A 144,179-nucleotide genomic window follows, 5' to 3' on the forward strand; every position below is an offset into this window, starting at 1 on the left:
CACAGGGAGCTGACATTTCCAGAAGGATGTTTATCCCTCTGAAGTTCCCAGCAGAAAGCAGGGAGAGAAGAGAAAATGCCATTGTTATTTTTTTTCAATGAGAGTGAGGGGAATGTTCACGTCAATAAATGCCAGAAATCAAAATGAAGGAAAGAATGAAATGTTGTGCTCTGTACTCTAAACCTTCTGGCTTCTCCTCAAGAAAGAACATCCCGGAACTGCTTTCACGTGGGCACATGCCTCTAACTAACTTCTGTGGAAGGATGAAGGAGAGGACTGTTGACCCGGACTTTAGCTTAATCGTGGTACAGTGAAGAGCTTTTCAAGCTGACCTGATGCCTGCTGACAGAAATTCCCATCTGCCATGTTTGCTAATGGTACCCAGCATTTAGATCTGTCACTGGTGTATATCACATGCTTAAGAAATATATTCAGAAGAATAACTGAACCAGAGGGAACCAATGGGACACATAAAACTGCATATAGCTGGGCTTGGACAAGACGTGGTGATGGTAGGAGAGACTCCAGAGAGCTCCAAGAACCAACGAATCCATATTTGTAACAAGGATTTCAGATGAGTCTTAGCATCAGGAGATGAGTATGTCTGGGTGGTGAAGATATGAGGACATTTACTTGGTAACTAAATCTTTCATGAAGGTCAGTCATCCTGCAAACCAAATGCTTGAGTCCTATATACAAGTCCCAGTATAATTTAACCTTTCAAAGTTTTCATTGTCCACTATAGAGTGTCTGTGACCATGTTGTGAGGAGTGGTTGGGGTCCTAGGGCGGAATGACAACAACCATTAACTCCTGGTGGGAAACCAAAAGCAGAAGGAATTGGGTTGATGGTTCCTGCTCAGAGTTCACGGTCTAGGAGATACATACTGAGAGTTTCTACTCAACACCAAACAACCTTCAGAAGGATGACCTTTATCAAAGTGTCGGTAGAGTTTCTACAGACAGACAGTATTCAGAAAACTCTACCAAGTGACAATGGTTAGCAGGCCAAGCAGTTGGCTCTCCAGTGCTCCTCCCCTGCTAATGGGATTAAAATGCTGATACTGCAGACCAGATGTTCTTTCTTTCTGTGATGTGGATCAGGATGTAAGCTTGGCTGAAGGGAGACACACTACTCTAATTCTCCTGGAAGCTGGGACAGCCATAGGAAGCTAAGGAGAAGAGAATCACACTCACATGTGGGGTTCCCTCTGTACTTTTTTAGTTCACCCTTAAGGATAGGTTTAGGTGTGTGTGTGTGTGTGTGTGTGTGTGTGTGTGTGTGTGTGTGTGTGTGTGTGTGTCTATGTGTCTGTGTGTCTGTCTTTGTTTAACAGTCAAGCTGAGTGACTTCTTCACATCTTTTTCACATATGCTAGAAAAACAATGGATTCTATAATTTTTGAGTCAGTCGGGGTTTCTGCTAGACTCACCTGTCACTATTTTCTACCCAAATGACTATCCACACACTCGGGAAGGATGAAGACATACCTTATAATTTCTCTGCCCTTTCCTACCGCACTACCCAATTCCACGCTGCGCAGCCTTCTGTCGATATCTGAAACACTTATACATTTCACCGGAGGAATTGGTACTGAACGGGCATCTTTAAATTGGTTCTTAGGTTTGGTTTCTTGAGGGAGGAAATGGAAAAAGTTAGCCCTGAAGACCTCAGGCGGCTGAGATTTCAGAAGACCAAAGACAAATTCAATTATACTCTCCTGTCCCCACCATTACCTATGCTGTACCAGCTATTTCCAGTGGCTTTGGCTACACTCCGATGCTCTGCTGATACAAATGTCCACAGAGATGAGCAGTGGGGTTTCCCAGAAATTATCTCCATCCTCCCATGTACTTAGAAAGGATGCTAGTGCTCACATCTACAATAAACACAAAAGGATGGGGCCATTACAGCATGCATTCCTGGTCTTGCTGTTCACCTGCCTGTGATTCAAATCATAGGTATCCTCACTACCCAATTCCAAAGCAGAGTCTGAATATTCAGGATGCATGTATAAAATTCAGGTCAGATGACATGGCAATCCCTGCTGAGGAAGCAATATGCACTAGGTGGAAGCCACAGATGCTAAAGGCTCGACATAATACAAATCACCATCCATTGGTTGCCAACGCTTACTGCCCTTTTACTCTAAACTGAGTTCCAGCAAAGGTGGGAGACCCAAAGAATCACTGTCCTTCATATTATCTTTCTCTTGAATGCTAAACTCTCAGCAAACTGTCAGCTACAGGGAGGAAGACTCTGTGATCACCTAGCCTCAGCCCTGCTTGAGTTCTTATCTTAGCAGGAGATCAGACTGGGAGTTTCTGGGCTAATAGGGTTAACAATGTCTGAATAGAGGCCGCAGCCACTTCCTAATGATACTTCGCTCTCTAAGGGGTAATATAAGCTCCACCTGTTTTATGAAAATATCTATTGGTTTCATAATTAACTTGCCGCATGATAAATTACCTTAAATTGATTGCATAGACAGCCAGCTGTGTCTTTGTTTACTCCTGGCCCGGTACTAAAGCCAACATGTAGCTATTTTGATTTTAAAAATTATTAAATGTCATTCCCCCAAAACAGTGACTATATCATGTAGGAACTACGAGCAACTAAAGTCTGTTTGAATTGAGGTTATTCTTCACAGAGTTTCCTTATATTCCTTGAATATAAAACATTAGCAACCTTAAAGAAATATTGATTTAGATTTTTCACTTTCAGAGACATGAAAATTACCCTAACCGTACTTAGAGAATAGTCTTAGATTTTTCTCAACTACGTGTGATTTTGCTGACTCTGGTCTACTTCTTGTCGGCTCTGTTATACATATAAAAAAAAACAGAAAAAAATCATAAACTAAAATCACATCCATCTATATATATTCATAGAAGTATATGTCCAAAAATGTCACTAACAATATCATAACTTCTGCTCAAGTTATGTAAGTCTGGATAGCATGATAAGAAGCACACCGAGGCTGAACACTTAATTCTCACCGCACAGGTAATTAACCTGAAGTAGTACAAGAATTTTCATGTTTCTTTTCTTGATTTTGCCTCAGGTATTAACCACCCAAAAAGTAACAAGCAACATTTAAGCATTTCTGGCAAACAGCTGGGCAGAGGTTCACACAATTCAACAAGAACACAACTGACATGACTTCACAAAAAAATGAAAAACCAGTTTGGATTTCTGTTGCAGTTGAGCGCCTGGAGCCATTTGGAGTGCAAAGAATTCCACAGCTAATTAGAAATACCCGGGATTAGGAAGTGGAGTCTGGCGCTGTTTCCCTTCCTGTGAGAGGCTGAAGCTATTCCTAAAGAATGGCTGTGTGTCAGTTTACAAAGGCTTGTCTCCCCGTTGAGTCTGACAACCTTTGGTTCAACAGATTCTAGTCATCACTGAAATTAGACACAAATAAACAGAAAATGATGTCTTCTGTTCGTCTTTAAATCGTGGACATATGGAAACCTTAGTCCTGAATATGCAAGCCTGTTTTAATTAATGCAAAAGACTATAGAAGCATTAATTAATAACTGATTGGCATTCCTAATGGTCCCAGAATAAGAATATTATAATAAAAGCTTTTTTCATACTATCTGCCTGCATTGACTACTCTATGGAAGGATGATAACAAACTTAACTGATCTTCCTGAATTCGAAATAATTCACACAGGGAGATGCTATGATCTAAATGTCCCATAAATGTCTTGGCTTCGATCTAAAATCCCTGTTGGATTAAGAAGGGGGGCACTTGGGGACTAAATCAGGAGAGCTCTAAACTGATCAGTAGATGTGAGGTTATAATGTGGCCAGAATGAACTAGCTTAGGACATTAACCTTTTCTCCCCTCTGCCAAGTGATGATGTGATATTCATCCCTCACAAGATTCGGTACCAAGCTACCTTTGTAGAAGGAGACTCAGACCATCAGCAGACATCAAACCAGGAGATTCCTAGATGCTGGCATTCTGTGAAAGTTGTGTTCTTCATAAGTGAAATCAGAAGGAATCCACTAACCTGCTGCTCACTAGTCTTAGACAGAAGAATATGAGACTCTCAAAAATCATGACTTTCTAAGAAGTAGGTTCAGAACCTAATGTGTTTCTCTTTCCTCTTGATCTCTCTTTCAATGTAGCTTAATTCCTTGGATCTCTGCACAATGGAAACTCAAGGTACGTTGTGTACAAAAATTTCCTGAAACTCTCTGGTGCTTGCAACATACCTCCCACAGACGATGTTAAAGGAATATCTGCCCAATAGCAAGATGTGGGTTGCTGAAAATCTTTATATTTCAAATACCGTGTATATGTCTCTGTAAGCGCCTGTTTGCACACAAATAATGCACATATATTATACTCTCCCCTTTATATACATGCACATATCTCATATATGTCAGATCTCCATAAAATACCCCAGTTTATAGTCCAACTTCCTACTCAGGAGGACAGTGCTGCCGCTGTATGACACAGGGATCTTTCTGCTTCTTTATCAATATGACAAGAAGCGATTTTGCTTGTATTGGTATCTTTACTTTGAAGTGAAGTGAAACCCTACCGCTTTTATTTTGTTGGTAAAAATCCTTAAGAACCCTCCTATCTTTGACCCCATATGGAGTCCTATAATCTAGTCTCACTTGGGGCACCAGAACCTTTTAGGCCATCACTGCTGAAATTGGTACTGGAAAGGAAAATAATATCTCTCAGGAAAGTCAGAGAGACTAACAGGAAATTGTGTGAGGAGAATATTAGAAAGAAAGAGCTGAGAGGAATTTCTGTATCTTGATTTTATGCTCACTTTGAATGTTAACTCTTTGGGGTTTACAATATTCTGTCTTTTTTTTTTTCGTTTGATTCACAAAAAATATAATAGATGTAAGTGATGCATATATGCATTTTATACATATTTATAATTTAAGTGAATTCATATCACTTGGGATGATAATGCCCCCCCTTCCAAGATCCATGGACAATTTAATAAAATCCACTGTGCCAGCCATAGGAAACCTCACTTGGAGCTGTTGGTCATGGGAATCTAAGAGACTACCCCCCAAAAATAGAAGCTATTGCTGTTGGATGCCCCCAAACAACTTGAAGGTATCACCCTACTGCTAAAGATACCACACACTTCAGATATAGGACTTGAAGAAATCCAGCTGGAACTCTCCTGGAAGCTTCTCTGAGGACTGGCATTTATAGTAAGGTGCTATGCAAGCTGCCAAAGGAGAAAAGCATTCAGTAGTCTTAGCCATTTGTAAAGCTTCAGAGCCCCACGAACTGACCTGGGAAGATACACCCAAGGTACGCAAGAGTAAAGCTTAAATCTCGGCAGAAATCAAGGGGGACTTAAGGTCCGTCCTACAGGAGCAAATCCATGCCTAGCACTGTAAATCAGCCAACTGCCTGTGGCTATCAAGGTCATGGACTTTAAGAAGACACTCTACTACATCATTACCTAAGCCAGTATTATTTCTAACTACAGTCTAGATACTTAGTTTTTATACCAAGAAATAAATGTAACTCCCAGTCATCATTGAAGTCGTTCCTTTTTGAAGCAAATTGAGAAGATTACACAAATCTATAACTAGAGGAAATGCAAAGAAAAACTGACTTCTGTTTGAAAACAAAAGGAGTTACATTTATAATCAACTCAGGGGTTTCTTTCTTTCAAAGATTTATTTATTTATTTATTTGTTTGTTTGTTTATAGTGCTCTGTCTTCATACTCACTAAATCTACATTGGATGGGGGAATCAGATCCCATTACAGATGGTTGTAAACTACCATGTAGTTGCTGAGAATTGAACTCAGGACCTCAGGAAGAGCAACCAGTGCTCTTAACTGCTGAGCCATTTCTTCAGCTCCACATTTAAGGAGTTCGATCTATAGAGTCAAAAGTACTTGGAGGGCTGGGAAGGTAGTTCAGTGAGCAAAATGCTTATTGTGCAAACATCAGGACCTGGGTTCGTATCCCCAGCATGCATGTTTTAAAGGGCAACTGTGGATATATAAAAAGGTAAGTGCAGAGGTGCAAGAGTAGAGACGGGGAGATATTGAGGTTCTCTCATCAGATAATCTCACCCAAATGGTGAGTTCTAGGTTCAGCAGGAGACCCTGTCTCAAAAATAAAAGATTGAGGCTGGGCAGTGGTGACACACATCTTTAATCCCAGCACCCGGGAGACAGACACAAGTGGATCTCTTAGAGTTTGAAGCCAACTTGGTCTACAAAGTGAGCTCCAAAACAGCCAGAACTACACAGTGAAACTGTCTTGAAAAGCCAAACAAATGAAAACAAGAAAAAGAAAAAAGAAAAAAGTATAGATTGGAAGTGAGGAGACACCCAGTGTTAATGTCTGGTTTAGAGATATGATATGCACACAACAACAACAACAACAACAACAACAACAACAACAACACACACACACACACACACACACACACACACACACACACACACACACACCGTACACTCAGTGGAGAGAAACTTTATCTCTGAGTCTGATGCAGGGAACAAAAATGGAAGCATATGACATTTTTTTCTTATACAAGACATTCTTTAAAAAATGAAGAAGATGCTAAAGAGATGACTCCATGGTTAAGAACACTTGTTCTTACAGAGGACCTGAGTTTGATTCCTGGAACTCACACAGTGACTCACAATCCATCACAACTCCAGTTCTGAGGGATTCAAGGCCCTCTTCTGGCCTCCATGGGCACCAGACATGCAAGCGGTACAGAAGCAAAACATTCATACATGTAAAATAAAATAAATATTTTTATTAATTTTTAAATAAATAAATACCAAAGAAACAGGTATTTCAACTTATTCCCAAGGATGATTAACTATGACAAAATACTGAAGCATAATTTCTGCTCCTCAAGAATCTGCCTTCTGAGGTCAGCCATGTCCTTCCATTGCTAAGGTAAATTTACTTACACAGGCAATGAACCATTATTTAAATGAAGCAATTACCAGGTAATTAAACAATTATGCAGTAATTTTTTGAGTAACATTTAGCAAATTTCTAATTTTTAGATTATTTCTGTAGATACTATGTCATCCAGAAGAGTCCAGAATTATTCATCTTATGTAATTGAAACTTGATATCCACTGACAAGTACCTCTCTGTTCTTTGCTCCTCCACTGGAAACTGTTAGCCTGCTCTCTCTCACTGTGAGTTTCACAATTGTAGAGTTCTCAGAGATTGGGTACAATATCAAAATAAAGGACTAAAGTTATACATGCTCATCTCATCTCAACCAACTCAGGACAAGTGCAGAACAAGGGTTTGACAGAATTCAACTCCGTTTCACAATAACCAGGATACTATACTGGATCCTCAATCTTTTTTTTTTTGTAATTTTTTTTTATTAACTTGAGTATTTCTTATATACATTTCGAGTGTTATTCCCTTTCCCGGTATCCGGGCAAACATCCCCCTCCCCCCTCCCCTTCCTTATGGGTGTTCCCCTCCCAACCCTCCCCCCATTGCCGCCCTCCCCCCACCAGTCTAGTTCACTGGGGGTTCAGTCTTAGCAGGACCCAGGGCTTCTCCTTCCACTGGTGCTCTTACTAGGATATTCATTGCTACCTATGAGGTCAGAGTCCAGGGTCAGTCCATGTATAGTCTTTAGGTAGTGGCTTACTCCCTGGAAGCTCTGGTTGCTTAGCATTGTTGTACATATGGGGTCTCGAGCCCCTTCAAGATCTTCCAGTTCTTTCTCTGCTGGATCCTCAATCTTAACCTTGACTGTGGCACTGAATACTAGAAAACATGGGCGAAGTAGCTTCGTCTTCTCATAAACAAATGAGAGCCCTTAATTTTAAAGTCACGTGAGTGAAAGTCTTGAAACGTTAGGGCACTAACTCACGCTTTTAAAGTTCTAGTTGGCGAGGTAGAAGGACACCTGATCTCCCAAGTGGCCCTGTTGTATCATACTGCCTGAGTCAGCAAGGAATATCCCTCATAACCCTCCGTACCAGAGCTTAGGGGAAGCTTTCGTGTAGGAATGTCTCACTTGCATTTCTCAGGAAATTAGGCTATGTTTTCTAAATCTTGAGAAAACTCTGTCAAGAAATCAATAAAACTGGGGAGGAGAAGGGAGGGACTTTAGTATAGACCTAAGAATAAAGTCAAAAGCAGAAACTATAAGCGAGCAGAACCAAGGTCAGGCTTGGCCAACAGCTCTAAGAATCAATAGAAAAACACAAAAGAAAACTAGTCGCCTTCTAAAGCCATTGTAAGTCTGGCTTCTCTCTGTTGCTAAGTTACCATTAAGTCTCCAGTAAGGGCTAACAGTGAGTCATGCAAGTAAATAAATGTATCAGAGAATATTTATAAAAATAGAATACTGAAAGAAGTCTTTTGAGTAGTGTTCGGAGAACTAAGTCAGGAAGCAATGTAATAGCCTATCTTCCTTCTCTGTTTCAGTGCTCCAACACTGACCAGAACCAACTAGTGGAGGAAACCTTTTATTCACCTTATAGCTTATAATTCATCATAGAGAGAAACCATGGCAGGATCTCAAGACAGGAATTGTAAGCAGAGACTGGAGGAACACCTATTACTGGCTTGCTACATGTGCTCAATTTGCATTATTAAATAACCCAGGACCAACTGGCCAGGGGTGGCACTGCCCACAGGGAGCTCGGCCCTCCCATGTCAATCATTAGCCAAGAATATGCCCCATAGGTTTTCCTATAAGTCAGCCTGATAGGGGAGTTTTCTCAATTGAGTTACTGTCTCTCCAGATCCTAGCTTGTATCCAGATGACAAAAAACTAACCAGCAAATTGGCACTTATAAAAACTGTTGATTCTCTGTGATGGGGAGAGATAGGATATTGTTTGAGTACTGAACAATAATATTCCTTGGCATCATAATAGCACTTAAATATTGGCTGTAGACAAAAAGTTATTTATAAATACTATTAAAATGATTACTTGTCAAACAAGAGTTTTAGGTGCTCATAAAAATATACAAAGAATATGAACAGCATCAGAAGTAGTTCAAAGACAAAAGCAATTTATGATTCCAATAATTTCTGAGAATTTATGAGGCTTTTGAGCTTTTCCTTCCCATTTACTAAAGATTATGATCATGTTGGAATTTAGAGATTCCATATTTAGGTCATGGATTAACATCCTAATTGTGAGAGCTTTAGGAAGAAAAAAAGAATATGTTTCCTTACACTGTACTATGATCCTACTTGTTTAAAATTTTACAAAAATAATATAATTTAATGAATACTTTATGTTTATAATAATGAATTTCATGACATTTTCAGGTATGTTTATAATATATATATGTGTATGTATGTTGATACATGTATACATATGCATGTATGTATATCATATATTTATGATATATGTCATTATGCCTTACCTTTATTAGACTCTGGTCTCAACCTTGTTTCCCTACTGAACATATGATTAAATTTAAATTCTACATACAGGGGAAAACATGGCTCTTTGATCTATCTCACCCTATTGGATTCCCTCTAGTGCTCTTGCCGCCCATGCATCTCTCCTTCATTTTTATTTCCTATACACACAAACATTCTAAAATATTTAAATCCAGATTCTACATGTGTTAGAAAACATATTTTTACCTTTGTGAGTCTGGCTTACTTTGCTGAACATGGCAATCTCTATTTCTATCCGTTTCCCTGCAAGTTACATAAAGTCATTTTTGTGACTGAGTAAAACTCCATTGTGAATATACTTTCTTTTCTTTACCTATTTGTCTAGTGATGGATGTTTTGTCTGCTTTCAAGGAGAGCTTCCTTTTTATGTTTTTGTTAGCACACATTAATTGTACACAATAATGACTTTTCATACATGCATATATCTTGGTCACGTTCAGTTCCTTCACCCTTCGTCCTCCCATTGTCACTGCTCACTTTCCTCTTGCCAACGGGACCTCCTGCTTTCATGACACAATGAGCTCCATTAGAGCTGCTTACAAAACATGAGCTAGACGTTATTTACAAGACTGGAGGCTTTTACCAGTGGCTATAGCACCAAAAACAAACAAACAAGTTTCTCCCTCCCTAACCAATCATTAGCTGCCTAGGTAAATAAGAAGACTTTGAGACCCCTACCCTGTGACAGGATGTCCACAAGCCCAAGCTTCTGAACTTATAGCTACTGTGAAGAAGTCAAGAATGTAACTTTTATATCATGCCCAGGAGATTCCAGAACACTCCTCCCCTTTCCCCAGCTCTTATATTCTGTCACTTTCCAACTCTGCCATGCCCTCTGAGCTTTGGATTGTCATCAATAGTTAATAATAATTTTAAGAAATTACTTTTAGATACAAAGATTAAGAATAATTAGATGAATTCAAAGTCTTTGTTTTGGTTTTCTGTTTTTTTTTATTGTTCCTATGAGAAATGCAGAAAAGTAAGTACCTGGAATCTTGAGAAAGAATTCACTAAATGGATGAAAGAATTCATCAGTATAAAATGGCTGACTCTGAAATTATAGTCCATTAACATTCTGGATTCTGACACATACTGGCTATGTAGACAAAACCTGACTGAAGATAACTTTGTTCCACACATTTAATTTTGAGAATACCATGTCATACTAAAGACATGCCTTTTTTTTATCCTTTCTGCCTTTCTTAAGTGAACATGATTTTCTCAACAATTTCTGAACAGATCATTTCATTAAACTACATAGAAATCTGTCCAGTCATTCTACCCTAAAGGATGCTGATAAAGACATTGCTGACCTTCAGTATGCTTTTGAAAGCAATATATAAATACTTTGCTCTTTGTCTTAGAGTGTGTGCAAATAGGAAACACTCTGTGGAGCTAAACTACCAGAACATGTATAAAATCATGTATCAGATTTCATAATTAAAACATGAGCCACTAGCATGTTTTCCACACCTAGTTAGTAGTCTGTATCTACTAATGTGCAGAATCATATGATATATAGAGGATTCAGAAACAAACAAGAAATGGTCCCCAAGTTTAAGAAAGTTTAAGAGTCCCATGGGATAGGAGAGGTACCAGTGCTAGACTCTTAAAATAGAATGGCTTCCTAGCTACCAGTTCTTCAGAGGACCATGCGAGAAGTAGAGAAGGCATTTAAGATGTAGTGCTGGAAATGAACACCAATGTAGGAAGCGGCTAGGATGTGAGAAGACTAGAGAGAGCAGCAAGACCAAAGACAAACAGGCAGAAATGTGTTTTCAAATAGCAAATGTTAGAACTTTCTAGTCCCTGGGAAGACTCTAGAAACGAAGGAAGAAAGTACATTTGGCCTGTATGATAATTAACAGTTACCTAGATAGTTCAGTCTATACTTGACTGATTTTCACAGACTCAACAATCCCTCCATTTACGAGATCCATTGGTATCTCAAACTAACTCTTTGTTCAACTCCCATGTTAATTACCTTCATTCTAAAATGGAATTTTCTTTTTTTCTTGCCAAGAAGGGAATGACTTCACTCTTGCCTCTCTTTCCTTTTGATTTCTTCCACTTATGTTTTTGTAGATACATAGACACACCCTTTAAGCCAAGGTTTCAATGAAAAAAACTAACCCATCCAGTTATAACATTGTCCATGGCGACGCTAGTATGGAGACAGTGCCTTCTTATTGCTCAACAGGGTGAGACTTTGAAAAAGGCTTGGGCATGTGCATGGAGCCAATGTGTCTGGCTTCAGCCACCTCCTTCTCTCCCATTGCCAAAGAAGCAGAAGGAAAGGAACCATCTCCTTATTGTTCTCTTGCATAAGCAGGCCTGCAGCCCAGGAGAAATCTAAGCATTTTATATGATCTGCTAGGAAAGGGTGGGGCTCCTGTCTCAAAAATCCCTGCTCTTAAAAACTGGGGAAATAAGGCCCTCCCTGCCAACTAACTAATATAAAGGGGAAATACTGGCCTGCAAGCCTGTTGCCTGCTGCTAGTGCAAAAGGATTCTAGAACACTTTACTGCTTGTATAGACAGTTGGAGGAAATGCAAACCACCCATGACTAGTTGAAGATGGGAACTCCACGCCATACTACCAAGCCTCAAGAAGCTACCTCATTCCTTGGTTGACGAGATGCACACAATTGAGTTCTTTTGAATCTAGCATCATAGACATTGAGACATATTTTTGTAGTGTAGTTTATGATGACATTTACGAGCTATGTATGCCTCATAGAAATCTTTCAAGGTGAATGAAGATAATCCAACAGATGGGCAAACTAAAATGTGAGGTACCTCAGAACAGGCGCCAGCAAGGTAAAGCCCAAGAAAGGGAGAAACAGACAAAAAAATTATTCAACAAATACAACTCCTACGGGAGGGATGTATATTTTTGAGTAGGAGTAGAAAATTATAGTTAGGAACATAAGTATGGGGAAGCAATAAAAATAAGAGAGAATCAAAGCTGAAACCACCTTCAGTGTGCCAATTCAAAGCAGGCATCCATGGATTCTAGGGGTATCACACATCCTCCTTAGCCCATTTCACTTGTAAGGAAACTGCTTATAAAAAATCCGAAAGCCAAGCGTAAGTCCAAAGATATTACCTATACACAGAGAGAGAGTTCAACTTCAGTCAAAGAACTGATACAGGTTAAAGGTCAGACCTTTAAGAGCCCAAGGTATCCCTTGTGTTTGCAGGCATCACCCGACTTGATTGGATAGTGGCATTTCTATCAGTGAGTGAGCACTATTGGGGCCTGTTTGTTTGTTTGTAAGTTCTTGAAAATGAAAACTCAGACATACAATATATGATGAGATTCTGGGTAAAAAATCTATTTTCCATTAAAACTTTTAAGCTGTTGTTCAAATTCCTGAGAAAGATAATTGTTTTAAACAAATTACTTCTGAAGAGAGAATAAGCAACATCTCTGAGACAATGCCAGGAATGTTTTACTTCATTTTCTTTTAAATCACAGATGTTTTTCTCTCTTATACAAACCTGGCTTCAACCCTGTTTACCATTGTTGAGATAGAGAAAGGCTGCAATAGCACAGGAGAAAACAAATACACAAAAACAGTGGCAACCTGGTCAAATGCTGTCACCATGATGACTGCAGTCAAGAGGAAACGTCAAGGGCCAGGTTCTGCTGTGGAAATCTTAGCTCTCATTGTTCTGTCACGTCTGCATCCCACTCTTAGCTCACTCTTCCTTTGTTGTCATTCAACTTTGCTTGTTTCCCTGGGAATTGCCTGGAAGCAGAGACTCAGAGCTGTCCTGGATCTGACGTTGAATCCCAACCTTCAAGGCAGAGAGCTCGGACTTTCTTCCTTTTCTTCAATATCTTGAAGATTTCTGATACAATTTATTTTAAATGATAAAGGCTATCCTGAGGGCAGAAACAACATATTAAAACATATAACGAAGGTGTGGTAAAAGGCCAAGCATGCAAGAGGCTAGGTTCAATCTCCAGTACCTACTTCAAATCCATGTTTTAAATATAGATATATATATATATAAATACGATATATAATGCTTATTCATATGCATTTACACATACATGTGAATAATGAATGGTGACTAGCACTATGATTCATTCAGCCACCCAAAAGAACTCAGTCATCACCCTTGACTTTTCTCTTCCTCTTCTTTCCCAAGTAACCGAGAGCAGGGCCAGCCAATCCTTTCTTCTACTCCAGAAACAGTTGCTTCACCTCAGGTTACAGCTCCCATCCCTGGTCTCAGGCTATCCTAATGTATCTCCATGCTACCAGCAAATTTTGATAACAACAATTTCCATCCCACAATTTCCTGTCCTCGTGCCTCCAGGAACCTGGGGGATGTCAGGGTGTGTTGTCACCTGGCCTAGCACACCTAACCTATCGCTGTCTTCCCTGCCTTGTCCAATTTCTGTCTCTACCTTGATTCTTTTTTACATTCTCCCGTAATCTATCTATTGCAGGCACATTAGCATTTGCATTTGCAAATAGTAGAGTGGTTATTATTTGTGATTTAAGTGCAGGTTCTTTTTGAACACTGTCCTAAAATCTCTTCCTTAGCCCCCCTTAGTAGGTATTGAGAATCCTTTCAAATGTGTAACAAAGCATTCTACATCTAGCACAATTCTGTGGATAATGATGGCCTATGAGACCCTTCATCATAAAGGTAGACATTTTGGCTTTATAACCCTAATAAAATACAGAATATTTAGTAAAGTACCTTAAGTTATGATGCAAAGGTAAGCATGAATAAACTCAAATGCCCAGCACAGTGTCAAATGTGTAGTCAGCTCAATGAACATTAATTTGGCTTCTGTTCCTTCAGACCAAATCCAGAATGAAGGGATTTCTAAAATAACCATTTTCTGTGAGAAATACTTGAATATATAGCCATCTTGAACATGCCTAATCTTGTTTGATCTCAGAAGCCAAGTGGAGTCAGGTCTGGTAAGTACTTCAATGGGAAAAATGTTGTAAAATTTTATGTCCCTTCTCTACACCCTGTAACGGTCTGTTTCCTATTACTCTCCCTTCCCACATCTACATGTACATCCCGCATCCCACACATCTCTAGTGTCTCAATGACACTGAGCCCACCCGCACTTCCATGGAGCTTCTGAATTTATCCAGAGGTACTTGGGAAGTTTTGTAGAATACAAATGTCTATACCCCACACTCTCAGAAAGACTGGTGACGGTCATTTTCACAAACAGTCCCCAAAGCAATCCAGCAGTCCTGCAAGCATTACAAACTATGACTCACACGTCAAAGTTGTAAAGAACGAAAGGAAATGACTGCTAGACCATGCCTCCTACCCAGGCCCACTCAGCAGTAAGCCAGAAATTGTTGTTGCCAAGGAGGAAGCCAAGAGGATACCTGTTTTACATACATACTTATGCATACCTTGTGTTTTTCCAAAACAGTTTAGAGCACCAATGGATAACACCATTCAGTTAACAACTGGGAAGCTATGGAACCTTGCCAAGTCCCACTTCCACCAGATGGCCAGCTGCCCTAGCTTCTCTTCCTTTGCTGTCATGAAGTACCCTGAAACAAAGCTACTCGCTGGAGCATTTATTGGAACTCACACACAGTTCCAGGTTCCAGCCCATCATAGCACATAGTGGCAGAAGCTTAAGGGAGCTGGTCACATCCAGTTGAGGACAGAGACGGAATAAAGGCATGCATGCTACCCACATCACTTCCACCAGTCTTACATAGTCCAAGGCCTAACCCAATAGGTTGAGGCCACTCATACTGAGCTGGACCTTCCTATGTCAATTACCTTAATCAAGACAATACTAATCTGGCAGGACAACCTGCTCTAGATGACTCCTCTTTGAGACTCTTTTCTCAGGTGATTCTAGAGTGTGTCAAGTTGACAATTAAAACTAGCAATCCCTGCAACCCTTCCTGAATATTAAATAAAGAATCTGCAGGTTTTGGATGTATTTTGGGACTACTTTGTCCTGATCTTCTTCAAGGTGCAACTTGTGGTTGTAGGTGTAGCAGATTGTGTGTTAAACTGTCTCTCTGAGACACCACTTACACTCACATGATGCTATGCAATGAAAGGTATTAGAATGAGGAATAGGAGGGAGAGAGAGAGAGAGAGAGAGAGAGAGAGAGAGAGAGAGAGAGATAGAGAGAGCTCTTTGTGTTTGTGTTTGTGTGTTATGCATATGTGCATGAGTATATGCATATAAAAGCCAGATATCAATGCCCAAGTACCTTCTGTTATCATTCTCCACTTTGTATTTTCGAAGCTCAACAATTCAGCAAGACCAGATAACCAGTAAACTCCAAGGATTCTCCGGTCTCTGCATCACCAATCCTGATACTACAAGTCCCCACTATGACCAGTTTTTATGTGAGTGTGGGAGACTTGAACTCAGGACCTTATGCTAATGTGCTCTGAGCCATCTCCATAGTCCCAGAAGGAGGTTTTGAAATGCCAGTATATTTGGTCTATGGTTTCTTTTTTATTTTTATTAGTGTTTTGGGGGTTTCATATTTAATAATGTTCACCCCTCTTCTCTAACTCTTCCAAGATCCACTCCCTTCCCTACACATCTAATTTTGTGTCCTTTTATTTTTAACCCTTCAAGACTACTTTGTACTACCCAGATCTACTGGGATGTTTGCTCATCCATTGGAATGTGGTGGGTAGGGACTACACTCTTAAAGAAAACTATCTTTCTCCTCCCAGCAGCTAACAATTATCAATAGTTCCATAACCGGGGTGAGATTATGTGCTCAACATTCTCTTTTTTAATTGATATGGCACCAAATTCGCTTCATTTATTTTTTAAAAAGTGATCAAAGCTTTGCTTCAACTACCTGTGGTCTAGGAATCAACTCCAATTTACTACATAAATTCATAAAGTTGAATTTCTAACATGTTTCAACTTCCCAATTCATTTCCCTTTCAGAGGCCTTGCTCAGGGGGTAAAAGATAAGCAGGATCTACTTTGGGGTGGATCTGGAAATCCTACTGCCTAGTTGCTTCTTTTGTCTTCCTCCTCCTAAGGAAACAGATGTACCAGAACCAAGGGCTGTTTGCCCTCTGTGTTAGTTTCAGGAAACCTGGAAAGGAAAAAGAACAGAAAGCCTAGGACAATGTGTCTTCTTGGTTCTTCTCCCTTCCTTTGGCTCTGTGATCTTCGTTTGCTCATGTGACTTCCACAGTTCAGTAGGAAGAGCTCTGTCACAGTGCCTAGAATCCAGAGCAAATGAGATCAGATAGACCTAGCGTGACTGTGGATTCCACCCAATTCCTTTCTCTGAATTCCCAAGGCAGTGCAGATTTAGAATTATTCTTCTTTCCTGGTGACCATGAATCCTAGTCGTCCCCTCAGGGGTCACTCATTTCCTCTACAGCAGAGTATTAATGGAGAAGCAGGGACTATGGGGCTTTGTGCTCAGAAGACTTCCCCTGTGTAGGTAAGCCTTGCTGGTATGTGGGACAAGGATTTACTTTCTTCCCATGAGGATGAGCAATTTCCTCAGAACACTAGCAAAGCTACAGAAGTGAACACAATTGTTCCAGTTCTTTCTAAATCCTTCCGTGCTTAGCAATGGCTTCTTGCTACCACTGTGACACCAGGGAGGAATCCTGTGGGGCTGCACAAATCACCTCCAGTCCTCCTTAAGATGCAGCGACCAGAAAATATTCTTGGAACAACTGCTCTGCTATTTTCCTATGAGGCCATTTTTCCTTGACATACCAATAATTCCCAACTGATGTGGGAGGGTAAGGAAATATCCTCCCCCAACAGCATCACACCCTGCTATTAGGCCACAAAACAGAGTTGCCTTGTGACTTAGCTTTTTATTAGCCCCACTATTTTTCCAGCCCCATCTCCTAGGACTCTGGCTCTGCTCCAAAAGGGGAGGGGTCAGAGGCAATGGAGGTGTCAGCTTCCTTTGATGCACTTGTTTTAGAAGCTTCTTCTCTGCAGGAATTATTTCCTCATTTAGAAAGCTGTCCCAGAGCACGGGGTTAGCCATAGCTTCCGTCTACTTAAGGTCATGAGGCTCTAAACGTTGTACTTGGGCACTCTTTCCTTCCCATGAGCCTTTAATCAGCCTATAGGAGCTCTGACTCATTGAAGTATATATTATACATTATTATACATATGCAGTCTGAATTGGCAGTGGATATACAGCTAAGGCCCCCATCTCTAGGGTTCTTTCATTCCATCACCCATCAACTCACCATGTTATAGTAAAAAATAAGTTCATGCAATCATTCAACAAATACCTATTGGATGTCAAGTATTACAAGGCATTGTCCTGCATGGCTGGGCTATGTCAGCAAATGAAAACCTTTGCTCTGGTGGAGCTTACTCCTGTTGTGACAATGATCAAATGGAACGCCCAGGTAAACTAGAGAGTCATTTGGGATGCGTGCCTTAGGCAGTGCTGAACTGAAAAAGGGGACTAGGAGCAGATGGAGTTAAATAGAGGGATCAAGATAGGAAGGATTCTGGGTAGAATTTAAACAGATTTTAGACAACGGAGTCAGCCTTTTGGCACACCAGAGACGAGGTAAAATGTTTAATTTGCTGCCAAACACTTAAGCAAGAACATCCTAGACGTAGCAATGAGATTGATATGGATGAAGCGGTGTTGGGAGGCGGACTGCATGGCGTCTTACAGGCCATGCGCAGTAGCAGGGTGTCTGCTACTTACAAAGTACATTCTCATCACTTAATTGTTTCAAACTTAGAACTCCATAGTACAAACACTAAATTCAAATATGCTCCAAAGCTCTATCGAGCAAGTCTCAGTACAAAATGGAAATTTTTGCAAATAAGACTTTTAGAAAGTGATTGACCTTTGCCACTTTTTCCCCTCACCCTCTCCTCTCAGGATCCTGGAGAGAAGCCCTCACCCCTAGTAGAATGTCCACCCCACATCACTAGATTTTCACCATAGTTCTAGAGATGGGGTTGCAATTTTGAGAACATGATGGGATAGCAGTTCATGGAAAATACTGCTCATTTTTCAAATTAAGTATTCTATCTGTTACTTTCTCCTTGGCTGCCAAAAGAAAAAGTGTCCCCCAGAACTAGACATAGTGGCACACATCTTTAATTCCAGCACTACTTGGAAGACAGAATCAGGTGGATCTCTGTGAGTTGGAGGCCAGCCTGCTCTACATAGTGAGTGCTAGACCATCCAGAGCTACCTAGTGAGACCCTGCCTCAATAAAACAAAAGAAAACAAAACAAAACAAACAAACAAAAGGTGTCTCCAAAGAAACAGGAGGTTCAAGCTCAGAGAAGCCTTTAGCACCGTTGATAACTTAGAGAAGCTGAAGGCATGTAAATCCTGATTCTGTAACCAACTTACAAATGAGACCTGTTAACATTTTCTGAAAACACATCTCCTTACAGTCACCTTGCCCCACCCAAAAAGTACCTTGTGTATCTTTAATTCTCTGTCTACTACAAAATCCCTCAACCAATACCTTATCACAGTTGTCTCTCTCCCTCCTGAATTGAACAGCCTACCTAAGCATGTTGGTTGAAAAAATTGGCAGGACCCAGATGACTTTGGGTGTCCCTCCAAAAGCACACGGTGATTCTAGATGATTTCTTACAGGAAATAGGAAGCCATTATAGAACTGTGGTCTGGGGAAAAACATGCTCTGTTTACAAAGTTCACTGATTGCTGCTTGAGTGTTGACTGCAATAAGAACCAAATCAAGAAGCCCAGTGAAAGACCGTTACAGGACCAGAAGTAAACAACTATGACAAAAGAACCTTGGACTCTCTAGATTTTCTTGAAAACTCGAAGATCCTTCCCACTTCAAAACGTTGGCCGTTACTCTAGCCTTGACCTTGAATTCTCCATTCATAGATCTTTGTCTCCCTGTATTATCAAACTCACTTCTTACCACACAATCAGAAACAACTCTTAATTCTGTTTGGTGGTTTTTTGTCCTCTTGTTTTTACCCCTCAAATCATTTATTATCGCCCAATACTTCATCTTTTACCTATCTTAACTTATTGTTACCTCTTCCACGTGATCACAGACAATGTGCTCAAGGATATTTTCTGGCTTTGTTGATGCAGGAAACAGAACAGCTGAGTCTGTTTCTGGCACAAAATAAACTAAATGAGTATCCATTAGACCTTTATTGCCTGAATGGATGGATGGATGGATGGATGGATGGATGGATGGATGGATAGATGGATGGATGGATGGAAGAATATATTTATTTATCTAGTTATAGAATGATCTGAAACAACTTACGTAGGACCAAATTCAACTTCTGGACGAAACAGGAGGAACTGAATAAAAAGGATCAAATACTTCGGTTAATAATAATCATCTACATTTATTGAGAGTTGACTAGATTTGGGAGAGTATTGTGAGCTTTATTAGTTTATCTGAGAAGACGTAAGAAGAGATTATTACCTATGATATGGTTTTCAGACAAGAGAACTGAGACTTGTCTATCTACTCATTCTGGGGTTTTAGGAACTGGTAACTTCATTGCCTTCCGGCTCCTAGAAGCCCTTGAAAATATCAATTTAGGCTTGAAAGAGAAAAAGTTACTGATAGGGTTGTTTAAAAGCCTAGAAGTTGTTACAGTTTTAAAGCCTAAATTGGACCTGGTGTCAGCAGATCTGATGACCTTCCTTTTTTTTTTAATCCCTGGTAATCCCATAATCCGCCACTTGATGACCAACGCGGGTGTGTGCTTTTAAATCCTGGGTGCATGGATATGCCCAGAAGAAGCTATAGAGGACAATGCATGGATGAAGGGCAGTAAGGTCATAGCTCTGGTCACCTGCCCATTCACCTCTTGTCATGGAGCTGATGCACAGACCTGGCTGTTAAGCTCCTTCTTGACCAATGCTTGGTGCCCTGTAGAGTTGGACATTTCAAATTTGGCCCAATTGTCTTTCTAACCTGTTGTGAGTCACACACACACACTTCACCGAATCTCATTGAAGGGTCAGAGTCCCAGGCTGTGTTAAAAACCCCAAATATGAGTCTCCTCAAAGGAAGGACATATAAGCATCAGATCAAAGGGATGTGATTTTTTTCAACATGAAATTTTGCAAGGCAGTAGGAGATGTAAATATTCGCAGAGATATAATCACGGTCTGATAAATTTAAATGTTTGTAACAAAGTATTTTATGTTGCTGAGCATGGTGACAAGAAAGATCACCTTCTTGAAAATACTGATGTACATAACTTAGCTATATTTTCAGGAGGCTCACAGCCAGAATTTGGTGTTTATATTTATCCTCTTGCATATTAATTAGAATGTTTATGCTTATGTTTATAGCTAAGATCTTGATAACATTAGCATGTATCCTCTGTATGAATTAAGGTGATCAGACAGTTTGTTCCTTCTCCCTTTTATGACTTATTTTCAAAAGGTTTTATTAGAAAAGGATTACTTCTTATAACTGTCATTTCACTTATTCATCCAATTATTCACTTATTTACTTTTCTTTCATTAGACTAAAAAGTCAAACAAAATGAGATCCTTTCCTGAGACACACAATGACTTATGGGAAGGCAGTCCAAAATCAACTAGTCCAAAAGGAGTAATTGTGGTCTGTTCCTAAAAACATAGCAATATCTTCCCCAAGAGGCCTTGAAGGGTATGTGGCCCCTGAACCCCCAGTCTAATGGGCACAAGGCTTTCTTTTACTTCAGAGCCTCAGGCTGTTTACAAATAAACACAGACTAAAGTGATATTCTGCCCAAGATAGCACTGTAAAGGGAATTTCAGCCTTTTGGTTAATGACCTATCTGAAATAATACACCACTCTCCATTTAGGGGCAGAGTTTCCACGGATGCAGAGCCTTTTTGGGTGGGCCAGCTCTGAGAGCAATGATGAAAGCCCTTCACAATGGCTTCTTAAGAATGGGAGCCAGATACTCTCAAACAAAGTCGTACTTTCACAGAGCAGCAAGAGAGAAAAAGGGCTTCCCGTAGTATAGCCAATAGAAAAGTTGGCCCTGACTCCATAGCCCCAAGCACAGACCTGGGAACAGTTAGAGCAGGGGCTCTGGCACATCTCAACTGACACATGAGTGAATGGCAGGAGGCAAGAGGAGGAAGCTGGGGCCCAAGTCAGATTTCAGAGATCCAAGGCTGCTACTAATACAAGCTCGCATGCTTATGAAACACACACACACACACACACACACACACACACACACACACGGAGAGAGAGAGAGAGAGAGAGAGAGAGAGAGAGAGAGAGAGAGAGAGAAAGAGAGAGAGAGAGAGACTCAGAAAGAGACAGAAATGTTAACTGTCTCTAGTAAGGTTCATTTCACTTATTAATGATAAGTAATCACTTCCTCCTCTTCTAGAGATGAGAAGAACAGAAACCCTTTGGAAGAAGAAAACTCTGAAGGTGCTCCAGTGTATAATCAGTGACAGCCCAAATCAGCTTCTGTTTCTCCTTGTACATCAGTAAGTTGTGACCATGTTATTTTCCCTATATCTGACAGGAAGACATACCAGGACCTTCAAGTCATTCCTCTCAGGACTGGCATGGCTACAGGCTTATACCTTGAGAAGTACAGGCAGCAGGATCTCTGTGAATTGCAGACTAGTCCAGCCTGGTCTACATATATTCCAGGACAGCTAGAGCAACATAATGAGACCGTCTCAAAATAAAATAAAGCCGTCCCTCTCCATTCCACCTTCTCAGCATAGCCACCCCACAGCACTGGGATTTAAGAAGCATCACTTAGAAGTCTAGGTCAGAATCAGTCACATATGGTTTCAGTACTCTGATCCTTCTTATGTGGATCTCTAAATAGCAAGACTCTTCTTCCGAATGTCCTTATAGATTGATCTTTCCTGTCATCCAAAAGATAAAATGTCACCGCCTAACGGAGGCTTTTCCTGTTGACATCGTCTCAAGTATTGCCTACCTCCTGTTTTTATTTCATAAATGTTTAATTTCTCTCATCATCCTTTCACTAATCTATTTTATGTTTCTGGTTCTTCAAGGCCCCTCCCAATGTCAGCATAAGCTCTTTTAAACGATCTTCCTCACTACCAGCCTCACCTGGACCACTGTCTGACACTTTGGATGTGTTGCACAAATGTTTTTGATGAATGGCAAAGCCTCAGCTGAAGTTCCCCTTCTCCCATGTAGCCGAGAGTTACTGGAGCAAGCTCCATGGTCCTGTTGTGTCTCTTTGTATGGCTTTGATGCTTAGGGAGGTCACCTTATCTTAGTGTTAGATCAGGTTCTTTACCTATCCATTGCCCCAAATTCATCGAATAGATCTGGATCCATTCATATTAAAGCTCATACAGTCGAGATGTTAGCTATGTACAAAGCAGGCCACTGATGAGCCTTTCCTCGTAAACTCTCCATAGAGCCAAATACCTGCTGCCCAGATGCTGAGTCTCTAACGTGATGTGGAGCATCAGGCCTGGCTTTCAGGATGCCAGGAACAAGCTGTCACACTCCGGAGCGCAGAGCTGCTTGTGGAAATCTTGAACTTCGTATAAACGTCACGCGCTTCAGGAATACTGTGAAAACTCTAAACAGTTCCCAATTGAGAGCTGATTGTAAGTTATTGCAGATTTCCTCCTGTCGCTTCCAGATTATTTGTCTAAACAGGTCTGGTAAATACCAGACCTTTACTCTAATGACTAATGTCCTGCCAAATGAAATGGAGAAAAGCTTTCCAAATTATTCTGTAGGGACATGCAGGTGGCTCTGTCCCACAGGACAGATTCTGCCCCACCCCAGCCACCCCCAAATCTCAGGCAGCCTGTTCTTTCTAAGCTTTGAGGGAAAAAAAGCTCTTCTAAAATTGAGACTTTTTCCCAAACTGCTTCTTCTCAGTAGGCAAAGCCTCGCTCCTCCCTTACAGTCGTTCAGTATCATCAATCTTTGGTGGTCAGCAAAATGACCCCCCAAGTGTCAGAATCAAATGAATAATGTAAAAATTAAACTTTAGAATAGATGCTTAATTCCCCAAGATAGGGACTCCCACCACCTGTCAGATGCTTGGAATGCAAAGAGGCAGAAAGTGGATGACAGTGTACAAAATGGGAGAGGGAACAAAGCTGCTCTCAGCTGAGCATTGACTTCAGATTTCCGATTCAGCCTTAATGGGCGCTCACAGTCCTGGATAAGTTTTAATTAGAGGGAAGATGGTGAACAGAAAAGAAAGGAGGGTTAGTTTTTCACAAAAGCCTCAATCATGCAAGATGGCTCAAAATATCCATCCCAGTAAGACAATATTTTCAAGATTTAAACCACTTCAACTTCCAGGACTCACTGCTAGAAGCGCCCTCCTCCATCTAAATACATACCATCGCTGTGTCCTGGGAAATGAAGTCAGTGTCTTGCTCTCTGACAGGAACCTTGCCCAAAACCTAAGCTTCTATTGTTTGGGACATTCCCTCAAAACACTTAAGTTGGGCTTGACTTAGAAAATATTCACCACATATCAGATCCATGCAAAATAGCTCTGTGCTGAGTGAGTGCATATGTAATAAATCCATGAAAATGAAAAATAGCACACTATCTCTGAGTAGATTACTAGTCTAATTATAGCTCCATAAAATTCATTTGTTGACACTCCAAGTTATATTTAAAGACAGGAACTATTGGAAGTAAATAAAGGTAGAGATTTAAGAAGAGACACCAAGTTCTAGCTTTCTGTATTCCTTTGTTTCTCTCTGTATCTATCTATCTATCTATCTATCTATCTATCTATCTATCTATCTATCTACCTACCTACCTACCTACCTACCTACCTATCTATACACACGTATACACACATACATACGCATATACACATATGCATACATACACACATGAAAGGAAAGGCAAGTACCTCCTGTTGCTTCCTCATTACGTAGTACACTGTTGTCATTTAATCTTCACAATAACCCTATGAGGTTGGCACTGTTATTACCCACATTGATGTGAAAATGTCCTAGAACCATGTACAATGCCACATCTCTCTGACTTCGGCCAGATTTTAGAATAGCTAAATGAAAATAAGCTTAAAATAGGTTTAAATTTTTGCTATGGCTAGCATTTACTCTTCCCGCATTGACTCCCAGATTCCTGTCAGAAGTACCAATTAATCATAACTCGAGTTAACCAGCCCGATCCTAATTAACCAGTGTAAGGAGATCAAAAGGCTCACCCAGAATCAACACACACCAGGGAACAGTCACATTGTTACTTTTCTCATACCGCTTTGCTTTGGCAGGATGGTGTAATCTGTTTTTGAGTATAAAGTTGTAGGTGGATTTAAATCTTTTTGTTAAGCGATGCTGTCAAGTGCTGTGGTTGAAGCTGCAAACCTTGGCTCATCTGGTGGGAAATGTGCTCAGGATTCTAAGAAGCCCGTTCCTTCTTCAGCACATATAATTTGATGGGAGGAACATATCTTGATGTGCCTATTTTTATTTATTGTAACATTTCTTTTCCAAGAGTACTAGTGGAACATGGAAGGTTTTTCTTTTGGTTTTTGTTTTGTTTTGTTGGTTTTTTTAATGTGTGGAAGATACGTGGAAATGGGAATATTGAGAATATACGCCATGGCAAGACACTTAAGGGCTGACAAACAGGCCTGGAGTCACACAAACATTGCCTATTCACAGCAATGTTACTTATTACTGGTACCCTATGGGGATGTCCCTGACCCCTCTCTGATTTTCATCACACGTAAATCAGCAGTAATATATACTGTCCTCCAGAGGTGATAGCAGGGATTAAGTGAAAAGATGACTATATAAAACCCATTTCTTACTTATTTTATTTTTGTGTGTTCCTGAGGATTCATGCATTAGTTGGGGGTCTCTGCAAAATAGACAGCAAGATAGATGATAGATAGATTGATCGATAGATAGATAGATAGATAGATATACATAGGTAGATAGATATAGATATACACATCTATGTACATATGTAAGTATGTATTAAGCTAATAAAATATGTATGGTAAATACATGAATACAGATGGGTGAGAGAGAAAAAGTATTTATTAATGAAGACTTACCTCATGGGATTATGAAGGCTTTGCTTTTTGCAGAAGCTGGACACCCAGAAAAGCAGGGGTTCATGATTAATTCAGTCAAGATTTGAAGGCTTGAAACCTAAGGTAACTAGCTCTTGATCAAAAGCTCATGCACAAGCTTCCTAGTTCAGGAAGCAAGGCAGAAAAACAGAGGTAAACTCCTTCCAATAAAACATATAGATCTAGGAAATAATTATTTTGAAAAAATAAAGAATTATTCCCAAGTTCGCAAAAGACCATTCAGTAATAAAAAATTAAAACAAACAAGTAAACAAAAAAAAACTCTACAAAAAGTAGAGTATTTACTTTCCTTTTCTTACAAGGCAGTTGTTTGTTAAGGAATTTCAACAATTCCCAACAAGTAATACAGGATCCACAGCACAATATAGACAGGAATACAAACCAGTGGGGAGTTAACGATGAAGTCTTGGGAAAATCAGTCACTAGGCTGAGCTTGAGTCATAGTTACATAGACCAGGCACCAAATTAGCACAAGCTAAAGCTGAGAAAACTCAGACTTAAATAGTCGAAATTGGTTCAGGAGCAAACATATATAAACCATGACTCCGAGCGTGCTGCTGCTCTTTGTCACAGCCCAGGCCACTCTGACATCCAATCATCACCTTGGTGACCTCAGTAGCAGAGGACAAGACTGTTGAAAGCATGAGATAAGAAAAACACTTCCTAAGTATATGACAGTGACAACTGTCTGTTTCCGACAATGTGTGCTTGCCTTGACGTGGTTCACTGTTGTAGCAAAATGGACTGCTCAGTGGGAATATAACTTCTGAGATTTGCTGTTCATACTCACCGTGTCCTGTACCTAACATCTAGTTACTTGGGTACAGAACACAAGTGTTGGGTCTCACTCAAGGCCCTGTACATAAAGCTCCCAAACTTTCAACACTAGCTGACCTTCTTGCCATCACCACAGATAATCGCAGTGGCTGAAGATGAATGCTAAGTTGGACAGAACCTATGTTGCTGATTGACTGGGTCCATTCCCGTATCTCCACCGCTGTACCCCGCCCACCATTTACGGTAGGGAACTTGGGATATTTTATAGGCAAGATGAACATGTCTGTTGTAATGTAATCGTCCCTGTGTTTCAGCATCCACTTGTGAAAACAACCAGCATCACACTAACTAAAACACTTGGTGTTATCTTTCCTAATATAAGCTGTAATACTTGAGAGTACATGAACATTAAATACTTATATATTCTACTAGCCTGCCTACTAATATAAGATGAAAACTAAAGAGTACATCAACTTTAAATGAGCAAATGCTTCTTTCTCTTTTCTTTTACATCCTGATATGGACTTAGTACATGTTAAGAATGATTGTAATTTAAAACAAAAAGCCTAGGATCAGATGGATTTAGTGCAGAATTCTATCAGACCTTCAAAGAAGATCTAATACCAATACTCTTCAAACTATTCCACGAAAGAGAAACATAAGGAATACTACCTAATTCATTCAATGAAGACATAATTACACTCATACCTAAACCACACAAAGATCCAACAAAGAGAGACAACTTCAAACCAATTTCACTTATGAATATCGGTGCAAAACTACTCAATAAAATTCTCAAAAACCAAATCCAAGAACACATCAAAACAATCATCCATCATGATCAAGTAGGCTTCATCCCAGGGATGCAGAGATGGTTCAATCATCAACACAATTCACTATATAAACAAATTCAAAGAAAAAAACCACATGATCATCTCATTAGATGCCGAGAAAGCATTTGACAAAATTCAACACTCTTTCATGATAAAAATCTTGGAAAGATCAGGAATCCAACGCCCATACTTAAACATAATAAAAGCAATATAGAGCAAATTAGTAGGCAATCCCACTAAAATCAAGAACTAGGCAAAGCTACCCACTCTTTCCCTACCTACTCAATACAGTACTCAAAGTCCTCGCCAGAGCAATTAGACAAAAAAGGAGGTTAAAGGGACACAAATTGGAAAGAAAGAAGTCAAAATGTCACTATTTGCAGATGATATGATAGTATATTTAAATGACCCCAAAAATTCCACCAGACAACTCCTAAGTCTGATAAAGAACTTCAGCAAAGTGACTTGATATAAAATTAATTCAAACAAATCAGTAGCCTTCCTCTACTCAAAGAAAAACAGGCTGAGAAAGAAATTAGGGAAAGGATACCCATCAAAATAGCCCCAAATAACATTAAAAATACCTTTGTGTGACTTTGACCAAGCAAGTGAAAGATCTGTATGACAAGAACTTCAAGTCTCTGAAGAAAGAAGTCAAAGAACATCTCAGAAAATGGAAAGATCTCCCATGCTCATGGATTGGCAGGATTAATATAGTAAAAATGGCCATCTTGCCAAAAGCAATCTACAGATTCAATGCAATCCCCATCAAAATTCCAACTCAATTCTTCATAGAGTTGAAAAGAGCAATTTGCAAGTTCATTTGGAATAACAGAAATCCAGAATAGCAAAAACTATCCTCAACAATAAAAGATCGGGGGGAATCACCATCCCTGACCTCAAGCTGCATTACAGAGCAGTAGTGATAAAAAAAAAAAACTGTATGGTATTGGTACAGAGACAGGCAGGTAGATCAATAGAATAGAATTGAAGACCCAGAAATGATCCACACACCTATGGTCACTTGATCTTTGACAAAGGAGGTAAAACCATCCAGTGGAAAAAAAGACAGCATTTTGGTGCTGGTTGAACTGGAGGTCAGCATGTAGAAGAATGCAAATCGATTCATTCTTATTGCCCTGTACAAAGCTTAAGCCCAAATGGATCAAAAATCTCCGCATAAAACCAGATACACTCAAACTAATAGAAGAGAAAGTGGGGAAGTGCCTCAAACACATGGGCATAGGGGAAAATTTCCTGAACAGAACATCAATGGCTTATGCTCTAAGATCAAGAATTGACAAATGGGACCTCATAAAATTGCAAAGCTTCTGTAAGGTAAAGGACACTGTCAATAGTACAAAACGGCAACCAACAGACTGGGAAAGATCTTTACCAACCCTACATCCTATAGAGGGCTAATATCTAATATATACAAAGAACTCAAGAAGTTAGACTCCAGTGAATCAAATAATCCTATTAAAAATGGGTACAGAACTAAATGAAGAATCATCAACTAAGGAATATCAAATGCCCCAAAAACACCTAAATAAATGTTCAATATCCTTAGTCATCAGGGAAATGCAAATCAAAACAACCCTGAGATTCCAACTCACACCAATCAGAATGGCTAAGATCAAAAACTCTGGTAACAGCAGATGCTGGCGAGGATGTAGAGAAATAGGAACATCCTCCATTCTTTGTGGGATTGAAAGCTGGTACAACAACTCTGGAAATCAGGCTGGGGGTTCCTCAGAAAATAGGACATAGTACTACCTGAGGACACAGTTATACCACTCCTGGGCATATACCAAAAAGATGCTCCAACATATAACAAGGACACGTGCTCCACCATGTTCATAGCAGCCTTATTTATAATAGCCAGAAGCTGGAAAGAACCCAGATGTCCCCCACCCAGAAGAACGGATACAGAATAGGTGGTACATCTACACAATGGAGTACTACTCAGCTATTAAAAACAATGGCTTCATGAAATTCTTAGGCAAATGGATGGGATTAGAAAATATCATCCTGAGTGAGGTAGCCCAGTCAAAAAAAGAGCACACATGGTATGCCCTCATTGATAAGTGGATATTAATCCAAAATCTTGGAATACCCAAGACACAATTCACAGACCACATGAAGCTTAAGAAAAAGAAAGACCAAAGTGTAGATGCTTCAGTCCTTCTTAAAGAGAAAACAAAATACTCATGGGAGGAAATATGGAAACAAAGTGTAGAGCAGAGACTAAAGGAAAGGCCACCCAGAGACTACCGTACTTGGGGATCTATCCCATATACAGACACCAAATCCAGACACTATTGCTGATGCCAAGAAGTGCTTGCTGACAGAGCCTAAGAGGCTTTGCCAGAACCTGAGAAATATAGAGGTGGATGCTTGTAGCCAACCATTGGACTGAGCATGGGGACCCCAATGGATGAGTTAGAGAAAAGACTGAAGGAGTTGAAGGGGTTTACAACCCACAGAAAGGACAACAATATCAACCAACCAGATACCCCAGAGCTCCCAGAGACTAAACCACCAACCAAAGAGTACACATGGGACGACTCATGACTCCAGCCCCATAAGTAGCAGAGGATAGCCTTGTTGGACATCAATGGGAAAAGAGTTCCTTGTTCCTGGGAAGGCTTGATGCCCCAGTATAGGAGAATGCCAGGGCAGGGAGGCAGGGGTGGGTGGGTAGAGTAGCACACTCATAGAAGAAAAGGGAGGGAGGATGGGATAGGGGGTTTCTGGAGGAATAACTGGGAAATGGGATCACATTTGAAATATTAAGTAAATAAAATATCCAATAAAAAAAGAAAAATCGTATCTCATCAAAAAAAAAAGAATGATTGTAATGTTGATCTATCATGAACAATATAAACTTCTCTTTGCTGCTAATTCCTAATATCTGTAATTAATATCACAATGTTGCCACTACATTGAAATATAATGAGGATTAACAAAAGGCTAGCTGACATCATACTCTGAGCATTTTGGGTTCAAAATTATAGTAGTATGGTAGGATACATGCAATGAAGTTGTTAATATACCTGTTACACACAAATCTGGTGGAGTTGGGGTTGTGCGTACTTATGTGGAACCGACGAATCCCAAGCCACTACAGTGATGAACACCCGTAAGTGTAAATAGTCTCGTCTGGTGTATTATACATGTAAAATGAGATTTCAAACCTCTTTGAGGGATATCTTAATAGCTAAGAGTCAGTAAATACTTAATGTTATTCCTTTTAACAGAAGTGAAAATCTTTTAGTTTAATGTTACCTGGACATAGAAGCTTTTATGCCATTTATAGATATTAGATACGGCGTCATCTAATAGGATCTCTCTGGGGGCTGGTCTGTCATGACCACAAAAGTAAATCCTGCAAAATATCTGCAAGATTCTTCTCAAGGGAAAGCCCCTGATGGTTTCCCTAGCTCTCTATGCTGATTTTTAAAATCAATGAAGTTTTTAAGGATTTTATTAAGTTTGGTTTTACATTAACATCTGTAATTATAGATCTTGTGGCTGACACAGGTCACCCAAAGAAAGCGAAGCCTAGAAAGCTGTGTGTGTCTGGTGGCTTGAGTTAGCCAAAGTTGGAAGATTAATCCTTTTTCGTCTAATGACATCGACATAGGGAAACCCCAGCTCTAGAATTTTGGCTACGTTCAGCATCATATCATTCCACATATGTCCTCTGTGTCTACAATCTCTTACCTAATCTCTAGGCTTGAAGCCAGAGTTTACATTAGTTCTATTCCCATGATGCCTCAGCTTAGTAAGAAAACAAAACAGAGCCATGTAAGCATATGACCACGACTGGACAATATGTTATATCAAAGGCAGTTCTGTGCCGCATGTAAATTCGTGATGGTCCATTTACATGATAGTCATCGTGTCACAGAGATCTATGCAATAAGAACTCAGAAATGCGGGCTGGAAAGGTGGCTCAACGGTTAAGAGCACCGACTACTCTTCCAGAGGTCCTGAATTCAATTCCCAGCAACCACACAGTGGCTCACAACCATCTGTAATGAGATCTGATGCCCTCTTCTGGTGTGTCTGAAGACAGCTACAATGTACTCATATATAATAAATGAATAAATCTTTTAAAAAAAGAACTCAGAAATGCTCTGTGTTAATATAGGTAGTGGTTTGAATATGTTTGGCCCAGGGAGTGGCAGTATTTGGAGGTGTAACCTTAGAGTAGGTGTGTCACTATGGGCATGGGTTTTAAGACCCTCTTCCTAGCTGTCTGGAAGCTAGTCTTTTCCTCTTGCCATTGTATGAAGATGTAGAACTCTCACTTCCTGCTGCACCATGCCTGCTTGGATGCTCCTGTGCTCCCACCTTGATGATAATGGACTGAACCTCTGAACCTGAAAGCCAGCCCCACTTAAATGTTGTTTGTATAAGAGTCGCCTTGGCCATGGTACCTGTGCACAGCAGTAAAACCCTAACTAAGACAGTATATCTACTACAGATATCATTAAAGACACTAAGGCTTGTTAGCTCGCCTCAGCTCATCACTGGACTCCTTCATACAGATCAGTCAGTGAATCACTGTCCTCCTGTTTTTGTGATTTGAGGATTTTAGGTGGTCACATTAAGAGGATCCATATAGAGGATTGAAGTATCTTTTAGGAAGTAGTAAGCAGTTAGGAAAGGTGTTAAATGCAATCCCTGTAGTCATTCTTGTCATCATCATCATCATCATCATCATCATCATCATCATTCATTAGAGATGGAATGAGACCTTGACCAAAACATCCTTCTTATGAATGAAAGGTTTATTACATGATTGCTATTTTTGTCTTAAGCCTGACCATACCACAGTGCATTAAAAACCTTAAGCCTTATCTTCCCTTTTGCTTTTCTTTTAGATATTCCTACTCAGGCCAGAAAAACATTAGTGGGTACACAAAGGCAATAAAGTAAGTCATAGCCACTTGGAAAAACTCTGAAAAGAAAAAAAGAAGCCTCTCTAGAAGCCATGACTTTCTTTGGATGGCACCTGTGCCCTAGGGAAACTGTCACACTATTATGAGCAGGAAAAAAATGTCATACCACCACATGGGAGTGATTGTTAGCAGGCAGTGATTGTGTAATATCCAGCAATTGTGGGTTTTAAGGGCAAGATTCCAGACCATGATACAAGCACAGTTGTCTGCTGAAGGTTAATAGAGTAAGATCCTTGCTCACTCCAGCTCAAAGTTGAATTAACTCCATAAACTCTGAGTTTAGGTTCTGTCTTTTGTCTGAAGGTATCCAGATATAATCTTCTAAAGGGGACCGGATGATTTAGTGGTTCATGGAATATTTGTTCTTCTTTTTTTACCAGACTAAAAACAGAGCCCCCTTCCTGACACACCCCTTGAAAAAAGGCCTAAGACACAAGATGTTTTTGAGGGCAGCCCTTATTTATTTACTCAAACACTGTTTGGAGACACAGTACAGGCTCTACCATCCACTGAGGTGACATCTCAAATGTCACTGTAAGAAATGTGCTGCTGGGGGGAAGGATTGTGGGCCCCCAAGGGGATAGGAACTCCACAGGAACACCAACAGAGTCAAGTAACCTGGACTCTTGGGACACCCAGAGACTGAACCACCAACCAAAGAGAAGGAAAGGAAGATGGGAGGAGGGACTGTATGAGGGGCGGGTCAGAAAAGACAGCATCGATCAGCATGTAAAGTGAATACATTTTATACTCCCCTTCCTGCCCCCCTCACCAAGATCTCAGGATCTGCTATGAAGACAGACTCATACACAGATGACTTCACCACAGTGTGTGTGTGTGTGTGTGTGTGTGTGTGTGTGTGTGTGTGTGTGTGTGTGTGTATGATATGTGTTAGTAATGCAACTTGTAGATGGTGAACTTGTTTGACTACACTCTCATTTTTGCTGCACATCCCTGAGTCTCTATCCAAATAATTTAAATCTTGGGGTCAATAATCGTTCAAACCTGCCCAAATTGCAGTTGGCGGTACACCCCTATAAACTTACTTTTTAAATAGTGAGCTGTAGACCCCAGGCGGCTGGAGACTCTATGACATGCTAGCAGCTCTAGCAAGAGGCACAGGCTCCAGGCACCAACCTTACCTCACATCCTGGCGTGCCCTGAGGGGAAAAGGTGGGATCCACTAGCCAGACCCTGACAGCCTCTCTGAGCACTGTGAAGCTTCAGCTCTACCAGGACTCGCCTTTGCAGACCCTCTCCTAACAGAAGCTTCTGTGAGTCTGATACCTGCCTTATCTCCACTCTGAATACTGTAGCTCCAACCGAGGCCTACTGCATGCAGTCCCAGGAGAGAATGGTGTTCACTACAGTCAGTGGAACAGCAGCAGCCAGGATGAAGTTAACATGCCCGCCATGTCCAGCTCAGAGGAGGCCTCATGCTATAGGAGGATCTCCTAGAAACAATGCTCCACCAAGCTGGGGATAGCCATGAAGGTGCTGAGTGCAGTGGCCCTCTTCTGAATCCTCTTCATCTTGGGCTACGTCACTGGCTACTACGTGCACAAGAATAAATGCTGCCCCATTCCTAAATAAATAAATAGTGAGTTGTAGATTTACAATAATAAATTTTGTGGAATATAAAGTATTTCCTGATAAATGTTAATAATACTAATAATGTACAATGTTGTTTGAAAGTATAAGTAAATGACCAAACTGATACACTGACATTATCAGTCAGTGATATTCATTTCATGCCTGATCAGAGATGAAAAATATACAATTACTGAGGACCCTAAATGACCTAATTTGTCATAGGAAATAATTTATCAAAATTTAACAAGTTTAATATAAAATTAACCACTGTTACATTGTAACCATGCTTACCTTGTAAACATTTAGCTCCTTATATCTCCAATTAAACGGAACCATATTTAAAATTATTTAATGTCTTAGAGCTAGACAGCATGGCACTACAGATAAATAATTTTTTATCTTTGGGAAAGAACAGATGTGACCCTGTTTATAAATGGTTACAGAAGGCGTGTGGGAACCATCACTTTGCATGTAATTGTGTGGTAGTTCAATATGATTATATACATAAATATGATATCCTAAGAGAGCAACATTTAATTTTCTTAAAAAAAGAATTAAAATCTCCACATTTTATATGGCTAGTTCATGATGAGTGGATATCTTACATATGCAGGGAAGCCTTCAAGCAATCTCCATAGCTTCCAAACTTTTTCTAGAAAAAGAAATGTGCTTTCTCTATTGAAAGTTGGGCTTTCCACATGATTGAAATAATAACCATAAAATTTTTGAACAACAGGACCTTATAGATGCTAGCTACCGTTCATTCAAGTGTTATGATAGCTTCTTGTTTATCTAAACTTGCTTCAGATGGGAAAATCACTTCCTAGGGACACTGCTGCTCTTCTGTGGACTTGGAAATCAAGGAGCTGTTACTGCTATTTCATCTATAGCAGAACATGGAGCCCACAGAACCACTCTATGTCTAGGGATTCGAAGGGCGCAAATGCTGACCACCCAGGACCCTCTAACTGTCCCTTTGTTCCAATAAAAAGTTCAGAGAGATGCTTTCAGAGGCTTGAGATTATGAAATTATTTCCATTTGCTATTGCGCACTTACCTAGAATTCATTTCATGCGTAGTGGTCTCATGCTTACTCCAAGGCGGAAACAGCAGCTACATTTCATAATTTATAATTAATATCTGATCATATCAATAAGTGTTTAAGGCAGGGGATCTTGGTCACATTTGTTTGCTTAGTTATATGGTGACAGGACACTCTCTTGGCTTGATGGACATGAGAAAGTGAGAGGACGGCTTTGTAGAATTGGTTCTTTCTTCCCACAAAGTGGGTCTCAGGGATGGAAACCAACAGGCTTGGAAGTAAGTGTCTACCCACTGAGCATCTTGCTGGCCTAAATTAGGTAATCTTATTATACTTTGTCAGTAGACTGATCAATTACATCTTAATGAGGTTGCATACCTTAGCCAAACATATTAGGCTAAATAAGTGTCAGAGACAGAATTCAAACACAGGGCTCAACCCTAGAGTGAGAGTCACTTACTAGTGAGGTAAGAACAACTGAAAAGCATGGAGCTTGTAAACTCAGACTGAGGAAAAGGCTAATGCTAAGCTTGCATGGACTTTGAAGAACAGATTTACCCTCAGGCTAGGCATCAATGAGATGCCAGAAGATGCTGGCTCATGAACAGGGCTGTCTCCAATGTGAATATGACTGCCCGGGGAGCAGAGGTGGGTTATCTGTAAATTTCTACCCAAAGAGAACAGCTTGTACACCACAGAATGTGGTGCTGGCTCATAACGCTTGGGACCTGTCACTTAATATGGAGGACTATAAATGTACCACCATTGCTTCAGCTGATCACTTTGATAAGGTCATTATACTTGCAAACTGTTAACGAGTTGCCTGAGTGATAAACCCAAGTTCAAGCATGTCTCAGACCATTTACAAGGAACAAAAGCGAAGCTGGACAGGACATATTGGCTGGAAACCCCCTAAATATTTCCCAGAAACTCTCTCTACTGAGAAAAGAAAAGCATACTATTTGCGACTGCAAGATGGTTCTTTTTCTTCTTTTCATCACCAAAGAAAAGACGCACTCCCCTGAAGAACTCCAAATTGACAAGAAAATGCGTTTGTAGGTTTTGCCATATAATTTCTACTTTGGGAAAAGATCTCATGCCACCAGGTGGGACACGTTCTCAGTCAGTGGATCTGCGTGTTTGATCTTGACTGAGGCCTTACTCACTGTGACAAGCACCGTAACCTACCAAGCTGCCTAAGTCCCAGCATGGGCTATTTCTTGAGTAGCTTGAGTTGTTGAGTGACTGCATGACAGTTCCCCACAAAGCACATGAGGTGAGATGAGACACAGGTGTGAATTTGTAAGGTGCAGTGAGCTCTCACGCGTTCACAGCTGAGTAGCTCTCCTCACCTCAGCCAAATCCTGTACAGCCTCTGTCTCCACACTTAAACTCAGTCAGTCTCGTCAGACCAGTGACGATGGGGAAAAATTGAAACTCCGTTAATAGGATTATATGATTTGGGGAGTAGAATGTTGTTACAGATGATTTATTTTGAAAGCTGACTTTGCTTTAGTGAAAACAAGCACAAGGCATTACACCAGAGGCTGTGGTGCCAAACACAATCATTTCTAGTTTGAAAGATGTGATTGCTTTTTAATGTGGAAACTTTACAAGGTTACAAAGAGGGAAAAAAATTTAACTCCTTTCCTATAACAAAGTCACTTTGGGGTATGGGTTGCAGAGCCTTGACAGTGTCCAGATTCCCTGACCACATCACAAGTCAGAAAGGTGGGTCCAATTGATTTACACCATCCTTCATTTCCCTCCTCAGGCGTTGGAAATAGCTGACAGAGCTTTTTTATTTTCAAATCAGAGTAAAATATTCTAAACATAAGTACTGCAGAATCAAGCAATGAAAAACTATATAGGGGAAGAAACTTCATCTGGGGTCATATACAAACATACCTGATGATGTATATTCAGTCCCTGGAACTCACATAAGAGAAGAAAGAGCCACCTGTGTGTGTGTATCTGTGACATCAGTTTCTCTGGCAAGCCAGGAGGCTGGCACAGGATAATCACCAGGAATTTCCCAGGCCAGCTAGTCTGCAGTCTACAGCAGGACAGGAAAAGCAAGAGAGACCTTGACTCAAGGAGATAGAAGGTGAGACAATTTCCCAAATGTCCCAAATTACCTTATGACCTCCAGATGTATGCCGTGACACAGACAGACAGACAAAAATGAACAATATATGCATATATATTTTAACTTTTTTTGAAGAAACTTCACCTGGAGGCCTATTAGATCTGTGTGTGTGTGTGTGTGTGTGTGTGTGTGTATTTGAACTTTCTTCATTCTTATTCAAATCAACAGCCTGATACTTAACCTGTCCTAGTTAATCTGGTGTGTCCCTTTCATCAATGACACCTATGACAATTTTTTTCTTCATCTTCTATATATACTTTTAAGTAATTCTGAAGCAAATAAAATTGCTAATAAATTTTGAAAGCATGATCCAGAAGATGGCTGAGATGGGAAAGTGATGCTAGCTAGGTTTTGAGTCTGCCATATTTTATCAGACTCGTTAAGTGTTCGCTAATATGAGATTCACAATAAAATTGTTCTAAAATGGTCAGTGGGGTAAGGAAAACCACCAACTGTGAAAAATCAAATTTTCAAACTGCTTTGAAGAGAATTGACTATTTTTGCAAGACTCATTTCTCCATCCTTCACCAAGGCTTTTTTTTTTATCCTGAACTGTGGAGGTTAGTGGGGGAGGGAGAAAATTCAGCGTGATACTGCAGCAGAATGTCTAGGAACCTTGGGAGGGAATGCCGCATACCCCATGGCCCCTTTGTGTCCTGCAGTAAATTGCTGCTTTGTTATTGCTTTGTTTTATGCCTGTGCATTTTGAATACATATCATCCTGGCTTTTGTGATTGTCGGAGGGAACCAAACAAACAGCTCTGTGATTACAGAGCTTCTGTAGAAGCTGGCCAGGCAAAATTATAACATAAGCTCGAGCCAGCACAAAAGGACACAGCAAGAAAGTCCAGGTAAAATTAAAGGGACTAGAAGAGTGAAAGGGAAATGCATTTGTCTTTTTGTGAGGTAGAACTGTGGGGTGACTTGGGAGTCAGGAAAATAAGGGAAATGACATGAGAGGGCCGAGATTTCAGTGTAAGCATTTAGCTGGCTCCCAAGGCTCATATATCCACTGGTCAGTTACTGTCCAATCCAACTCAAAACCAGAAGGGGCCAATTCCAGACAGTGAATAGGCATGAATTCTCTTGCATCTTCCCATTTTGATCCCTCCTTACCTCTTTTTTATCATTTCAGTTCTATTTTAGAGAGAAGGTTGTTTCGTTTTTGTTTTTTTCCAGAGACAATGTTTCTTTGTGTAGCTCTGGCTATCCTGGAACTCACTCTGTAGACTAGGCTGGTCAAGAACTCAGAGATCTGTTTGCCTCTACCTCCCAAGTGCTGGGATTAAAGGCATGAGACACCACATCTGGCTAATCACTTCATCTCTTATACTTAGATTTTGATAAGGAGAGTTCATAGAAGTTCACAGGAGAGTTGAGTCTTACAAAATAAAATGTGGCATCACTTTGGATGAATGTCATTGCTACTTGATAGATCGAAGGATAAATATATGATAGGATCATGAGATATGAAAATAGATAGGTGATAGACACATAGACAGATAATAGATATATGGTAGGTAAATAATTAAAAGATAGATGACAGATAACAGATAGATAGATAGATAGATAGATGGATGGATGGATAGATAGGTAGATAGATGATAGATGGATAGATAGATAGGTAGATAATAGATACATGATAGATGACAGATAGATAACAGATAGATAATAGATGATATAGATAAATGATAGATAATAGATCAATAAATAATAGATAGATAATAAATGGATAGATAGATAATAGATACATGATAGATGACAGAGATAATAGATAATAGATGATAGATAGATAGATGATAGATGACAGATATAGATAGATAGATAATAGATGGATAGATAGATAATAGCTGGCATATAGTTAGATACATGATAGATGACAGAGATAGATAGATAGATAATAGATGGATAGATAGATAATAGATGACAGATAGATAGATAGATGATAGATGACAGATAGATATAGATAGATAATAGATAAATAATAGATGAATAAATAAATAGATAATAGATAAATGGTAGATGACAGATAGATAATAGATGGGTAGATAGATAATAGATGACAGATAGATAGATAGATAGATGATAGATGACAGATAGATAGATAGATAGATGATAGATAAATAATAGATGAATAAATAAATGGATAATAGATAAATGGTAGATGACAGATAGATAGATAATAGATGGATAGATAGATAATAGATACATGATAGATGATAGATAGATGATAGATACATGATAGATAAAGTTAATGTACTACTGGCTATATAAATTTGTACAACAATAATAAAGACTGTGAAACCACTTACAAGAATATGTATTTTATTTTATATTGATATGGACAGTCCTTTGTACCCTCACCTAAGTATTGTCACTTGCTCCTCTTAACATTATAAACACAGTAAAGTGATGTTCCCACTTGACCAGGCGGGAAGCTATGTGAGAAAGCGCTCTGCCCAGGATCGTACCTATAAGCACGAAATCCCAATCCAAAATCACTCCCTTTTCCAACTTTTAAGTCAGTTGGACTTCCATCTGGGATAGAGATCCTGCCGAGCCCTGGACCCTCAGCAAGCTGTGCCATCTCTGAGTATTGTTGTATTATGCTGTGTATCACGGTGTGTGTGTGTGTGTGTGTGTGTGTGTGTGTGTGTGTGTCTGTGCTATGCCACACTGTACATCAATCACTCAGTGTGTCACACTGTGCATGACACTGTATTTAAATTATTGGGTCATTCATCATTCATCCCCACTTCATCAACTTCAAGCTTCTTTTTTTTTTTTTTTTTGGTTCTTTTTTGTTTCGGAGCTAGGGACCGAACCCAGGGCCTTGCGCTTCCTAGGCAAGCGCTCTACCACTGAGCTAAATCCCCAACCCCAACTTCAAACTTCTTGATATGAAGAACTGTCACATCTATTTAAAATTTTTTAAAAAATCCAATTTACCTTTCATTGTATTATTATTTTATGGTATGAGTGTTTTGCCGGAGTTTATATCTGTGTATTGTGTATTCAATGCATTCTGAGAAGGCCAGAAGAGGGTATTGGAATCCTTGAAACTGGAATTGTGAGCTGCCATTGTGGGTGCTGGGAATCCAAGCCGAGTCCTCTGGAGCACTAATACCCCTAATGACCAAGCAACCTGTCCAGATCTTTATTTACCTCTGCAACGACAACAAACTGGGGACAGGGAAATGGTTCCGTGGATAAGCACACAAGCCTGACAGCCCAATTCAATCCCTGGAACCAATGTTTAAAAATATGAAATCAAATGTATTGGTGTGCAGCTGGAATATCAATATTTCTACAGCAATAACGTTAATAAAGAGACAGGAGACTCCTTCGGATCCTTGAGGGCCAGCTAGCCTATGGTATGCATTGAAGCAGCAGAAACAAAAGAGACTCTGCTTTAACAAAGTAGGGGGGAAAATCCCACAATGAATCAATCTTGCTTGGTATTGATTTATGGTTCCTTCAATTGTTTAAATGAAAGACTCCATCTTGAATCTCAGGGGCCACCATGAACCTACACAACCTACACAAGAGTAGAAAAATCACACGCAACCAAACTCACGTTCAATGGGCAAGCACGCACACTGCCTCGGAGAGCATGCTGTTCTAGGTCAAGTGCTATCTGTGATGTGTGATCAAGGAGTTAAGTTCTAAAGGAAATGCCGACAGTCTGGAGTGGACACAGTACAGGTCTGTCTCCTTCAGTCTTCAGTTAGGGAATCTTATCCTTGACGCCATATCCGTCTTGGGAATGGTAGCCTCACTAAGTGTTTTGTAGGAGTTACGCGGTATGGGCCAGACCCTGGGTTTGGAAAAGAGGCGAAGCAAAATGACTTTGTGGCTCACTATGAGATCCTGGGAGGGGCGTGGAGTGCTGCAGAACTCTCCCCTAGCAACCCTCACAGCCTACTATTCCCTGGGGAGTCTCGCTCCTTTTATTTTTTCATGAAAGTTTGGCAGGCTGAGTAAGAAAGACTAATTGGAGAAAAAGTCCTCTCAGCACAGGTCTCCTTTGGTATGACCTGTGATGACAGCCACACGAGGAGATTGTGAGGCTGGGTTCCTTCTTTCATTGAGTCTGTCTTACTGAGAGGGAAAAACTGCTTTGTGTGATGGCTTCATGGCAAATGCTGGCAAAGGCTTTGCCTGCATACTGAGAGACATTTCTGACCGCAGCTCATGAACCACACTTATTTACTCTGGCACATGCCCACTATTTGTTCATAGGCTTTCTGTCTCTACTAAATGTGTTCCAATTTTGGAGGCTAAATCATTGCCAGTAGTTTCCAAGACATTCCGCTAGGCTAAGCAAATTGCCCTAAGTGGTAGTCAGAAACGACTGGCATGGTACTGTAAATACAGACTATTTGCAGAAAATCAACGACAAAGGACATCTTATCTTTCCTGTGCCACTGAGACCCATAGGTTGTATCCTTCAGAAAGGCATCCAAGGTGGTAACAAGAAGAATACAAGGGATTTTATCTGCACTAGCACTCAGAAATTGCACCGACATTAAAAATGAGTTAGATAGCCTAAAACAGTTCTGGCTGTAGTATTCGGGAGGTGTGCCGCTGACCACAGACCAATTGGTATCACCTTTTGCCTATGACGGCTTTAAGATGAGCATAATGAGATCCGAGAGCAATGGAGAAGAAAATGGTGGTCTTCGTGGTTTCCTCACAAACCGTTTCTCCGTCTGTTTACCCCATCCCACGGGGAATCAGCACTAACGATGACAGCGTGTGCTATACTGAGTGATACTGACCGGAGATCTGGGGTGACTGGGAAATTCTCTTTCTGTACTTAAACTTCCCAGTACTCCTAAACTGATCTGGGCCATATCGCACCCGAGGCAGACGAAACAAGAGATCTACTGTTTGCCGTTGCTTCCCAATATGTAACTTCTTTGAAATTCTCTTACTAGGTTTGTTCCTAACCAGAGATGAGATTTTAATTACATGTGCTCGTGAAAAATAAATCAGTCTGTGCACTACATGGCTGGAAACATTAGTATCAGCTCACCAATATGACATGGTTTCGTTTGGAAAGAGTTTACTCCAAAAACAAATAAGCGATTAGAAATACTGATTTTTCTTTGGAGGAGGCAAACAAAATTCTTGCAAGTCCTTACATATTTTATGGTACCTCTTGAGTCACACTGAAACTAGTGTCTTTCAGCCCAAGGGTGAAGCAAAATTAAGTTGAAACAAGCCACAATTAAAACTCTCTGTGGCGGGTTAGAAGGGAGACAGAAGAGCCTACGAATCTCTCTTTGTATGTATTCTGTTACCATTTCGGCTGTTTTAACGTTGGATGGCGAACAGCATGACAGAGGACTAGGTAGGAACAAGGCTACCACATCAAACTGATAGTGGGTAGAGAAAACATTTGACACCTCCCGCCTTCCTTGCCCCTTGTCTGTTTTTAATTTTGCTAAATCATTCCCGTCTGGAGATTGTATATTTTAAATTGACTCTCTGAGCAACATAGAGGTACAGTGTCAGGGAGCCCGAACTCAGGCTTAGGCAAAGATCTGCAGAAACTGTAAGACTCTAAGTCACAAAAAAAAAAAAAAGAAAACAAAAGTCAGACAAGGAACAGGGTATCTGACAGCTCAAATGGCGTTACCTTTACATCACCTGGAAAGATGGCCTTTCGACAAGGTTTCTCTCGTCATGAATTGAAAATTTAGTGTGTTTCGAAACTTTTTGAGGTGATGCCCTGGGAAATGAGAACCTCCATTAAATTTCACTGAAAAAGAGATTTAACAGTGGAGAGAACTTCGAAGTGGGCCTGTCTGCCCACCAAAATGCAAAGCTGATAAAAAGCAGAAAAACACTGAACAGACTCCTCGGGTATGGGATGCATACACATGCTCGCACAGAAACCCTGGTAGCATTGGAAGCATCAACACTGGGTGTAAGAGCAAAACTGACTTCTGTCTCAGTGTGTCCTGGGCTCCGTCTCTGGGAGTGGCAGATGGAAGGAATTTGAAACTCACTTGTTTTAGGCAGTAGCTTTTAGCATCCACTCCCAGTGCATATGTGCCTGTGTAATGACGGCAAGATGCATGATGGTAATTTCTAACCAAGGAGTAAGTATGAGGCTCAAATGAGATCAAAGCCACTATGGTTAAGTTCAGGAAAGGGACAGGTAAGTAATCAAAAATTGTTATCCACTGTTTTTATCCAGAGACTTAAAACAGTATATGGGGTGATAGATAGATAGATGTACATATATACATATGTATGCATACACATATATGTATACAGATATAGATATACATACACATATATGTATTTATATGTGTTAATATATTGTTATTAATACTAATTAATGCATATATTAGTTTCCTTTCCTGGGGAACTAGCCTTGACCATAATCTATAATTACTGTTATCATCATTGACTGCTTTATCATAAATGTTTTCTCCTGCACAGTTTGGAAGAGAGCTCTCAGAATTTGGCATGACCATGGCATTGCACATCCCTGTAATATCTCTTGGCATCATTGATACTGTGGTTCCCAAGCAAGCAGGCTTGGTGTGGGCTTACACATAGATCTGCACCATGCTGTAAGGGAAATTCCTGTTGAATGGCATTTCTTCATGTTTTTGTCAACATTACCATTTAAGGGAGTGACCGGGATGACTTGTTCATTTTTTTCACTAATAAAAGAGATACGATTTCTTTTTCCGTGGCCTTGCTTCCAAGAAAAATTCATGTCTAGAGTCAATGCCATTCTTAAAAGTGAAGATTTACCATGACTCTAATTTCTTTGGAGTACAGATTTTATTAAATTTACTTGTGTGTGGAGGGCAGGCGTTGACCCCAGGCATTTTACTCAATCACTGGCTACCTTATTTCTCAAGATCGGTCTCCCACTGAACCTCGACCTCACCAATTCAGCTATGCTGGCTGGCTAGCAAGTTCCAGAGGTGACTGTATCCTCTTCCTGGCATTGGATTCAGGGTTTTGTTTTTTTTTTTGCTTGTTTGTTTTATTTTTTGAGATGGAGTCTCTCTGTGTATCACTGGCTGTCCTGGAACTTGCTCTCTAGACCAGGCTGGCCTCCAACTCAGAGATCCTCCTGCCTCTACCTCCTGGGTGCTGGGATTAAGTGTGTGTACTACAACTGCTCAGCCCACGTTCAGCTTTTGATGTGAGTGTTAGGGATCCAAGCTCAGGTCCTATTTTTCTGCGAGCACTTTGCCAATACAGCATCTTCTCAGGCCTCTGCCTTTGTCAGTTCAGTTAGAGGAGTAGTGGAGTCTCATTTAAAGGGGAAATAGCTGTTAAGGGGAGAGCAGAGATTCATAAGGTGTGTGCATTTGTGAACATCCTTATACTAGTGCTGGAAAGTCTATGCCCTGCACACATTTACACATGTACAATAGGGGTTCACATATAGAAACCACATAATTAGTTAGACTCACCACCAGTGTCTGTGGTTCTCACTGGGAATCAATATAAATCACGGGGGAAATTTTTCTGTGTTTCAAGCTAAACCAAAACTTTGCCTCGGAAATACCTCAGTGGGTGTGTTCTGTCTATGCTAGAATGATATTCAGAAAAATCTTGGATTAACAGAGCAAAGCGAAAGAGTGTCAAATCGGAACTGATGTAGGTATCTCAATGAGAAAATTCCCTGCCTTAACTCTGTATGTTATGAGAAACAGCACATCATCACCGCTGTTTCCTACACGATGGTAAGGAAGAGATTTGATCTGCAGTACAGGCGTACTTAGAAAGAAAGAGAGAAGAGAGAGGGGGGGAGGAAGGGGGAAGAAGGGAGAGAGAGAAGGAAGGAAAGAAAGAAAGAAACAAAGAAAGAAAGAAAGAAAAACAAAGAAAGAAAGAAACAAAGAAAAAACAAAGAAAGAAAGAAAGAAAGAAAGAAAAAACAAAGAAAGAAAGAAAAAACAAAGAAAGAAAGAAAGAAAGAAAGAAAGAAAGAGAGAGAGAGAAGGAAAGGAAGGAAGGAAGAGCAGGCTCAGATCATGGGATTACAGTCTAAGCAGGGCAGAGCTTCAGGCTCTTCTGAATCATTCATCTTTCTGATCTTTGAGGAATCGGCCTGTGGGGTGATGCTGGGTGTGCCTGGGTGAGGGTGTGTGCCTTGGTGAGGGTGTGTACCTGTGGGAGGGATGCCCAGAATCCTTTCTCAGCGCCAACCCCCAGGAGGAGAAAGGCATAGACAGTCCTTGGTCTTCTGTTGACAGAAAAGTCAGACACGTTCTAGTGCCCTTTGCTCCCTGACAGCACCTCCTCCCTCCACTGTAGTAAGACCTGACTACAAAACAGATACTCTGCTCTCTCAGCCACTGGTGCTGGTCCTTCCTACCCACAGCAGGCAGTCTATGGGCTTGAGTCTAAAATTTCCCTTGTCCCTTGTCCCCTAAAGTTTACTTCACCCTCATGAAATGTCACCACCAAAAGTTCACCTGTTTTTTGCTCTTGTTTTTGTTTTCTGGTGGCCAGGGACTGCCTTAGCAGTTATAGCCCCTCTTCATTATTTTTTTTTAATTTTGACACTATCATTGGAAGTTGCCCAGTTGAACTTGAACTTAATACGTAACCCAGGAAGTCCCTGATCTTAGCAAGCCTTATACCTTGGCATAAGAAGCAGTTGAATTTCCATCCAACTGAAAATTCCCACCTTCAAGCCAAAGTTCTGTGGCTCTTGAGTTATCCAAGAAGCCTTGCCCTTGCCTTCACCCCGCCTCTTTAGGAGACAGAGCACATTAAGCTGTCTATACCCCTCTGCTGTCGTTCTGACTAGATTATCAGGTACAATTCTGATCCTTTGGAAATTCCTGATTCTGTTTGAAAAGCAAGTAACATCGGGATAGGGGTCAGGATGTGTGCTACGTATGGTAGGAAGTTCAGCCTGTATAAGAAACAGACAAAATACAAAGCATATTCATCCCCATGAGACAACACAGCACAGGGGCTCTGGGTGGCCAGGTAACAGAATTACTGGTCTGGACAGAGGAAGGGATGTGCATAAAGAAAGAAGAACCCCTGCAAATCAAGAACTGTTCCTGGCCCTTCCTAAGTGAGCAAAACACAACCAGTCAACTCACCCTCCTATGCTCCTTTTCTAAGCCAGTCCCCACGCTGTGTTATTTAAACAGTCTGAACAATTCTTTAGCCAAATGATCGTGTCCCAGATTTCTCAATTCTGACACCCAAACCTTGGATTTGGCACTTCAATAAAACGTTGTCACCGTGTCAGCTGGAAAGCAGTAAGTCCCTTGAGGACTGCAGAGATGGGCACAAGCTAGTCACACTCAACTTGTAAGGAAGATGTACTATATGCTAAGTAGTTCAAACCCACAATTAAAAGTAAGTCATCATTTTTGGAATTGTTTTTATTTTCTTTTTAAAGTTCTTTTTGGCTCTAGTATACACATCTTTTTTCTTGAGGACACCTAAGTGTTTTTCATGCACTATATAACACATGAGATACTAACATGATCCCAGTAGAATTGGTTTCCCAGAAGGTGATACTCCAGGCCCTCAAACCACCTGATGCCACCTCTTCCAACTCAAGGAACGTCCCTATCCACTCAGGAGCTGTGACACTCTGGGGACAATTGCCCAGGCCAATTTTTATAAACAGGCCCTGAAAACTCAGCAAAGAAATCCATCTTTGTGGGTGGATGTGTGTGTGGACGGATGTGTGTGTGGATGGATGTGTGTGTGGATGGATGTGTGTGTGGACGGATGTGTGTGTGGATGGATGTGTGTGGATGGATGTGTGTGTGGATGGATGTGTGTGTAGAATGGATGTCTATAGGGCTTGTTATAGGTTTTCTATATGGAACAAGTGAAGAATGAAGAGAGTAGGACTGATACTTAAAACCAGGAGAGAGATGATTATTAGACATTTACTTGATCTGTCTAACCTGGGTCTTTGAATTAAGAAGGGATTTAGGACTCCAACTTTTCTGCCTCTTTCTACATTTTGACAAGAGCATGAAGTTTATTTAAGTCAGCACCAAAGTAGTATCATTAGTATTTCAAGGTTCATCAGTGTTTGATGACAAAGTTACCTCTGCACATAATAACAGTTGTTATGTGCAGATAATGATCAAAGGAGAGAAGAAAAAACACACATGAGACACTTTGTTTATTTTTAACAGTCAATTTTTTTTCAAACAAGCTACAAATGATAGTCATTCCACATCTTCTGTCCTGAATACGATCTTTCACAAAAGAAATATTACTTCTTCTCACAGAATAAGTCTGCCAAGACAGAAAACAGCAGAAATTTCCATAGTTTGCTAGTGAATTACAAAACAGCAAAACAATTAACAGTGAACACAATGAATCCCTTACCTCCCCGGGTGATGGGGGTGGGGGGTTTATCCTATGTCTCCATAATTTCACATTTTGAAAGGTGTTTTTACATTAATTCTTTCTCTTATGTTGTACTGTAAGGACAACACTTTGATGGAGAAAATTCATGATTGACTTTCCAAGGTATAGGAATGAATCAGTGTTTGTACCGCTCCTTTGTCAGCCGAGAAGGGAGCTGCAGAAACCTGTGACTTTGCAGTCAGAGACTGAAGAGCATCTTTTCCATGTGAATCTATGAGATTATTTCATTTTAGCTGAGATTACTCTTGAGGAGGAAGGAGGCGACCCATATTCTCTTTCCAGCTACTCAACCCCCAGGAGCAATTCCCGAGACATCAAGATCTCAGTCCAGAATACATGAGACTCCTTACAGCCACAAACTCATTGGGTTTTCCATTCTCCGAACTAAAAATTGGTAGAAAAAAGGAAGAGGAGGAGGAAGAGGAGGAGGAGAAGAAGAAGAAAAAAATCTCGAAGGGATTTAAAAAAAAAACTCAAGAGTAGGGAGGTGCTCAGAGAAATAAGCAAGCAGAAAGTCTCAGCCTTTTTCTACAAGATAATATTCCTATGAAGAAATGTCTCTTGCAGATTTTTGTGGATTAAAGAGACAGTATTTCCCCCATGCAAGGCTCATGTCTCTGAAGAATTTGATCTCGACGCAGCAGAAGCAATCTCTGTATTTGGTGTTTGGAGTCTCAAGAGGAAAGCTAAAACAAGTGGTCATTACCGAAAAGTCCCAATAATTACTTTAATGGGAGAGGGTGATTTTATGTGAAGGTCTTTGTGACAAGTCAGGAAGAAACAATCAAAAAGGAAAGTGTTTTCACAGCTTGTGACAAGGTAATACCAATAAATAGGAATGGTGCCTCCATCCTTCATCACAGAGACCCTAATACTTGAATTGACCATATAATTTATTGTCAATGCCAAGGTTCTGTAGCGGGGGAAAGGGGCTGCAATTAGCAATTATGCTGGAACAACAGGTAGGAACAGTTTATACAAATAACATATGTTCACCTTATTGATACTGGAGATGAGATTGTGGAAGAACAATGGCAGACAGTTATCTAATTAACGTTTACTGTGTGTGAATGGGCTTTTATGAGACGCCTAACACTCATTTTAACTATAGTGTCTTCTGTTAACCAATTACTAAATCAGTAAGTCTTTTAAAAATGCAAAACTTATTGGATATCTATTTGTTATATATGGGTGTATTCGTGCATGATATGGAGGATAGAGGTTTGGGCATACATACGTGATGACACATGTGCACAGATCAAGGGAAACTCTGTGAGGTCAGATCTCTCCTCCTTTCCCTCCACCATGTGAGTTCTGGGGATTGAACATAGGTCCTCAGGTTTGGCAGCAAGTACCTTCATCTCCTCACCTACTGAGCCATCTCTACAACTAACCTCTCCACACAACCAGATCCTGCACATCTTTCTTCAGGGTCTACAGTGATGAGTCTACAGATCTTCCCTTCTATGTGTGAACCCCCATCACACAGATCTACATCCACATCCAGTGCTGGGTCAGGTTTCACATCAGTCCAGTTTCCAGCACTTCATTCCACCTAAGTTATTTCCAACCTCTAGGCAGGCCCTTACCTGCCTACGAGCTCTCTCCTGCCCCAACTTACCTTGTCTGTATCAGACACGGAATTAACAAAAGAAGTTGACATACCCAGATCTCATCACAAAAACACTGACAATTTGAAAAATCAAGTCTCTACAATTTAGAAATGCTTGCCCATGATAATTACCTCAAGACACAGAATTTAAAGGAGCAATCAAAGAACTCAAGGAGTTGAAAAAAGATGCAAAGAAGTGCCTCAGTAAAGAGAAAGGTTAAGAGAATCAATGCCTATGTGGTACCTGATAGAACACAAACATAGGGCTCATAGAAATGACAGAGACATCTAAGACTTGAAAGCAGAATTCAATAAAGAAAAACACACAAGAGTTGACATAAAGATGGAATTGAAAACACCCAATGACCCAACCACACAACTCAAGGGAAAGAATGAACCCAACAGAAGATAGTGTTCACCAAGACTAGAGGTTAAAATGGAGAGTCTGGGCAAAAGAAGCAAGGAATATGAAAAAGAAATTAAAATCTCAAGAATGGAGCATCCAAGAAATGTGGGACATAATGAAAACATCAAACAACCTAATTGTGGGCATAGATGAAGCAGAAGAATTCCAAATGAATGACAGATCTTCAATAAGGTCCTACGAAGCCACCTCAATGGCCCTGCCTTATCTTTGAAAATCCGGAGTTGCCTCATACACATCAGCCATGTTGTAAGGAGCACTGGCTCTCTTTTTTAAGAATTGCTGCAAAGGGATATGGAGATATGAAGCAATATTTGAGAGAGGTGTGTAGGTCAGGTTTCTTGGGTTTTGTTTTTTGACACTGCAGACACAAAACTATAAGACACTGGGCTTGTGTGATGATACAAATGATCCAGAAAACATGGGTACTTTCGTAAAAATAGATAGGGATTTTTTATTTAACCCAAAGAAAAGGCTCAACAGTGGGGAACAGGGGGTTTAGAGCACATCATTCTGTATTAATCACGAAGAAAATGGATGTGGTTGAGGGTGTAGCTCAGTTGATACAGTGCTCCTCTAGAGAGGGTGAAGGTCTGGATTCACCCCTGGTACTGCATAAACCAGAAACGGACCCCAGGACTTCAGAGGTACATGTAGGAGGATCAGGAGTTCAAGGTCATCGTTAGCTATATAGCAAGCTCATAGGAAGCTTGAAATGACATGAAACCCTATCTCCAAAAATTTGGCTAATCTAAAAAGAAAGTGGTGAACAGAGAGTTCACACTGGTGTTATCATGATTTCTTAGTCACAACCTTAGCTAAACCCTATTGAGGACTGGAAAATTAGTGAGAAACAGGGCAAGCTTCAAAGAGGATTCAGGAAGCTTCTAAGAGGAAGTGAAAGGAGATATGGGAACTGAGTGTGAGATACAACAGGCAGAACTGAAAGATTGGTCTGTAAAGTTTGTTTAATGTCTAATTTAGTTGATGTTTTATGAATTCTTTACTATGTATTGATTTGTGATATGGTAGTTATGAAAAAAGTCAGACAAAACAGGGGCACATTGGATAAAAAATGAAGGTCTATGCATGAACAGATTTTTTTCTCCCCTGAGTATGCCACTATTAACATATTGACACACATTCATGTGTGTGTGTGTTTGTGTGTGTGTGTGTGTGTGTGTGTACCATACATATATGTATCTATATACTTATGATTACAAAAACCAGATTCTATACTATTTATACTATTCTGTAATTTGCTCTTTACACATAACAATGTCTCTTTTGTACTTTCCATCTCAGCAAAAATAACTCTGCCTTCTGCCTTATAAAAATATGAATAGATAATACATGAACATGATACACTATATAATAGGACAACAGGATAGTCTTCCAATCTCCCAACCAATTTCTCCCCAGAGACAACCACTATTATCACTTCCTTAAATGTCTTTCCACAGTCACACAATGCATATAAACATACTGAATATACATACGTATGTGCATATACAAACAGTTACACCCCACACATATTGTTCTATACTTTTCCTACTAACGTTGGTTATATATTTTGAAAGTGATTCCATATAGAAAGCTACCTCATCCCCTTAAATGGCAACATAGTATTTTACTGTATTTTTACTTAACCAAATTCCATGCTTGAGTATTTTTTCATTTTTCACACTTAACTAAATACAACCACATTGAATAAAAGATAGCATTATTCAATGAGAGAGAGAGAGAGAGAGAGAGAGAGAGAGAGAGAGAGAGAGAGAGATGGCAGGAGAGAGAGATGGCAGGAGAGAGAGGGGGGAGGGAGAGGGAGGGAATAAATTGAAGGCAAAAAAGTTTTTCAAAAAGGCATTTGCGATATAAAAAAGTGTGCACGGAGAATAAGTTTAGAGCTGAGGTAGAGCAATAAGATTCCTTGCATAGCATTCACAAGACCTTAGATTCAGTCGAGCACTGCAAACCTATATATAAAATAATAAAGTCTGAAGCTAGAGCTTTGTCTAGGAGATGCTGGGTAAACATTTGACAGACAATTTAAAATCCTAGGTGCCCATGTTTTTATCAAATAGAACTGGCTGTCTCTGTTACTTCCAAACAAGATTTGCTAAGGGGGAGCCTCTCTGTTCTGATGCCTTACACCTCTAGATCAACCTTGATGCAGCTTCCTTCTTCAGTCAGTCAGTAGATATTCAAAGCTCAGCCTTACATGGAGAGCCACGCCCACATGTGGGTCACATGGCAGAATCCAGGGGTTGCAAAGAATGCAGCAGCAGCGAAGGGTTTCTGAGTGTACAGTAACCAATGGTTAATTTAAATTCAAATGCGTAGTAAGTCTGAGGTGCCTCTGACCATGCTCATCTGTGCTGCACTCTGCATGGTCATTGATTGTATTCTTCCTTCTAAGGACACAGAACATGCACACTTAACACTGTACATGTTGTAGGCAACAGAAACAAAAGCTGACCTGAGAATACTCTGCCCCAAGTATCACAATGATTTTATTGTCTATACAAGGTTTTCTGTCAGCTTAGAGACACAACGGTTTAATTATGGAGAGACTTTCAATATTGACTTGTCCTTATTTCTAATATTGAGATATCAAATTACTATATTTTTGAATTGGACTGGATTCAAATGTTAGGTTTTTTTTAATTTGCTATTTTATTTACTGACTTGATTTAAATTTTAAATTTTTTGAATGAGTTTTGGCTTTGGATTCAGGCAGAATTGGCAACAATCTCTGAAATGACCCTAAATGGACTTCAACCATTTTGCAAACCTTTATATGAAGTAGTTTTCTCAGCATTGATTATAAAATCAAAATAAAATAAAATCTCTGGAGAATATTGAAAATGTTGTATATCTGCAATAACCAATATCCTGGCAAGATTTAATTCTTTCTGTTTGAATGAGCAAGTACCTGAATCTCTTTAGTACACAGATTTGTTTTGTACTTACTATATACAATTAATTATTTGTATTAAAATTATTTTAATGTATATTTCTTAATGACTTATTATGAGTCAATGTTTGATTTATATAACGACTTTACAGACATGGAGTCACACAAAAATTTCTTAACGGAAAGGGGTCATCAATAGAAAACCTTAAGAAGCCCTGGCCTAGATGGCCCTTTTTTGTTTACGAGCCTGCCTGGCTAAGAAATCATGCTCCTTTGTGTGATCATGATTATTGCATTGTCACTTTTTAGAGGGGCATATAATACAGATGGCAACCAAGTAGAAGTATTGAAATTATCTATTTGCTGGGGGAAGAAATCAGAAGATGTAGTTTCTTTCATATAAAATGAATTATTAACTAAATTGACAAAACAGGCACTTTTAGTGGCCCAAATCTTTTTTTTTTGGGGGGGGGGACAAGAGGTGTTGCTGCTCTTTTGTTTTGAGATAGAGTCTCTCTATGTAACCCCGTCAGAACTCCACTGTAAGAATCTCCTATTCTAGCCTCCTGTGTGTGAGAACTTCAGGTGTGTAACACCACACCCAGCTAGTTAGAATCAGGATGTGGATGGGTGTCGGTCTGTACCCACTGGGTAGGTGAGAGAAGCTGTACCATTTGGTCCTCTTTGCTCAGTGTCCCTCCCTCCACATGCTGGAAGACAGACGTATGTGAAGAAGACCATGGCAGATGGGTTTCAAGCATGGCGCTTCTTAGGTAATCATGTTAATAACTGCTCCGGTGAGAGCTCAGAGGAAGCAGGGTTGCTGGAATCAAAGGGATGCTTAAGTGGAAGCCAGGAGTCTTTACTAATTCCTTGCCTTGCACCTACCTACCTACCTACCTACCTCACTTCCCAGCTGAGAGTCTTGAAGGCTGGCAAAAGCTCAATGACTGGTTCCATAAGTTCTAGAAGTGAGCACTGTTGGCCTTTTGTTCGTTTGTTTTTGTTTTGTGTCTTTGCTTTTCTTACTTTCTTGCCTTTTATTGAAAATGGATTTCTTTTTCGCCTAATAGATCCTAATTATGGTTCCTCCTCCCTCTGCTCCTTCCAGTTCCTCCACACCTCTCTGCCCAGCCAGATCTACCCCCTTTCTGTCTCTCATTAGAAAATGGGCTTCTAAGGGATGATAATTAAATAAAAACTAATACGTTGGAATTGGACAGAACAAACAGAAGGAAAAGAGCCCAAGAGGAGTCACAGGAGTTGGAGATCCACTCATTTGCACACTCAGGAACCCCACAGAAACACTAAACTGGAAGCCATAATATACACACAGAGAACCTGATACAGACCCAGATAGGCCTTGAACACACTATCTCGGCTTCCAATGTGAGCTCTGCTCATGCTCTTTAAGACAACCTTGTTTCCCTGGTGTGCTCTGTCCATGATGGCTCTTACACTCTTTCCACATCTTCTGTGATGTTCTCACCAAGCCTTGAAGGGAGGTATTTGATAAAGACATCCCACTGAAGGCTGCTTCAGGGTCTCTCACTCTTCACATCATGTCTGGCTATGGGTCTCTACATTTGTTCCCATCTGCTTCAGAAAGAAGATTTTCTGATGGTGGATGAACAGGAATCTGATTGATGAGTATAGCAGTAAGTGGGAAGGAAGGAAGGAAGGAAGGAAGGAAGGAAGGAAGGAAGGAAGGGAGAAAGGGAGGGAGGGAGGGAGGGTGGAAGGGAAAGGAAGGGAAGAAAAGGGAAAGGAAGGAAAGGAAAGGAAAGGAAAGGAAAGGAAAGGGAAGGGAAGGGAAGGGAAGGGAAGGGAAGGGAAGGAGGGAGGGAGGGAAGGAAAGAGAAAGAAAGGAAGGAAAACCTTCTGGACTCCTTATCTAAGACAAGTTGTAAAAAACAATCACATAGCTATACTCCATGTCTGACTGGCCAGACTCAGTGGTGAAGGGGAAGGTTGGCGACCTAGAAGCATACCCAGATCACTCTGGGACCCTTCGTGTCTGTCCCTGAATACTGTAGAATCAAGCAGACTCCCCCAGATCTTCACCTAGAGTCTATGTTTCTGCATATGGACCTGGAAATCACACAGGCCTCCTCTTCAGTTCTGCCCACCATCAGGGAAGTGCCCATTACTTTTTGCACGGCCTCTAGCTGGGTGGTAGCTAGTATAATCCTGCAGCCATAAATTCCAAACACAGCTAACTGTTGACCTCGTTCTAAAGCCAGCTGACGGTGGCTTTGCCTCTGGGAGTCAGCCATACAACTGAGTACTCTCTGCTAACCGGGTGCCACCTTGTCTCTCTCCTCTACATCATCATTATAATTAATAAGCAACAATATCATCCCTCGTGGTTACGTGCTCATTAGGTGTTAACTGGCCTTAGCATCATTATCTCATTAAGCCTTTCCAGCTAAATTACTTTATCAGCTTCCCTCCAAAGGGGGTCTGTGCTGTCTGCTTGCAAGGAATCCTAAGCACGAGCTAAGGAAAGCAAAAGGGGAAATCACGGCGCCTACAACAGTTTGCAGCGCGAACATTTCTTTCAATATTAATTTTTTTCAATATACTTCACATTGCTATAAATCCTCTCACATAAGTGTTTCAAACAATATCCAAAAGCTTTGTAGTGTATGGCAATCGTTTTTGTGGATGGGGAGAATGTTGTAGGAAAATAAAGTATTTACAGCAGTTTCAACTTCCTCCCTCCTCCCTCCTTACACTTCTGTTCGAATAACTGATCTCTCCGTCTTTTCTGGGATGCTCAATTTGGAAATCTCATATTAAAGGCTGTGAAGGGGCTTGTTCATGGACCCCCTGCTTCAGCTTCTCTAGATGGGGATCTTTTCTTAACTTCCCTGGCAATGCTTACCTTTTCTAATAGCAATCATTTTATAAGCCGGCCTGTTACAAAGGGAGATGAGGAACAGTCTACTCATAAACGAATGGAGAATATAGACTAATGCATTCCTCCTGATGTGCTTTCATTCCTAAGGGATGACACTCACCGCTACTGCTCCGTCTATTGTTCTCGACTTTTCGCGGGAACCATGGATTGTTTTGGTCTTTTCCACCGTTATATTCCAGCTCTCGAACCTTCCCTAGAGGTTGCTAGGTCGCCATGCAGAGTCTGAACTTGCCCTTTCGCAGCCACTTAGTCACCCTCTGCTTCCCATTTCAATTATCCCTCCCCCCTGCCTTCCCCAATCCTTAATCATCTCCCATGTAATTCATCATTCACTGTTTCCCAAGTAATTTTCCCTTCTAAATATCTTATTATTTCACACTCCTTCTCGAACATGTCCTTCAAACTTGATTGTTCATTTGATTTTCTCACAAATTGGACCATCTTACTGGACAGGCAACCGTTCCTGTGTGCCATTGTCTTCTTCCTCCTCTGCCTCCCTCTCTACTTGATAAATTCGTTATTTCCATCAGAGCCGGCTAGGAGCTGAAATGATACAGGTAAAAATCTGTTCCTCTCCTTCCGTTTATTCAGTTAATTGTAGAAACCCAATTCTCGTTTTAGGTGGAAAAAAATCGAGATTTTGTAACTCAAAAGCCTTCCCCACATAAACAATCTAGGCTTTTTGTTTTGTTTTATTTTGTTTAATCTCATCAAGGGCAATAAAAGAGATCTGTCCCCACCCCCAGATAAAATAGTGTAACATAGTACTGCTCTAAGATAAATCAGCCATTTTTTTTCTTCTTTGGGGATGAAGCCCAGCATCATATCCAAAAGTTGTTTGTGCCATAACCCTTCCTTTCCTGGGTTGAAAAACAAGCCCTACACACAAATCTCGCTTTCCTCACGTTTTCTGGTCCTGTTCATTGTTGTCTTGGAATAGCATTTAGCTTTCCAGTTTGCATGTTTTGCTTTCTTTAAGAGCTCCAGTCTTTGAGGGTCTTGACCTTCCTTTTTAGTTTCCTTTCCTTTCCTTTCCTTTGTTTGTTTGTTTGTTTGTTTGAAGTCTCAGAAAAGTTTGTTTTTACCCTGAAGACATTCGTTATTTTCCATTTTATTATTTTCTCGGCCTCCAGAGCCTCCCGCAGTGAAATGTGTCCCTTTCCTAGATTCCTGTCAGGAGGAAAAGGTCCAATTTTTCATCTGTGGTCCTTGTCACCTTTCCATTTTCATTCTCTGCCCCTTAGCTGCTTGATTTTACTCCACACACAGCCTGTGTTTAAGCCTAACTATCCTTCGCAGTTCGTATGCTTGCTGAATTTCCCCCGCCCAGTTTCCCTAGTCCAGGGGCAGCCATGTTGTTCCCATGATGCCCCTGGATGCTAGTAAAGGAAAGACATCAAGATCATGTACTTCATTAGCCATAACACCACGATGATAGGATTAAACGCTCCAGAAAGAGGACAGACTCATTGTCTTATGCTTATAGGAAGAACTGCAGCAATTTCCCAAATTCCCTCTCTTTATCGAACTTCTCTGAAAAACGGTGCTCATTTTTCAAGGCTATTGATTTTCCCTTTCCATCGCAGGTATATAAAGTCCTTATATGAGAATGAGTTTAGTGGATTGTAAGCACAGAAACCTGGCATGCGTTTCCCACTTATCTGGGTTCCTTTTACTATAAACTGGGAATAGGTATAGACTGCCTGGGTTGAGGTGAAACCAACGTTTTGCATGAATTAACCGAATGTGTGTATCCTTGAAAAGACCTGAGCTTTCCTAAGTTCATCCTTTTTTAAAATAATCCAAATTATCTAGTGTTATTGCTACAATATGACCCTTTTCTCCCTCAATTTTCTATTACAATTCACACACGATTTCTCTTGAGGGTACGATAGAGTCTAATTTTCTTCATTATTCAATTTGGTTCCTGTTAAGCGAGACAGGCATTCACTGACAAGAAGAACATTTAAATTTTGGCAAATAAGTTCATTAGTATTCAGAAAGCTTTGCAACCCTCATATTTAATAAACCTTTCCATTACAGAGTAAGAAATCGTAGAAAATAGTCAAACAAATTAGTAATGGGGCCACCAAGAGAGTACATTCAACCCTCATAAGAAGATGTCTCGGTTTATCAGTTTTCTGTCAATCATTAAAGCAAGAAAGATGAAACTTGCAATTATATACAATGAAACACAACTCCTAATTCTTCTATCCTACCTGAAGCAGAAGAGTCTTAATTGCTTGGAAAAAAAATATTTTTCTTTCTCTTGAAGGATAAAGAAAACATAGACGTTGCTTCAAGGTCAATGGCTGGAAGTAGAACACACCAGACCATTCACACATACATACCTTCACAGGGCTAGCACTCAGATGCTCGGAGCTTTCACACAAAAGGCTTCACACTTGGAAGTGTGAGGTGCTCAGCAGAACGTTTTCACTAGAACGGTTGGAATTCTATGGGTTTACTGATTCCACTTCTGCACCACAGAGGGAGGAATGGTGCCTTCTCCACAAAGGGAGGCATGCTACCTACAGGATCTGAACATTAACTGTGTGTGTTTATACCAGTCACAAGACCAGTTTGGGTTACCTGTGACTATCTCAAAAGATAAACAGTTTTAGTTAAAAATTACACAACACCCCCCCCACACACACACACATATATATTTGAAATAGGATTTCTTTGTGTAACAGAGCCCTGTTCTGGTCTTCCTTTGTCTACCAGGCTGGCCTCCAATTTACAGAGATCCACCTGCCTCTGCATCCTGAGTGCTGGGATTAAAGACATACACCACTATGCTCCACCCATCATAAAATACATTTGATCATGTACTTTTCCCTCCTCCCAACTCCATCCAGATAGATCCTCTCTACCTTCCTATCCACCCAACCTTCTGTTCTTTCTCAAATAACAAACAAACAACATCATCATCAATAAGAACAAAAATAGAAAACAAGACAAAACCAAAATGGTACAATAGACATTTATTCCAATACATATCTTGGATATGTTGATTATTTAAGTTGATTTTTCACTCATTTATCTGGACTCCTTGTTTTTCTAAATTCCTATCCAAAAAGCTTATCTCATGAATTTTATACTCTCTTTAGTACATTTGTCACATAGAAAAGAAATGCTAACATATGCCTGCATAAAGAAAGGCAACAGAAATAGTTAGAGTCCTTAGTCATAGGAAAGTGTAGACATTACCTGGAGGTAGCTATTCCTTGACCTGAACTGAAAAGGAAAGTTGAAAGTCAAGAGCTATCCATTTTACCACTTAAGTCATAAATTGGAATGTCTAAAGTCATTCCCTATAATAAAAATACTCAAAACGAATAGTATATGTCAGTGCTCTGAATTTGAAATTTCATTGTTTTATGTATTATAAAATATGCCCTGGACTCAAGAGAGAAGTATTCAGTAGATTTGTTGATAATGAAGAGATAGAAATGATTAATTTTTAAAAGGATTTCCAATGAGGTCAGACTGAATTTGTGATAACATGTTTGTCTGTTTGGTGTTTTTCCCATTCCTTCTTAAAGAAGTAGCAATCCACCGGGATGATACAGGAAAACACTCTCACTCCTTAGGCTAGGATGAGGTGCAGGCAGTATTCAGTGTTCTTCCCAGGATGGAGGGTTGTCATACACACATCTCAGAAGTAAAATCTCCCTCTTCCTTATATTTGGAGAAAGTTCTTGTGGTAATCTGGACAGTTACTGGGATGTGTATCTTAGTGCACAATGAAATTGCTTAGGCAGAATGAAGCGCCTGGGTGGTTACCTCAGGGGCGCCACAGCACAGTCTGCCTAGATACAACAGACTCCCTCCAAAGAAAGCACCAGAAGAGAAAGGGAAGACCCCTCTGAGTCAGGTTTATCCTGTATCTCCAAACCTAGGGTATACCTGATGCAGTGCATAGCACAAACTCAACAGGGATGGGAATAAGGGACGAACAGGAAGAAAGGCAGGCAGTATGGAAGGCAGGGGACTTGGAGTTTGCATCTTCTTAATTCCAGAAAAGAACCGGATGTGTGTTTTTTAAAAGTTGATAAGAATAGACCCTCCCTCAAAAATAAAAATGTTTATGTAACTGCTGGAAACGTTAAGACCTAACAACCATAGGGAGGGTATTTTTAAAGTGGCCACTGTAGCCTGGGGACTTATGTTAAAGGCCTTTGAGAACTAGAACAGGTTTAGAGTCATTCAGGAGACATCCACAGGGGATGGGAAATGGCTTGCCTACAACCACATAGCTTTTTAAGTATTACTTTTTAAAAGGGACAAAAACCAAGTTTTAGTATCAAAGTTTCCGTGCCCAGCGTATTTCATATTATTGTTTCCTACATAGAATAGAGGTAATTGTTGGTTCTGAACCCCATCCCCTTTTTCTTTTCTGGTCCAAATCATTTAATATTTCCCTCCCTAGAAGCCCTGCCAACCCCAAGACACTTCCCTGACATCCTGGAACTTTTCAAGGCTTGCTAAAGAAAAGCAGTCCAGGTTCACAAAGTGTTTGTAAAATTCAGGCTTAGAGAAGACAGCCATGGCCTACAGCAGTAGGAACTCTCCCACTGACTAGAGGCTGTGCTCAAGAACATCTGTGTGGCCACATACACATGATAGCCTCTGCTTTCTACAGGGACATTTGGTTGTAAGATCCATGGAAAAGGAACCATGTCTACCTGCTGCTAGTTTCTGCAGGTTCTATGCTGAACTTGCCTGGTTGCTGGGTTTCCAAGTCTGACCAGTAATCCCATGTTTTGTGATGTTTGCATGTTCCATATCGTCCTCTTCTACAGATAACTAGCAATGCCAGGTTTCAGCCAAATATTTTTAGAGGTCAGTATCACCCTGTAACTCCACTGATCTAATTAGTTCAATACACAGTGTCATCACTTGGTGTACAAACAAAAAGTTCGAGGGGAGTTGAAGTACTTTTATCATTGACCTTTATCATATAAGAGAATCATTGCCAATATCTCCCAGGTCGTGAGTGCAGACCTACAGTGCAGATCAGTAATACCAAGTCTAATGAGTTAGTGTCTCTTACTAAAGCACAAGAGCTAAGTAGGAGCACCACTAGAATACATAGCCTTGCCTGAGTCCTGATGCAGTAGTAACACCAGAATATGTATCCCAGTAGGGACAAAACAAAAATCCTGCAGTAAAACAAGTCCGCATTCCTCTATATTTTGATTGTTCCTTGATTTCAGCCTTTAAGGAATTATAAACATCCCACTCCCTTGCATGGAACGTATTTTTATTATTTCTCTATGGGTCTGACAGCAAACTGTTGACTGTTAGCACTCTAAGAGGTCAGCGCTCCAATCTGTTCTCCAGCTGGTTCATCTCTAATCTGACCCAGATGAGAGCATCACTGGAGAAAACACACAGGGAAAACTGTGGTTCATAAGACTGGACAGCCATCACGAAGTCTTCTTGAAGTTGGTGTCCAGGGACCAGTGTTCAGGGGACTCCACAGCAGTGGGGAAGCAGTGTATGGAAATGTTCTTCTGGGAGGAGGTTTCCCTCTGGTTCTCAGCAGCTGTAAATTGTAAATGAAAGATTATAAAGTTAAGCCACAGCACAAGTGGGGATCTTGGTAAGCACAAGGCTTAACCAAAGCCTGATGTAGGATTCACTGGCTTTTAAGTGAAGTTTGAGGTTTTCTTCAGACAATGGAGGAGACAATAGGAGCACAGAAAATAGACCTAAGCCTCCATTGTTCTCTTATCAACTTTTCAGTACCAGGAAAAAATTAAAAAATAATATTTGCAGTTAGATCCAAGTGAATCTGCATGTATATAGTTTACAATATAAATGAGCTAAGATAGAGGACATAAGAGGAAAAAGAAAGAGTCCAGGAGTGTAAAAACTTCTGTGTAATATTGCATGGAATTGACCCAGAGAACTGATGGGACAAGCTAAGAACCAAGGACATGCTAATATTTAGGGACGAACTTGGATTTAAGACTACATGAAAAGTCAGAGAAGCACAGTTACCCAAGCCATCTTCAATTCCTGGGCAAATGATATGATTCCTTCCCAGAGTCATTAACAAAATAGGACACAATGTCCCTCCCATGCCAAAGGTCGGTAGTCTAGATGAGGGATTTCTAGTTTGGAGCATAATCTATGAAAATCATCAAAGGCATTATGTTATAGTGCCACCACTTTGGTATTTAGGAAAATCACCAAACCCTTACTCTACCCACCTGTCCCCTTTCTCAAGTCCAGGAACCCAGAATCCATGCTATATTTAATTGTCCACTCTAGTTTCTCTAACAGATAATGTTAGAAAGTGTCTTCCAATCACTAGATCTACATTTTTTTATATTAGAGTATTGTTAACAATTGGTTGCACAATGTGGCAGCACACATCTTTAATGCCAATAATTGAGAGACAGAGGCAGGTGGATCTCTGTGAGTTCAAGGCCAGCCTGGTCTACTCAACAACTTCCAGGCCAGGATGGACCACATACAGAGATTCTGTTTCAAAACAAAACAAAACTAACAGTTGGTAAATGTGGTAGTTTGAATGAGAATGATCCCTATATGCTCAAATGTTTGAATGCTTGGTCCCTAATTGGTGGACCTGTTTTGGGAAGGTTTAGGACACATGGCTTTTTTAAGTTGTGTCACTGGGGATGGTCTTTGAAGTTTCAAAGTCTCAAACCATTCCCTCTCTTCTCTGTGTCTCAGTCTCTCTGTCTCTGTTTCTCTGTCTGTCTGTCTGTTTCTGTCTCTCTCTGTCTCTCCGTCCCTCCCTCCCTCCAACTTGCGGATAAGGTATAAGCTCTCACCTTCTGCTCTAGCAACATTCCTGCCTGCCTGCTTCCACACTCCCCGCTATGATGATCAAGGACTCACCAATCGAAAGTGCTAGCAAGCCTCCAATTAAATGCTTTCTTCTATAAGTTCCTTTGGACGTGGTGTCTTTTCACAGAAATAGAACAGTAGCCAAGACATTGACACTAGCACTCCCATGCCATGTTCACAACTTGTAAATGGAGCTTACACACATGAAAGTCTAAATTACCAGAATCTGAGGAGAAAAGAGAAGGAAGAGACGAAGAAGCAAGGAAAGCGTGGTGTGTCTTTACACACTTCTTGTTTAATCTTATCAGACCTACACAAAGTCTCTTCAGATACTTTGATTCCAAAACAAACAAACAAACAAACAAAAAAAAAAACAAAAAAAAAAACAGAAAACCTGTCAAGATGAGACTGAGAAAAAAAGAGTCCTGCTCTCAGAGTGCATAGAAGAGATGGCTGCCTTAGAGCTGATTCTGTGGTGAAGCCTACACTCCCAGGACCTCCCCTAGTGAACTGTCTCCACTTAAAAGCAAGCGAGCTAGAGAGTAATGGTTTAGTCAGCGTTACCCGGGGGCTGACTAAAAGCTAAAACACCGATAAGCCCAGATCTTTCAAATCCCAGCTCTCAGCAAGGCTCAGGTAAACCCACATGAGCACAACAGCTTTCACTGCAGACCCAGACAGAAAGATCATCCTTTTCAAACTCCAGAACAGTATATTGGTGTCATCTGGCTATCCCTTTTCCCTTCCTGGATAACAGGCTGTGGCCTGGCATGAGAACCTGCCTGCTAATAACTTCCCGGGGAATTCTAGCATTCTGTGCATAGGGACCACCCTGTAGTGAGAGACCTAGAAGGTCTCTCTGAAAGGGACTTCTAGGGACATCATCTGAGCCCAAACATCACAGGACTGTATAAAGTAACCTGCTATCTTGTGGTGTGATCATACACAGGAGTGGACACTAAAGACGCACAAAGAAAATGCCCTCTAGTTGTAATATCTATTAAGGCTGTGACTATGTAGCTTAGGAGCCTCTAATTCAAAGCCCTGGACCCTATTCTCTGTAATGAAAGGAAAATAAGAAAGGGAGGAAGATGAAGAAGAAGGAAGGAGGACAGCAAGAAGATCAGACTTAAACATGCGAAAGGGATATTCAAGGACTCTAGGGAAGATTCAGCCGGTAAGGGGCTGGCCAAGTAAACCTGAGGACCTGAGCAAATATCACTTATGTCAAAGCCAGGCACAGTAGCACACGTCTAATCACAGTGCTGCTGGGGCCTTGCTGAACAGCTGAGACAGTGGAACTCTGTCTCAAAAATAAGAGAAAGAGCAGTTTGAGGAGATACCCAACATGTCTTCTAACCACGAGACTCACCCACAGGCATGGGCTCACACCCACACAGACACATACATACACCACAGGGGGTGGGATGGGGGGAAAGAGAGGGAGGAAGGATGTCAACATTACAAAAGAACGCCATTGAGAAGGAACACAGATTAGTGTCATATAAACAAGCATGTTCTGCATAACAATATCCAGCCCTTCTGCCTGGCAGAATCTCTTTTGTCAGTCCTAAGCCCCTATCCAGAGTGATTTGGTGAGCCTTTTGGTGAGCCTGAGAAAAGTCTGAAATCTGCGCTTTTCACCACCTCTTAGATGAATCTGGTGCAACCAACAGCAGGTAGGTGGGCATTTGGACTGCACATGTGAGTAGTGGGCTTTAAAGTTTCCTAACCATATCTTGATTTTTTGGGGGGAAAAACCCTAAAGAAGTATGGATGCCTCATGTCACACACAAGTGGGTTATCTGCCTCCCTGGGTCTTCATGACTATCAGATAGCATCCTCTTGGCAAAGAGATAGGAAAGCTGATATTACTAGCACCGATTGATCAAATGCTTCACAAACAGCCAACAGCAGCAATGGAACTTTGTCCTCTGCACCTTGACATGTCACATGAGAGCTGAAGACCAGAGACACGGCTGACATTATTGGGCTACTGTTATTACTAAGATTTTAAGTGTCCGCAAACTGAAAGCCTAATGAAGTTAAATTACCCGACCAGGCCCACATCTAGGAAGCTGTGGCTAGGAAACCAAATGCCCCCTTCTCCGAATCATACCTCTCGTGGATTTGACACTTCTACCATTAGATTTGGAAACAAAGGAATAATGGTGACCATGATCTGAGAATGTCTGCGTTTATTCCAATGTATCTGTTAAATACAAATCTTCCCATACTGTCCTTACCAGAACTCTGCCGGGTGCGCACTTCCCCCAATCTATGTGAGAAAAAACTAAGGTAGACAAAGTTGAAGTCATTTTTCCAAAGGCACACAACTAGTAATCAATGAAACCAATGGAGATTGGAGATCCTTAGCACGAAACTAGTTAAAGATCCAAACTGAGATGCCTACAGAGACAGTAATAAAAAGGTGACGTGTCCCCACCCCTGGGAAGTGTGTTTGTATACAAAATAACATCTGCCCACCTCTTCTTTATCTACAGCAAAGTAGTATAATCTCTCCCCACACCCTCTCTGCTGGGGTTTAGTTTGTTTGCTTGTTACATGTTAGGAGAAGACATCTCACCATATACCTCACACTTGTTGACCTTTCCTCTTCAGCCCAAGCTGGTCCTAAATTCATGATCCTCTGGCCTCTGCTTCTAGACTACCTAGGTCATAGCAGTCTAGAGCTGCACCCAGATCACCATCTTTCTTAATGCGCAACATCAATGATAAATTTCAGTGTTGGGGATGCTAAAGGATACAAATGCTGTGGAAAATTGGAGAGTCCACTCTATCAAAGGGGGCTTTAAAAGCGTGGGAGGAGGCATCATCGTCACAGCGCTAAGAAGAAGCCAAGAAAGCAAGATGGTTACGATGCTCTGCTTTTAAAAAAGAAAAATAACAAGGTGTTGTACAAACCAAATGTGGCCTGCAGCAGTCACTACTTCTCCCCAGTCTATGTGACCGAGGTAGGACCTAGAGAGATGTGAGTCTGGAATTGGGGGTGGAGGGGTTTGGCAGGAACTGAGGGTTCTTTCTTTAGGGAAAGCCAAAAGCCTGGTTGCTTTGTTTTGTTGAAGAAGGAAAGTGGATCAGATCAGAAGACATTTCTGGCAGTGCTGTGAAGGCAAACTAGAAGAGATGGCTGAAGGAGTGATATCAAAGGAGCAGGAGGCAGCTGCTGTGGGCCCCAAACCTGAGACTGCAGGGGTGGCCTTAATTCAGTGAAACAAGGTAGAGATTTCCTCACACAATTATGGATTTGTAAAAATCAAGAGGACGTGTTCATACTCTCACGTAGCTAGACTATCACTTTATTTTAAAAAAAAATCTTGAGAAAAAAGTTAACCAAAGTGAGAAAGAAAGCTAGAAAAGGGGCGGAGCTTACAGGACAAATGTGTGTGCAGCTTGTTGGCATTTAGAAAGGAAAGAAAATGTTCTTGGCTAGGGAGGAGACAGCTTTAAAACTGTCTCCTAAAAAAATAAATGGGAATGAGAAGAATTAAACACACACACACACACACACACACACACACACACACACACACGCATGCACCCACGCACCCACGCACGCATGTGGAGGTAAGGTATTAAGAAATTAAGAAGAAATGTGAGAGGTCAGCAGGGGAAACAAATAACCAGGCAATGAACAACAGTAAAGTCTCCCAAAGTCAGAGTCAATGCGGAGAGAAACCAGTGCAGGCATTTTTAAAACATGTTGTCATGAGGACACCACGGACAGAGATCACTTTAACAGAGGCAGAACTCAAGAACACAGACCACAGTGGAGATTTTTAGAAGGAACAGAACTAAAGGAGCCAAAATATAGGAAAGGATTTTGGTTACTGGAGACCAATGGGGAAAGATGAGTCTTGGAGATGTCAGAGAGGAAAATGTGACAGGATTCTGGAGTAGCCTCAAAGTGAAAAATAAAGCTTACTCTGTAGAAAAGAAATACAAGTCCTCTCTCCACAACTGCTTGAGGAGCAGCCCCAAGGAGAGCCAAAGATAACACCGAACCTGCATTCCAAGAGCATGAGGAAGAAGCTACAGTTACCAGAAAGCCCCAAAGGGAAGGAAGAGAAGATTGCAGTCTTCGCCAGGCTTCCTTTTCATTGGCTGTAACTTCACCCAAACCGGAATAAAGTTTCAACAGAACTGACTTTTGCAGGGATACTCTTTCGATGGTCCACAGAATTCTGGGAGGGTTGCAGCGGGCAGGAAGAGAGAAGGAAAGGGGAGGGATCGTCACTATCCACATAGCCCAGAGATAAAAAGGACCACGACCAAAAGTAATGTAACATCCTATCTAAAGGCATCAAGCTGGACATTGCAAGGGAGCAAAATACCGGAAGAGACCATAACATCGAGTGCAGCAGGGACTAGTACTGACCACTCTGCTCTGCGTCCTCTGTCATTTTTCCCACTGTTTCCTATTTACATGCTATGATAAAGTCACTTCATTTTTCCAGAAATAAAAAATTATTGGTGCCTATATAAAAGCTTACTGGAAGTGGCACAAAGCTGAGATTTAATTGGATTTACACACATCAGTACTTTGTTTTAGGACCATTTTACCATATTGTCTGTCCACTTCTGAGTTCCAGTGATCCTCTGACCCCAGCCTTCAGAGTCCTATGCATTCCAGGTCTGGATTCTGGCCTGCACATTGTCTACTAAAGAGACCATTGGACTCTGGTCCTGTCTTCCGCCCAGATGATTATAGAAAACTTGCTAACCCATACTCTCCCATTTCCAATCAATATGTCATCTGGATGGTCTTTCTTTTTTAATAAACTTTATTTTTAAAAGATATATCTTTTATTTATATAAGTACACTGTAACTGCTTCAAACACGCCATAAGAAGGCATTGGTTCCCATTACAGATGGTTGTAAGCCAGTGTGTGGTTGCTGGGAATTGAACTCAGGACCTCTGGAAGAACAATCAGTGCTCTTAACTACTGAGCCATCTCTTCAGCCCCCCTGAATGTTCTTTCTATCCTTCTTTTCTTCTTCTTCTTCTTCTTTCTATTTCTGAGACAGGGCTTCTCTGTGTGGCCTTGGCTGCCTTAGAACTAGCTCTGTAGACTAGGCTGGCCTTGAATTCACAGAGATCCAACTGCCTCTACCTCTGAAGTTCTGGGATTAATGACGTTGGTCACTGTGCCCAGCTCTGAATGATCTTTCTAACATTAACATTTAATTATAGTACCACCTTTACTCAAGTCCTCTCAGTAAATTTCCTTGAATCTTAAGGAGAGATCAAACAGAGCACAGCCTTCAAAGCTCTTGAGGACCTGGTCTCGCTCACCCTCAGGCCTCCTCTCAAGTTCTCTTCCCTGCAGGTGATAATGCAGTGATTCCAAGTAGATTTAAGTCTCTGGAATGAGCCTGTTTATTCTCCCCTCCAGGCCTCTGAATCGTTTTTTCTCCCTGACCTCTGACCTTCCTTTTATGTAATGTAGACAACCGTTACTCTCTCCTCTCAGGCAACTTAATGCTCTTGGCTGCAATTTTCTCTACCTGTTCTAAGGCCTCCAAACCTCTTCCACCATGAGGCTCAGGAGAAAAGATCTCAATTCCACCTCTGCTGTCTTTTAGCTCTCTGTACCTACTATGTGCCTCGACAGGTCATAGATACCTACATGTTTGTTTTGAAGGGGATGGATAAATTCAATAGAGTGGGGATAGCAGTGGTTACTAAGTCAAATTCTCAGAAACCTGATCCTACATTTTTAAAAGCAAATCTTCCTATGTAATCCCATGCTATCCTTTGATTTGAGATCCTCCTGTCTCAGCCTTCTAAGTGCCACCACATCCATCTTCCAAAGTCTTTATTTAAAAAAATATTAACTATATTTTATTTGTGTATTTGTATTTATTTTATATTATATCTTTACTATATTATGTATTCAGAGTCCAGCGTGGTGGTACTCACCTTTAATTCCAGCACTTTAGAGGCAGAAGCAGTTGGATCTCTGGGTTCAAGGCTGGCCTGGTCTACAGAGCCAGTTCTAAGACAGCCAAGGCTACACAGAGCAGCCCTGTCTTGAGAACAAATCAAAACAACAATAGCAAAGTATGTGGTGTTTGCCTGCATGTGCCAGTGTACACCACGTGAGTGCCTCATGCCCTCAGATGCCAGACAAGGATATCAGATCCCCTGGAACTGGAGTAGCAGACAGTTGAGAGCTGCCATATAAGTGCTGGGATTGAAACCCTGCTCCTCCAGAAGACCGACCGATGCTCTTAATTACCGAGCCGTCTCTCCTGCCTCCCAAGTCCCTACTCTTGATTTACCTTCCTTTGCCAACGATTCTTGTCTTAAACATTGCAAACAACTCACTAACATTTTGTGGAACATGTACTCTGTGTGCCTCCTGTGGCCTGAGTTACATGTAATTGCAGAAGCAAAACTCGGTTTTTGCCCTAGTGTAGAGAACGAATCTTCCTTTTTGCCCCCTTGCTACGATCAAGGATCCTTGGCAGTCCGTGAAACATTTGGAAATTATCATCTGGCCCTACAAGACCTCAAATGTCATAGTCACTGAGACTGAATTTTGTTTCTTATCATCCTAGTGAATAGCATAATAACTGGACTCGAAGAAAGGGCATAAATTAACTATATGAATGAGTGAACGCACGAACAATCAAAGCAAACCAAGTCGGGGATTGAGCTTTAGAGTCGAACTGGGCAACATGGTCCACACCTTTAACCATGTCACTCTGGGGGCAGAGGCAGGCAGAATCTCTAGTTCAAGGACAAATCAAGTTCTGGGACAGCCAGGGTGTTTACACAGAGAAACCCTGCCTCAAAAACAAAAACAAAAAGCAATCAAGCGAGGCAAAAGCTTTACAAACTGGGTCAGAGCTTCAGAAGGGATCTCCATCACTACACAGACAACTCCGTGACAGAGCACCTAAGGTATCAGCCCTTTAGAAACACACACACAAAACACACACACACACACACACACACACACACACAAAACACACACACACACAAAACACACACACACAAAACACAAAAACACACACACACAAAACACACACACAAAACACACACACACAAAACATACACACAAAACACACACACACAAAACACACACACACACACACACACACACACACACACACACACACACACCAGAAGGCAGGATCTATAAGATATAGTCAGTGCAAAGAGAGACGGGACCTAATTTAGATGGCACCAGACTGGATTTTTCCCTTGGTCTCAGGTCCAGCAAAACATTGTGAGTAGGCTACATCATGTACAGACTGGAATGGCTTCATCTGGCTCCTATAGTCCCTACCTACTCATTGAGGCAAACCATAGACTGTATTTACCAGAAGATAAATAGATAGACAGACTGATAAAGTATCTACCACACACTTTCAGAATCTACTAAGAAAACTCTTTGGTGACAACTCACACATCAATAGTAGCAAAGAATAAGTGTCCAGATGAAACAAAGGTATTTGGCTAGCTCCTACGCCTTTCAAAGTTGGAGACAAAAATCCAAAACTCAGCAGAAATATCAAGGCAGCATCATTTCACACACAGACACTTTGAAGTTTACTTGCTGCCAACTCATAAGTTATTTAAATAAACATTTCTGCCACATGCTTTAGCACCAAATAGTACCTTGTAGTCAGTTTAAAAACCTTTATCAAAGTTGGAGTACAGTATTATTTTGACACTAGACAGTCCTTTGCTTTTGTGTGGAATCACTGTGTTGCCTGAACAGCGTATGATTTCGCTTTTGTGCAGACAATCAGCAGGTCATTAGTGTACCATACAAATTGCCCTGGACTCAGGATGGAACCCTGAGGGACTGAAGCCATAATAGACTGGAGAGTAGATATAGTGTAGCTGACAGTTACCTCTGATGGCAGTTAAAAGGTATGATTGCGACCACATGACAGCTTAATACAACAGATCCCTGAGCGGTTCACATGGCAAATTCTGATTAATGGTGTCAATAGTCATTGTGAATTTTTTAAGTTCTGTGAAGCACTCCATTGCATCCTACCACCAGAGCATAAAACTACACAATGACGTGGTTATTTATTAAATAAAATGTCTTCCCATTATTTTGCTACATTGGTTTTACATATTGGTTAACATGAGTTTACTCAGACACAGGTGAAAGAGTTTTGCTGAATATTTAGAAGACTCAGGATAAAATTCTTGAGGATGAGTTATACTGAAAGTCTATATAGGAACTGGAGTTTTCTACCTTTATATACGTGCATGAGTACACACACACACACATACACACACACACACACACACACACACACACACACACACACACAGAGGGGTCTAATTCGCTCTGTCCACATCTGGTAATGATATGGGCATAATGAAAAGATTTCAAATTCCCTCCAGAAAGCCCTTAGGCTACAAGCATCCTACATCTAATAAACCCATCTTAGATAGATCTCCCTTATGGCAAAACCCTGTTTTGCTTTATTCCAACAAATTGGTCCATGGGTTCCTCTCAACAGCTGTTGCTACTATTGTTTAGGATACATTGTATCCTGGCAACGCTCCAGAGGTCAATGTGTAACAGATTTAGGATATCCCATCACTGAGCTGTGTAGTATAAAGTGATGTCATCTGTGAGGACGCCGGGACACTCAGGAAATGTAAGGGTAGGATACACAAGAACCATTCAATGGAGAGAGTGAGGAGACGAAGAAGCCCAATCACCATTATCAGGACCCTTAGTGCTAGAAGAAAAATCAAAGTTGGTTTCTAAGCCAGAGTATACTTTTATTTCTGAGAATTTCCCTACCTCGGTTTGGTTTGACATGAGAATCATTGGTATCCCTGCACTAAAACTGAAAAGTGGGGGAGCTATGGCCGTGGGGGACCATCATGCCAGGGTAGTGAACTGGGAGGCTTTTTAAGGCAGCTTTTCCCTGTTACCACAGTGTTTAGAAAGTTTACCATATACACCATATGAACACTACCAATCTGTAAAAGAAAAAACATGCTTTTCTTAATCATGACTTCAGTTCACTGGCTTTGCATATGTGGGGAGTTTCCTCCTTAATTTAAAGCCTCCATATGTAACAATGACTACTTTTTTGTTTTCCCACGTCATGCCTAGTATTAGTATATCTTTTCAATAACTAAAATGTAAGCAAATAAGTGAAATGCTTCAAAACTAAGGCCTGCTTAATAGCAGAATTGAATTCACCTGTCGAAAACAGTTTTACCAAGAAATGTGTCTGAAATTAAAAATCAGCGATATTAGCAAAACATTAGTTATTAATACCAATATCTAGCTCTACTCTGAGTGCATCCGATCCGTCTGCATGAGTCCCCTAGGCACAGTCCCACAACACTTTGAGTTGTACAGCACAGTCACTAGGCTTTCAGAAGTGTCCTTCTACTTCTTCACATGTCTTCCCCATTCCCCTTCCAATCTACAACAAGTTCTTTATAAAACCTAGACGAAAACACGCTACCTGTTCTGTATTGATCAGAGCTTCCTGTTTGCAATGTAGGGGCTAACTCTGCCTCCCCCCCCCTCTTTCCTTGTGGTCTTTCCTTTACAGCTAGCTCTTCCCTTCCCTATCCCTTCTGGGCATTCATTCCTCTGCCTCCTTGTTTTGAGTGTTAATTGTAAAGCTCTCATGGATAGATTTTAAAATAGAGGCTAGGATCAGGAGAGCAGGAGATTATGAAAAGGCAAGAACTTGGAAGTTCCTCAGTCTATGACTCTCAGCTTCTCTTTGTGTGAAAGCCAGAAGTGCCTACACATTCCAGAAAGGCTAAAATGAAAAGGACAATTGAAGAGAGAGCCCTCTAGAGAAAGGATTCCCTTGGTTATTCCCATCTCACCTTACGGCTTACCTCCAGTAGCCCTCGCTCTTCCGGATGGATTGAATCCATTGGAAAGTTTTAAGTACATATAAAGGATGAGATAATATGGTAAAACCCCACTTAGAAAACCAAAACACCACCACCACCACCAACACACACACACACACACACACACACACACACACACACAGTTCCCCAGGGCCTCTTCATTCATTGTGTTTTCCATTGTACTCCACCTACTCTTCCAGGCCAACACATACCACCAGGTCCACCTCACACTTGAACTTCTGGTTGAGCCAGAAGAGCACTGGAAGTTTAGGGGCAGGGCCAGGAACCCAGCAGATCCTCAGGCAGAAGGCACACCCACGATCTGTGCAGTGCCTAGAAACCCAGCGCCTCTACAGCCAGCCCTGGAAAGTTGGGTAGGAAGGCCAGCTGGGAAGGCCAGAAGCAACTTGGGTTGGTGCTAGGCAGGATCTCACTCATCTTCCAGCAGCTCTAGCCCAGGCTGCATTGTTAGAATGTCCTAATTCCAACTTCCAGTTAAACCAGAATCTGGGCATTTAGAGGAGGAGCTGAGAATGTGACCAGCCAGGTGTAGTGACATTTCTGCCTCAGTTCTTTTCACTGTTTCCAAGCATGACACAAGCTATCTAAGAGTGTTTGTGGCTGCAACATTCAGAAATTGTGTTTAAAAAAGAAAATCTTCTGTTCTAGCCTTTGATATGAAGAATCAATGATGTCTGTCATCTGTTGAACACTTCCTACACATGGTCTACATTCTGCAGAATAAGTCACTTAATCCTAACAAACACAGAATGCAGTAGGGACTGTAATTATCTCTCCTTTACATATTTTACAACTGAGACTCGGAAGAATAAAATAATTTAATTCCAGCTACTAAAGAGTCAGGTGCAGAATTCCAAAGCAGATAAAGCTGACTCTCCCCATGTTTACCCAAATTGTAGAGAAAGCCCAAATTCTAGACCTTTGAAAACATTTTTCCTGCATAGGACTGAAGGATCTTTGGCCCTGTTTGGTTAAGGAGCAGAACCAAGTAGCAGGACGTGCAGAGTTTATCCCTCTCTGTCATGGCGCCTGAGGCGAGAGGTAGATGGAAGAAATTGGATAAACAAGTGTCAGAGATAATCCACTTTCAAAACAGAATAGAAGGGGACGGGCATATCCCTTGGCTCAGTCTCCCCAGAGATGTTTTTCTCAGGGCTAAAGTATCTTCTTCTCTTGCAGGGATAATCAAAAGATGAACTGGGAGGGATGACATAAGATGAGTCACCATGTAGAGACTCTGTGTAAACCTACTGACCTGGGTTAGATAAAGACCCCAAAACCCACCTAAGGGTGAAAAGAGAGAATGGTCTGCAGAAATGTGTCCTTTGACCTCTGCATGTAACCCATGGGATATGTCCACACAGACACACATCACACAAGCAAACAATGTACACTAATAAAAATAAATAAATGAATGATTTTTTAAAAAAATAATGAAGATACTGAAAATATAACCATCATGACTTCAGTCAAGGCTCCAAACAGATAAGTGCTAATAGTTCATGTCTTAATATCACCCACCTAATTCTAAGTTTCCCATGAATCATTTTTCTGAGAGGTGCATACTTGAGCCAAGGAGAAACATAATTAAAGTCCCAGGAAAGTTCTGAGAACTTAAAAGAAAGCAATTGATGTATTCACTGAGGACAGACTCAACAATACTTTTAAGTTCCCATAGCTCCTAGATCTTAAAATAAGAACACTCCTATTTTATAGTAGTAGCAATAATTAATGTAATTGATTATTTAGCATAAAGATGATATACATGCTATGAGATACATATATGAATAATTATCTCTTCCCCAGTCCCTTACAGCATCCTCACAGCTGAATATCAGGACGGTTTTTTTCCTAACAAATTGCAAGTTAACAACAATATCCTTTTGGATGCCCATAATTACCACCTGGAAAATCAAGGATGAAAAATCTCAGACTCTGGCTGCTCTGATCTCCAACCAAAACAGCCAGGTGTGATGGTGCAGGTCTTTGATCCCAGCATTTGGGGGCCAGAGGCAGGCAGGTTTCTGAATTCGAGGTCAGGCTGTGAAGTAAGATTTCTGGACTGCTAGGGCTGCACAGAAAAGCCCTATAAAAACAAAAACAAAACAAAAACAAACAAACCGCAGTCAAGGTCTGAGATTATGCAGCCTACAGATTGAGACAGCTCCTTTTTTTTTTCAGTTTACATCCCACACACTGCCCCTTCTCCTGTTCACCCACTTCCACAATCCTTCCCCCATATCCCCTTCTCTCCCCCTGAATATCCCACCATGGCACATCAAGTTTCTCACTGAGGCCAGACAAGACAGCTCATCTTAGAAAAACATATCCCATGAACAGGCAACAGCTATTGCGGTAGCCCCTGCTCCAGTTGTTGGGGACCCACATGAAGACCAAGCTGCACATCTGCTACATATGTGCAGGGAGGCCTAGGCCCAGCCCATGTATGCTCTTTGGTTGGTGGATCAGACTCTGAGAGCCCCAAGGGTCCAGGTTAGTTGACTCTATTGGTCTTTCTATGGCATTCCCACCCCCTTCAGGGCCGCAATCCTTCCCTCTACTCTTCCATAAGAGTCCCAAGCTCCATCCATTGTTTGACTGTGGGTTTCTGTATCTATCTGAGTCAGCTGCTGGGTGTCGCCTCTCAGAGGACAACTTGCTCCTGTCTGCGAGTATAACCAAGTATCATTAATATTGTCAGAGACTGGTGCTTGCCTGTGGGTGGAATGAGTACAAGGTGGGCTGGTTATTGGTTGCCATTCCCTCAGGCTCTGCTCTATCCCTGTGCCTGCATTTCTTGTAGAAAGGATAAATTTTCCATCAAAAGTTTTGTGGGTGGGTTGGTGTCCCTATAGATCCACTGGGGTTGCCCATTGATTCACGAGCACCGCCCTTATCCCAGGCCTCTGTCAGGTCCTAGAGATGCCCTCACCTCCCCACCCCGTCAGTTTCAGATTTCCATTCATTCTCATGGCCGTCTATCCATCTCTCCTATTCCTCCTCACGCCTGACCCTGAATCCCCATTTCCCTCTCCATCCCCTCTCACCCAGTCCCCTCCCTCCATCTGCCTCCTATGACTCTTTTATTCCCCCTTCTAAGTGAGATTCAAGCATGTGCCTTCCTTATTGTTTAGCTTCTTTGGGTCTGTGGAGTGTAGCACGGGTGTCCTATATTTTATGGCTTCTTACAAGTGAGTACAAACCATGCATGTCCTTTTAGGACTAGGTTACCTCGCTCAGAATGATGTTCTCAAGTTCCATGCAAAATTCATGATGTCTTTGTTTTTAATAGCTGAATATCATTCCATTATGTAAATATACCACATTCTCTTTATCCATTCTTCAGTTGAGGGACATCTAGGTTGTTTAAAGTTTCTGGCTCTTCTGATATAGCTGCTATGAACATCGTTGAGCAAGTGTCTTTGTGGGATGGTGGAGCGTCTTTTGGGAAGTTGCCCAGGAGTGGTATAGCTGGGTTTGGAGGTATAACTATTCCCAGATTTCTGAGAAACTGCCAAATTGACTTCCAAAGTGGTTGTACAAGTTTGTACTCTCTCCAGCAATGGAGGACTGTTCCTCTTGTGAGTCAGCTCTTAGGAGATCAAATGCTACAAAGCTACAGGTCTAGGTGCTCCATGTACTGATTTATCACCAATGCTTCCTGAACGTCTGCTATGTGGGAGCTACTAGGAGATGAAGATGCAGTGAGCGTGGACTATCATAGCCACAGAATGGAAATTCTGCATTTTTGTCTAGACAGTTAGCGAGAGGCCATGCCTGCCCAGAAGAAACTTACAATCTGGTATCCCCTGCATTCTTTCAGATTCATCTGACTCAACTCAAACTGCACAGCCTGAAGGAATGATACATGGAGAGATAAAGGCTGAGAAAAAGGTTACAAAGGGTCCAAGACAAAGCAACTATGAGGAAGATGTCAGAGACATAGACTAACTAACCGAGACAACAGCGTGACTCCGTGTTCCAAGCTGTGTGGCGGAGTAGTTCAATGGGATGAAAATAAAGGAACCATTGCTAAGAGTTCAGTCTGTGTCACCTACGGTCCAAGTCACTGCCAAGTTTATGAAAATGCTGTCAAGGTTGCTCTATGTTTTCTAGGGCATCTACACCCATGCCAACTTACAGTGTGGGGTAGAAACCATACAAAATGTGGTGGTTTTATAGGGTTTGAACCTGAAGGGAAGCAGAATGTGGTGGTTTAAGCTGTATTTTTCTTGCAGTTCTTTTTTAGGTACTCAGGCATAAAAAACCCAGAGACAAGCTTGGGAGGTCCAACCTGAAACAATAAAACATTTTTACACTATACTTTCAGTAACCACACCGGGTAGGTGGCCAAGAGAGGCTACACAAGCTTGATTGAGTGTCTTCAGCAGGGTTCCGAGATGGACTAGGTAGGCCATATTTATTTGACAAAAACCAAGTTTGAGGTAAGAAGGTTGTCTTTTTCTGAGCCAATTGTTACATGGGTAAGAGAAATTACAGAGGGTTTTATGCATGTTGTTGTATTAATAATAAAACTCCCTAATGAATGTTCCTTTGGCAGAAACGTCTTGGTCAGCCTGCTGCGAGAAAGTCCATAGGTTGACTCAGAAGTGAGAGTGGGCAGAATGAATTGTTTGTTTCTGTTATTAAACACACTTCAAATCATTCACGGAAAGGTACAGAGTATAAATAAATTGGAAGTGCCATAAAAGAGGTGACGGAGATGGAAAACCTGTGAGGCCCAAATCTTCGCATATGCAACCAAACCACACCTCCACTTACTTCTTTTAGGCTAAGGATACCAAGATTTCTTCATTGATGATGGAAATTCTACTTCCTCACAAAGAAATAAAATAAAAATTATTTTCTTTAATAATTTTGTTTTAATTTATTTTCTTCTTGCGGGCAGATTATAAACATTCCCTGCAATTCATATGACCAGAAGAAGAGGAAATCATTCTTTTTAACCACTGAATGCAAATATTTATAAGTTATTCCGAAAGTTTGTTGATGTGGACCGTATGTCTTTGACACACTTAATAATCCGTGATGGGGAATTGGTTTAACTGTTCCTTTGGTGGAAGAGAGTTTACAATCTAATTAAATTAGCCTTGCAGGGGGTGATTAATCTTCTTAAGAAAACAAACTGCTTTCAAACACTCCAGTAACCACTGCTTCTGGAGATTAATGAAATAATTATCAAGAGTTCTGGCCTACTATGAAGCAGACCAGTTAAGAATCTCAGACGAAGAGCCTTTGTCCCTGCCTAGTAGAAATGTGTTCTGCACTGCTAATAACAACATTCTATAATTTTGTTTTTGTTTTGAATTGCTTTGATTTAATTTTGAAACAAGGTCTCACAGTGGAACCCTAGCTGGCCTGGAATTCACTATGCAGTCCAGGATGACTTCAAACAATTGGCAATCCTCCTGTCTCAACCACCACAGTGCTGGACTACAGACCTTAGCCACTATGCCTATCTAGTGTTCTATAATTTGCAAATACATGTTTTATCCTGGTCTGTCCTTAATTAAGCCTTCCATAATAATGAAACTTCCCTGTATTTCTGTTTGAATTATTCAAACTGAAGGAGCCAATGAGGGAAGTTTAAATAATTGTCTATTGAAATGTTTGTGCTGGCCCACTCCACCTTAGCAAGCAGGAGCAAGATTTCAAATTTTTAGTCAGTCTAGGCTATACAGTAAGTTTCCCCTATAGCCAGTGCTCTGAGATCAGGGGAGGGGAGGAAAAAGGGAGTTTTTCTATTGACTACTTTTACAAATACATAGGACCTTCATTCAAGGATATGACTTACTCCGATTTGTTGGTAGCCCATTTGGCCAGGGTATCATAAAGCTAAAATATAACTATTGACACTCAAATAGATCATTGTAATAACCATGCATCAACCATGTGCTTGAGGAGTAGACAGGCAACCCGACTTGTCCACAAGGTCTTCAATTAAAGTAGGAAAGTCTCCAAAGATAGTTTGGTCTGAAAACATCAATTTACTACAGAACCACAATTAAAACACTTTCACAAAGTTACTTATGGGAATAATATGTTCTGTTTTCCGCTCTCCTTAACGAACTGATGCCATTTTCTGTGTAAGGAAAATTAAATTTAGAAGAATCCATCCAGTTACAACTGATTTATAACTATATCCAAAGGAGAAAGTAAAAGGCTGGATGTTTCATAGTGTTTACTACTCATCAGACTCAGTTGTGAGCTCTGAAAAAGATAAATGTTGTAATTTATATTCCAGGGAAGGAGACGAGGAAAGCAATAGTTACAACAAAACCTGTAAAATGCTATAAAAGAAGCAAGCAATGAGCTCTGGGTGGGGTTGAAAGCAAGAACTTAATTTGAAGTGTCAGATTTTTCAGGACCCGTATCACCTGAGCTGAGTCGACGAGGTTTTAAGGTAGACAAGGGGGCAGTGAGCCCTAGAGACCTCCTAGAGCAGGAGGGATAGAATCCGAGACCATAAACTAAAAAGTCTTAATAAAACCCCATTTGATGTTCGTGTTGAGCCTTACCTTGTACTCGCTGAATGTTCCCTTTTCACACTGTACCTCGCTAAGACCTTCCCAGGCACTATCTCTTGTCTAATTTTACAGTCACAGTATCAGTTGGTTCTATTCCAATCACCAATATTCCAGTTGTTCTGAACGGAAGCTGCAGTCTAAGAAAGCAACATAAGTTGTAGTACCTCGCAGTCAGGCTGCAGAGACCGTCAGGTTCAGAACACTCTAGTACCTCCCACAGACTCTAAAATAAGGGCCTTGTTTTTCCTGGAGACAAGAGGAAGCCACTAAGAAATTTAGGTAATTCTCCTAAAAGTTAGCATTAACAGTTTTTTGTTTTGTTTTTTTTTTTTTTGGTCTTTGAAAAGTGACTTCTATTCTTTGGCACTTTTTTTAATCTTTTGGATCAATACTTGATTACCTCTAACTAAATTTGATTCCCACCTTTGTTAGAAAAGATGATTTGAGAGAGCACTTTCTAGGGCTGGAGAGATGGCTCAGCGGTGAAGAGCAGTTTCCAGCTTCTACGCCGCAGCTCACAACCATCTATAACTCCAGTTTCAGGGGGACAGTGGGCATGGTACTAGGGAAGCATGATGGCCAGGGTACATGGTACACACACATACATGCATTCAGACAAAAAAATCATACATTAATATAAAAATAAATTAATGTTTTGAAAAGGGGAGAGAGAGAGAGAGAGAGAGAGAGAGAGAGAGAGAGTCTGTCATCCACACGTCATTACTCTCAGAAGAGAGTGTAAAACAGTGGTGTGGTTTCCAGAAATGGGAACTGACTTATGTCACTCTGATACAGCATACAGAATCTAACATGGTTGTCATGCCACATGTACATGGTGAACTCCATTATTACATCTACTCTCATAAAGCAGGAATCAGATTCCTAAACCTGATGTCTTCAGTTCAGAATTTCCCAGCAATCTTTGCTTCATAATTGATGGTTTTAAAGGGCAAGATTTGCTTAGAACCATGTAAAAGGCAGAAGGGTGGAACTACAGTGATCTAAAATGATTGAATTTTCTAGAAAATTACTACTTTCTACAAGCTGTATAAACTTTAATTAAAAAGACAAGGAGGTCTATTCTTTCTTCCACACACATGAGACTCTTGAGATCCTGCTTGAGTGGGGCCAGGGGAACTGAAAAGATTGTCATTTCTAACAAAACTCTAACTGTAGTTAAAGTGGAATGTTTATTGCCATGTTTAATGACCAACAACTAACCAACATTTGTTGCTTCTTCATGGAGAAAGTTTTAACTTCAAGTTTTGTATAAAGTCAACTTATAAATTGAACTCAGAGCTATACTACGCTGTAAGGTAAGACAGTGAACCAATCAGGTCCTACAAACAAGATACCCTCAGCTAAACATCACCCAAATGAGCATGCCTGTGATTCCTAATGCAACACTTTTGTCTCTGTGTTCAAACACAAGGTCCCCAACATCTTATAAAGGAATATCTTGATCGTGTCCATTCTAAGTTCTCTAGAATCAAACTTAGAAGAATGATCCAGAAAAAAAAAGAGAGAGAGAAGACTAGAAGACAGCAAACATTGACTCTGGAGGTATCTTCAACAATTTATGAGACATGGTAGGGTCACACCAAAAAAGAAAAATTCTCCACCTAAATCACCATGAGTACTGCTCTCTTGCCTTCACTCCTTTCTCTTACAGTTCCCTCATTGTATACCTTAGATTGCTTTCCAAACTTTGTTCATACCAGTGGGCAAAGACATTTCAAAGGGGCATGTTTGATTCACAGCAATTTAATGTACTTTGTCCTGCTTGTAAATGGGTTTAGGAAGCTTGGGGGTTAGGATTTGGACTATCATCAAGAATGGCCCATTATGGATAGTTGAAAACCGACTTGATAATGAGGATTTGCAGTGGAATCAATCTCTCTCTCTCTCTCTCTCTCTCTCTCTCTCTCTCTCTCTCTCTCTCTCTCTCAAGCAAACTCAAATATCTTCATATGTTCCTTCCATGATTCAACTTCCAAAGGAAGGTTGTGGTAGCTATAGCATCATAAGCAGCCTCTTGCAATATAATGCTGATGTGATGACAGAAAAGTAGGAAATGAGAGGTAGGGTATGTAGACAGCACAAATGCTTGTGATTATATATACGTCACTTGAGAGTGTATATAGCTCAGCCATACTTAACTATGCCAACTGATTAACTCTCTCTCTCTCTCTCTCTCTCTCTCTCTCTCACTCTGTGTGTGTGTTATATGAATTAGCTGATTTGAAACATGCTACAAAATATGCCTGTATGTATATGTATAAGCACAGTGAAATATGGTATTGTATTTATAAATATCAGGTAGTATAAAATACTCCTGTACTTGTTTGTTTAGGAACACATTTGGATTGAATGAGTTTTGTAACAATCATTTCGTTCAAAGCCACACAACACACACAAAATCACACATTTTAGTTTTATAGTCTGTTTTTTGGCAGTCCTTTTATCACATCTGTCATCTCCTAAGCATTACTTAGCCAAAGCACTCAGACTTGAAATTTGAAATTGTCAATATAGTCTCCTAATCTTTAAGTCTTAAATTATCTAAGAAGATTAACTACCATCATTCTATGCTTACAGTACTTAGGGGTTAAAAAACAAGGAAAGTACAACTCTTTACTTTCAGGCAGTAAGTTCCCATGGAGGTTGTGTGAGTGATATGGGTTAGGAGCATGGATTTATGTAAATAACCAGGCAGACACGGTGAATGCATTAACTCTATTCTCTACATCTGCGGGACAGAAAATGGCTCCCATCGCCTTAATTACCCTGAGTTTACATCACAACTTAGTCATAGTCATAGTCATATTTTGTAGTCTGTCAACTTGGGGTGGATATTCTGGATCCAAGGAAAACTTCAAGAAGGGAGGAAGGAAAGAAGGAAAGATAGAGAGAGAGAGAGAGAGAGAGAGAGAGAGAGAGAGAGAGAGAGAGAGAGAGATTGGGCTCATTTTTTTCCCAATAGCCAGTGCTGACCCGGTATCTGCTATGACCTAGATTTTGAGATCAAAGCAGGATTAGTGCGACTCTTTACTGTTGCACTGCCCACCTCAAACTTCTGGAGAGTTAGTAAGTACAAATGCAGTCCCAGAAGGCAATCAAGGCGAAGCTTGAGTGAGGTGGGTTAATAGCATAAGGGCTATGTAATTGCAAAAAGTTACTTGGAATTTGGGAGGAAAATGCAGGATTTAAAGTACCTTTAAACACAGTTGCTTTTTTCCCCCCTCCTTTTCTGAGGCAAGACTTTTGGCTAGTTGAGGCTGGCCCTGAATGTCATCATCTTCATAGTCTCCATAATGACCTTCTACCTCATTTGGACTGTTTTTCGCCACTGCTCATACACATGAAAAGGAGAGAGACCCCTGCTGCATGTTTTCACAGGAAAGCACTCTCACATAGCTACAACCAGGCATTTACAAGAAGGATTTAAAAGGGGAGAGAAATCTCTTAAAATATCAAAATGTTGAGCTTTTGTGTTTCCACTGCATGGGACATTCCTGGATACTGGAACCCCTAAAGGGTGAGTGGTTCTGCAGCCTTTCAGAATTGCTTGTTCTTTTGTTGAAGAAAAAGGCAAGTCCATATTCCTGGGATCCCAGAGGTGAAGAAAAATTTTCATTTGTAATGCTTAGCTTACACGCCCCATAGGGCTGGGGCGTGGGGCACACTTCCCTCCTCCAAACTTGACTGATTTTAGTTGCATTATGTGGAAGAGCGTGCCACGGTGTAGCTCAAACAAGCAGCTATAAGTGGACTCCAAAACTCCCTGCAGAACAGGATCTGGGGGGGGGGGGGATGGGGGATGGGGTTCTGTAAACCTAAGGAAACCTAAGGAAATGATCTCACGGTCTCTACTACATAGTTCCGGTGCTCAACTTTCCCACAGCTCCACAGGCCTAGCTGCACCAAGACACCCACATAACAAGAGGGGTCAATACCTACACTCCACCCCAAAAGTGGAACCAGGTTAGAGATGCAAGGCCTGATCTTCTGTTCAAACCACTTCTACCTCCGCCCAGCTAGAGACTGCCCACCAACGACCTCCAGCATAGTAAGAGCCTGGTAAATGTCTGGAAATGAAGATACCCCAGAACTGACTAATAAAGGTCTTGGCACAGTCCTACAATGGGATAAGCCCTGAAGGACAGGCCAGCCTCGACACCCCAGAAGATTTCACCTCCTATTGACAGCCGGTACTGAGGATCCCTCAGGGGCTTAGCACCAGTGTGTTGCCAGCACAGGAGGTACAGAGGTTGGGGAAAGGGTGCAGGTTTTGTAGCATACTCGCCAAGGCCTTGAGTTCTGAGGCTCCAGATTCAATCTGTGAGCCCCAAGTTAGTCTCTAGAGGAGAAATTCACCTCACTTTTTGAGGTGTCTCGGGTGGGGAAATCCCTGCCAAGTGGAGCTCTTCCTTCTGAACACAATCCTCAGGCCATGAATTTGGGAAAGGGACTCTCCACTCGCCTGAACACTCCCGATAATAAACGCAAGCACACTTGACTTTATAGGGCCAGTTCCTAGTTTTATTTAGCTTTACCTGGCGCGGTACTTTTCTCATTATTATGCTAATATCTTAGAGGGGAAATGTCTTACAGCTAATGAATTATTCTGCAGCCTGTAACTAGATACCACAGCTGCCTGGAACACCCTATGGGAAAAGTTCAACACATCACTATCACCTCTTTCTCCTTTGTGCAGCCCTGGTTTGCCCAACTGTTCCCTGTCTCTAGAACAGCTGTGTACCCCAAAACGCAGTAGTCTGAGAGACAGAACTTGCTAACGTTATTTAAACGGAGGCGATCTAAACTGTGGAGTATGTTTCTTAATATCAGATGACTCTCAAATAAGATTAGTTGTTGCATTTTAGAGGCCTTTACATTGCTGGATTTTTCTAACCTATTATATTACTGAAAAACATCAGTTAGAGTTCAATGAGAGTTATTTAATCATTAAAACACAATGAGGGTCCCCCATGGGGAAGTGGGGAGGGAGACAAAGAGGGAGAGGGGGAGTGGGAAGGAGGGAGAGGTTGGCTAAGAGTTGTATTTATTAAATTTTCATTTTTTTAAATGTCACATTTTGGGGATGGTTCCTTGAGTATATGATCTTTTGAAACTAGAAAAGTATCCAAAGTTTAAAGAAGCAAAGTACAGATTTTAGTCTCCTCATTATGCTTTAGGGGCACAGCACATCAATTCTTTAAAATAGTCCTTTCAGCTTATAGTTTCCAGCATTGAAAAAGACTCTAAAGAAAGATGTATTTGGAAAACTAACTTATAAAAAAAAAGAGTGACTCTTATCTATTTGATTTTATTTATTTAGAGAGGAAAACGTTTAAACTAACTAAGGGATACCGAGTCAAAAAAAAAAGGCACAACATCTGAAATACAAAGAGAGGGCTCTAAATTTTTCCCCGTCTAATAACATTCATAGATGTGTAACTAGAGGCCCACATGCAGAGCAAGTAGTGTTACTTGCAAATTATATTCATTGAAATGCTACTGGGTTTACCTAGCATTGTACTTGGAGTTGTGTAAAGATGAGTATTATGTTATCTATGTATATATACTTCTTATACGTCGAATATATTTAGAAGCACACTCCTTTTTTAAGTGTTTATGCAGTTAGTCACTTAAAGAGTATCAAAATAAATCCTGCTTTGGCTTCCACGATCTCCTAGGTATTCCTAAACACTGATGAGCAAAATTCTTTCTATGGGAAATGAAGAACCTCCCATTTAAAGGAGAGAATGGAAAGGGGAACTCGATTTATTCTCATTTGTTTATCGCTAGACTTTCCCCCCACTCTGCAAATTCATTTGAATAGCTTTCAAGCCGGAAAATGGAAACGCGGCTCCTGCCCTCTATTTCAGCGGCTGCAGCGGCGTCCTGGCAACAGCGCAATTTTCTATCATCAAGGATAAATGGCATCGAACAGAACATTCTGATAAAAAAAAAAGAAAGAAAGAAAGAAAAGAAAAGAAAGAAAAAAAGAAAGGAAGAAAGAAAAAAAGCTTCAGCCAAGGAGTCAGGCCATGATTGCTGGCCTTCTTGTCTGTCATCCCTTTACAAAACCCTCTCGCAAACCTGAGCGGCATGCTGTCAGAGCTAATAACGTCTGCTGAAGGGGGTGAAGGGGGCGCACAGTCGTCCCTGTACAATGTTCCCATTTATTAAATCGAGTGCTTATTTTAAAATTGCAAATATCTTTGTTGGGTTCAGTGAAAATTAAAACCAAGATGTAGGAAGTTACATGATGCAACAATTATTCGTATCATTCATATCAGAGAATCAAATCCCTACTTGGGGAAGGTTGGGTGAGGGGGAAGGGGGAGCAGGGAGTAGGAGCTTTCTGATAGAAAAACAGGAACCCATTGGCTTTGCAGGTAAACCAAGAGACCGCTGGAGGAGCGTGCTACCAGCGATACCCAGAAGAAAGGGCTACTGAGAGGCCCCAATGGTGTGCAGGGCGGTTCAGGCTCCGGCGCCTGGTGGGCCAGTTCCATCAGAAGTCCCAAGAGTTTCTTCGGGAAGCTTCAAATGCACCGGTTATTTCTCATCTAGGGATGTGCCTTTCTGGAAAAGACCGTTCCACCACTCCAGTTGAGGGATCTCTGAGGTCCCTGTGCCTAGGAGGGATGTAGGACACTCCGGGTAGCTCGCCTGCTCTTAAGTCCTTTATCAAGAGGTCAGGGATGTAGAGGGACTAAAAGCATTATCCACACACCCTTTCGGGGCAGCTGACTCCAGATATACTTCTTAGCGGTTCCAAGCTACTCCCTTTAGGGGTAGGGAGCGCTTGTTCAGTTCTTAGTCAACTACGCTCTGCGCTTTGACCTTAAATCAACATGCCTGAGAGGTTTAGCAACGGTTTGCTGTAGTTTTGATACCCTTCTCTAAGATTTTGCATTGGGGGATGATATGCCTGTGGGGGAAGTGGGGAATGAAGAAGGGGCCTACAACTAAAGCCAATCAAAGGGAAAAGGTTGATGAGAAAGGATACAGGGGATCCTAAAATTTGGGCAGCCTGTGAAGAAGTTGGTCCAATGTCTGGCCCCAAAAAGCAAAGCACTAGGCGGATGGGTGAGTGTCCTAGAGGCTGGGAACCTTAGAAGCAGGTGATGATTGGGGAAACCTTTAATAAAGAAACCTAATTATTGCGCACCTGGATCGCAACAACTAGACGGAAGTGGTACCGGAGGGATACAACGCGCATGCCTTAGATTTGCATGCAAGAATATACACGTGAGCCAACTCCTGCACACACCCTCCCCCCCCCAGACGCTGCCACCAATAGAATCCCGCTTTTCCTGAGCCTCGGGGTCACAATGACATCTCATTTCCCCCACAATAGGCCTTTAAAACCCACTTTAAAAATAAAAAGGGCGTTTTAGTTTTGATCCTCACCTAGATAGTGAAAATCTCTGTGGGAGACATATTTTAGAACTATAAATATATTTACTACAAGCAAGGGTTAAAGTATTCCGGATTTGAGAAAAAGTTAAAGGCAGGAGACATTTTTAGAGCCCTAGGGAAGTTTGGGATTGCTGTTGCCTTTCTTGGGGGCTTGGGCCTCATCTGTCATATGAAAAATCACATCTCCTTAATTGACCAAATAAGCTTCACAAAAACAGAAACGTTACCTGTATGTGCCTGTCTCAGAACAGTAGTCTCAAAGCCCACTTTTCCCCAACCCTATCCCCAGTCACACATGGTTACCAGGGTGATAGGAAGTTGGAACACCTGTGTTCCATCTCTCACCTTTGCCCAGACACCAAAGAAGTCTGTGGTCTGGGCCCCATATGTTAGCGTTCACATCTGTGAAATGGGGTTAATTATAGAAAGGCAGAGGACTAGAAAGGTAGATGTGTGACAGGATTTGCACCCTGTCTGGGCCTCTCCTGACTGCTTCTAAGCTGGGAATGACAAGCTTGATTCCTAGGTCTACAGAAGGGGTGGGGCGGCTGGGAAACATTACTGCTTCTGCACACCAGAGTTGCTGCCTGCCTTGACTCCAGACCTTGCTGGCCATTATGAGGTGCCTTCCTCATCCTCTGCCTACCATATTTTCCTTCCAGAACATGCTGCCTAAAATGGACCTCTAACACCTAAGGGGATTCATACCCCATGACAAGAAAACTGCTTGTTCTTCTGACTGCAATAAAACAGGAGGGGATTGTTACTTATAGCTTCCTCTTTCTGTGTAACTCACAAGTTCCAACATAGAATTAAACTGCAGATGAACATGGCCAGGAACACAGGACCTTATTATGTTCAGCTCACACAGTGTGATACTTAGAGAGACTCCAGAAGTGCCTCTCTTTTCCCACCCTTACTTATAGCCTGATTACAACAAGCTTAAAACAACAACAACGACAACAAAAACAAAACAATGTGAGATGTGAGAGAGCTAAAGTGTCATAATTACAACCCTCCAAAATATGGGCCACAAAAAGGTGACCTCCAGGCCTTCTGTTCATAAAAATCTACTTTTATTTGGTATTTGGCCACTAGTTGGTCAGCATACAGTATATAACATTCAATAGTCATATCCATTTCAAGAAAGGAGAACTCCACTCAGTCTTCAGAAATGTTTTCTTGTACCTTCTGTCCACAACCACTCTTTTCACAATTGTACTTTGCAAAATCTTAAGCTTTCTTAGTAAACCCAGACCAATAAAACCAGAGTGCTGACTCCAGCCGTATAAGGTCAGGACTGAACTGAAGGCCTGGCATGCATTCTACCACCGTAGCCTAAAATCTTCCTTGAACACTTTGGATTTGGGGTGTTCTCCTTGTAAAAGATTTGTCCTTTAAGAAATAGGAAAATAATAGTGTGTTTGAAATGAAAGATAGGGTAAGGAAAAGAGCTTATCAATTATCCAATCAATTATTTTATTGCAACCAATTGAAGTACAGTTCCCCCCTTTCCAGTGCCATGGGTGGTTGGGATGCTTGAAAAGATTTTCCTGGTATTTCAAGAATAATCAGACCAACACAAGTCACAAACCCACAGCCTGGCCTCTTTCTATGTTAGGCTTTTACATCAGCAGGTTAGGCATCTGGAGAGGATCACTTGAGGTGTGGGCTCCAGATTAGAACCAGAAAATCCAGCATCAACCACGGCTTCTCTCTCTGAAACTGCTCTTTCCTGGGACCGCCCCCTCCTACTCTACAAAGTTCTACAGAATCTCTTTGTCTCCTATTTGTAGATGCCAAGGACCTACAGATCCTTCCCACCCATAATCATTTATAACAGAGCTAGGAGAGGTTGGGAGGGAGGAGAGAGAAAGGACAGGGAGGGAGGGAGATTTCCTTCCCATGTGGGGCTAACCCACTCTGAATTGATCGATTTCTGAAGATTATTGAGGGCAATTACTTAAAAATGGGGCACCATTCCGAGCTTCTTCCGTGAGGACACTGAGGGCTGTGTCAGCTAGACAGACAAACCACCACACCTCAGGTTTTGGGCCATCATAAATGGGGTACTATGCGAGATTCTCTTTCTCTAGTATTGGTGAGTAGGATCAAGGAAGATATGGGGCCTCTCAGAAGTCTTCCCTCTGGGGGAAGGCAACTGTTTTCCTTGGGAGTTTGGTATGCCTAGGGTCCCCCTGACCTTTCCTTCCTCTGGAATCCTTCTCTAAGGTCTCTGTTTCTCTGTCTCTGTCTCTCTGTCTCTCTGTCTCTCTCCTAATATACTTCATCGAAGAGCACCTGAAGCTTGGATGAACACATAGGTACTCCATTCTGTTCCATTATGGCCTCAAGAGTCCACAAGTCCTTAAGGAGGAAATCAGAAGAGCAACTCATTGTTCCGACTGGCCCGAATTTTCAAACAACTTGAATTACAGACTATATCTTGAATATGAATTAGCCTTCCGTGCTGGTGTGGCTCTGCTTTGAAACTCAACTTGTCAAAGTATGGTTTTAATTAAAAGTCTTCCGGCCTGGAAAGATTACATGTTTTGTAAAATATATCCTACCATGAAATTTACTTCCACAATCTGAAATTAGGCTCCTTGTAAATGTTTTTACAAAAAGGAAGAAAGAAATAGGAGGGGACGGGTGTGTGTGAGAATGGTGCGGTTTATATTATTCGCTGTGTTCCTTTAAGATATCCAGTGAACCTCGGCACCCCGACAGGTAGCCAGCCTGGTCCATCCAGAGCTGGGACAAGGCCTGCAGCTCAACGCCAGCTAGTAACCCGAAGCCGCCCTGGCAGGTGCGGCCCACGCAGCTTTAGCGGTTGGAGACAATTCAGAAGACAGACAAGTTAATCCCGCACTGATTTGTTTCGGATCCATCTGCAGGATGCAGGATACCCCCTAGGCTGCTGTAGGCTATAGACACCTGCCTCCTTCCCCATCCCCAACCTACGATGCGGATAGGAGACAAGGTGTTTGTTACCGGACTCAGCAGAATTCCAGACAATACACATCTCGAAATTTAAAGTTCTCTCTTAAGACCTCTTAGCTATTATGACGAAAAATAGACATTCATGCAAACTGTTCCAACTGCTCCAGGTCATTCGAAAAGCTTGGCTTGGCTTAGAAAGACCCCCCTGAAAGAGCTCTTTATCATTAAATCTTGGGGGCTTGTACTCTGCCCCCTCATAGCATGAGGAGGAAAAGGGCCCTACTTCCTAGCGTGGGGGGCAGGGAAGATGCCTCCTCCGTCTCAGGATGCATCTTTCTATTCAAGGACAGAATTAAGATCTGGGTCTCCAAAGAATTCTTTTTTTCCCCTAACAACTCTCTGTGGAACCAGCCAATTCTGACGGGATCCGCTGGATTTAAGAATAAAACTTGGTGTGCAGCAAGTGGATGTGATGAGGAGAGCACAAGGGAGGGGCACACAGCTCCTTTCTTCTAGGTAATTGGTACCCAAGAACCAAAGGCAGGGAGGGGGTGACGCTGTAGGGAGAGTTATTTACCACCCTCCACCTGAAATAAGCGAGACCAATAACGCGCCTGGCTTTTCGCCCTGTTTACTCCATCCGCGTTCAGTGATTGGCAAAGGAGGCCCTACAGGCAAAGGCAATAATTGCTCTGCTCTCCTTACTAGGAAAAGTGTGTAGGCATTTGAAGTGTACTAAAAATAAACGAAGGGGTGAGAAAATGAAAAGGGGACAGAGTGACAATTTGCAGCAATTAAGGCGTCTGCGCGCTGTTGCCTGAGGAACAGGGACCCACAGAGGTTTTTGTTTTCCCAGGCCTGATGATGTGACTAACTTGTTAGGGCATTTGTGACCCAAGGTTTTGCACCGGGCGTGCTCCTGTATATGAGTGTCAAGAAAGCCCATGTTGTGTCCTGATCTTTAGGAAAAGAGGGGTGGGAAGCTTCAGTCTGTTTCTGAGCCCCTAAAAGAGCAAGGGGAAAAAAAGCTTCAAGAAAGAGCGGATTCAGTTCACTGTCTTTCTTCCACCCCAGGCTTGTTTCGAGTGAATGCCTCCCCATTAGCGCTCAGGCACTTCTTACAAGAACTTTAAGCAAGTCTTCAGCTCCAAGGTGTCTAACCTTAGAGGGGGGAAAAGAACCCAACGCCAACACCTATTTCACAACCACGTGAACCACTGAATGGGAAGGATGAGAGGTGGGGTTGGGGGGAGGGAGAGGGGGCGGCCAGCCAAATCAAAGCTTGGGAGACATTTTGACAGCAGGCTTGAAATATTACCCTTAATTTTTGGAAGATTTTCAAGAAGGGGGGGAGTGAGAGCCACAACTTTCTCTTGTCTGCCACTCAGGCGGCCAGAGAGGGCTCCAACCTCCAGCACACGCGGAAACACACGTTAAGAAATTGCTTCAAGATACAGTAGGGCTCTCTTTCTTCCCTACCCCCTTCACCTCTAATTGCCAAGAACTTCGCAGAGAGAGAGGGAAAGATTGGGGTAGCCTTTGGGTGTCAGAAGTCTGTGCATTGCCCCCTGAGATCAAGGGTTAGCCCCGGGCGGTGAGACACCCCTGGGCCTGGCTCCTGACCACCAGTCTAGAGACCAAACTGGCCCCCTGGTTGATCAACACCCGCCTTAACCCCCATCCCACCTCCAACTGGCAGGGTCGGGGAGCCACCGCCTAAATCCTCCCTAGCTGGCTTCAATGAAAGCTGGCAAATCCGGCGAGTCTCGCAGAAAATTTATTCGACCCTAATTCAATTTTAAAGCGGATTTTTACTATTAAAAATGCTGCCGAGCAACACATTGAATTAATCTGACTGTACGGTTTTAATTACACTGAGGGTTTCTCTACAAATCTGTACAAGACAGTGGCTGGCTCTCTGAGGATCCCTGCCTGCTGAATTCCATTATCCTGCCCCTGGCTTTCTGCAGGCGGCGGCGCGTGGGAGCCAGCTGCGGGCGCGGGCGTTCCGCCTTCTCGGCTCCTGCCCCTCGCCCCTTCCTTCACCCCAGACCCACAGATAGGCTGGGATGCCAGCCTGTCTGCTTGGGACTGCTGGACCGGCATCCTGAATTGCTGCCCTTGCTTTTTTTAATTGTTGGGCCCAACACGTTAGAGCTTCACAATCTTGTTATTAAAGAATGGCTGGTTTTGTCCAGGAGAGGTGGCCTCTTGTAATTTTTGGATGACTTTCCTATTACGACCTTGCGGAAGTGGTCAGTGTGAGGAGAGAGAAGGAGGATGAGAAATGAGGAGGAAGGGAGGAAGGTGTAGGGTAAAAGTCTAGCAAATGGAGAGCTGGTTTGGCAGGACTAGTCCACCCACTTCCACCCCACCCCCTCACTCCAAGAGTAAATACACACCACTGCAGGGCCGGGAAACCTTTGTTAGTTTTAATTTTGTTGATTTGTTGTGAAGCTAACATTAAAGTGCTGTGGTACCCAGCGAACAGGAAGACCTACAACAAAGCTGGTTGACACTCATCCTCTATACTCTTAACCCAACAACAACAACAACAACAACAACTACTACTACTACTACTACTACTACTACTACTACTACTACTACTCTTGTATTCTCCTTTATTTTCTGTCTTCCAAAGATGACAAAGTCAAATGCTAGCTTGCCAAATGGGCATGGCCTCTCAGTGTGTTTAAAGAACCAAAGACTTTGAGTCTCTGAGGGAAGGAGCCCCCATTTGCTGGCATAAAGATGCTAAACAACATTTTCATGCATAAAATTATTTAAAACAGTATGGCGAAAAATGTTATCCCAAGGGTAGAAAGGAATGAGTTTCCTCGATCCTAGATTTGCATAAAGATTTTTTTTTCCTGAACAAAAGAAAAAAGAAATGGCGCAGTAGTAATTTGAGGGTTTTTTTTTTTAATCCTAACTTCCAAGGACTGGTCAGTGAGTGGTCCTCTAAGGAACGTTCCATTTTAAAAGAAAAAAATAATAAACTGTCTTCCCATTTATTGGGATGTTCCAGAAATAAGTGTCTGTGAAAAGATAAATAAGAAAATTATAGAAAAGCACATATATAAAACGATGGTCAGACACAGAACATGACTCCTTCTTCTCACTAGTGAAAAAGGTTCCCACTTACATTTTTGTTTCCATTATAACAAGAGGATGCTTTTCATCCAGGTTTCCTTGAAGAGCTGTCCCAAGCCTGGCTCTTTATTAATTATAGAGACATTTGCTATGACTTTATTATTGTTACTGCTGATGAAGAGGTGAAAGAATTAAGCAGAAGATGCTTCCAGGCATTTAGGAAGACACTGAGCAGCTATATTAACTCCTTATTAAGCCTAAAAATAGTCTGCCATTTCCTGTTGATGCTTGTTCCCTGCCACTCTGGGGCTGCATTTACTCTATGATGGCCAGGGGTCCTGCTTTTCAAAGACCGGTAAATGAAAGCTGATTTCTAGCATTCCTTCCCGTCTTCCTCTACTCTGCTCCATTTCCCAGCAGGGCAAATATGGGGCAGGGGAAGGTCAGCCTTGGTTTAGCCTGTATATTGAAAAGACAAACATCTGCATTTACCGTGTTTAAAACTGTTTAAGCTCTGTGGGTTCGTCAACCCTCTTCTCTCTAGAGCCGAGGGGACATATGTTTATGTATTAGGGGTAAGGGTCTAATGTTTGAGACCGAAAAGCAACTGAAAGAGGGAAGGAAGGGAAGGAGAAAAGAGAGGACAGGTTTTTAATGTACAACCCCAAAACCAAGAGGTGGGGAAAGACTTGTTTCAAGCTTGTTGACATCCAGTTCTCCCAAATAAAAAAGTTTGGGGTACTCACACATCCAGAAATGATTCCAAGGAGGAGTCAAATGATGGCGAGGTTAGAGGAAAGATCTAGGTATCTGTGCGTTAATTAACACCATGAAATTTCAGATTTTAAAAAGTCTACAATAGAAGCCTCTGGGTTGAGACTTGTTTAGTGATATTCTTCAAATGAGCACTTTTGAAAACTCTGAGGAGCCCTGCCACAGGTCAGTGGCAGGTTGGAGTTTCCCAGGTGCCTGTGCTTGGAAATCAGAACTGGAGAGATAAGGGTTGTTAGCCTCAAACTCTGGTCAACCTTCCTTCTGGACATTTACTAGATAAACCCACTTTTAATCTGGATCTGGAGAAACCTGGAAGAGTAGGATATTAGCATGGCCATTGCAGTTTTATTGCTAAAGAAACACCACCAAATCCTCAGCATTTTCTTGCCTAGGCTGGCTCTTGGAGCTACTCCTAAAGGTGCCACTGTTAGCCTGCACTGGAAAATGGAAAGAGGCGTTTTTCTATCTCTTGACCTGGAGATTTTACAGGTGTGTGTGTGTGTGTGTGTGTGTGTGTGTGTGTGTGTGTGTGTGTCTCTGTGTGTCTCTGTGTGTCTCTGTGTGTTAGGGGGATAAAGGGTTCTTGAGTGTCTAGAATATCAGGTACCCTTTCCTTACACACACACACACACACACACACACAGAGAGAGAGAGAGAGAGAGAGAGAGAGAGAGAGAGAGAGAGAGAGAGAGAGAGAGAATTTCATGTTAAATGAGGAAAGAACTAGCAGGAATTTTTCCACCAATGTCTCCCATTGAGAAGGGGGTTCTTAACGTGGCTATGTAAAACAACACCGAGTTATTTCTTTGAATTCAAAGACCATTTCTCCAGGTCTAATTTCTTGAGAATTAACGTGATAACTGAGCCCAACTTAGCAACCGTCCTGGACGGCTTGAATTTACTGCCATAGCTCCCACCAACACTGCAAACCTTCCCGGGAGATCCAGGCATTCTCAGCCCTGCACAGGTCTGCAAACATCTCCAGAACCAAACTGGGACGAATCTCAAGCCCAATGAGCCCGCTCTTACACACCTATCCCGGCAAGATAGAAGCAATGGGTGTTCAAAAAGCAGTGTGTTGGTGTTCGTGGACCGTAGTCCACAACACCTTAACACCTTTAAAAATCAAATGCAATTTAGGCCTCCAATCCCGCTTCCTAAAACTTCAATGAATATAATTCTTATCTTACAGTAACAGGCCCTTAAAAAAAACCGCTTAGGCCTCCAGATTTCTAAGTTTACTTGTATTTTGAATGATAAAGGCTTCAGTGGCCCTACTAGCTCTCCTTTCCCTCCCACTGGCAAGAGTTGGCGGAGGCTCCCCAGAGAGCGAAACAAAGAGGAAAGGAGCCTGGACTGCGCGGGAGGCGCCGGGGCCGAGAGCCCCTGAGGTGTTCGCCTTTTTGCTAGACTCTGAAAAGCCCGGCGTTTTACCTTTAACCGAAAATATGGTAGCCGGTTGCACTACCGTAAAGTAGGGGTGACTTCTACTGTCCCGTTTCGCAGTTTAACCCAGATGCTCCAGACACCAGGTGAGGGACTAGGAACGGAACTGCCCAACTTCAGTTTGAGCAAAGCTCTGTGCAAAGAACACTAAACCTTTGCCAGTGGCAGAGGCCACATTGTGTCAAGCACTAGCTGCCTACCTTTGGGCCACAGTAGTCTTCCTCTGGCTACTTCCTAGACTGGGAAGTGAGATAGTTATTCCTAGTCTTCTATCCCGAATGAGAACACCGAGACCTCTGTCTAGCTGGGTGAGACCCTCTTGCTCACTACTCTGTCTCTCAGAGCCCAGCTTGGGTCACCCAGCAAATCTCAACAGAACCTACACCGTGCACAACTACCAACCTAGCTGCACATTTGCACCCCCAGGAACAGAGATACACCTGAAAGGACAATTCCAACTATCGCCGCTTCTTCACACTTTAAACAAACAAGAAGGAAATCCCTTTGCAAACAGGCGCTGTGCGCCTTGGATCTGGCGCTTAAGTGGTGAGAGGACATTTCCCGGCCCCACCATCATCCAGATGCTATCAGAGTTAGTGGGCAAAGCAGTGCACCTGCGAACATTACGGCAGAGACACAGAAACGCCTTCATCATGTTAACAGCAAGCTGCAGGGTATAGAGCAATAAAACTGCCATGTCTACCTGCTGGCTTTGAGGACATTACGAGCTGGGCTCGCAGCCCGGGTGCACCGCCGGGGGAGGGGGTGCTCTCTTTCCCTGACTTCCCTTTCAGCACCCCACCACTACCTCACCCAGCCTATCTTTCATTTTCCTAGAAGATGTTGTTGTTTTAATCCACTGCCGATATGTAAACGCACGGATCGCGTTACAGGTTCGCGTGTTAAACTGCACCTCTTGTTAAAAGGGAAGGAACAAGGGAGCCACTTAAAAATGAATTCAGAGTTACTGAACCGGCACCCGGGACTCAAGAAGTTAAGCGTGGCGGGCTGGGTAAAAGAAGAGGGCGCGAATGTAGCTGCGGGCGAAACTAGAGGGAAAACCGGCGGGCTGCGAGCCGCTGAAGGAAAGAAAGGAAAAAGAAAAGGCAAACTGGCCTGAGGATACCTGGAGACCCCGGGCGGGTAGCTGGGAAAATCAATTAGCATAAGCTGCAGTCACTGACTCCTGCGCCACGGGAAATTGTGAAGCTCCGTCTACTATCATCCCTTTCTGGAGTTCCATTGGCAAGCCGCACCACTAAATTCTCCATTCTAGGTTTCCTGGGGTGGTGTAGCGTATGGGCTACAGACGACGTACGGTGCAAAAATGTCCCAGTAGTTTTTCCAAAAAGACAAACTAGTCCTCCCGCAACCTCCGGACACCACCACACAGGGTTGCTACCCCACATATTTCTTGTGACCAAAAGCTCACAATTTGTTCCCTGTACCCACCGAAAGCAGGCAACGAGCCCAGGTGGGTAGGGTAGGGTACTCAGATTTCGCCCACCTAGTCTCCGTCGTCTGGCCACGCGAGCTCCGAGAGCCTACCTGCCGCCCCAGGACCGGACCCGGTGCGGCCTGGCTTGTCCCCAAGCCTAGAGTTAGATCCGGTTCTCCTACCTGGTGGCTGGGCCTGAAGGTGGCCGCCTGGGCTCCGTTGTCCCTGCTCCGCAGCTTGGACCTAAGTGAGTCTGGAGACCCGAGGGAGAAAGGCTAGATCCGTTGTACTGAGCTGCTCCAAACTTAATGTCTTTCCCCAGTCCATCTTTGAAACAGAAGTGGTGCTACCACCTGGATGTGCGGATATAAACCCCCTTGCAAATAATAAATGGATTAATAATAACAAGGTATGAAGTTCTTTTTATAGAAAAAAAGGAGAGAATTGAAACTAAATGCGGCAGTTAGACAACCATTTTGATAAGAGGATAATTGAGGCGACACTGGTGTATAATTAGAGGATAATTTATGCTATATCCACTTTTATTCCACCTCCCAAAATAAACCCAGTCCATGATCATTACAGGCAAATTGTTCTGAATTTTATAGCAGCAATTTGAACAAAGTGCTGCAGTTAATCATGGGAGATTTTTTTGTGTATTCCTGATTAGAACTCTAATTGCCTCCTTCCAGAAAGTAAAAATAACTGTAAAACGACTCTATTTTTATCATTAACAATGTTGACAATAAAATAAAATCAATTGGAATTGTAATCGAGAGACAAATTTAGGACGAAGGCACTTTTACTTGGGTAGTTTATATTGTAATCAAGATTTGCCAAACCACTAACCGCATGTATCATTTGCATATATTTGAAAGCATTACAGTAGCTTCTGTTTTCAATAGGAAAAAAAAATGCATTACTGTCAGCCCTCCAAGGATTCGCTTTCAGAGCAGGCTGCTGCGTTCTGGGGGTGGGAGGTGTTCCTCCTTTATTGGGGGGTCAACATATAGGAAATAGGGCCTAAAACAGCAGGAATCTCGCCAGAGCAGGGTCTGATTTTTCTTTCTCTACTACCCCCGACCCCTGCCATGAGATGAAGCCCAGATGTAGGGTTTTTTCTTCCCTCTATGGCTTCAAGAAAGTACTTCTGGAAAAACCCACAGTGCCAAGGTGTTCCCTTGGGAGGAGAGTAGAGTTGGGATCCTGAGGGAGGGGGAAGGTCAAGTGAGGGGGTCTGACTTTAAATGCTAGGGCCACTGCTTCTGAACACAAGCAACCTGAAAGGGTGCAAATGAATTGTAAGAGATCAGCCTCCAGCCAGGCTATTCCAAAGTCTCCAATCCTGGAAACAAGGGCTCTAGGATACAGGGTTGGAGCTTCCATGGGATGCGTCTGCAGCCTACCGGGCGCCTCCCTCCACCGCTGCTCCCCTTTAACTCCGGGCGGCCCCAGGTTGCAGCTCTGGGCTGAGCTTGTAGTTGCTTAAGGTAGGCGAAGAACTCCGCAAGCAGCGCACACGCCAGTAGAAGCGGTGCGCCTGTGACGTCAGGGGGCGACTGACCAATAGGGAGGCGCTGCCCTTTGGAGACAAACCATTCGACTCGTGGCGTCTGCATCAAGTCTGAAAGCAGACGCGCAACTTTCGCAGAATCCACCTTAAAATCTCTGCTTTAAACTGCACCAGCCCCCAAAAATCCAAGGGGGGAAAAGCAAGGGGGGGAGAAGAGAGCAGATTCCCCCTCCCCCCTCTCCTCTCCCATCCCTCCCCCTTCCTCCTCCCTTTGGGTTAACAAGGCCCTGCTCACTATATCTCTTTATATTAAATATATATATATTAGAGAAGAGTGAGGAAGAGAACCACCTCCGCCCCCTCCTTTTAAATTTTTTTTAATTTTTTTTTGCAAGGATCCCGGGAGCTAAGGTGGCTGCAAAGGGGAGAGCGGTGCGAGCCAAGTGGGGGAGGGTGAAGGAAACCCGGGAGAAGGCTTTCTCCAGCCCCCAAAGTTTTGATGATGACCATGACTACGATGGCTGACGGCTTGGAAGGCCAGGACTCGTCCAAATCCGCCTTCATGGAGTTCGGGCAGCAGCAACAGCAGCAGCAGCAACAGCAGCAACAGCAGCAGCAGCAGCAGCAGCAGCAGCAACAGCAGCCGCCGCCGCCGCCACCGCCGCCGCCGCCGCAGCCGCACTCGCAGCAGACCTCCCCGGCCATGGCAGGCGCACATTACCCTCTGCACTGCTTGCACTCGGCCGCCGCGGCGGCGGCGGCGGCCGGCTCCCACCACCACCACCACCAGCACCACCACCACGGCTCGCCCTACGCGTCGGGCGGAGGCAACTCCTACAACCACCGATCGCTCGCCGCCTACCCCTACATGAGCCACTCGCAGCACAGCCCTTACCTCCAGTCCTACCACAACAGCAGCGCGGCCGCCCAGACGCGCGGGGACGACACAGGTGAGAGGCCGCCTAGGCAGCTAGCTTCGCCCGCCTCCCCACTGCCTCCGACCCCTCCCGCCCCGCTCACTTCCTCCACGCCGGGGCCTCCGCCGGCCCCCTCCTGCGGGCGGCCCCGCGCGCCCCAAATCGGGCCCCGTGCGCTCCCGATTGCCTGGCGCCTGCCTGCCGGCCTCTCCCAGCCGTGCCCCTTCCCGCCGCCGTGGACCCCCGGCTGGCTCGCCCGCGTGTGTTTCCCACTGAACCTCCGGGCTGTGCGCTAGCCTGGCCTTACGGTCCGCACTGCGCCCTCCAGCCCACCAGGTCTATGTGCTCTCTGCTTGTCCCTTCCCTCTCCTCTGGGACCCGCGTTTGTCGGGACTGGAGACAATTCTGGGCCAGGACTGAAGGGCTAGTTAAGGCTTCCTATCCCAACGCTGGACGAGCAGTGGCCTACTTTGCGTGGGGCACTTGGTGCGCCTTGGTGACTTTTAACGAAGCTGTTGCGGCCGATAGATACTAATGACAACTGGGGTTTGTTTCTTTTTTAATTCTTCCCTTGTGAGCTTTGAGGTGTCCCCTGCCCCCAATCCTGACCCGGCCCCCTCTCTCTGGGTTTTCGATAGTACTTTGACCGCTCCTTTGTTCTTGGAGGCGAAGCAGAGGCCCTGGGGTTGATAGCTCTCTGTTGTCCAGAATGTCTCAGCCTGCTCTGGATCTGCTCTGAGCTCCTGGTTGTGTTTTGTGTTTGTGTTTTGATCCACGCGAGCATAATCATTTCAAACATTCAGAAGGGACTTAAAACACTAAGCTTGCAGTTGGGTGACACAAAACTAACTGGTCAAGTAAACACCCTGGTGTCTCTGATAAAGCTCTAGGCGCTGTAAAAAGTCAGGCCAAGAAACCACTCTCCGCCCAGAGAAGAGAAGCCTTGCAGTGCCGCGGACTCCGGAAAGCGGCCCGCGCTGTCTCCGTTCTTATGCAGCGCCTCTTTTATGCCCCGGGCTTCCTAGATTCGACCAATATTATGCATTGTTAGGGTCAGAGACACGGTCACAGAGAAGCTTTCCCAGACTCTGGGGGCACGTGCCCACGGTGGTATAGCGGTGATATTACGAGGAACCTTGTTTAAACTTGGGAGAAGCTCCTCGCAGGCCTTGTCACACGAAGGGGAGAAAGCAGCAATGGCCTCAAGGGTGACCGCTCCTCTGTGTCATTTGCTTACAGATCAACAAAAAACGACAGTGATCGAAAACGGGGAAATCAGGTTCAACGGAAAGGGGAAAAAGATTCGGAAGCCTCGGACCATTTATTCCAGCCTGCAGCTCCAGGCTTTAAACCACCGCTTTCAGCAGACTCAATACCTGGCCCTTCCAGAGAGAGCCGAACTGGCTGCTTCCTTAGGACTGACACAAACACAGGTAATTCCCGGGAAGCCCGAGTACCCCTGAAATGCTGGCCCCGCTTGCTAACCGTGCAGAAAGCACACCAGGAGGAATTCTTGGCCTAGTCAACCAAGGATGGAAGGAGCTAAATGACAAATGCCTGTGCTCCAGTTGTGCACTTTCCTGGGATCACAGTTTGGAACAAATGACCTGGTATTGAATACTGGATTGGATTTGCATATACACCAACCCTCTGCGACCCCAGCTGAGCCTAGGATCTTTTGGTGAACAAATTCAATCAAATCTTATTCCAGAACAGAATAACATGAAGTAGAACAAGTGTGTGTGTGTGTGTGTGTGTGTGTGTGTCTGTGTCTGTGTCTGTGTGGTGTGTGTGTGTCTGTGCGTGCATGTGTGTGTGTGTGTGCGTGTGCGTGTGTGTGTGTGTGTGTGGTGTATTGGGGGTATCCAGCTAGAAAGTAAACTAAGGCCCTTTCTTAAGGACCCTTTAGTGGTCCCTAGAAACTAATGAATTTCAAGTCATTGTCATAGGAAGGAAACTTGGGAGCTGAGACTAGCAGCAAAAGTTAAATAGACATATTTTCTAGTAGCTTAATAAGGCATCTATAGGTAAGCTATTCACTCCAGGATGGGTAAGATAGGGTTTTATGAAAATTGCTTTAAGCTCTGTAGTCAAATCAAACAGTGCAGGTTGAGATACCTCCCTGGAGCACAGAACTTGACAGAATTGGGAAACAAAGAGAATGCTCCCCAAATCATGGCCTGGGACACCACAGATAACAGTCCTGCTGACCTGAAAGCTATACTGGACATTTCAGATTTCCCAGAAAGGGGCCTAGCGGTGAGTACAGCAATCTGCACTTTAAAGCCAGCAGTCAAGCAAGACAACTGCACGGGATGCTAAGGCCTCTTCTGATGTTCACCCTCTCTATCCAGCAAGGGTCCTGCAGGTCTAATAACACAGTTGCCAAGACCTTACAGAACTGTGTCTTCAGGCTGCATCCCTGAGCTCTTCTCAGCCAGCCTGGTTTCTATTGCCATGTTGCCTCTTGAGAATATTTGAGGTTTGCTAGGAAAGGGCTCAAGATGCTCTTGTTCTTGGAAAAAACAGATTCTGGGATTTTAAAGGTAATGCTACATTGTAGGTTTTCTTTCATCCAAAGATTTGACTTGTTGACTTAAGTCAGCTGCCAACTTAGATTCCTGATTCTGGAGTTTTCAGAAGCCTTTGACTTTAGTAGATATCCCAACAATCATGTGATGATTGATGACTTCTGTTTGCTTTAGCAACATAGGAGGTAGGGAGTGGGGGCTGGCGCATTTCTTAATCTTTGCAGGACTGGAGAATATTTATGTCTGGAGAAAGCTATCCCAGACATATCCTATGGCATGTGCACAATATGCATAGGTATGTTTGAGGAATTTTGTTGTGAACATACAACCTTTAACCAATTCATAATTGTCTACTACTTGAATATACATAGCATAGTGAACTTGGGGATTGGTAAATATGAACACTGAATAAACCAAGGGAGGTAAATTCTGCTGTAGAATTGTGAGTCAAACTCTATTCCACTTAAAAGTCCTTCATAAAATTTTAGGTCCACTGATCTCATTTGATTTTTTTTCTAAGTTTATGCTGATACTTTAAAACCCAGGCTATAGGATTAAACTCAAGAATCACAAGAACTATAGGTATCCTAATAAGATATCTAACAGGCCTAGAGTGGAGGGATGGAGATGGTTTGGAAGAGGGAAGGGAGGGGGAAAGGAATGCCAAGGGGTGTTTTGTTTGTTTGTTTGCTTGTTTGTATATTACTTCTTAGGTCTGGGATGACACTGAAGGCACCAGTATGATGTCCGTCTGGCCTAACGATTACTACATGTCTTGCAGGTGAAGATATGGTTTCAGAATAAACGCTCTAAATTTAAGAAATTGCTGAAGCAGGGTAGTAACCCACATGAGAGTGACCCCCTCCCGGGTTCAGCAGCCCTGTCACCACGCTCACCAGCCCTGCCTCCAGTGTGGGACGTTTCCGCCTCTGCCAAGGGCGTCAGTATGCCTCCCAACAGCTATATGCCTGGGTATTCGCACTGGTATTCCTCACCACACCAGGACACCATGCAGAGACCACAGATGATGTGACTTGTCTGTGTGAACAGCCTACGGGAGCTTCTGAAGGAGGCAAGGAGAATCCAGGACTCTCTTGCATCTGCCAAACAGCCTAAGCATTGAGCTCAGAGGAACTGTCCCTGTGATATCTCTCTCTCTCTCTCTCTCTCTCTCTCTCCTTCCTTTCCTTCCCTCCTTCTATTCTCCATCTCCCTTTCTCCCTTCCTTCCTTTCATTTTTTTGTTTTTCATCCCTGTTAATCTTTCTTTATTTCTTGCCCATCTTTCCACGTTTTCTTTATTTCCCTTCCCTCCTGTCCTGCAATCTCCTAATCTCCTGTCTTCAGCAACCTTAATAAGTAACCTTGTAACACACACACACACACACACACACACACACACACACACACAGAGAGAGAGAGAAAGAGAGAGAGAGAGAGAGAGAGAGAGAGAGAGAGAGAGAGAGAGAGAGAGAGACTGGCTTTTGTGCCAGTGTTCTGGAAACCCATCACTGCAAGGATATTTTCCTTCACACTCTGGGATCCAGGCCCTGAGCCTCCTCTTTAGTACTCTCCATCCAAATGACTTTTTTTTTACAGACATTCTCCACCGGCAGAAGAATCTGCACAAACATGGCAGCATTTTTACTTGTTAATGAGTTTAAGACATTATGTGGTGAAAGACAAGGATTTTGGACTCCTGAATTTTTATTTACCAATGCAAGACTGAGAGGAGGAGGAGGAAGAGGAGGAAGAGGAGGGGGAGGAGGAGGAGGGGAGGAGGAAGAAGAAGAAGAAGAAGAAGAAGAAGAAGAAGAAGAAGAAGAAGAAAGAAAGAAAGAAAGAAAGAAAGAAAGAAAGAAAGAAGGAAGGAAAGAAGGAAAGAAGGAAAGAAGGAAAGAAAGGGAAGGAAACCCCCCCCCTCAAAATCCCTTCTCTAAAGAAAGAAGAAAATTTGGCTGTAAAACTAGAACATTGCCACAAAGGAAACGCTGCATGTCTTTTCAAAATGCAATGATCAGGAACGGCAACTCAGCTAGATACAAACAGTAACAGCAACAAGGAAGATGCTCTTTGTGTAACCCACCTCCAAACCCTGAACTGGAATCAAGAACAGCCAAGAAACAACCAAAACCACCATTCGATTGCTTTGACACCTTTCCTAGTGAATAGTGGCATTCACTAAGCTAATAGGGACGTTTATATCAAGGAACATTTCTGTATATATTGTTGAATTTTAGTTGTATATATACTTTGTATGTTTTTGTCTTCTTTCATATATGGAGTAAAAGCCACAAAATGTTGGGAGTGTCCTCTATTGCTCCATGTCTCTGTCTGTCCGTCCTTCCTCCCTCTCCACTATATTTTCTATCTCTCTTAAAGTAATTTTAGTTTCCTAATATGGTGTGCCCTATACATGCGTCTCTAGTGACTGACGAGATGTCAGTTTGCACCACAAGCCTTTGTCTTCGGTACTTTAACATGATCCGTGAATGTTTTCCCCTGCCTTTCATTTTAATTTTGCTGTGGTTCATACACATTTTTGTATTTTTTAAACATTTAGAATAACTTAGACCCAGCTTAACTTCTAGACATTCAGTCAATACCAGTACTGTATCTGAATAGTCTCCTTCTCCTTTCCCCAGCTAACATAGTACAGCTATATTAATTTGCCTTTGGAAACAGATTTAAAAAAAAAAAAGGTAAAAAGAAAAAAAAGAATGCAAACCCAGAAAGCGAAGTGCACAATTTTGACTGCTTAATGTTGAGAACCCGTTGCAAGCTAGCAAGGTAGGAAAATGCTCTAGCCTGCAAGAAACACATCCTTCCGATCTGGTGGAAAGCAAAGAAATAATGAAAATGAAAAGTCCTTTCGTCATACAAGCAGGAAGCCCCATACTGTGAGAATTAATGGCTACAGACCTGGGCATCCTTCAAATTATGAACCTTGAAACCACTGAGCCATTTATCAGAAGTCAATAGAGATACTCAGAGTGCTCCATATAATGACAGCGACATACAGTCGTGCAAAAGGACAGTCACTATAATTAGACACAAAGCAAAGACTACTTACCAATATCCCCGTTCCTTTTTTTGTTGAGCAACTTCCACACTCAGTCAGTCTTCAGAATGGTTTAAAACCGATCAGTCTTGTCATTTTCTACCATTCGCATTGTTACATTAGGAAAAATGTTTTCTTTTCTTTTTTCCCCCTTCCTACTGTGAAACTTTGGGTTTGTAGCTCCCCAGGATCAATTCTGAACAAAGCCTCCAGCTGCAGTGCCATCCAATTTGAAGCAGACATTGGGGACAATTTAAGGTTTTTATCCACAAGAAGGTTTTTTTCCATTCTCTTAAATGCAGCCATAATTAGAGTAATTTTTCATGTAGCCCGCTGATTACAGCGTTTTTACCGTCAAAGATAATTACCTGTAATTTTCTTCCACTTTTAATACTAAAAAGCCATCTTTATTTAGATTCAGGAACAGGAAAGGCGAAACAAAAGAGGGAAATTATTCTGTTATTCATACACAAATTGCAGAGACGTAGGACCTAAAATTGAAAATTAACCAAAATTATAATGCTGAAAAGAATGGAAAAGGGCTGCAGAAGAGCAGCTGGTAGTGGGGCTTTGCTGAATTATTCAAATTATGTTAGAGAGAAAGCTACCATATATCGAAACCAACACTAATTTTTTTCCTTAAAAATAAATTCACCAAATATATGCCAAACCACTGTGAGTGTATAGAAATCCTGAAACCCAGAAAATGTATGTTACTATGTTGGAGGTGGGGTACTGTTACCTCTGCACCCATCTTTCTCTCTCATTTAACAGGAGCTTAATTACAGAGATGTTGTCAGATAGTTCCCTGGAACCCTGCTTAGAGCTGGGCTCCCACAGGATCCCCCGAACTTCAAGGGTTAATATTTTTTTTCTCCTTTAAAAATGTATTGACCCCCAAGGAAACTGGCTCTCCTGGGAGGGATTGGTAGGAGGAGCAAGGGTGAAAGGCGTTGCCAGTTGAGGTGTCTACTACGCCTCCCCTCGGTCAAACTCCCTACTAGGCTGTAGAGTTTGAGTTCCCAAGCCCTGTTCTGACCACATTGAGGTGTTGGAGTGGGAAGCATAGCTATTGGGTAAGAATATAGGAGAGAGACCATTTCTCCTCCTCTCTAATAAATAAACACCGCGTTATCTTTGGACACAACTTAGTGCAAAGGTTCTTGCTACGGTAGAGAAGCTTTTCTCTGCAGGGTGGGACAGTCAAAGATGGTGTGGGATCCTACACTAAGCGCTCCTAGCTACTTATAAAATTTACAGGGTCAGGAAACAGCGTCATCTAGAGAGAGAACAGCACAGCTTGTGGCCAATATCTTCCTTGGTACATAGATGAGACTTGTTCCTTGGCTTCCTAAGTTGTCAGTTCTGTGTCCCAACCAATCATTCCCCCCTCTAAGCCCAGGATCACAGAATTTGGTCTCGGCAGGCAATAAGCTCCACGATCTGGATACCTTCCCCTCCCCCACTCCCCACCCCCCTACAAGACAGAAACAGAGACAGAGACAGAGGGAGACAGAGACAGAGACAGAGACTACAGTTCTAAGCAAGGCCCTAAGGAGCATCCTTGAAGGTGCCGTTTATTCTAACTTTCCCCCAGCTGGAGAGATGTCCAAAGGGCTGCAATGCCCAGAGATTCAGGCACACCTGCTTTTGCTAACATCCCTCCGCACGGCTGACTGCAAAGAACAAGCCACACAGCCAGTTTTGTTTGATCTCTTGATGCCCCAGAACCTAAAATCATGGCCGCATGTAAAAACCTCAATGTATTTACTTAAGATCAATTGTAAGTAACAGTTTTCAGGTAGATTTTTTAGCTTGGCCTTTCAGGCCCCTTCCACACCTCACAGAAACCTGGTCCTTTCCTAGTCTCCAGTGACAAACCACACCAAACGCATCAGCGGCACAGAAGCAAGACAGGCAAGTCAGGTTCTTAAAGAGCCCATCCTCACCAGATCAACTCTTAACTGTTAAAGGAAGATTCTCGGTCAGAACCTAAACCTTGAAAACAAAGTTGCAATTCAAGGAAATCACAAGAATGTATCATATAGAGCTTACAGAGGTTGAGACAATTAATAAAAACAGTGCCTAGAAGTAAATATGCCAGAAATAAAAAACTTACCCCAGAGAATCTCTCTTAAGCAATGATCAGGGTCTAGAAATCTATACTGAGCCGAGGCACAGGAGAGTATTTTTCTGAGTCTCGGGGCAGAAGCTCTGTCTCTATATTCTTGGTTGAGTGAGCACATCCAGGTGTGAAATTGTTTGCACACCCCAGCACCTCTTATATTGCCAGCAAAATTAGCTGTTATTACTGTCACTGTTTAGTGATGGTTAGCGTGATACAAAAAAAAAAAAAAGCTGCTGTAATCAAGACCTGGCGCATCTTTGCAAATTACAGATAATTGTAAACGTCCAGATTATGATAATAGCATCCTAATCCAGCCTGCAATATAATTATTACAGAGTGTTACATCTGAAACTGTCCAGTAGGGCTAATTCAGCCATTATTTAGACCCTATTTTTTGTACTGCAAATGGGTTGCTGAGTTGAAAATGTACGATTGTAATTTCACGGGGCACTCAATGAGTAATAGTATAGGAAGAGGAAAATACAAAAGTGAAATGTGAACAGTAGCGATCAAATCAAACCCTGAAGGACAAAAGACTGTTTGATTCATATGGAAAAAGAAGAACCAGAATTAAGAAAATAGCAAATCAGTGGTCTGAAGTATTATGTGTCCAACTCTTCAACAGAGCAGAGCTGATGCATTTGCACGGGCTCCTGCTGCTGCTGCTGCTGCTGCTGCTGCTGCTGCTGCTGCTGCTGCTGTCTGCAGGATCAAATCATTTTTCTTCTTCTTTTTTTTCCTTTTCATGAAACACTCCTGTCTTCCCTCTACCATAGCATGTTCCTACTTTTAAAGGTGCCCTTCCCCCACAGCCCTTCCTCCACAGTCCCTCCCCCACAGTTCAGAACATTTGTCAGTCCCACAATTCTTTCCACCGAAACCACCTTAGAATGTGCCTGTCACTTGTTTATGAACATATTCTTAAATGAATCTACAATTACTCTTGTCATCAGAGCAAAGTGCCCTGGCTGCTGTGAAGTGTGCTTTCCCTCCATCTCCGTTCTCTTCTACAATAAAGAAGCTATACTGTATCCTAGAGGATATTAGCGGAGCATGTATTAATTGATGGTAATTAAATATAGCCAACTGGGAAGCTGTTGGTTTGACTATTTGCTTTAATTTCATCATTAACTTTATTAATGAAAATCTCCGCCAAGTAAACCATTCTGGCTGCTTCTATGTCACAATCCGCATAACAGGGTAAGGTTCGACATCAACTTCAAACAGGAAGGGACAAAATAAAAAGGAGGGAGAGAGCTGAAGAGAGATTGGGAGACTTGCTGCTTCCAGAGTCAAACCCTCTGAGGATTCTATTGCTTCCAGTAGTATAACCCATGTTCTAGTAGAGACTCCTCTGGATTCATCCTGGTAGTGACATCCCGGTCAAGAGATACCTAAAGACCCTATATTCCAGAAGTTCAGTTTTACCGTGTTGATCACAGCGAATGTCCTCAGCCTCTTTTCCAGTTTCTAGGCCAATTGTGTTGATTTCCCCTCCTCCCAAGAACATCTTACCGACCCACAGGAGCTGCACAGCCAAGGCCACCCTGCAGGGTGGCAAGCAGGCTCCCTAGCTCCTAGGAATTTAAGGGCAATCATGAAATGTCCCCTGTTTAGTGACCCCTGTTTATAGATGAAAGTTGAGTCCATATCCTGCACCCCCCTCCGCCCACCCTTTCCCCCCACCTTGCAAATGGCAAGTGGCAGAAATAGTCCTAGGTGACAATAAGCTTCCGCCGGCAGTTTCTGTTTTCACGCCTTTCAAGGAAAAAAAATGCTTTAAAATAAATCATAGCTTGGGAACTGTTTACCATCCTTCACACCCACCTACTTCTTAAAAAAAAATATAGTAGCCTGTATATGGTGGATTCCACAGAGAATTGTTACTGAAACGAGGAGAGACAGAGGGAGAGGCGCACGGAGGGGGTGGGGGGCGAGGGGGGAGATCAGGTCATGAAGCCATTTTCCTGTGGTGAAAGGTCGTAATGTGTGGTATTTCACGGTTTTATATAAATCTTGGTTTAGGATTTTGAACAGACTCAAAAGCACACAACATGTGCTTTTGGAAAAGAAATCTATTCAGAACCCCAAAAATCAGAAGTCCGAGAGAATAACAGCGCAGAAACATTTAATTGCTGTAAGAATCGAACTCGCGGAAATTCTGTTTGTATCTTCAAAGTTAGAACTCAAAGTATAAAACAGGTTATTACATTATAGTGGGCAGACCTAGGTGACTGAAAGGGAAAGGCTCCTCCATCTCTCAATCACTCATACTTCTGGCAGTATGATACCTTGTAGTTGTTCAGCCTTGCACTAAAAGCCGGTCAGAGGCAAGGGAAAACGCCAGGGATGACGCCAGGAATGTGGGTCGCCGGTACAGGCTATGTAGAAAAGATTTAACTAATATCACGTGCACCACCAGGATTTGGGCTGTTTTTTCTTGGACTGGGACTGGGTCAAAATATGCAAGATCTGTGGGCAACCTGGAAACAAGAGGGCGCGGGGTGGGGGGGGACCCATAGCGGGGGACAGGAGTTAAGTTGAAGAGCCCTCTGCCCAAGCGCTGGGCAATGAGAGCCTGCACCCAGCAGACCGGGCGGGAGGGGTGGGAGGGAGGTGCTTGAGAGTGGAGAAGGTGGGGGACAGCAGGCTGTTCCTCGCGGGTGGCGCACTTCCCAACCATGTCTCAGAGCTACTGCCCTCAGGGTGTGCCTTCTCCGAGGGCTGGAGAGATCTAGGTTGGCCAGATCCCAGCGGCCAGTGGGAGGCGCTGGATCCAGGAGGGGGCGGAGAAGGGGCCGGGATGGGGTGGCTGAGTAGTCCTAAAGGTCCCTCTTTAGGAATAACAGAAAACAAGAGGCAGAGAGGTTGTGCAGAGCAGTTTCCAGCAGGCATCCAGGGCAATCCAGAGCTAGAGAGTGCTCGATATTGAACCGTGGGGGCGGCTGTGTGCTGTAAAGCCTGCCTCAGGCTTGCTGTGGGTGACTCTGAAAGGGTCAGCCAGGAGACCGCGAGCCACTGGGCGTCCGGTGCGATCAAAGGAGCCATAGGAGGCTAGCCGACGCGCCTTGGGTTGTGGGATAAGGGGCGGGAGAGAAAGGGTTGTCCTAAGGCGGGGAGATACTGATCTGTCCGGTGTCACTGGGAGGGGATGAGTGTATATCTTTGTGTGGGTCAAAGCTTTTCTATGCAAGACCGAGCCCTAGGGTGGTTCCGAGTGGGAGTGGGCTGAGTCCCGGGTAGGTACCCGACGCGAAAGAAAGAGCGGACGAAAGAGAGAGGAGAGAGAGAGAGAGAGAGAGAGAGAGAGAGAGAGAGAGAGAGAGAGAGAGAGAGAGAGATCAAGGGCAGCGAGGTCTGCGGGTTCTTCAGTGTGTGTGTGTCTCAGGCCCTGTGGCTCAGCACTGGAGCCGCCTGGCACCCACAGGAATGCAGCTTCCCTCGGATCCCCAGGCCGCCTCTTGTCCCACAAGGAGATGGCCGCCAGGAAAAAGGGGGAGAATGAGGGTAGAAACCCGCCTAGCCCAACCCAAGTCTCAAACAAAGGCCAAATTATCTGATCTTCAACAGGAGGGCCCAGGAGTTGGTCAGGGCACCGAAGAAATAACCCAAGCCCTTTCAACGTGCCCTAGGCCTCCGAGCCTTTGCAAACGGATTAAGATGGAGATCGAAAGTATTGGCTGGATGGGGGTCCACCATATAGAAAATTAGTTCTGAAGTCGGCCTAATTCATCTTGGGGGCATTAGAAAGAGGACTGGGCAAGTGAGGAACAGAATGGGCAGGCACAGGCGACTCCTACTTGAAGTCCAGAGCGAACAAGGTCTGCCAGCGCCAAACTGGAACGCTTTGTGCTTGGTACACACAGCAAGAAACAATGGAGATGGAAGGAAGGTGAGAGGGAGGGCAGAAGAAACAGATATTTTTAGACTTTGCCGAGGATCTGTTATTTTTACATCCTTGGGCTCAGGACTGCAGGGAGTTAAATTCCCCGGGGAGGATCCCCGCGGTGCCAGGAAAGCCCATTGCGACTCACTTGCCAGAATATTTTTGTTCACCGCTCCCCATCCGAGTTAAAAAAACAAACAAACAAACAACAACAACAACAACAAAAAAAAACCTCTCAATTCAAGAGACCACTACTAGTGAGGTTCACACAGAGGAAGAAATCCTAAAACTAGCTCCCCACCCCCGCCGCTGCGCTAGGCTTTCGACCCAGCAGCAAGCCAGCTTTGGTGTCCTTAATAACCAGCAATGCTCCTGCTTGGGGTGAAGGGTGGTAATTAAAGAGCATCCCTCTTTTTCCCTGAGAAAAGTCTGGACCCGCCCTTCCCTCCGCTTGGCTGAATCTAGGGGTCGGAGATAGTGAAGAAACCACACACACACACACCCCTTTTCACCAGGGATGGGAGCCGGGGGATGACATCCACCCTCTCCGAATGCCAAAATGGAAAGAGCTTGTTCCAAGCACATTTTGACACTCTTGGGAAACCAGTGGGCGGGAAATACTGTACAGTGGGGCTGTACAGTGGATGTCCCCCGCCCCGGCCAACCTTCCCAAATACACACCCTGGAGTTGGGACAGGCCGGTGACCATCATCAGAAGGCCAAGTCCTGGAAATCAAGACCAAGCCCTCAGAAGGCTCTGGGCTTTTGGTGCAATGGAAACTACTGAAATCTTTGCAAGCAAAGACAGAAAGGCAGAAAATAGACACCTTCACTCCTACTCCAGTCTACTCCATGCCACTACAGAAAACAAAAAGGGGGCCAGGGCCTCCCCTCACACTACCGTCTCCCTGCGGATGGAGTAGTGTAGGACAAGGAATAATATTTTTGGAGATAAAATTCTGTTTAGGCAGGGTTCAGTATCCCAGGCTGCCTGGAAGTGTATATTAGCCACCCCCAAGGTCTACTGAGTTCCAAACTGGTGGGTTTGGTACCACTCGTGGAAAGAAAGGAAAAGAAAAGAGGAAGGAGAACGGATGGGAGAACGGATGGGCGAATGGGCTCAGAAGGCTGATGGGAAGAAAGGGATGGGAAGGGATTGGAGAGGCAGAAACTGACTCTGAAAACAACCCCGGGACACAAGGCTTTCCTTTTTAGTTCTGGCTGCTGGAAGGGTCCTCTCTGAAATCCTGCGATGAGAAGTGCAATTCTATTTTTATGTTCTAATCCCCCCCCTCCCGAAGAGGACTCTTGTCCCATTTATTGCAGCGGACCTCCTAGCTGTGGGTATTTCCCATAAACCTGGTCCTTTCAAACATTGCAAGTTACTTGGGTGTCATAAGGAAATGGATTTAGGTGGACCAAAGGACAGCCAGCCACAAAAAGATGCCTATGCCTTGGAACGGCACCCGTGCAGAGGTGTGAGGGAAGCACAAGCCAGGGGCTAGGTTGCTGCAACTCCTCTACACCTGCCTTAAAGATGGCTTCACAAAGAAATTCTAGCCAACATCCCATTTCCGGGCTTTGGAACTTGTCTTGCCACTGTTTTATGTAAAAGCAGAGCAAAGGCTCCTGAAAGATCAACGAAGTACAAAGTACGGATGCCATGAAAGACAGTTATATTAAGAACGCTATCTCACCTTCTCACATGAAATGAAATCAATATAGGGTCTCTCCTCCCCACCCCACCCCCGCGCTTTTTGGAAAGGAATGCTCCCCACCCCCATATTTCTCATTTGGCCTAGTGCTTTAGGTACACTATTGTTCTGAATCCCTACAGTAATTTTCTTGCCTGAAAGAACCTGGCCAAATTTATAGTCCTGCACATTAGGACTCCCAGGCTTTACCTACCACTCACTTTGCCCCAAGCATTTCAGATTTTTGAAAAAAAAATATAACAGGACTGAGAGCAGATTTCCTTTTCTTCTCCTGTCTCATCTTGGAATGCTCCTTTCAGAAGGACCGTCATTTGTCTAATTGCAATACACATGGTGATGGGGGAGGGGGTTATCCATCAGGATCACTTTGAGCTCTTAATTCCAGGTTATTGAGGGATTTCTGTTGCCTTTTTCTTACACACGGTAGGAGACATGTATTTAATTTCAATATTCCTTCCTACCAGAAACATTGGAGTTATATTTAATATCATTTAAATGATTTTGTGGTTAGGTGGGGAAGAACCATCCTAAACACGATGGTACTATAAACAGGCCCTATGTGCAGACAGATTCATAAACAGAGCATCCAACACAGACACATTTCTGCAATCATGCAGCTCCTGACTTCTGTTTTGCATTGTTGGATTTCTGGAGAATTCATCTGTTTTTTAACCGTCTGCATATAACCTCACTAGCCAGTTATCAGGGGGCCAAAAAGGAGCAGTTTTCATGGTCGAAATAATTTTATTTATCCAGAATATACAGTTTAATTCCTCTATCTACACTTATTTACACGGTTAAAATAACATTGAAAAAAGTCTTTTTGAAAAGTTGAGGTCATAGATTTCAAGGCACCATTGATAGTGTCCACAGTTGCGCAAAAAAGGGTTCTTTTCGTAAAAAAAGGGGCGGGGTCCTTTGAAATGCAATAACTTACATGCAAAAAAAAAGCTTTACACATGAATCTTTGTTTCCATTGTTCAAACATCCCCGTATGAATTCCTTTCTTTCTGATTTCTAAAACAGCAAAACACTGTAGTCCCAAAACTGAGCAAGAGAGAGTAGCCCATCTAATAAAGCGTCCCGGAGGCCAGTGCCAGCGGGTGCTGCAGGGAGCCAGGCGGTGGCAGGTGGGAATTGATTGAGCTGGCTGCACTTGGGTACCAGGAAGCCGAGTTCTCCAGGTAGCTGGACGCGGGGGACTGGTTGGAGGTCGTAGGGTGGGCATGAGGGTGGTGGCTGAGAGAGCGGGATGAGCCCTGGGGCTCCCACACCGCTGGTGACTGTGGCGAGTTACACGCCATAGGGTCGCTGGAGCTGGGACTGTGCTCCGGGGGCATCTCCCCGTTTTTCATGATCTTCTTGATCTTGGATCTTTTGTTCTGAAACCAGATTTTCACCTGGGTGGGGAACAAAGGCACACGTTACCGGGACACTCAGAGGTTGCCCGCGCCTTTCCCTGAGCGACGAATGAAGACTCTTCTGGCTCTCGTCCTGCCCTGATAACTACCAGCAGCGAGCTGCCTATCGCCTGGAGCAACGTTGTAGTTGCAGGCTATGCAATAAGAGGGACCCACAGAGGGAGCCCTGTCCAGCTCAGCAGGCGCCAGCTTCAGCAAGAGTGCGACCCCAAGGCTTTATCTTTTATTTTCTCTAGACCCGGTCGCAGTGTGGGCCTGTGCACCAGTGCACTGGGAGGATACCTCTCCTGCTCGAAGGCTAGAGTGCCCGGGGGGGGGGGGAGGGTGTGGGCCAGACTGTGGGTTTACTGTGCCAAGGGAAAAGAGCGATCTCCCAATCTCATGCCGGACTGACTCCCTTCAGTCCCCTCAGCACCAGGAGGCCAGACTCTGCCTGAAGCTCTGGGCGGCGACTTGAACATTCCTAACTCTAGGCCCCAGCGGGCTGGAGTGGGAGAGAAAAGAAAGGGGACAATCCAGGAGGGTTTCCCCGTACAACAGCGCCCCCCACCTCGCGACCTTCAGGTTGCTGCGACTTCCAGCTGCCTCAGGGATAGGACAAACCGGGACACCACGATTCAGGCCTTTGCGTGGCTGGAGACCCATCAACAGGCCAATAGTACCTGGCGAGCTTCTCATTGTGAAAAGATCCAGACATTTCTCAAGAATGCGAGACGGTTCCCCCCACCCCAATACCCCTTCTCTTGTTTGCACTATGGAACCTGGGTCCTCAGCCCTTCCTTGGTGGCTAAACCCGGGTGGGGGTGGGGGGACGGGGCGGGGAGGAGCAGCAACTCGGGACAAACGACGAATCCCGTGCCCACCGCCACGTGGGCCTGGCTCATGGAGGGAAAGATGCAATGGTTGTTGTCTTTCTATCTGTAAATTCCTGCAAAGTGCTAGAGAATGGGCTCCAGCCGGTCGGGACCAAACCATGCAGCCCAGCCGAGCTTGCAGGCGAGGCGGGGCCGGTACCCGGCGGCGGCCGGATTTACCTGTGTTTGCGTCAGTCCTAGAGAGGCGGCCAACTCCGCGCGTTCTGGCAGGGCGAGGTACTGAGTCTTCTGAAACCTTCTCTGTAAAGCGGCCAGCTGAAAGCTGGAATAAATAGTCCTGGGTTTACGAACTTTCTTTGGTTTACCATTCACCATCCTCACCTCTGGCTCGGCCACTTCTTTCTCTAAATAATCAAAACAGACTAGGTTAGCGCTTCCGAGCAGACAATGGCTCTTTTGCATAGGCACTCAGATCACCGAGGTTTTCTTTGTTTTGAAATATGTAGTCATCTTTCTCTTCCCCAATATCACAACCTTGGCTTTTCAAACCCCAGTGAAATCTGTCCTTTCCTCAAATCCTACATAGAGGAGTTGGCGAGTCTCCGTTTAATAGCCACTGAGAGCGTGGGACACATAGGACACATCAGGTTCGTCGCTTTAGGGATGGAACTCGTTTGAGCTGCTTGCTTCTCTCATTACTTTTTCCCTTCCTGTATTCACCTTGTGCGTTTCTGGGACGCGAGTAGCCACTCCACTCCCAGGGTGTCAAGCGAGGAGGCCCCTGGGCCATGACCCCGCTTCTGTCGGCGTCTGTTGGGTAGCCCGCAGAGGCTAGACGCTTGGGCAGGGAAGACGCTAGCCAAGGTCTCCAGAGTTCAAAGACCGACAAGCAAACTATGTTCCTTCACTACAGCGGCAAGAGGTCGGTCGGGGCTTCGGCAGACAGAGAGCCGATTATGTAGTCCCCATAATCTCACTGCAGATCTGAGAGGGCACAGATGTGTCTGGTTTCTTTCACAAATAGACTTAATATGTTCTTGACCAAAAAAAAAAAAAAAAAATCCTCCCCTCATGCACAAATACAGAGACAGCAAGAGGAGCAGACTCAAACTTCAATCAACAATGTATTGAAAAGAAATCTGTAGTAAGATTATTTTTCGTACTAAAGGGGAGGGCAGCTGGGAAGAATTCTCACTGTTATAAATGTACCCCGCTGGGGTCCCGTGAATCTGTGTTTTGCTAATGTGCCCCTAGACCTCCTGGCCCCTTCCCCCTTCAGTCCTGGATGGAGTGGAAGAGTCGCTGTGTGAAGCTGCTGCCAAAGGAAGGGTGGAGAAGGAGGGAGGGCTGTGGTCTCCACTCTACTGGAGTAGGGATGCTAATATTAGCAGCCTTATTAATGTGTTGGTGAGGGGAGATCAAAATCAACTAGTAAAACTTCTTCCCTGAGACTTCGCTCCTCTCATTTAGCGCCCAAGTTCTCTACCTCACTGTAATTCTCTGAGGAAGTTTCAAGATGGACAGGAAAAGGGAGGATGTGGAGAAGAAGGAGGCAGACAAATTCTAGGCTCTTATGGAGAGAGCGCGCGAGGGGGGTGGAATCCCTCTAACAACGTGAACTCTCTACAACCCTCCGCTATTTTAAATGGCTTTTTGTATTTGGAAATGCCTTGTATAAACCGCAAAGTTCCCTGCTCGCTTCTCTCCGTCAGGTTGCAGCCCTCTGGCCCTCTGGCCCTCAGGCCACCCGGTGTGCTGCCGGCACCCTCCCGGCGAGGCCTCGGGGCGCTCCGCAGGCAAATCCAGACTGGATCTCACCAACTCAGCATGCTCACCCAGAATTCCAACTAACTTTCCTTTTATTACACAAACACCACTGGGGCTGCCTGATTCTTTCTTTCCCCCCAATCCCTAGCCTCTTTCCAGCCAAGCTGACTTTCTGGCTTGGCTAGCCTGGAATCCAGCTAAGGAGGGACCCCCGAGGGGCGCCAGAGGGAAAATACCGGATTAAACCTCTTGGAGGTTCCTCCACTGAACGCCCCCCCCCCCGGTCCCCCGCAAGTGCCTGTGTGAGATGCTGTTTTGTTAGCAGTCCCAGGCCCCCATTCCCTTCTGCCAAGCCCCCTTCTATGGATGAGGACAGCGTGGTCCTCATATACTACCCAACTTCGGGCCCGCGGGGTTACCGATGCCTTGGGTACCTGCCTCCCGCCCCCGCACGCCTACCTGGCTGGCTGGTGGCACTCGGGACTCGGTTGTAGGCGCCTCCGTACTGGTGGTAGGGGCTGGCGTAGCCGTAGTCCGCATAAGCCTTGGCCGGGTAGCCGGCTGCGGAGCCGTTCACGCTGTGATACTGGTACTGGTATGGGTTGAGCGCTTTGCGGTAAGAAGCAGAGGTAGGAGAGCAGTAGCCATGAGGGGCGGCCCCCGCGGGACTGTAGTAGTCAGAATCGGTGGCCGAGGACTCCGGCAAAGTTGGCGATTCCTGAGACGGGTGGTGCATGGCGGCGGACGTCGGGAACGGAGCTTGGAAGTCGCCGGATCGGATGCTTGGGACTCTTCTGTCAAACACTCCTGTCATAGCTCCCGGGCGGTGGCTGTCCTATTGAGGCGGCCGCTGCTGCCAGAATTGGCTGTGGAGCTGCTCTGGTCTAAGCAGACATGGCTGTGGGAGCGAGGGAGGAGGAGGAGGAAGAGGAGGCGGCGGCGGTGGCGGCGGCGGCGGGGAGGAGGAGGCTGGGAGTCGTGGAGGCTCTGTCTCCCGCAGGCTGACTGTTGGCTGAGGCGCAGCACAGCCTTGGTTAAATCCTTAATTGCGCGCTTACGCACAGCGGGGTGGATCGGGTTCCATTGGCCAGGGCCTCGGGAGCAGAGCAACACCCTAACTCGTTCAACTAGTTTTAGCACAACAAAGCATTGCTTAAAAAAGAGAGAGGGGGGGGGCGTACAAGGAGTGTGTGTGTGTGTGTGTGTGTGTGTGTGTGTGTGTGTGTGTGTGTGTGTGAGAGAGAGAGAGAGAGAGAGAGAGAGAGAGAGAGAGAGAGAGAGAGAGAGAGAGAGAGAGAGAGAGACTGTACGTGTTGTTGCCTGTTGGGGGAGGCAGGGTCTCAGTCGATCTGTTTTTAGTGAATAGCTGCTACAAATCAAGCAGTTCCAGGGCCCAGCTCTGTGCTGTTTGAAGACAACGTGTTCCAATCAGCAGTCTCAGAAGTACACGCTTAGAGGATGCAGCCCATGATGCTCTTTTCTTTCAGCACACCTACCTGTCCTATCCCCCTCCTCCTACCGAGACTGTAGAAGAGAACACTGCTGTGGGAACGTGTGCGGAGGGGGGGGGGGGAGGAGCAGTATTAGATGGCGGTGAGAACAAATGGAGAAGAGCATTGTATTAGTGGGATGTTGGGATGCAAGTTGCAACTAATTTGTGTTGAAAATTTGTAAATTGGAAAACAGATGGGTGTGCAGCCAGCCGTTTTGCAGAAGCCTATTTCTCAAGACTCCACAGAGATGTTCAAGAGTCTAGATGTCCATTTAGCTGTCAGTGGTAACTGAAGTCTTTACAGGGAGTGCTAAAAAATCAAGGTCTTATTCCTGAATACTTTGTCATTGCCTAGACTCTTAGTTTGCTTTCCTGAAGGAGCGGTCCCTAATTTTGTTCACTATCCTCATCTACTTGGAAGCTTCTAGAATGGCTTGTGTCTCGGTTCAGTAGCCAGACTCTGGCAAAAGTGAATTGATTCGGGTGTGTGAACTCTAGTGTGCCTCCAGACCCGATGGGATATGAAGAAAACAGAGTAGGCAGAGAACCAAGTCCACCTGGGAGGTGGGGTTTTGTTCACTGATGGGCCTCTACTGGGGCCATTACCTACACTCCAAGCGCCTCTCAGTCCCCTAGTTTGGGTTCTGTAGCACCGCCCCCTCTTATTTCCTGCCTACTCAACATCTTAGTTTATGTACAAAGGGAGCAGGGCTCAAGATTCCTACATTGGGCACAGGCCACCAAAAGAAGATTATTTTGCCATCATGTACTTTTCCTCTAGTTACGATTGAGTGGGGGGCTTAGGGATGTGCCATAATCCTCACTCATGGTCCATTTCTAGTCCCATCAAAAATGAGTTGTATCCTATTCGGGGCCTCATTTTGTCTTTCTCTTGGGAGGTCCATGGCCAGGAACCCTGGTGTGTCATTGAATATTCAGGGCGGAATCTTCTGGCTCCTCCTACCCCTTGGCCAGTGGAAGAAGTGAAAATCTGCCTGAGTTTTGTCTTTGTTCATATTTTGACTACACTGTTACCAAGGCCTCCAACCCTCTGTCAGAGAGCTGGAAACAGGATGTCAGTCCCTCCCTGCAATCTGGCCTTGCAATTGGAAGCAGCAGCATGTGCCTCAATGTGCACATGGGCCCATAAACTCAGCTACTGTCCCTTTTCCTTGGCTGGACAACTTAGGCTTTCGTCAACTCCAGGGAGCAGCAGGGCCATCCCTTTCTTTATCGGGAGTCCTTATTTGCAACCTTAGTGTCTCTAGATCTCCCTTCTGACACAGACGAGTGGGTTCAACAAATGTTTGCCATAACTTGGCCCTGATCCCATGCCTTTGAGTTTTATATGGTTGTCCGGGCTCTGGCTTTGCACTGAGTGTCTTCAAGGAGGCAAACAGACCACTGACCTTACTGGATTATGATCGAGGTCTGCTCTAAAGATGCTCACCTAATCCATGGAGCCTAATTGCACAAATCAATGCCTGGGGCTGGTCAAAGTGTTAGAGGTTTAAAAGGAGTGGGGGTGGGGCAGAGAGATGGGTGGTCCCTTCACTGGCCCCAATTCTATTTACTAGGGATTTAAATGTAATAACCAGGAGGGAAAAAAGGTCAGCATGGTCATCATCATGAGTCTAGCAGTATGAGAAGTCCACTTCCCAAGAGCCTCATACCGGAAACTGCAGACATACTTCATGTTATATTTATTGGTAAGATCATTCTAGATCTTGCTAAAATTTACTTGCTGCTTCCCTTTTTTCAGTGGAAACACACACATACATATATATATATATGTATATATACATATGCATGCACACACATGTATGATTGCACATGCATATATATTTACACACAAATATATTTATGAACAACAAAATATATAATATTTATGAACAGCATTAATATTTATGAACAGGGAATAAGAATGGGTAAGGAGAAAAGGGCTCACCATCTTTACATGTAAGCTGAGGTACTGAAACATTGGCCCATATGCAGATAGATGTAAGCCTGTTGTATTAAAGCCAGTTCAGGGTGAAATCACCAAATCTTGGTGCCTCTTTGAAATTCACCAGTCTCAACTTTCTTGATTGCTTTTCTGAGTTGAGCTTTGTCCCCTTCCAATCTTTTCTTAAATACGGTCAAGGGAAGGCCACTATAGAAAGCCCGGAATCTGCTCACAATATGTTGTCCTGTTTCCTGTCACAAATACACTCTCTGTGTTCTGTGTGCTCCAGGCCCAGACTCGAGTATGGTCAGCACTTTTGGACCCATACTCTGGAGTTTACTCTTGTGCCAGGGACATAATTTTTGCCTGTTCCGTGAAGGTGACGCCAAGGCCAGTGATGGGATGCTATTGCTTCTCAACTCCCAACTGACCCAACGGTGGAGAAACAATCCCATAGCATCACAAACTCCTCCAGCAAAGCTCCCTGCTGGAACATGTAGGGAGCCTGTAATTTCATCTTTGGGTAGCTGAAATTTGCAAAGGGTGTGTGGTGACAGGGGAGACCCTAAAGAAGTGCAAGCCTTTACTATGAGCGCCACCCAGTGTCCGCTAGAAACAGTGTGGATTCAGCAAACTTGCCCAGCTCAGAATCACGCAGGCTGACCCTGAGAGACCCACTACCAGGTGGTCATGTCTTGTCTCAACTTCCAATAGACCCTTTTCTCCACCTCACACTTTTTCCTTTCTATCTTACATAGTTGTGCGGCGATTGGAAGACATCGAGAGTCATCCTCTTTCTATACAATCTGAGGAAACACTCCCCTTTCCATCCAAATGAGGGGCCAGGCAGGCTTCTGGACCTTCACTAGTGTAGCAAAAGAGGAGCATGGTGTTACTCTGAGTCTATAGGGACTCAGAACGGAACAATATGGAAGCTGAGTTGGTCCAGGTATGTCATTTTATTTATTCATGTATATAGATACAGAACCTCATGTATCCCAGGCTGGCCATAAACTTGCTATGTAAAGAAGATGATGTGGGGCTGGTGCTGAACTCAGGGCATGTGCTTGCCTACTCTACCAGCTGGGGTATGCCTTCCCAGGAAGTCAGCTAACTTAATGGCAACATTACATCGTTCCCCTTTTTCTGCTCCATCTGAAATCTCTTTAAGTGGGAACAGAGCATCCTTTGACTTTGGGCGTGAGACTCACTTCAGTGCACATTAAAGATGGGAACGTTAATATTACAATTTATCCAGCATTCAGATATAGGATTGCATATTATATATTGGTGCCTATGTATACTTGATATAAGCAAGTCTGTCTTTGTCTCAAATATGTATATATGTGTATGTGTATATATATGTGTGTATATATATACAATATATTGTCAAATACACACACACACACACACACACACACACACACACACACACACACACATATATATATATATATTTACCAGGGTCACATTCGTTTTTTTTAAAGTCTTGCTCTTTGGCTTTTTATTTGCCAGGAGAAATCGCTAGCAGGAAAGTTCTTGTGTTTCTATTGCTCATGGTTCATTGAGGGCATGTATGCTGGTTTGAGACTGGGTTTCTCTGTGCAGCCCTGGCTGTCCTGGAACTCACTCTGTAGACCAGGCTGGCCTCAATCTCAGAGATCTGCCTGCCTCTGTCTCCCACATGCTGGGATAAAGGTGTGTAGGCATTGATTATTCATTTACTTATTTGTTTCACAGATGTAAAAAACAAGACTGCTTAAGTCATGTGCTCTATGAAGGTAGATCTGATCAACCACTTTATTTTCGATAACACGACAGTTATCTTTGAGATGGGAAATCGTGATTGCTTAATAACTTAATAAGCTATTAATGGAATAGTTCTAAAATGCTCTGCGTGGTGGCTGCGTGACTGCAGTTCCATGGATCTGTATGATAAGGTGAGAGTAGTGACTTGCAAAAACCAAGGAACAAATCACTGATCATTGGTTTGGGCAATGCCAGTGGCCTGTGCCACCTATTCTGGTAAAAAACTGAGGCCATTCCGGGTTAGCAAAACTATTTAGTCCGCCCTCTAGGATCAAGGTTTTTGTTATATGTTTATGAGACTTAACCTAACTCAACATATTTAGAAGGCCACATGAACTAAAAATTAACCCACCCTGGGAAGAATAGGAGAAAAAGGAGCTGAAGCAATTGGAAAAACAAAAGGAAAATTTTCTAATTACAATACCCCCTTAGCTTTGCTTAAAAAAATATGTCTGGAGTTAGAAATTATCTCCAGCAAAATAACCTTGAAGGGCTCACTGTTAGATAATTATGTAAATATTATAAATAAATTAAATATCCCCAGAGGCAAAAACATTTTCCACTTAATTGTAACCTAATAAGACGTTCAGTTTATTTGGAATGATAGTATGCATCATAGAGTTATACATATTTTGTTTTTTATAATTAACACATGAAAGTGTGTTTATTCATTTAGCTTAAACATAACTATTTAGGAAAAGACATCGAGTGTCCTCTCAAATCTATTCTATATGAGATGAATTTGGCACAGCACAGCTGAAAACACTTCAAGTTTATCTGAGCAGGAAGCAAATGGGTTTCCATTATTATATGTCTTTGCAAACCAAAATTGGGGCACGTTTTTTCATCATAAGCTCAGAAGATGATCTCTGTAAAAGGAAAGTTTGGTGGTTGATACTATTTATATAACATTTATTCTTCTTAAGTGTATATGAGTATTCCAATTACAAATGCCCCTTGTGCAGTTATGGAGAAAGGAACTGTCAGACGGGAATTCAGTAACATCAGGCGAGTATAAGTCATCTACAGTAGCATAGCAATTCCAGGCTCAATTTAGAATTTTAAAATTCTTAGACTAGGTAAATGGCTTGTTAAAGTGTTACCATGCATGAGGGAGAACTTGTATTCAGATCCTGAATGCTCACTTAAAGGCTAAGAATGCTGCCACAGGCCTATGACGGCGGTGCTAGGGAGGCAGAGAGGCAGAGTTCAAGAGCCAGTTGGCCAACTGATCGAGTCAAATGGCAAGTTCGAGGCTCATTAGAGACTCTGCTGAAAACAAAATAATAACAAAGCAAAAGCAAAGAGATGAATGAAGCAGTCATCATTAACGTCTGGCCTCTACCCAGGTACACATGGGCACATGTGGGCACACACACATAGACATCACAACACACATACACACTCACACATGTGCACAAACATATATAGGTCATAACACACACTCACAACATACATCATAATCCACACGCATACTCACAACGCACTCACTGATTTGAGGCTTCTGTATTTTATGATATAACGACACTATGCAACGATGTAGGAAACCGTTTCTAAAGTCGAATTCATTCAGAGTATTCTAACACATCGAGTCGAGTAAATTAGTTAAAGCGGTGAGTTAGTTAACCCGTTTTGGCTCCCAGCAGGTCACAGGATGCTGCACCTGTCCAAGAGCTCTGGATCTGTGAATGAAAGACATACACAGGCCAGCTAATTTGATATGCTTTGACTAGCCCAATGGTTGGGCACTTCTAAACCTCCCTGGGGCTAGCACACACGCCGCTCTGGTATTCTTGAGTTAACATCTTTTAAAATCAATATTCCACTTCTGCTATCCTGTTACCTTCTGAGGAGCACCCCTCCCCCACAGAGTTACGTTCCATTTCCACCTACATTGCTGGATTTTTTCTTTCCTGCATCTCTTAAATCTGATCCCTTTGCCTCCTGAGTCCTGGCAGTTCACCTCTCCCTTTCCCTTTCCCCCTCGGCCCCTTGCCAGCACAATCTAAAAGTTGCACCTTCATCTCTCTGCCCAGCCATTGGCTATATGACCATCTTTATTACCGATCGAAGCCAGCTTGGGGCAGGGACCCTCAGGTCTGATAGCACAGTTTTTGGGAACCAAATTAAGACAAAACATTAGAACCAATTCCCAACAGCGGATGATATGATTTTGTGGAACATCATTGCACTCTGCCTTAATTATATCATTTTAATAGACTAAAACAAACAAGAAGAAAACACAAAACCTTTTCTACAGCTGTGTTTATTGCCTTATACCTTTTATAAAGAAAAGAATCTTAAACAGGCAACCCCAGTCTGAGATAAGAGGTCCTCCCGCTGTGTTGCACAGTATAATCAAGGGAAGGCACAGTGCCCACCTGGACTCACATTCCTCTATGCTCCTGCAGAAGAAAATGAAGGCAGCAGAAAGGAAAAGTCAATAGCTTCTGCAAGTGCACTGCAGCTGACAGGGCAGCGGAGCCTCTTCGCAAGCTATGAGCAGAAAAGATGGGTTCCTTGCTGCCACAATCTTCCCAATCACACTTGGCTTATCGAGTCCACTCTGTAGCTGCAGATTCTACATCCTTACATCAACCAACCTTCTACTGAATCTATTTTTGAAGAGAAACTATGTGTGCTGAAGATGTTAGACATTTTTTTTCCTGCCATTATTCTATGGGTAAAGAAAGCATTTGCATTGTGTTAGTCTGAGGAATTTAGAAAGATTGTAGATAGATCGTGTGCAAATATCATGTAATTTTATATGGTGGTAATATACTTGCTTGGAGCCTGGGCACAACTAAATCCCTGGCAGACAGGAATGGCCATTTAGTCATGGGAAGCAGTTCATCAAAATTCACTCTTTCAACATTAAATCTTTAATAATTGCTAACCACTATATGTATCAGGAGAGTGGGTACTACAAGTATCTGGCTATGCTTATAGCAAAATATTTGTAAATATATTAACTCATGTCACTCTATTAATGCATGCTGATCCTTTTTTTTATTAACTTGAGTATTTCTTATATACATTTCTTTTTTTTTATTAACGAGTATTTCTTATATACATTTCGAGTGTTATTCCCTTTCCCGATTTCCGGGCAAACATCCCCCTCCCCCTCCCCTTCCTTATGGGTGTTCCCCTCCCAACCCTCCCCCCATTGCCGCCCTCCCCCCACCAGTCTAGTTCACTGGGGGTTCAATCTTAGCAGGACCCAGGGCTTCCCCTTCCACTGGTGCTCTTACTAGGATATTCATTGCTACCTATGGGGTCAGAGTCCAGGGTCAGTCCATGTATAGTCTTTAGGTAGTGGCTTAGTCCCTGGAAGCTCTGGTTGCTTGACATTGTTGTACTTTTGGGGTCTCGAGCCCCTTCAGGCTCTTCCAGTTCTTTCTCTGATTCCTTCAACGGGGGACCTATTCTCAGTTCAGTGGTTTGCTACTGGCATTCGCCTCTGTATTTGCTGTATTCTGGCTGTGTCTCTCAGGAACGATCTACATCCGGCTCCTGTCGGTCTGCACTTCTTTGCTTCATCCATCTTGTCTAATTGGGTGGCTGTATATGTATGGGCCACATGTGGGGCAGGCTCTGAATGGGTGTTCCTTCAGTCTCTGTTTTAATCTTTGCCTCTCCCTTCCCTGCCAAGGGTATTCTTTTTCCTCATTTAAAGAAGGAGCGAAGCATTCACATTTTGATCATCCGTCTTGAGTTTCATTTGTTCTAGGGATCTAGGGTAATTCAAGCATTTGGGCTAATAGCCACTTATCAATGAGTGCATACCATGTATGTCTTTCTGTGATTGGGTTAGCTCACTCAGGATGATATTTTCCAGTTCCAACCATTTGCCTACGAATTTCATAAACTCGTTGTTTTTGATAGCTGAGTAATATTCCATTGTGTAGATGTACCACATTTTCTGTATCCATTCCTCTGTTGAAGGGCATCTGGGTTCTTTCCAGTTTCTGGCTATTATAAATAAGGCTGCAATGAACATAGTGGAGCACGTGTCTCTTTTATATGTTGAGGCATCTTTTGGGTATATGCCCAAGAGAGGTTTGGCTGGATCCTCAGGCAGTTCAATGTCCAATTTTCTGAGGAACCTCCAGACTGATTTCCAGAATGGTTTTACCAGTCTGCAATCCCACCAACAATGGAGGAGTGTTCCTCTTTCTCCACATCCTCGCCAGCATCTGCTGTCACCTGAGTTTTTGATCTTAGCCATTCTCACTGGTGTGAGGTGAAATCTCAGGGTTGTTTTGATTTGCATTTCCCTTATGACTAAAGATGTTGAACATTTCTTTAGGTGTTTCTCAGCCATTCGGCATTCCTCAGCTGTGAATTCTTTGTTTAGCTCTGAACCCCATTTGTTAATAGGGTTATTTGTTTCCCTGCGGTCTAACTTCTTGAGTTCTTTGTATATTTTGGATATAAGGCCTCTATCTGTTGTAGGATTGGTAAAGATCTTTTCCCAATCTGTTGGTTGCCGATTTGTTCTAACCACAGTGTCCTTTGCCTTACAGAAGCTTTGCAGTTTTATGAGATCCCATTTGTCGATTCTTGATCTTAGAGCATAAGCCATTGGTGTTTTGTTCAGGAAATTTTTTCCAGTGCCCATGTGTTCCAGATGCTTCCCTAGTTTTTCTTCTATTAGTTTGAGTGTGTCTGGTTTGATGTGGAGGTCCTTGATCCACTTGGACTTAAGCTTTGTACAGGGTAATAAGGATGGATCGATCTGCATTCTTCTACATGTTGCCGTCCAGTTGAACCAGCACCATTTGCTGAAAATGCTATCTTTTTTCCATTGGATGGTTTTGGCTCCTTTGTCAAAAATCAAGTGACCATAGGTGTGTGGGTTCATTTCTGGGTCTTCAATTCTATTCCATTGGTCTATCTGTCTGTCTCTGTACCAATACCATGCAGTTTTTATCACTATTGCTCTGTAATACTGCTTGAGTTCAGGGATAGTGATTCCCCCTGAAGTCCTTTTATTGTTGAGGATAGCTTTAGCTATCCTGGGTTTTTTGTTATTCCAGATGAATTTGCAAATTGTTCTGTCTAACTCTTTGAAGAATTGGATTGGTATTTTGATGGGGATTGCATTGAATCTGTAGATTGCTTTTGGTAAAATGGCCATTTTTACTATATTAATCCTGCCAATCCATGAGCATGGGAGATCTTTCCATCTTCTGAGGTCTTCTTCAATTTCTTTCCTCAGTGTCTTGAAGTTCTTATTGTACAGATCTTTTACTTGCTTGGTTAAAGTCACACCGAGGTACTTTATATTATTTGGGTCTATTATGAAGGGTGTCGTTTCCCTAATTTCTTTCTCGGCTTGTTTCTCTTTTGTATAGAGGAAGGCAACTGATTTATTTGAGTTAATTTTATACCCAGCCACTTTGCTGAAGTTGTTTATCAGCTTTAGTAGTTCTCTGGTGGAACTTTTGGGATCACTTAAATATACTATCATGTCATCTGCAAATAGTGATATTTTGACCTCTTCTTTTCCGATCTGTATCCCCTTGATCTCCTTTTGTTGTCTGATTGCTCTGGCTAGAACTTCAAGAACTATATTGAATAAGTAGGGAGAGAGTGGGCAGCCTTGTCTAGTCCCTGATTTTAGTGGGATTGCTTCAAGTTTCTCTCCATTTAGTTTAATGTTAGCAACTGGTTTGCTGTATATGGCTTTTACTATGTTTAGGTATGGGCCTTGAATTCCTATTCTCTCCAGGACTTTTATCATGAAGGGGTGTTGAATTTTGTCAAATGCTTTCTCAGCATCTAATGAAATGATCATGTGGTTCTGTTCTTTCAGTTTGTTTATATAATGGATCACGTTGATGCTTTTCCGTATATTAAACCATCCCTGTATGCCTGGGATGAAGCCTACTTGGTCATGGTGGATGATTGTTTTGATGTGCTCTTGGATTCGGTTTGCCAGAATTTTGTTGAGTATTTTTGCATCGATATTCATAAGGGAAATTGGTCTGAAGTTCTCTTTCTTTGTTGTGTCTTTGTGTGGTTTAGGTATAAGAGTAATTGTGGCTTCGTAGAAGGTATTCGGTAGTGATCCATCTGTTTCAATTTTGTGGAATAGTTTGGATAATATTGGTATGAGGTCTTCTATGAAGGTTTGATAGAATTCTGCACTAAACCCATCTGGACCTGGGCTCTTTTTGGTTGGGAGACCTTTAATGACTGCTTCTATTTCCTTAGGAGTTATGGGGTTGTTTAACTGGTTTATCTGTTCCTGATTTAACTTTGGTACTTGGTATCTGTCTAGGAAATTGTCCATTTCCTGAAGATTTTCAAGTTTTGTTGAATATAGGTTTTTGTAGTAAGATCTGATGATTTTTTGAATTTCCTCTGAATCTGTTGTTATGTCTCCCTTTTCATTTCTGATTTTGTTAATTTGGATGCACTCTCTGTGTCCTCTCGTTAGTCTGGCTAAGGGTTTATCTATCTTGTTGATTTTCTCAAAGAACCAACTTTTGGTTCTGTTGATTCTTTCTGTAGTCCTTTTTGTTTCTACTTGGTTGATTTCCGCTCTGAGTTTGATTATTTCCTGCCTTCTACTCCTCCTGGGTGTATTTGCTTCTTTTTGTTCTAGATCTTTTAGGTGTGCTGTCAAGCTGCTGACATATGCTCTTTCCTGTTTCTTTCTGCAGGCACTCAGCGCTATGAGTTTTCCTCTTAGCACAGCTTTCATTGTGTCCCGTAAGTTTGGGTATGTTGTACCTTCATTTTCATTAAATTCTAAAAAGTTTTTAATTTCTTTCTTTATTTCTTCCTTGACCAGGTTATCATTGAGTAGAGCATTGTTCAATTTCCATGTATATGTGGGCATTCTTCCCTTATTGTTATTGAAGACCAGTTTTAGGCCTTGGTGGTCCGATAGCACGCATGGGATTATTTCTATCTTTCTGTACCTGTTGAGGCCCGTTTTTTGACCAATTATATGGTCAATTTTGGAGAAAGTACCATGAGGAGCTGAGAAGAAGGTATATCCTTTTGCTTTAGGATAGAATGTTCTATAAATATCCGTTAAGTCCATTTGGCTCATGACTTCTCTTAGTCTGTCGACATCACTGTTTAATTTCTGTTTCCATGATCTGTCCATTGATGAGAGTGGGGTGTTGAAATCTCCCACTATTATTGTGTGAGGTGCAATGTGTGTTTTGAGCTTTAGTAAGGTTTCTTTTACATATGTAGGTGCCCTTGTATTTGGGGCATAGATATTTAGGATTGAGAGTTCATCTTGGTGGATTTTTCCTTTGATGAATATGAAGTGTCCTTCTTTATCTTTTTTGATGACTTTTAGTTGGAAATTGATTTTATTTGATATTAGAATGGCTACTCCAGCTTGCTTCTTCTGACCATTTGCTTGGAAAGTTGTTTTCCAGCCTTTCACTCTGAGGTAGTGTCTGTCCCTGTCTCTGAGGTGTGTTTCCTGTAGGCAGCAGAATGCAGGGTCCTCGTTGCGCATCTAGTTTGTTAATCTATGTCTTTTTATTGGGGAGTTGAGGCCATTGATATTGAGAGATATTAAGGAATAGTGATTATTGCTTCCCGTTATATTCATATTTGGATGTGAGGTTATGTTTGTGTGCTTTCATTCTCTTTGTTTTGTTGCCAAGACGATTAGTTTCTTGCTTCTTCTAGGGTATAGCTTGCCTCCTTATGTTGGGCTTTACCATTTATTATCCTTTGTAGTGCTGGATTTGTAGAAAGATATTGTGTAAATTTGGTTTTGTCATGGAATATCTTGGTTTCTCCATCAATGTTAATTGAGAGTTTTGCTGGATACAGTAACCTGGGTTGGCATTTGTGTTCTCTTAGGGTCTGTATGACATCAGTCCAGGATCTTCTGGCCTTCATAGTTTCTGGCGAAAAGTCTGGTGTGATTCTGATAGGTCTGCCTTTATATGTTACTTGACCTTTTTCCCTTACTGCTTTTAATATTCTTTCTTTATTTTGTGCGTTTGGTGTTTTGACAATTATGTGACGGGAGGTGTTTCTTTTCTGGTCCAATCTATTTGGAGTTCTGTAGGCTTCTTGTATGTCTATTGGTATCTGTTTTTTTAGGTTAGGGAAGTTTTCTTCTATGATTTTGTTGAAGATATTTACTGGTCCTTTGAGCTGGGAGTCTTCACTCTCTTCTATACCTATTATCCTTAGGTTTGATCTTCTCATTGAGTCCTGGATTTCCTGTATGTTTTGGACCAGTAGCTTTTTCCGCTTTACATTATCTTTGACAGTTGAGTCAATGATTTCTATGGAATCTTCTGCTCCTGAGATTCTCTCTTCCATCTCTTGTATTTTGTTGGTGAAGCTTGTATCTACAGCTCCTTGTCTCTTCTTTTGGTTTTCTATATCCAGGGTTGTTTCCATGTGTTCTTTCTTGATTGCTTCTATTTCCATTTTTAATTCCTTCAACTGTTTGATTGTGTTTTCCTGGAATTCTTTCAGGTATTTTTGTGTCTCCTCTCTATGGGCTTCTACTTCTTTATTTATGTTTTCCTGGAATTCTTTCAGGCATTTTTGTGTCTCCTCTCTATGGGCTTCTACTTGTTTATGTTTTCCTGGAATTCTTTCAGGCATTTTTGCGATTCCTCTCTGTAGGCTTCTACTTGTTCTCTAAGGGAGTTCTTCACGTCTTTCTTGAAGTCCTCCAGCATCATGATCAAAAATGATTTTGAAACTAGATCTTGCTTTTCTGGTGTGTTTGGATATTCCATGTTTGTTTTGATGGGAGAATTGGGCTCCGATGGTGCCATGTAGTCTTGGTTTCTGTTGCTTGGGTTCCTGCGCTTGCCTCTCGCCATCAGATTATCTCTAGTGTTACTTTGTTCTGCTATTTCTGACAGTGGCTAGACTGTCCTATAAGCCTGTGTTACAGGAGTGCTGTAGACCTGTTTTCCTCTCTTTCAGTCAGTTATGGGGACAGAGTGTTCTGCTTTCGGGCATGTAGTTTTTCCTCTCTACAGGTCTTCAGCTGTTCCTGTGGGCCTGTGTCTTGAGTTCACCAGGCAGCTTTCTTGCAGCAGAAAATTTGGTCTTACCTGTGGTCCCGAGGCTCAAGTTCGCTTGTGGGGTGCTGCCCACGGGCTCTCTGCAGCGGCAGCAACCAGGAAGACCTGTGCCGCCCCTTCGGGGAGCTTCAGTGTACCAGGGTTCCAGATGGTCTTTGGCTTTTTCCTCTGGCGTCCGAGATGTGTGTGCAGAGAGCAGCCTCTTCTGGTTTCCCAGGCTTGTCTGCCTCTCTGAAGGTTTAGCTCTCCCTCCCAGGAGATTTGGGTACAGAGAACTGTTTATCCGGTCTGTTTCCTTCAGGTTCCTGTGGTGTCTCAGGCAGGGGTCCTGCCGCTCCTGCGCCCTCCCCCACGGGAGCCCAGAGGCCTTATACAGTTTCCTCTTGGGCCAGGGATGTGGGCAGGGGTGAGCAGTGTTGGTGGTCTCTTCCGCTCTGCAGCCTCAGGAGTGCCCACCTGACCAGGCGGTTGAGTCTCTGTCTCACGGGGTCTGGGAGCAGAGAGCTGCTGCGGGCCGGGATCCTCGGGTGTGGGACTTCAGGTAAACACAGAACGTGCCTGGTCCTAGACGAATTCTGCTTCCGTGTGTCCCAAGCTCACCAGGCAGCTTTCTTGCAGCAGAAAAGTTGGTCTTACCTGTGGTCCCGAGGCTCAAGTTCGCTCGTGGGGTGCTGCCCACGGGCTCTCTGCAGCGGCAGCAACCAGGAAGACCTGTGCCGCCCCTTCCGGGAGCTTCAGTCATGCATGCTGATCCTTATAGTTTGTGTGTACCCCACTGGCTTGTGCAGTAGGAAGCCCCATGCTCTTTGATATGAGCATTTCCATTAACTACCAAGACAACTGAGGAACACTTAGTTGCCATTGTACATTTTCAAGTACGTAACTTACTATGTTGTACACATCGCTGCTAGTTCAAAATGAGATTTAAAGATATCTGAATTTTTTTCTTACATGTTTTAGAAATTCTTGGAGCCACAGAAACTCCTGTTTCATAAAGACATGGTCAAGGAAAGCTCTGTTCACATTTGTAAGAACAGGATATATTACTGAGTTGTCCATTTCCCCTGTAACTCCCCAATTTATTTCTTCGTTATTGGCATCTCAGTGCTTTGGAGTATGCAATTTTAGTGCCACGCTCCCTGTACTTGTTATTTAAAATTTCAGACACCCTTTTCTCTACATCATATTATGAGTCACTGAGCCAGATGGCAGTTAGTTAACCTTCATGGTAAACCTGGAGAAGGAAGGGACTTCAGTTTTTCAAGACAAGGTTTCTCTGGGTAGCCCCGACTACCCTGGAACTCACTTTGTACACCAGACTGACCTTGAACTCTGAGATTCGTCAGCCTTCCACGTGATGGGATTAAAGATGTGTGCCACCACTGCCTGGCGGGACTGAAAGTTTTTTTTTTTTTAAATTGATGTGTATATGTGTACACCTCTGTGTGGGTTTGCTCCTGTGCATGCAGCCCCAGAGTCCAAAAGAGGGCATTAGTGGATGTAGCCAGAAGCTTCAGTTATTATGTGATCCTGATGTAGTTCTGGGAACGCCACTCAGATCCCCTAACAGAACACTATGTGTTCTTAACTGCAGAGTGGTTCCTCCACTCCCCTGGGACAGTTTTCTATTATTATTGAGAAAAGTAAGTGAGTCAGAGAGTACCTTTGTTACAGTGAAATATTTTAAAGAGGCTTGTCAATTATTCATACAGCTGAGATATGGGTTAGCGGAAGTACCCCACGATTACAATCGCCTACTAAGCTTCCCAGATTATAAGAATGATTAACAAGGCATTAATGGAAAAGCAAGAAGCAGAAGCACCAAGCTCTCTGCTCCCGAGGAATTACTGAAGCGATGAACAAGAGGTAGCTGCCTCCCCAAAGCTCGCTCTTGGCAGAACGCCTCACAAAGAAGTCACGATGCACGGCCTGTGGATGCTGATGCTGGATCACTGTTCAAACTCTGTTTTTAAAGATTCGTTCATTCAACGTTGAAATGTGTGGGTGATGTGTGTGCATGTTTATGTGTGCACGGCATGTATGCCTGGTCCCTGCAGAAGTCGTACCTTCTGGAACTGGAGCTGTGCATGGTTGTAGGCTGCAGTGTGGTGCTGGGAGCCAAACCCGAGTCCTCAGCAAGAGCGGCAAGTGCTCTTAACTACTGAGTGAGCATCTCTCCAGCCCTGTCCCACACGGTTCGATTCTTTGTGATTTCTGGGACACTGATCTCCCATTTTGCACCATATTCCAGTTTAGGAGAAATGCTCTGTATTATTAACTATTACAGGAGGCCTTCATCTCTGTTCCCAGGCTGATAAGGAGCATCTGAAGACTACAGATTTCAAGTGCTTTTCCCCAAACAGGTTTTGCTTATCTTCGTGTCTTCTTTCACAGGGGCCCTGAGAAGCAGCTATGTGAAACTTTTGCAGGTGGTCCTCGGTATTTATATATTTGCCTATCATGAACTTAATTGGCTCACCTTCCACAGTGGCACTCCCACCTCACCGTTTACTGGGGGGTTGGGGCAGTGCAGTAGTAGCATTGCCACTGCCAGTTCTGCTGGCCTTTGAGGACTGGTATGAAGGATGCAGAATTCCTGGCTCTGAATGCACCTTCTACCTTCCTTCAGCCTGCCTAACTCTTTCTTTCCTGTTGATATTCTTGCAACCCCTTTTCTAGGACTGCGGAGGTTAGACCTTTTGCAACCTTTAGCTCTAGTTTGTGCAGCCCAACCTTCTTGTAAGAGAATCTCCTATATGCATAAATAATAAATTATAATAATAAATAATAAATCATCCGATCACCTGATTGAGACAGAGACAGGGTGGCCTCAGAGTCACTGTGTAGCTAAACTTGGGATCTTTGAGTACCACATCCTTTTGCCTCCACCCCGAAATGCTAAGATCACAGGTAAGCATATTCATGCCTAACTTTTGATTTCTTTTTAAAGCTGGGTTGAATGGATATCCTCTCTTTTTAATTTTTTCTTTTCCTTCATTCTTTCCTTCCTTCCTTTGTTTTCTTTTTTGAGACAGAGTTTCTCTGTGTAGTCCTGGCTGTCCTAGAACCTGTCATGTAGACCAGACTAGACCTGAGATTCAACTGTGTCTGCTTCCCTAGTGCTGAGATTACTCCTACCTGAGATGCACCACTACCTCCTTACTGGGATATCTACGTTCAAGTTTCTTCGTTCTGCTTGTTTGAAGCAAGATTTCATTATATAGCTCAGGCTTGCCCTGAAGTCACAATCCTTCTACCTCAGTTCCAAAAGCTGGGATTATAGGCATGTACCTTTATGCCCTGCTCAAACACATGCATTTCGAAAAAAAAAAAAAGGCATTCCTGGAATACATGTTTGACTAATACACTGAGGTCCAAAGAACACATTTTAATAATAACTATAGCAGTATTTGCTTAGAATTTTGAACTTTTTTTTAAAATCCTAGGGTGTGGGTGAGAAGATGCCTAGTAGGTTAGAGCACTTGCTGCCTAACGACTAGGATCTGGGTCCAGATCTCCAGCAACCTTATTAAAAATAGCTGGGTGTGGAGTTACACCTATAACTCTAGGATTGGCAGTAGTGGTGAAACAGGAGGATTTACCTGGTACAGTGAGCTCTAGTTTCAATGACAGCGTGTCTGAAGGGAATAAGGTAAAGACCAGAAGAGAAAGAAGAGATCAAGATACACACACACACACACACACACACACACACACACACGTACATGTGCACATACACATGAGAGAGAAGAACAGATAGAAAACTTACTCCTTTTTTTAAATATAAAAAAGACCACAATTATGCATTCATATGTGCTGTTTTGTCAGTGTTCCCCCCTTTTTTTGTTTGCTGCTTACAAGGCCAGCACAGAAGCATCATCATTGTCCCATGTTATAGAAGAATGAGAGCCAGAGAGGCTGCAACACTTCATTATGAATTCATGGCAAGTAAGCTGATTGCAAGAAAAGTCTGTGACATCCTGGGTGTCTCTCCTTAGACACTAGAATAACATTTCTGTTGCTTTTCTCCTCTTTGTATCGTTAGACTCTCACAATAGCATTGGTTTGCTGGCAGTGATTGTTTATGGCAACAGTTTCATTTTCTTTCAAGGTTGTTTATAGCAACGGTTTCATTTTCTCTTAATAAGTCTCATTTCTTTAGGGTGGAAGTGTTGGATTTCAGTACCCTCTGAACAACACTGAATTGAAGTCAGAATGGTAACTCATGGATTTAATCCCAGCTCACAGGAGCCAGAGGTTGCTGGATCTCTGAACTCAAGAAGGTTGGAAGGTTGGATGGGTCAAATTCCGAGAGAGAGAGAGAGAGAGAGAGAGAGAGAGAGAGAGAGAGAGAGAGAGAGAGGATGGGGGAAGAAAAGGAGAAAAACAGAGTCAATATATTATGCTATGTATCTAGAGTGTAGAGCCATTAGAATCAGAACAAGAAGAATTTGAGGGAAGATGCTCTAATAGATGATGCATTAATAGGTACCAGAATTTGAGAAGGCAAAAGGTCAAGATGAGGATGAGTAGATGATGGATAAGGTACAGAATGCAATCGGAATGATGGAAAAATTTCCAATGTTCTGCAGTATACTGGCATCGCTATGATAGACAATGATTAACCATGAATTTAAAAATAGCTAACAGAATTTGAATGCTCTCAACTTAAAGAAATGATACATGTCTGAGGTGATGGATATACCAATTAGCCTGATCTGCTAATTGCATATTATGTACACGGATTGAAATATCTCATGGTGTCCCACAAATATGTACAATTACTGTGTCAATTAAAAATTAACAACATATTTAAAAGGAGAAACCTCAGTTTCTTAGTTGGTGTTAAGAATCATGAACAACTGGTCTGGAGAACTCTTCCACACATGCAGGAGAGCTGGAGGACAGGGCACACAGCTGCCTCTGTCTCTTCTTACTAATCACTCATTCATTCACATGCATTTCTCCCACATGGATCGAGAGACTGTCCTGACACATTGTTCTCCCTATTTCTTATCAAAGCTATGTGTTGGGTTATGATAAAATTTAGCACACAAACCAGGCCACTTTCAGAAGTGAAGAAGAGATGGTTACTCGAAGATAACAGAAAGTCAGTTGAGAAGGTCTTGGCCAAGTCTTGATTTTCGAGATACACTTTTAACCTACGAAGTCCTGTAAGAATCCATATCACAAAGTAGCCTGTCTAGTAACACAGAACATTTATACAGTTGGCAGAGAGTTTTCTAGAGACTAAGGGACTGAGCTCCATGGCCTGTTAACGGTCAAGACGGTGAGGGTGAAGGTCAGGACTATCACCCGTGCTTGTGCAGGCTGTGCGCGCTGCACATGTTTGCTCTGATGAAGGAAGAATGAGAGTTGAGAATCGACCTGTACCATCCTAACATAGCCATGTGCTCAGGTCGACGATGGAGCCTCTACATGGAACATGCAGGTGGAACCAATGACGGTGACACATGCTTGTCTTCATCTAGACTGTCATAAGGGCTGATTTGATATACCTTACTTTCTATCCCCATTATCTAATAGTCTGAGCAGAAATCATGCCTTCATTGTTTAAAAATTTGCTTAATAAAATGCCTCATGTAATAGAAAACTTCAGAGACTTGAAACCCAAGACTTCCCAGTGTTCAATACTTCAAAGCTTCATTTTCCGTTTGGGTTGAATGTTCTTAGGGATTTTTTTTTAAATCTACTGTATGTAGAGAGAGGATAAATGCCTCTCTCTAAACTGACCATGCAGTAAAGAGATATGGCTCTTCTGTGAAGTGTAGCCTTTATAACAAAGATCTCTTATATTGCCTAAAACTTTACAAGATTTTAATATTCTCTGTCCCTGCAAAAGACATGACTATCTGGTGCAATTGACACTGGATTACACACCCAAGGAACAATGAACATTTCAAACACAAATTGCTGTTGAAAATCATTGTCCTATTTTGGGCTGATGATGTTCATGGAGGAAATTAAGATAGAATTTTCATAAAAATCCATTGGATAAAGAAAATCAGATGAGGACTGCCAGTTTGTCTTCTAAGCTGCTTGAGCAGATCTGTCATAACAGACATTGCCCCAAAGTGTGGAACCCTCTCCATCTAGTATCTTTTAATGGTAGTGGAACTTGCAGTGGCATAATCTCCTTTCAATTTTGACAGTGTTACATGATCTTTATAGACTTGCACTGACAGCATCATTAGATCATCTCACCTGACTTCCTCATGGCGTGCGCACATCATTGCATTGTGATGGGGCTAGACAATTACCAGTGAGGTGAATGGGGTATTAACATGATCATTGAAAAAAGTTAGCATGTACAAATATAGCATCCCACTTTTGAAAGCAGTTTATAGCTATTAATTAGCCTGCCCAATGTTCCTTGGATCCAGTGAAACTTATTGTTCTTCTTTTTAACCAAGTAAGATGATGAGAGGCATGACCTAGACAACGTTATAGGACCATGCAAGGCTGTACTTTTCTTAACTCCCCTGACCATTGTAAGGAGGGTATAAAGGTTTGTAGTAATGAGCCACTGCCATGAAAGGGTAGACATGGAAATTTTTCTCTCCATTTGGGAAGCCCACCTTCCCTGTTGTCAATTTATGATTGTCATGGCAAAGAGTGAGAAACAATTTTAGGTTTTGTGAAGACTTTAGTCAATAAATACTGTGAAATTATTTAAACATTTTATCAACAAAATAGGATTAGTTTGTTACCAAGAAACCCTACAATTAGCAACTTATTTATTTATTTATTTATTTATTTATTTACTTATTTATTTAGTATATGTGAATGCTGTGATGTGTATGTGAAGGTCAGGGGCCGACCCAAAGGACTTGGTTCTCTCCTTTCACCATATGGGTCCCAGAGATCAAACTTACACTTACCAAGCTTCATGGTATATTCATTACCTGCTGAGTCATCTTGCTAAGTCCAAATTTTCAACTCCTAGTTATTACTCAGAAAATACAATGGAATGAAGATCTTGAAAAAATGTTAGGGCTACAAAAATCTTAAATGCCGAGCCTCAATATTTCCTTCACCTGTTTTCTAAAACATTATATGAAAACAGTCCTCTCACTGATGCCTCACTGGTTTCAATTTTTCAAGCGATCAAGTGTAGCAGCTGTGTGTGATGATGAGAATTTTGTAAACTTTCAGAGCTTCCATTTTCTCCTTTGTACCCTGTTAATGTCATAAAGATCATCAGGAGGGTGGAATGAAACAGTAGATGTTATGAAATCCTTGGCTTGTGTTTGGGCCTAGTAGAGATTCCCAGAGAGAATACAATGTCCTATAGTTCAAGGGAAATAGGGCCTATGAACTAGGGCAGGAACTAGGGTGACTTGCTTGACAGTGGTTCTTTCTGGGACATTTTTTTCTTTGCCCCTTCTTCCATGGGCTAGGGGAATAGTCCAGGTGTTGGAAGTTTAATTTTCCCATGGACTCTGCATTTGAAGATAATTGTGTCCATGGATAGAACCATAGGATCGTTGACTAATATAATTTTACCAAATCTTCCTCCACTCACCTGTGGAGAAAGAAATCAAATGAGAAAAATACAATTGTTCATTCTAAATGGACTTAGTCAGGACATCTGCAATGCTACCTGTATTTGTATACACTGACCTATTTATGGCTATAACTATTTTGTGATTAAACTAGTATTTTTATACATTGTGGTTTTGTGGGGCGGTGGTACATATGTATGCATGGAGGTCAGAGGATGACCTTAGGTGCCATTTGTCAGGTTCCTTTTACCCCCCTTTAAGACAGGTTTTTTTTAATTCACTTGAACTCTGCAACATAAGCTCCACTAACAGTATGCATGCAGAGATCGTATTGTTTCCACCTCGCATCTCTCCGCTGATGAGATTTCAAGTGTGCACCACTGCACCCAACTTCTATGTAGGTTCTGGGGATTTGAAGTCAGGCCTTCACGTACGTGAGACAAATCCTTTACCAACCAACTGAGCTATTTCTCCAGGCCCTGAACTAGCATTTTTACCAAACGAGGTTTTATTAGCAATATTACATCTTTTTTATTTTAGCAACAATCTTCAGCCTCTCCTTATACCTTGAAATTTTATCTTTCCATGCCCAACTTGCGTGTCTAATCTCTGGTCACCTCATACCATGCAACTGCATCAGTGTCTTCAATGGCTCATCCACATCTAGTCTCTGGGCTCTATAGAGACACTTTACCAGGGACAGTCATTCCCCATACGATGAATTTGGACTCCCCGTGACTGCACTGAGGCTTCTAGGATCTGCTTTAACCCTGCCCTCCTAGCATATCCCCGTTTCCTGGCTGGCGCCATTCTTGTTTATTCGGCCTATTTGATTTCTTTCATGCTCTTCGGTCACACTTTCCATGCCTACGTTGCGCCTCTGCCCACATGAGGACTCAATGCAGCCATCAAATATTATTCTAGGCATCTCAGGTAGAAAAGGATTTAATACAGGAGATGGGATACTTTCAGAGTCAGAGGCTGGATAGTGCTCCTCCTGGAGCACTGCGGAAGCTGGAGTATGAGCGATTGAACATAGGACCAGTTGCTAGAGCAACAACTCAGAGATGCAAGACCCTGCCATCACTGCAGCTCTCAAGGAAAAGCATTTGAGGACAGAAAGTAAAACTGATCAAACAAGAGAAGCAAAGCAAAGCAAAACGAAACACCCAAACCATTAGGATACATTTTATTTTTTTGGAAATTCTCTCAAATTCATGTTTTTATATCCTGTCACTAGCAGTGAAGAGCAACAAGGGATCTAAAAGCGAGCTCCCCCTCACACCAGTCTTCTATACTAACTATGCAGCATGCCATTCATTCCGTATTACAGAATCCTAGCTGCAGAGACGTCTTGGTGAACAGAGAGCGGCTAATAATCGGGTACACAGAGCTCGAGAAGGCACCCATGGTTGTAACACCCATCCCTTCTTACCTTAGTACCATCTTCCCTCTTCCTTGTCTACTGAAACTTTACTTCCTCATTTCAAGGCTCAGTTCAAACGTCCCCTCCTCCAGGAAATAGCAAACAATGTCAACGACAGATCTTTTTACTTATCATCCTTAAATCACATTGCAGTAAATACAGGGTTCACATGGCCATACCCTGGTTTCTCATGCTTCTGTCTCTCAGTCGACTTGATGGGTAAGTACAAGATTTGCTTAACCTGGAACTGGCCTCAGAATCCTTCTTCCCACAGGACTTAAATCAGCCTCAGCCAACTAATTGGAAATAATGTTTTGGATAAACCCAATTTCCGTCTCCTGATACCCATGCTGCAAGCATCTGAACCACCTTTGATGATATTACATTCAATTCTGACCTGGTTGCTCCCTCTAATAACATCATAGTTTGCAATAATGATAATTGTGGATTCGTGGGCTGTGTGTTGGGCTGGTGTTTGTAAGCAAATATCTGAATCATAGATATTTAATCTGGAAAAGGTTTCAAGATGGAGCCTGTTACAACTCATCTGTATTACCTGGGTTTAAAGAGGAAAAGTCGAGGCATAGAGAAATGAAGTGCCTTTCTTTTTTTTTTTGTTAATATTTTTTTTGTTAATATTTTTTTTATTAACTTGAGTATTTCTTATATACATTTCGAGTGTTATTCCCTTTCCCGGTTTCCGGGCAAACATCCCCCTCCCCCCTCCCCTTCCTTATGGGTGTTCCCCTCCCAACTCTCCCCCCATTGCCGCCCTCCCCCCATAGACTAGTTCACTGGGGGTTCAGTCTTAGCAGGACCCAGGGCTTCCCCTTCCACTGGTGCTCTTACTAGGATATTCATTGCTACCTATGGGGTCAGAGTCCAGGGTCAGTCCATGTATAGTCTTTAGGTAGTGGCTTAGTCCCTGGAAGCTCTGGTTGCTTGGCATTGTTGTACTTTTGGGGTCTCGAGCCCCTTCAAGCTCTTCCAGTTCTTTCTCTGATTCCATGAAGTGCCTTTCTATGATCACACAGGATGTATCAAGTTTTGTCTGCTAATAAAGCATCACATTTCAAAATAGAATTCTACATGAATCTATTATGATATTTTATATTTTAAAGTTACTGATTATTAATCCTGATATGTCTTAATTGTGATTACTACTGCTTTGATTAAACACCATGACCAAAACCAACTTGGAGGAGGAAGGGTTTATTTTTATCTTACAGTTCCCAGGCCAGACACTATGAATGAATGAAATCATGGCAGGAACTTAAGGATGACTAGAATCTAGAGGCTGGAACTGAAACAGAAACAATAGCGAAATGCTGCGTATTGACTTGTACTTTATAACTTGCTCATCTTGCTTTCTTATACATCCAAGGACCATCAGCTCAAGGTGTCACTCCCCACAGTGACTTGGGTCCTCACAGATCAGTCATTAATTGAGAACTGCTGCACAGACTTGCTTAGAGATCAATGTAATGTAGACATTTCTCTCAACTGAGAATCATCACTAATGACTCTCGTTTGCGTAAAACTAACAACACATTCGACCCTCTGTCAACTTGGCACAACCCTACTGAACCAAAAACTTACTTTTCGTCTCCAAGATTTCATATTCATACCACCAACACGCAAAACATTCCAGCTTTTACAAGTTCCGCAGAGTTTAAGAATTCAAATACTTGAGATGTTCCATTTTCTACTTAGAACATCTGAATTCTATTCCAAAGTTCAAAGTTCTCTAAACTTTCTAAAGTTTAGTATCCAGAGCCTACTCAAAATATCCAAAGTCTCTCTAAAATATCCATTTTTTTTAAAACGCACATTAAACATGTTAAGTACTTCCTTAGAGGAAATAATCAGGGCATTGTCACAACGAAATCAAAGTAAAATATTAACTAACAGTGTGAAAGATTCAATGCTTGACATCTGAGCCCCACTCATGGTCCTCCAGGGTCTAAAGGGCCTTGGCAGCTCCATGGCTTTGCCCTGCTGTCCCAGCACACACAGCCTATCTCCTCACACATCTCCCTTTAAGGCAGTATTTGGGCTGTGGAGAGGACATAGCATATAAAACAAAACCTTTGTAACAGACTTCCCTCCTGTCTTTTGCTAGTTTGTTTTCTACATGGTAAGGAAGTAACTTCAAATGGTAAACAGAAAAGGTAGCTTAAGAGCACAGGATGGATGAGAATGATGGCTGTGGAGCTTTTTAATCTTTCATGGTGAACTTTAAGGAAAAACATCCTTGTTTTCAAGTATCTATTTTATATTCTCTTTGGGTTTCTAGGATACTCTTAAAGACACTTACAGCTCCCGGCAGTGGGAAGTTTCCCTAGATGCATGAGTTTTCTTATTTACCATGTTCCATTCTTCCGGGCATGGGAGCGATCAACTGTAAACCACTGAGCTGGTGAGTGTTACCTCAGGATTGCCTTAGTGACCTCTCCTTACCTTATTCCTCGTGGTCTATTAGCTTTCTATCACTGGAAAACAAATGAATATGTAGAACACGATACTGCTTAGTAGAGTGTGTAGACCACAAGTCTGGACTAGGTCTCATGAGGTTAAACTCAAGTTATTCCTCCTGAAGGCTCTTGGGGAAAGTACTTTTGCTGGGGTGCTTGTTGGCAAGATAGAACTTTGGAAAATTGTTTGTATGAACAGGATAAGTCTTCCTACTAACTATCAGATGAAAGGTGCCCCTATCTTCTAGAGGACCTAATGCCCCTTAGCTCATGGGCTCCTTCCTCCGCCTTTAAAACCAGCATCTGTACCTGAGGTTCTGACCTCATATCTCTTGACCCACTTTTTTGAACTATTAGAACAGGGCCCTCTCAAACACTTATGATAATCTCATCTCTATACTTCAGCCAGATCTGCAGAGTCCCCTTTGCCTTATATGGTCCATCCCAGGAGTAGGACATTGGTCCTATGAGGTGAACCTTACTCTCTCTCCCACATTCAACATCCATAACATGATAACATCCTGACCCAGTTTTCCCTGTTGATTTTCTGTCTTTCTCTTTCCTTTTATCCTCCTGACACACTATTGGTGTGAACTACAGTAATGGTTATCAGAAAGGCGTGACGTCTGTCTTCACTTCTTCGTGGTGGTCTGTTCCTTATGCTTCTTACCATGCTGTATTTATATAACTAATTCACTGGCCTTCCTGAACAAGTAGCCCCACGGTAATAGTCTCTACATACAATATTCAGTTTTGAGATTTTTCCACATGAGCCTGTTAATTCCATCTTTCTTTGTTATTTATTTATTTATTTATTTATTTATTTATTTATTTATTTATTCATGTGAGGCAGGGTTTCTCTGTGTGGCCCTGGCTGTTGTAGAACTCACTCTGAAGACCAAGCTGGTCTCAAACTCACAAAACTCTGTGTGCCTCTACTTCCCAAGTGCTGAGATTAACATGTGCCACTATACCCAGCCTACAAACAATATGTTTGATTGTATAAGATAAACCAAGTTAAGTGTGGTGGTTCATACCAATAAACAGTATGTAGAAGGGTCGGGCAAGAGGATTTCTGAGAGTTATAGGCTGGCTTAGTCTACACAGTGAATTTAAAGCCAACTATCGCTATAGAATGACAGCCCCCACTTAATAAATTACCAACAAAAAACGGTAACCAATTAACTCAATGGTTAAAAATAGGCTTATGGCTCCCTGCCCTCCATCGCCTACCACACTGTCCCTTGGGCAGCTGCCCATATCAAGGTGAAACTAAATAGCACCTTCCCAGCTTCCAACTGTCAGAAACCCACTGAAGTGGACAATGATGCAAGCTTCATGTTTTCTATGAGAAGTATGGAAAGTAGCCGCTGATGGTCTGCGTGAAGAATGTAAGTGTTATGTGGCCTGCTGTTCAGTCAGGGATATTCATGTTACAGACCAAGGAGACGTGGAGACAGGGAGTCCAAGTCTGCCAATCTAAACGATCTCAACATGGTGATATAGAAAAGGAGAGAAGGCTAGTCCTGGACTAGCAGATACTACTGTGCCTCAGTGGTTGGGACCCAAAGGAGCTGACAGAATAAAAAAACTTTTCAATTTCTCCAAAGAAGATGATGGACACTTCAAACACTGTTATAATCTTTGAACAAAGAGTAAGAAGCTCAGGACCAAAGCACCCAATATTGAGCATCATTCCAAATGTCCTTCAACGTGTGCCAACATGCTCATCTCAAGAAGCAATACACTAAGAAAAATAAGGAAGATGTGGCAGAATATACTAAGCTTTTGGCCAAGCAAATGGAAGAAGTCAAAGAAAAATACCAGAAACAGAATGCCAAGACACATAGGCTATCCTTGAGGAGAGCGCTTACACTTCTCAGTTGTTAAAAATACCCCTTTAAAAGTAAGAGAGAAATGATCAGATCTTGGTAGATGGGGGGCAAAGCACATGGGGTTGGGTGGGAGATGTGGTGGGGATCTGTAGGAAATTAGGCTGGAGGACCTGGATGGTCGAGTTGATCAAAACACATTGTATAAATGCATGAAACAAAATAAAAATTGATTAAATAAACAGCAACAATCCCCACCCCAAAACTATAAAAAAACTACATAAAATATCGTATTGAAACTGGCTTGTATTGAAATATGGTTAAGTTATGGTATAGTCATATGTGCTTTCATTTATTGCTGTATTAACTTCATAACTACAAGCAGTGGTGACAAATGACTAGTGGAGGTAGTGTAACACTTGTGTTATGAAATGATAATGTGTGAATTGTTTGGCCAAAGTCATAGATTCCCAAAACATTTTTTATTTGACAAAGAGCACAGGACCTGCTCATCACCCTGTGCAGCTCAGACAGTGAGTGCTCTCAGTCCTATCTCCATCCCTGCCCTCAGGCCCTGTAAGCCCCTCCCAGTCTTGCTCCATATTCCCAGATCTTATCTTGAGGTGCGCTAGGAGCAAGAGGAGGAAGTCTCCGACAGAAACCTGAAGTAGACTAAATTACTCAAAAGAGAAACTGGGTAATGCGAAAGGGAACGAAGTTATGTCACCAGGCAAGTTGAGCCATCCATGTTATGATGAAATTTAGGTCTCACTATGAGACTCAGAAGGGGACAGATGTGTTAGAAGAGTAACTTCTACCCTATGAGGAGAGGAAGTCTTTACTATGGAAAACAAAGAGGAAGAAGGAGAATATTTAGAAGAAGCAAAGTTAGAGAGGAATGCCCAGTTGCTTCAGGCTCTGGAGGGAAGTTTGCAGGTGATGGTGTGTGTGTGTGTGTGTGTGTGTGTGTGTGTGTGTTAGCTAGCCTTTTACTGTGATATAGTCACAGTATCCAGAACAGGCCACCATGCAAAATAACTATATTTGCCTGGATTCTCAAGAGGAGCAGCGCCAGTAGAGTGGATGGGGGAGCATTACAAGACTGGCTTACACAATACAGTCAGGAGAGTTCAACAATGGCTGTCCATGTACCAGAAAGGATGAGAATCTAGGAGCTGCTCTGGATATCTCAGCAGTCCCAATCTGGCCCTGAAGGCCTCTAGAATCCCCAGAGAGATAAGGTCTTCAGGAGAAGCTGGGCTGTGGCAGCAGCAGAGGCGGCAGCAATAGGGCAGACCAGCAAGACTGGATGGCAAGCAAGCAAAATGCAAA

At 42.6% G+C, this 144,179-nt stretch overlaps 2 protein-coding genes and 1 long non-coding RNA gene across 5 annotated transcripts; 1 reads left to right on the forward strand and 2 right to left on the reverse strand.

The window, feature by feature from the left end:
* Window positions 1-58,107: 58,107 nt before the first annotated feature.
* LOC100912227 (uncharacterized) lies at window positions 58,108-105,914 on the reverse strand. 2 transcript variants are annotated; one of them, XR_005503448.2, is made up of 3 exons: window positions 105,696-105,914; window positions 103,589-104,067; window positions 58,108-60,691 (listed from the first exon to the last, which is right to left on the reverse strand). It is a non-coding gene; the product is annotated as an uncharacterized LOC100912227 (long non-coding RNA). The 2 variants fall into 2 exon arrangements; XR_145923.6 differs by lacking the exons at window positions 103,589-104,067; window positions 105,696-105,914 and adding an exon at window positions 95,738-97,292.
* Window positions 97,460-102,809, forward strand: Dlx6 (distal-less homeobox 6). Its single transcript, NM_001427389.1, has 3 exons — window positions 97,460-98,018; window positions 99,225-99,418; window positions 101,298-102,809. Exons 1-3 carry the CDS (start codon window positions 97,568-97,570, stop codon window positions 101,547-101,549), a joined length of 897 nt encoding a protein of 298 aa, NP_001414318.1. The 5' UTR covers window positions 97,460-97,567; the 3' UTR covers window positions 101,550-102,809.
* Window positions 105,915-112,033: 6,119 nt separating the features above from the next.
* Window positions 112,034-116,428, reverse strand: Dlx5 (distal-less homeobox 5). Of its 2 annotated transcripts, none has more exon segments than NM_012943.1 (3): window positions 112,034-112,705; window positions 113,761-113,945; window positions 115,768-116,300. In NM_012943.1, coding segments are annotated over 3 exon segments (870 nt in total). In that variant the 5' UTR covers window positions 116,123-116,300; the 3' UTR covers window positions 112,034-112,375.
* Between the last annotated feature and the right edge of the window lie 27,751 nt (window positions 116,429-144,179).

This window comes from Rattus norvegicus, chromosome 4 (assembly GCF_036323735.1).
Source record: "Rattus norvegicus strain BN/NHsdMcwi chromosome 4, GRCr8, whole genome shotgun sequence".
In the NCBI taxonomy this organism is placed as follows: Eukaryota; Metazoa; Chordata; class Mammalia; order Rodentia; family Muridae; genus Rattus; species Rattus norvegicus.

Coding starts and splice junctions, on each gene's coding strand:
- Dlx6 (NM_001427389.1), top strand. CDS start 97,568: ATGATGACCATGACTACGATGGCTGACGGCTTGGAAGGCCAGGACTCG. Junction 98,019..99,224: donor GACGCGCGGGGACGACACAG/GTGAGAGGCCGC, acceptor ATTTGCTTACAG/ATCAACAAAAAACGACAGTG. Junction 99,419..101,297: donor TAGGACTGACACAAACACAG/GTAATTCCCGGG, acceptor CATGTCTTGCAG/GTGAAGATATGGTTTCAGAA.
- Dlx5 (XM_017592486.3), bottom strand. CDS start 116,122: ATGACAGGAGTGTTTGACAGAAGAGTCCCAAGCATCCGATCCGGCGAC. Junction 113,864..115,767: donor GAGTGCCACCAGCCAGCCAG/GTAGGCGTGCGG, acceptor TATTTATTCCAG/CTTTCAGCTGGCCGCTTTAC.